Genomic DNA, 123,194 nt, shown 5'->3' with positions numbered 1-123,194 from the left:
AACAAAATCTTCTGCGTAAACTGAGGGTCCTGTTCCAATTTTTGTTTTGCCCATTATGCAAATTCAGTGCGCCGATCTGGGTCATCCTCGTTGAGATGCTGCAGTAGCTGGAGTTTGTAAGGGTGCCATTTGTGAGTAGCTAATATCCGCCGAAAGGATGTTCGACTAATGCCACTCTCCAGTGACATGCTGCGAGTTGTTTCTTCATTAGAGACAGATTTCATGCGTCCACATTTTGGCAAATCCAACACTGAACTAGTTTCACGAAACTTAGCAAGCAGTTTGCTAACTGTAGCATGGGAGATCTCGTAGGGTGTCTTGCATTGAAATCTGCTGCAATGACCCGGTTACTGCGTTCACCAGACATCAACACAATTTCTATCCGCTCCTCACGTGTTAACCTCGGCGACATGTCAATAGCTGTAAACAAAGAGAAACTTGTAAATAACTCATGAAAGAATAAAAGTTACGTTAAAACCAAGTTTGATGTGTCACATGACCCTCTTCCTATCGAAAAAACAAAAGTTGGATTCAAAATGGCCGACTTCAAAATGGCCGCCATGGTCACCACCCATCTTGAAAAGTTTCCCCCCCTCACATATACTAATCTGCCACAAACAGGAAGTTAATATCACCAACCATTCCCATTTTATTAAGGTGTATCCATATAAATGGCCCATATATATTTTTATGTGGTTATAATTATGTCAGAACTTCTCTCATGCTTGGATACTCACAATGAGGTGGAGGAGAGTCTCCGCCTTTTTTATTGTGCAAGTTTCCTGTCTCAGGGGGCGGATCCTCTCTCTACGTGCTGTCCTGGGTTCTGTAAAATCCAATTACCGTAAGTAATCTTCATTTTTTGTCACCTTACATCACAAAAAGTGCAATACCAATCAAACAGTCATCTCATACCGAAAAAAAATGAGCCCCTACATAAGACAGTCGCCCAAAAAATAAAAATTACGGCTTTCAGAATATGGAAACACTAAAAAATATTTTTTTTCAAAAATGCTTTATTATGTAAAACAAACAAACAACCAACCAAAATTTGGTATTGTCGCGTCCGTAACAACCTGCTCTATAAAAATACCAAATGATCTAACCTGTCAGATAAACATTGTAAATAACAAAATAAAAAACTGTGCGAAAACAGCAATTTGTTACCTTGCCTCACAAAAAGGTGTAATATAGAGCAACCAAAAATCATATGTACCCTAAAATAGTACCAACAAAACTGCCACCTTATCCCGTAGTTTCCAAAAAAGGGTCACTTTTTTGGAGTTTCTACTCTAGGGGAGCATCGGGGGGGGGGGGGGGGGGGTCTTAAAATGTGACATGGCAACTTAAAATTATCCCAGTGAAATCCACCCTCCAGAAACCATATGGCGTTCCTTTCCTTCTGCGCCCTGCCGTGTGCCCGTACAGCAGTTTACGACCACATATGGGGTGTTTCTGTAAACTACAGAATCAGGGCAATAAATATTGAGTTTTGTTTGGCTGTTAACCTTTGCTTTGTTACTGGAAAAAATTTATTAAGATGGAAAATCTGCCAAAAATGTGAAATTCTGAAATTTCATCTACATTTTCCTTTAATTCTTGTGGAACACCTGAAGGGTTAAGAAAGTTAGTAAAATCAGTTTTCAATAGCTTGAGGGGTGTAGTTTCTAAAATAGGGCCATTTATGGGTGGTTTCTATTGTATAAGCAACACAATGTGACTTCAGACCTGAACTGGTCCTTAACAAATGGGTTTTGGAAATTTTCTCAAAAATTTCAAGATTTGCTTCTAAGCTTCTAACATCCCAAAAAATAAAATGGCATTCACAAAATTATGCAAACATTAAGTAGACATATGGGAAGTGTAAAGTAATAACTATTTTAGGAGGTATCACTATCTGGTTTAAAAGCAGAGAAATTGAAACTTAGAAAATTGCGAATGTTTCCAAATTTCTTGTAAATTTGGTATTTTTTTAATAAATAAAAATTAAATATTTTGACTCAAATTTACCATTGTCATGAAGTACAATGTGTGACGAGAAAATCTCAGAATGGCTTGGATAAGCAAAAGCGTTTTAAAGTTATCACCACATAAAGTGACATATCAGATTTGCAAAAAATGGCCTGGTGCTTAAAGGGACACTGACAGGGCCAAAAAGCATATTAAGGTATATACAGTGGGGGAAATAATTATTTGACCCCTCACTGATTTTGTAAGTTTGTCCAATGACAAAGAAATGAAAAGTCTCAGAACAGTATCATTTCAATGGTAGGTTTATTGTAACAGTGGCAGATAGCACATCAAAAGGAAAATCGAAAAAAAAACTTTAAATAAAAGATAGCAACTGATTTGCATTTCATTGAGTGAAATAAGTATTTGAACCCCTACCAACCATTAAGAGTTCTGGCTCCCACAGAGTGGTTAGACACTTCTACTCAATTAGTCACCCTCATTAAGGACACCTGTCTTAACTAGTCACCTGTATAAAAGACACCTGTCCACAGAATCAATCAATCAAGCAGACTCCAAACTCTCCAACATGGGAAAGACCAAAGAGCTGTCCAAGGATGTCAGAGACAAAATTGTAGACCTGCACAAGGCTGGAATGGGCTACAAAACCATTAGCAAGAAGCTGGGAGAGAAGGTGACAACTGTTGGTGCGATTGTTCGAAAATGGAAGGAGCACAAAATGACCATCAATCGACCTCGCTCTGGGGCTCCACGCAAGATCTCACCTCGTGGGGTGTCAATGGTTCTGAGAAAGGTGAAAAAGCATCCTAGAACTACACGGGAGGAGTTAGTTAATGACCTCAAATTAGCAGGGACCACAGTCACCAAGAAAACCATTGGAAACACATTACACCGCAATGGATTAAAATCCTGCAGGGCTCGCAAGGTCCCCCTGCTCAGGAAGGCACATGTGCAGGCCCGTCTGAAGTTTGCCAATGAACACCTGAATGATTCAGAGAGTGACTGGGAGAAGGTGCTGTGGTCTGATGAGACCAAAATAGAGCTCTTTGGCATTAACTCAACTCGCTGTGTTTGGAGGAAGAAAAATGCTGCCTATGACCCCCAAAACACCGTCCCCACCGTCAAGCATGGGGGTGGAAACATTTTGCTTTGGGGGTGTTTTTCTGCTAAGGGCACAGGACAACTTATTCGCATAAACGGGAAAATGGACGGAGCCATGTATCGTGAAATCCTGAGCGACAACCTCCTTCCCTCTGCCAGGAAACTGAAAATGGGTCGTGGATGGGTGTTCCAGCACGACAATGACCCAAAACATACAGCAAAGGCAACAAAGGAGTGGCTCAAGAAGAAGCACATTAAGGTCATGGAGTGGCCTAGTCAGTCTCCGGACCTTAATCCAATCGAAAACCTATGGAGGGAGCTCAAGCTCAGAGTTGCACAGAGACAGCCTCGAAACCTTAGGGATTTAGAGATGATCTGCAAAGAGGAGTGGACCAACATTCCTCCTAAAATGTGCGCAAACTTGGTCATCAATTACAAGAAACGTTTGACCTCTGTGCTTGCAAACAAGGGTTTTTCCACCAAGTATTAAGTCTTTTTTTGTTAGAGGGTTCAAATACTTATTTCACTCAATGAAATGCAAATCAGTTGCTATCTTTTATTTAAAGTTATTTTTTCGATTTTCCTTTTGATGTGCTATCTGCCACTGTTACAATAAACCTACCATTGAAATGATACTGTTCTGAGACTTTTCATTTCTTTGTCATTGGACAAACTTACAAAATCAGTGAGGGGTCAAATAATTATTTCCCCCACTGTATATGACCGTACAGGTCTTATAAAGTGTATAAGAATCATGTAAGTATCCCCCCTGTCCACCTTATAACTACAGTAATGTGAAGTTTTATAACCTGCTGATATCGGGTTCAATCTGCCCAAGGGGCGGTGCTTCACCTCAGCTTGCGCCCAGCCAGCCTTGCCACAACTGCCGTTTGAAGCGCCGCCCAGCTCATCAATATTTACTTCGCTGGGCGGCTACTAGTGTCCCCGGCTATCTTCAGCGCATGCGCCCGGCACCCTCACTTACCGGGATCGCATCGCGCCTGCGCAGTCTCATTCTCAGAGGCAGCCTCTGAGAATAAGACTGTGCGCAGGCGCGATGCGATCCCGGCCAGTGAGGGTGCCGGGCGCATACGCTGAAGATAGCCGGGGACACTAGTAGCCGTCCAGCGCCGACCAGCGAAGTGAATATTGATGAGCTGGGCGGCGCTTCAAACGGCAGTTGTGGCAAGGCTGGCTGGGCGCAAGCTGAGGTGAAGCACCGCCCCTTGGGCAGATTGAACCCGATATCAGCAGGTTATAAAACTTCACATTACTGTAGTTATAAGGTGGACAGGGGGGATACTTACATGATTCTTATACACTTTATAAGACCTGTACGGTCATATATATACCTTAATATGCTTTTTGGCCCTGTCAGTGTCCCTTTAAGGTGAAAAATGGCAGGGTCCTGAATGGGTTAAAATAACGCAGATAGATGCGTCTTTAGATCCATTGAGCTATATACCAAACCAATCTTACGTCTGCTCACCGCTGCCAAGGGGCTGGCTGTTCAGTTCCGCAAAGTGCAGAATGCATCTGTGTTTTGCGGATCCGAACTTTGATACTGCAAAAACAGCAAAGACCGGGTGCATGAGCCCTTAGTGAGATCATTCCCTACTATCCATGTACACTCCTGGGTCCATATATTACTTATTTAAATTTCCTCTCATACTCCAACGCTTCTGTCTTTTGGCCTCAGTCTTGTCTCATATTGCCGAGGATTGATTTACTTTTTTGAGGCCATTCCAAACGTACCATCCAGATGCTGATATTTCTTGTACTCCTAACCGGGATTTCATTCTTCTCAACCTGTCTTCGCTATTGAAAAATGTGACAAGTTGTAGGCCATTTCGTAATAAACACACAGTTCTAATGAAGAAAAAAAATAAAAAGCAATTCTGGAATCCAGGCGAGATGCCTATGAAGGAACTTGACCCTTTCAATCTAGAATGAGAGGAAGCAGGAGGAGCAGGGGTGCCCAGACTGGCTTTGGCCTGCCCTCGGTTATCATATTGATGACTAGTAATGAGCGAAGCGAGCTTCGGCCGTTACCGAACTCGGCTTCTGCTCATCAGAGCCCATACATTCTAATACTGTACGGAGACAGATCTCCGTACAGTATTAGTCAGAAGTTTTGAACCAAGCGACTTCGGATGTAACATCGCTTCCCTCATCTCTATTGAAGACCTATTCCCAGAATAGTTCATCAATGTAAGATCGGCGGGGGTCCGACTCCCCGAACCCCTGCCAATCAGCTGTATGAGGAGACTGTGACGCTCACTGGAGCGCTGCGGGCTCCCCGCTGCTTACCAAGCCCAGCGCTGCCCATTTGAATGCGGCTTTGCTTAGTATCGCAGCTCGGCCCATTCACTTCAATGAGACTGAGCTGAGCCACGTTACCGACGAACATGATGCCACATGGCCTAAGTGCTCACAGAGCGCCATGGCCTCTTCGTACAGCTGATCGGCAAAGGTCCCGGGAGTCAGACCCCAGACCATCTGACATTGATGACCTATCCAGAGGATATATCAAAAAATATGATAAACCCCTTTAACTGCTCATTTGCCTTTTCTCTAGAAAGAAGCAAGGGATCACCCAGTGAAAGGTACATTACATTCAGCAGAGCTGTGCCTGCGGTTACAGGGCATTTCCTGCCGACTCCCTTTATGTTTTCAAGTGTGTTTTTTCTTATTTATTCACCTCACAGGAGACCTGCAATGCTTTGATCCCTTCCACAACGCACCGCAATACTGACAGGCTGCCTGTTATACCCTGTGATCTCAATATGGCATCGGGAGGCAAGGGGTTAACCGGATGCACACTAGCTCCTATCCCGACCCGTTCTGTACTATTATAACAGGCTCCCACTGCCTGGTGTGGGCATAGCTCCTGTGCCCATGCCATCGACAGGACGAACTACGATGTAAATTGGCGTCAACGGCCACTTACCGTGACATCATTCGCTCATGACGTGTAAGGAAGGGATCAGAGCATGTGCCGCAACTCTCACCGGTACTTACCACTTCACCTGCATCTTGTAGCTTATCTAAAATTACTATGGGGTTGCTGCCCTGGAGTGCTACCTGTAAAGGTGAGCGCGAGTTAGAATAACAAATACTTGGATAAAACCACATAAATTAATGGGATTGTAAAAAAGTTTGAAAAAAACAGGAGTGCTTTCTCCCTTACACAGCGCCACACCTGCCCATGGGTTGTGCCTGGTATTGCAGGTTAGTGCTTAGATGTCAATGGGGCTGTTCTGCCAGTTTCTTGACGAGTAGGTAAGTCACTTCTGTCCAGAAACCTCTATCATCCACATGGCGCTTGTACCACTGCACAAGACAGGTACCCCTCATACAGGTTCTCCACCGGTCCGCAGACTGAAGAATTAGCTGGTGCACCACACCGGAAAACATCCTAAAGTCAGCGCTGCCCCCTTCTCTTGGCAATTTCCTCGTGAATCCGTCTTTTCAGGGCTTCCTTCATTCTGGCTTCCAGCTGATTCTCTACGGAAATTTTTGTAGCGATCTGCTCAGCATCGTCGTCCTGCACCGACATGGAAGAAACAGAGAACATGTGAGATGTGGCTGGATGTGTAATAATGGAGAGATTAATCTATGTATTTGGTGTGCCCTCCTGGAAAGCACACAGACTCCTCCACATCCATCAGCTGGTAATGGAGCATGAATTCCTTGTGGAGCTTCTGCTTTGTATCTTACATGTAAATCATAAAGGGGTTACAGATATTGATGACCTATCGTCAGGATAGGTCATCAGTTTCAGATCAATAGGGTCCGACACCCGGGACCCCCACCAATCCACTGCTGCGGTGCTGGAACCATACCGAGTACAGGGCTGGAGGCAGACAGCGCCATACTCTGTGTGGTGGCCATGCAGAGGTACTGCAGCTTATTCTCTCATAAGTGAATAGGAGCCGAGCGTCAATACACTGAAGTATGGAGCTTTCTGCTTCCTCTCCATACACTGTTAGTTTGTGGCCCCACAGCAGATTGGTTGGGGTGTTGGACCCCATTGATCTGATATTGATGATCTACCCTGAAGATAGGTCATCAGTATCTGTAGCACAGGGGACCCCTTTAATCCTGACCCGACTATGGATCAAATGACTCAAACTAGCAGCATCATAGGGATCTATAGCTGCGAGCACAGTTGGGCTGGGATTAAGGCCGAATGCACACGGCCGTGTTCCGCGGCTGAGAGCGGTCCGTGGTATGCCGGGCTGGATCCCTGTTCAGAGCAGGAGCGCACGGCGTCATTGGTTGCTATGACGCTGTGCGCTTCATGCCGCCGCTGCACTACAGTAATACACTTGTATGATCTATACCAATGTATTACTGTACAGCAGCGGCGGCATGAAGCGCACGGCGTCATAGCAACCAATGACGCCGTGGGCTCCTGCTCTGAACAGGGATCCAGCCCGGCATACTATGGACCACTCTCGGCACCGGGACACGGAATTCGGCCTTAGGCTGTAAAATAGGCACTAACATGCATCTACGTCCTTCACACGGCAGTACCCGGCCAGTAGTTTCATCAGTATTTGTAGGCCAAAACAAGAGGCACAAACCTTTCCAATGCAGTTTTTCTCTCTAGGATCTACACAGATGCAAAATACTGACATGAATACTGACTGTGTGAATGAGGTCTAGAGAAGCGCAACCTCCTCCCCTGCTCGCATCATTCTAGGTAGGTGCGCCAAGGCTTACACTGAGAAGCAGAATAGAAGAATTAAAACATTCCCTAATTAATTAGACAGAAGAAAGCTTACATTCTATGGCGGACAGAGGAAAGGACCAGGGTCTACGGTAGGTTTGGGCGACATCAAAAATATTCCCATGATAACAATATCAAAAAAATGTATTAAGATAAACATATATCACAATAAGTACCCATTTATTCCATAATATAGGGGTCCCAAGGACACATTATACTGTATGGAGCTACAAGTCTCCTTGCGGCCCCCCCCATACAGTATACCATTTCCTTGCGCCCCCCCCCCATACAGTATACCGTCTCCTTGCGCCCCCCCCCCATACAGTATACCGTCTCCTTGCGGCCCCCCCATACAGTATACCGTCTCCTTGCGGCCCCCCCCATACAGTATACCGTGTCCTTGCGGTCCCCCCATACAGTATACCGTCTCCATGTTGCCCCCCATACAGTCTCGCCCACAAATCATGTGGCCTCCAGCAGCGTGACCCGACGTGTACTCCCATGTAGTGCTGGAAGAGCACCATGCACGAGCACGCCACTCCGGCAGCCGCATGTCAGCAAGTATGTTGGTGGGCTGCCCAGCATGACTGCAGCAGGGAACATGTAGTGCAGGGAGGTGGCGTATAGCACAGCAGAGAGCAGCATGGTGCCGGGCTACCCCCCAGCAGGTTACACGCTGCATCAGACACCCGGCTAGGCGTGAGGGATGGGAGCGGAGGGGGTGGAGACCCCGTGATGCCGGCTAACTAGCAGCTGCATTTCATCAGTACACGTTTGTTTTAGAAGCGGTCATCGCCTCTTCTATGACGTCACTAAGATACCACGGTAATTAAGAAACAGCGATACTGCCATATCGCCGTTTCATAATACGGCGGTATATTGTACATATCAGTATACTGCCCAACCCTAGTCTACAGAAAGCTCCCCTCCCCTATAAATGGGAAAAAGTTTCAGAGGTGATATCACAGCCTCATCACGGATACAAGGGTTTTCCAAGTGTTTTATACTGATGAGCTATCCTCAGGATAGGTCATCAGTATCTGATCAGTGGAGGGTCTGACTCCTGGCACCCCCGCTGATCAGCTGTTTGAAAACATGGTGGCACTTTAACGGGCAGTGCAGGTTCCTCGTCGCTCACCAAGCATAGTGCCGTACATTGTGTAGCGGCCCCAGACCCACTCAGTTGAATGGGACCAAGCTGCGCCCTGGCCATGTGACCGATGAGTGTGATGTCACTGGTCTAGGAATAGGCCATGGGGATCAACAGACGCCGCAGCCTCGTCAAACTGCTGATCGGCGGGGGTCCCGGGTGTCGGACCCCCACCAATCACATACTGATGACCTATCCGGAGGATAGTCCAGAGCTTTGTAAAAATTACTTAATCCTTTATTTAATTTATCAATTAAAATGAGTAATGGTTTGCCCATAAACAAGGACATGCTTCCACCTAGGATGTCCACATCTGGTTTAGTCAAAAAGTTTTTTCACGTGTGGAGAAAATAAATGCACTGTATGTTATGTTCACAAAACTCTGGTTTTCTGCAGTGCTAGTATCACAGACCACGTGGTCTATATAACAGATTACACGCTATGCAATAAACCTTATATTGGTCGTACCGTAAGGAAACTGAAGGTCCGCACAGCAGAACACATAGCATTATAGAAATGCATGATGGCTCCACGAGGAGTTTTCCTTAGGGCTCATGCACACGACCGTATGTATTTTGCGGTCCGCAAAAAATACGGATGACGTCCATGTGCATTCCGTATTTTTCAGAACTGAACAGCTGGCCCCTAATAGACCAGTTCTATCCTTGTCCATAACGCGGACAATAATAGGACATGTTCTGATTTTTGGGGAGAACGTAAAAACAGGCATACAGAAACGGAATGCAAACGGAGAAACTTCCTTTTATTTTGCGGACCCATTGAAATGAATGGTTCCGCATACGGTCCGCACAAAAACGGACAGTAAATACGCTTGTGTGCCTGAGCCCTTAGCCTTTAGTGCAGTTGCAGATCCAGCTCTGATTTCTCTGCGCACCTTGAAGGGGAAGGCGATTTGGTAGAGTGGTGTAGCCCATTTCCGTTTTAAATAGCACGTACATGTATTGTGACCCATACCGTGAACGACTCAAAGAGTCCGAAATGCTTAAAAGGGAGTCTCATGCGCATTAATTACTGCGATGCCCATTCCGTGTACGGCATCACACTCGGCCGACGGACCGAGTGTGCAGGATCTCGGCGAAACAAGAAGTAAGTAGATTGCCGGTCAGAGGGAAAGGATGGGCAGGCAGAAGCGGCGATAAGGCTGAGCTAGCTGGGCACCTACGAGGGTAACGCCGCCCCTGGGCACTTGCGAGCCCTCATTTGCATATGCTACTAAGATGTTTTTTGCCGGTTTTATAAGTCCAGGATTGCTCATAAAGGTAACGTTTTTATTAACTGTAAGGCTGCTAGAAAGCTATGGGAAGGGTTAAAAAGGTGACATGTTGATGACAGACTCCCTTTAAAGGTTATAGACAAACCATTACTGTACATCAGATTTTAAATCGGAGAATGAAAAAAAGGATTATGCGATTTTAGGAGCCATTCACACGACCGTATTTCTGGGTCCGCAATTTTGCGTAACAGGCTCATTCATTTCAACGGGGCCGCAAAAGATGCTGACAGCACATTGTGCGCAGTCTGCATCCGTAGTTCCATTCCGCCCCGCAAAAAAAGTAGAGCATGTCCTATTCTTGGTTGTAATCTCAAACAAGAATAGGCATTTCTATCACAAGATGCGGAACGCACACGGCCGGTATGCGGGTTTTTCGGATCGCAATACCCATACGGTCGTGTGAATGGACCCTTACAAAGCTCTAGACTTGACTCTGGATTTGAAATTGGATTTCTGACCGATGGTCATTGAGTCGCAGGGAACATACGCTGAGAGAAGAGAAAAAGTGGTGAGCATCCGATTTTCCTTATTTTACATCAGTATAAAACACTTTGAAAACCCCTTAAAAATGTTGGATTTAGGGATTGTAATAGGACTCAAACTGTCTAAGACTACTTTCACTCTTGCGGCAGAATTTTCCAGCAGGCTGTTCTGGAGGAGGAACAGCCTGCCAGATCTGTGCTACCGCAAGTCCACCGTGCCGCTGGAACTCCGCTCTGGCCCCATTTTCTATAATGGAGGCGGGTTGGAGAGGCGGCCGGAATAAAACTACAGCACGCTGCGGTTTTTGTCCAGCCGCCTCTTGACATGTTTGCCGTGTTGCGGCCGGACCTCCAGTCCACCCCCATTATAGCGAATGGGGCTAGAGCGGACTTCCGCCAGCACAGTGGGCTTGCGGTAGCACGGATCTGGCAGGCTGTTCCCCTCCCGGCACAGCCTGCCACAAGTGTGAAAGTAGCCTAAGGTGCCCGTACAAGGCGGGGCCTGGACTAAGTGCTGGGCAGCATCTGCACTTGCCATCCAGCAATCCGCCATATGGCGTACAGGCATCCTTATACTGTCAGTAGGACTTGACTTGTGCACGGACTTGAAGTGGACCAGAATAATCAAGGGTCTTCTGATCCCTGGAGATGGTTGCCCTTTGGTAACCAACAGCATGATCAAGTATCCAAGATATCAAGAACCAATTTGCCATTTGTGTATAAGTCTATATAAAAAAAACTGCACAGAATTCTCAATGGACGATAGATCATGAAAACACGAACCTCATATACAATAACGGACGTAACTTCACCTCCGTCGCCCTCAAACTCCAAGCAGAAGAGCTGATTTCCAGGCGTCTCGGGGTCTGTACTGGAGTCACTGTCACTCGGGTCATCGTCCACTAGATCAGCAGCGCGGGGGGGTCTTTCTGGAGAGGGACAGGACGAGACACATTGTATTACTGAAAATACAACCAAACACGGGGGCGGGGGGTGGATTATTGTATCTACGCGGTATAGACACCGGTTAGGCTGGGTTCACTTCATGCCTGTAATGTACATATGTGAGCCAGGAAAGCTCAGCGTCTATAGGTTTAATTCACATTACGTTAGACTGAGGGTCCTCTCCCTTCTGTCTGGCCCGGTATGGAGTGGTGCAGTAGACGCTGAGATCCTCAGTATCCCATGGAGAAACGTATACATTTAATGTAGGTGTTCTTTTTATAATGGGACCTGAGAGGTGACGGATGCTGTAGAGCAGGGATCAGCAACCTTAGGCACTCCAGCTGCTGTGAAACTACAACTCCCAGTATGCACACGCATTTTGCGGTTTTGTAACTCCCATATAAGTGGGAGGAGGATTCTGGGAGTTGTAGTTTCAGGAGAGCTGGAGCGCCGGAAGTTGCTGATCCCCGCTGTAGAGTGGCATTTTTAAGGAGTCACTCACCTTCTGAAGGTCCCACTGATCCAGCACCACAGCTGCCGCACGCCCCGATTTCGTTTGCCGCCGGATCAGAAGTGATGACATACTGTTCCCACTCAAGTGACCGCTGAAGCCGATCACTGGCCTCAGCGGTCACGTGTGCAAGAACTGCACTTGACCCCTGAGCCTCTGTGGCGATAGGCACCAAGACACCGAATCGCAGGAACTTCAGAAGGTAAGTGACCTCTGCTTAACTGGTCATACCAGTCCTCTAAATGTATAAGTAACATGTAGAGGGTCAGAAGAGATGCAACGTGAAGCAAAGGTGGACAATCCCTTTAAGCTGCCCTTGAGTTTTATTAGCTGGCCCCATCAATCTCAGGTAACCAAGTAAAGGTTTTTTATGGGACATTGACAGATTTTGACACGTCCATTCCTTTGTTTACTAGAAGATTAGCAGAACCACGTGAGCCCGGTGGACACTTCCTTACATTTAACATATCATTAGGTCAACAGCTAGTTTTCGGTTGTGAGATTAATCTTTTTGCTCTATGATGTTCCTGGCACTGATGGCGATGAGCCCTTACCATGGACGCCGAGAACAGATAATTGCTATGTCAGCAATGCCTCACAATATATCTAATTATGCAAATGATCTTTACGTTAAAGGTGTTTTCAGGTCCTTAAAGGGGTTGTCCGGGTTCAGAGCTGAACCCAGACATACCCTTCTTTTCACCCCGGCAGCCCCCCAGATGTTGGCATCGGAGCATCTCATGCTCCGATGCGCTCCCTTGCCTTGTGCTAAATCGCGCAGGGCACGGACTCTTTTGTTTACAGTAACTTCCGCCCGGCAGTGTGTTCGGTGACGTCACCGGCTCTGATGGGCGGGCTTTAGCGCTGCCCTAGCCGTTTTACTGGCTAGGGCAGCGCTAAATCCCGCCCATCAGTGCCGGTGACGTCACCGGGGTTCCTGTCAGCCCCATGGAGAGTCCAGTGCGTCACCGGATGTCCAAAAAATGCCTTTGCCCTGCGTGATTTAGCGCAGGGCAAAGGAGAGCATCGGAGCATGAACTGCTCCGATGCTCATGTCAGGGGGGGCTGCCGGGGTGAAAATGGAGGGATGTCCGGGTTCAGCTCTGAACCCGGACAACCCCTTTAACCCTTAGGATACTGGTTTTTGCCGTTTCATTTTTCTTCCGTGTCTTCCTGGAGCCATAACTTTTTTATTTTTCTGTTCACATATCCATATGAGGCCTTGTTTTTTGCAGAACAAGTTGTACTTTCTAATGCTACCATTTAAGATGGCATACAATGTAGTGGGAAGCGGGGGAAAAAAAAAATCCAAATGGGGTGGAATTGAAAAAAAAATAAAATAAACTATTCCTCTAGAGTTTTACGAGTTTTGTCCCTACGGTGTTCCGCATGTGGAAAAACTGCCCTGTGCCCTTCATTCTCTGGGTCAGTACGATTACAACAATACTACATACGTATAGGTTTTATACTGAAATTTTTTTTATTAAAACTTTACAAAAACATTATTTTTTACATCACCACTATTTTGACCTCCCATGGGGGCTCATTTTTTGTAGATCTGTAGTTTTTATTGATAACATTTTGGAGAGTGTGTGCCTGTTTGATCACATTTTATTCAAATTATTGGGGTAAGGGAAGAGATGAAAAAAATAAAAATAAAATGGCGAATCGGCCATTTTGATACTTTTTTTTTCCATTATGCCATTTAACATATTGGAAAAATATTTTTATATATTTTAATAGTACAGGAATTTTCGGATGCGGTGATGCCCAAGATGTTTATATTTTGTATTTATTTTTTTATTCTAAGGAAAGGGTGGCGATTTACATTTTTTTTAACTTTTTTTTTGTAGCCCCTCTAGGAGGCTACAATGTCCACTACTAGTTGGAGTATAGTATTTATAGTAATATCCTAATTGCTGATCTCCACCTGCAGGCCAACATAAGAAACGCAGCTCTAATACTCTGGGTCTCTTCAGAGAGACCCAATCTTATTAGCAATAATGACCGGCACCCCCGTTCGCTGCACGGGGATGTCAGTCTTTACCTAAATGCGAGCGCTTCCATGTTTTTCACCCTTTAGATGCCGTGATCACACTTGAACACGACATCATTGCTGGTCACAGACATTAGCTGCGGGCCGTTGGCTATGACGCACCGCTGCATGCACGAGCAGGTGACATGTTTAAAGACCCCCACCAGCACTGAACATGTAAGGCGTTGGTAGCGAAGGGGTTAAATAACAATGGCCTCTACGAGACTGCAGGAATTAGCCAAGTGCAGCGCGGCTATCCATGGAGAATGAATGCAGCAGTGGCGCATGGACTGATCATCTGCTTCATTTATTCGGGGAAATCTGGAACCCTGTGCTCTGGATCAACATGTCCATTATCTTGTGGACAGGGAATATATTTTCATCTTGATGCAAACCTTTTAAAGGTGTTGTCTGCTTTTTTTCCCCCCACTGATAACCTATCATCAGGATAGGTCATCAATATCAGATTGGCAGGTCATCACTAGAGAAAAAATAAAAAGCGGACAACCCCTTTAAAGAGGCTCTGTCACCTGGTGCAAGCATACCCTACTTGGCATATAGGGCTGATGTATGCTTTTTGTCAGCGTTCTTTCTTCTTCTTCTATTAGGTCCGGTTGGGCCGGAAAAATCTACTTTTAAAAATACGCTAATGAGCAAAAGGAGCACTCGGAGGCGGGCTTATGCCTTCCGAGCACTGCTTCTGCGACGCCCATGTAATTATACTGCCGCCCTTATTCTAATAATCATGCCCCCAATCCCTTTGACTGGCTGGAGATCCCGCGCCTGCGTCCAGTGTGCACGCGCCGTCATAGATGCGAGTGCGCAGGATCTCAGCGCTAGTCCGCTGGTTCTAGCGCTGTCAGTCAAAGGGATTAGGGGGCCTGATTATTAGAATAAGGGCGGCAGTATAATTACATGGGCATCGCAGAAGCAGTGCTTTTTGTCAGCGTTATCAGCCCTACTTGACTATATGCTTGCACCAGGTGACAGAGCCCCTTTAAGTGGCACTGAGCTGCAATACCAGGCACAGCCACAACCAAAAGGGGTGCAGCAATCAATGGGGGTCCCCGGGGACCAGTCAGATAGATATTGATGGCCTATCCTCAGTATAGGCAATGACTAAGCCCTTTAAAACCCCTCTGAGCTCTCCGCTCCCCGCTCCAGGTGGAATGACCCTTTGTAATACATGCCAGATTCTCTCACCTCTGGGGTGGGGGTGGTAGACCTGTAGGTCTGGTTTCCTGGGTCGGGACGGTCCTGGAGTGAACCTTTTCCTTAGCTTCTCTTTGGCTTGTTTCACCTCCTTATCATAATCATCTCTAGTAAAAAGATACAAAAAAAAAAAAAAAAAAAAAAAACACACAAAAAAACCCAGTCTTACTGAAGTTCAGTATAGTCTGGTCCAGTTCAGACACCACTCTAGAAGTATAAAAATCATCGACATTACTGTACAGACCCACACATTAAAGTTATCAAGGTGATCAGTGCAAAATGTAAATTCCACTAAAAGCGAATCCATAACCCACAAGTTGCTGGGGCTGCAAACCAACAAATGCAAAAAATAAAAAACGTCCCGGCAGTGTTACATTTTTTGCGACCGTCGGGCTGCAGTCACAGATTGGCCTGCATGGCTTGTGATACAGTCAGGCGTCTTTAGCTGCAGCGGCCGGGTCCAAATGAGACAAGTTATTAAAGGGAACCTGTCACCGGGATTTTGTGTATAGAGCGGAGGACATGAGCTGCTAGATGGCCGCTAGCACATCTGCAATACCCAGTCCCCATAGCTCTGTGTGCTTTTATTGTGTCAAAAAACCGATTTGATACATATGCAAATGAACCTGAGATGAGTCCTGTGTGTGAGGAGTCCGGGACAGGACTCATCTCAGGGTAATTTGTATATGTTTTTTTGTGCTAGCGCCCATCTAGCAACCCATGTCCTCAGCTCTATACACAAAATCCCGGTGACAGGTTTCCTTTAAAGGTGTCTCATCTGAGAGAATGGGGGCATATCGCTAAGGGGCAGCAGTGGGACCCGCCCCTATATCGAGAACAGGGCCCCAAAAGTGGTGGAGGGTGCACTATGCATTCGCAGCCGTCCTCCGCCGAAAAAAGCCGAGCCTGTGCTCTGTCGGGCCCATAGAAGTGAATGGGAGCGGTGGTCGGTCATGCGCGGTACACTCCCATTCACTTCTATGGGGAGCGCGCTTGGTCGTGGCCGGACCAGAGTCCTCCAGCCACCACCTTGCAGGGCTCCGTTCCCCGTATAGGTGCAGGTCCCGTACAGCAGACGGGCTCAATGCATTTGCCAAGCATCTCACTTTATAAATAAGCGTAGCATTAGCACTATAATATTTGTGACTATGGCATTGTTGTACTTTGTCTGGTGTGCAGGGTGCTGCATTGTCTTTTTTCCTCTAGGTCTTTGCCATGGCAGCGTGCACCTGCGCACTGGGAGGTGCTGACTAACCCCCTTTTTTGGGGGGGGAGGGGGGGCAGGTCCCAGCGGTGAGACCTGTACCTGTGAGACAATGGGTGTGTCCCCCAAAAGTCGAAGGCACAATCAGTTTTACAAAAATATTATTATTATTGGGGCTTGTTCACATCTGCATCGGAGGCTCTGTTTGGGGCTTCAGATTCCAACAGATTACCTTCTGAATGGAAACCGGACACACCCCATTATAGTCAATCAGGTCTGTTCAGCTCCATCAGACAACTGTCACGCATGCATCAGAGAAAGCTGGCAGCCCGCCGGTGTTTTCCGGATCAGTGCCCCGTGCCCACCAGAGCCGACTGACTATAACGGGAGGAGGCTGGGATCCAGCATTAGCGCTGCATGTAATGGTTTTTGTCTGGTCGAATCCCAACACATATGGCAGGGAGAAACCAGATCCCCGCCGCATTCCATTACAGTCAATGGCGTCCGGCAATATCCGGTTATGCCAGATCCGGCACTTCTGTTACTTCCTTTTTCCTGCGGGGGGGGGGGGGGGGGGATAAGAGACGACATGCCCCCATCGTCTCAGATAAGACCAGCGCTGGTGTGAATGCGTCCTTACTTGGATCTCCCCCTCTGCGTGTGGCGACTCCATTGCAGATTCCAAGCGAGTACGCCAAGCTGTTCTGTCCGGTGAGGCGAGGTTCACACCTGTGGCAGAGGTTCTGGATGAAATAGAGCCAGGTGTAGAATACAGGTATTCACGACTGAACCACCCCCCATAGCGAACGGGACCGTGGGGTGCTGGTGGGGTCCGGCGCGTGCAGGATCCGGAGACCCCAGGATTTTCTTCCTATGTTGGAACAGAACACTGCAATTTGGACACAGGTGTGAACCTGGACTACGACAGACACCGTGACGGAAACGCGTCAGCCACTGTTCTAGGCGATGGAGTGCGCTGGGCGCCATGGCTTTCCGTTATGCCAATGTGAACAAGCCACAAAACCAGGTCAGACTGAGCATAATGGTGAGAGAAAAATAATAATAATAAATCCTCAGCCTCTGTGTGAGGACACGGCCATATCCATCCCATAGGAGACTACAACTCCCAGCATGCCCTTACAATGACTGCCGGGCCGCCTCACCGTGCTTTCTGGTTCCGCCGGATATGGTGAACGAATCCATGACTCATATCCAGCCGTCCACCGGGGCCCGACCTCACCCGCGGCTCCGCTTCTTCCTCCATAGCACTCAGATGTCTTCTGCAGTCCCTTCTCTGGGCTGTTTAACCTTTCTGCTCGCTGATTGGCTGATAGACCCAGCCGAGCTCGACGCCGATTGGTGACCTCTGGTCAAAGGTTACTCGGATAGAACCAATGAGCGGCCAGAAAATGTCTGCGTGTCAAACCTCGTTCTCATCCAGTGTGGGCCCAATCAATGGTTTCTTTTTGCGAAGGGGCGGGGCTTCTAGGAAGTTCGAGGCTCGGCACGCACTGGTGGCGGGGAGACCAGGATGAACGTGGAGAAACGGTTGAAACGTGAAGCGGTGGAGGAGGAGGAAGAAGACGAAGATGAGGAGGTGGCAGGTACGTGCAAGATACGGAGCGCCGCCGGGACAGATGGGAGTGAATGAATGATAGCAACCAATAAGGGCTCAGCTTTCATTTCTTACACATCTATGCAGATATATAAGACGGCCTGTGATTGGTTAATCTGTGCGCGGAGGCTCCTGCATTGGTAAACAGCATGGCTGCTTACACTGACTTTTTTTTTTTTTTTGGGTGCCTCCTGTGCTAGAGGAGGGAACTGACCTCTGTGGGTCTGCTCATGGTAGAGAGCTGCATGGGGATTTGATCTATTGTGTGACATCAGCTTAGTTGCACCAAATCCCTGACTATAGTAGGGGCTCCCCTCTGTGAGGTCCCTGATCGGACACATAGAAGGGGTCTGTCGTAAAGGGACAACTTCTTAAAGTGGTGTTAAAAGTTATCTCCTATCCACAGGGTATCAGATTGGTGGGGGTCCTACTGCTGGGACCCCCACCAATCATGAGAATGGGTACCCCACTGAGCCCACTGAAGGTAACAGAGTGGCAGTGTGCCTACCCTGCCTGCTGCTAGGAGAGAACGGAGCAGGGAGAGGGGTGGCTGGAGGACCCCGGGGTCCGGCCACCGCCAAGTGATCTACCCATACAAGTGAATGGGAGAGAACGGAGCGGCCACCGCTCCCATTCATTTCTATGGGGCAGACGGAAATATCCGAGCCAGCGCTCGCTATTTTCTGTGGCCCCATAGAAATGAATGGAAGGATGCTGTGCAGTGCGCCCTCCACCACCTTTCTCTGCTCTGTTTTCATTGTAGTTGCCGGTCCCGGAGGTGGGACTCGCACCTATCAGACAATGGGGGCATATCCTAGCAATATGGCCCCATTGTTTGTGAGGGGAAAACCCCTTTAATGTCAGTGTGTGTTAGGATAGGGCAGGGATGGCCAACCTGCGGCCCTCCAGCTGTTGTAAAACTACGACTCCCAGCATGCCCAGACTGCCTACAGCTATCAGCCTACAGCAGGGCATGGTGGGAGTTGTAGTTTTACAACAGCTGGAGAGCCACAGTTTGGCCATGCCTGGGATAGGGGATAACTTTTAACAACTGGAATACCTCTTTAAACAATTGCGATTTGTCCATCCCAGATCAGTGATTTCACCCAGCTGCAGTGGAACTACAACTCCCAGCATTCTCCAAGGCCCATACTGGGACTTTTGAAACAGCTGGCCTCCTGCTTCTTCCTGCACACAGGATAAGTGGCTTCAGGAGGGATGAACCAGCCGTTATTGTGCCTATATATATTTACTTATTGTACGCACTTACATATTCCGCAGCGCTTTACAGACATTCGCATCACACTGTCCCCAATGGGGCTCACAATCTAAGATACCTATCGGTATGTCTTTGGGAGGAAACCCACACAAACACGGGGAGAACATACAGACTCCATGCAGATGTTGTCCTAGGTCGGATTCAAACCTAGGACCCCAGAGCTGAGCCACCGTGCTGCCCCTAGCCCATATGTAGCCCTATGGCCACTTCCTGCTGATACGTGCTATGTCATCCCACACCAGCAGTCCCCCGACACGGCTCATAGAATTGAGTTCAGTAAAGTGCATTACTGTCCTGCCAGGGCCGTCCGCACAGTCCAAGTCCTCTCATTAGAGACAACCCCTTCCAAATCACATCGGGCCTGGCATTTCTGTCGCAGGGGAAATGTTATGTTACACAATGGACGCCTATATAATACAGGGACGGCTTAAAGGGTTATTCTCATCTCAGACAATAGGGGCATATCACTAGGATATGCCCCCCCCCCCCCATTATCTGATAGGTGCAGGTCCCACCTAAACGGAGCCCTAAAAGTGGGGCACATGCACAGCTGCCCTCTATTCACTTCTATGGGGCCGGCAAAAATAGTTGAGCGCTGGCTCAGCTATTTCCGTCAGGCCCATAGAAGTGAATGGGAGCGGTGGTCGGTCATGCGTGGTGTGCTCCCATTTACTTCTATGGGGAGAGCACTTGGTGGTGGACGGACCGGAGTCCTCTAGCCACCACTTTGCGGGGCTCTGTTCTTGATATAGATGCGGGTCTTAGCGGTCAGACCTATAAGACAATGGGGAAATATCCTAGCGATATGCACCCATTCTCTGTGATAAGACAGCCACTTTAAGTCTATCGGAGCGGGAGCCATTTGTGCAGAACTACTCTCTGCTCTGTCTCATAGAAGGGGATCTAAAGCAGGTGCCGATTGGTCGCAGTTTTCATCCAGTAGTAGGGAAAATCGTCAGTATCGTACTTGCCTGCTCTCCATAACTTGGTTCTGGCTCTGTCTTCACTGCACTTAAAGGGGTTCTGCAGTTTGTTTTAACCGATGATCTGTCCTCTGGATAGATCATCAGCATCTGACCGGCGGGGGTCCGACACCCGGGACCCTGCCGATCAGCTGTTTGAGAGGGCAGTGGCGCTGGCAGCGCCGCGGGCTTCTCACTGTTTACCGCAGGCCCAGTGACATCACGACTTGTATCAACTGGCCTGGGCGCGGCTAAGCTCTGTTCACTTGAATGGAGCTTGAATTGAATTCACCTGCTTCCTGATGCTTGCTTCTGGCTCCATGGGTCCAGCGCCATCTTCACTGCATTTTGGTCCACCCATGTACCGATCTGGCACCGCTGCGGCCAGTCATTGGCTGTCACGGTTCATGCCGGAAGTTTAAAGGGGTTCTACAGTTTGTTTTAACTGATGATCTATCCACTGGATAGATCATCAGCATCTGATCGGCGGGGGTCCGAGGCAAAATGCCTTCCTCGACAGGTCCTGGTGGGGGGTATCTGAAAAACCATTGAAGTTGGAAAGCCCTTTTATCGCAGGCCAATTGACACTCTCTGCTTTTTTTCCCACAGCTCGTAGAAGAGATTTGTTCCTCCACTTTCCTACTATTGTGTAGTACCCCCACGCACCACCTCCATCCCCACTATTTGGCAGCGGTTAATCCGCTTTCTTCCCATAAGAAAACATTGCGATCTCCAAGCCTTTTCCATGGTAGTCTTGTGTGTATTACCTTCATTGACATCAGTGGAGATAAATGCTCTAAAATAAGCTTTTTCATCTAGTACCAATAGCAGGAATTCTAGGAACTGGATAAAAAATATGCACCATGTTAGATGTTTTGGGGGGAGGAATCCAGTCAAAATGATCTTCTGATATGTCCGAGGTGACATCTGTGATCTGAGTCACCACTGACTCTATCATTGATCCCTGTAGAGACTTCTCAGGCCTCCATAACTTATCAGAAGATCGTTTTTATGGATTTTCGTAGTTCAGGACCATGTGTAAAAGCTAAACACATTGTGCTAAATATTTCAGTTCAAGTCAAGTACGGCCGACATGAGCCTGAAGACCGTCGCAGCAGACATTGCCCGTATCTGGACACTATCAACAGGTGAGTGTGACATCGAGCTGCGCCTAAGCAGAGCCTAAGGCCAGACACACACGAGCCAGCTGAATACTCGCAGCATGTGTCAGTGAGAGGTCCGTCCTGCCCTCTGCTCCTCTGAGAGCATTGATTTATAATGCTGTATAACCCTGAGCGTCCTGAAATCTATCGTATAAGGGAGCATTCACACGACCGTGTGAAGCCCGTGCTGTGGAACGCAAATTGCAGTCCGCTAAGCACGGGCACCTGCCGTGTGGCAGCCGTATAGGGATCGCCGCCCCATTCACTTGAGTGGGTCCGTGATCCCTCCGTTCCGCAAAGAGATGGAGCAAGCTCTATCTTTTTGCGGTGCGGAAGCACAAAACAGAACCTCAGAAAGCACTCTGTAGTGGTTCCGTTCCGCATCTCCGGATTTGCAGACCCATTGAAATGAATAGGTCCGCATCCGTGATGCGGAATGCATACACGGAACGGTGCCCGTGTATTGCGGGTCCGCAATACGGGCACGGGCTTCACACGGTCGTGTGAATGCTCCCTTACACTGACAGCAATATCTCTGTGTAATTCAGTAGATTCCAGGACTCCCAAGGATTACACACCATTATAAATCACTGTAATGCTGTGCAATCCTGTCAGAAGAGCTGAGGCCAGGACAGGACCTCTCACGGACACGTGCTGCGAATGTATCGCATTCGGCTCGCTCGTGTGTCCCATCCTCAGGAGGTTTCCCTTATTTCTTTAATGCTGGCCTCTTTTTCCAGGAGTGTCTTAGATTTTGACTTTGAGAAGTTGTGCTCCATTTCCCTGTCCCACATTAACGTCTATGCCTGCCTGGTGTGCGGAAAGTACTTCCAGGGTAAGTGACCGACTTGGAATGCCTGGTAATTGTCCTGGGTTGTCGAATCTGACCATTGACTCCTTTTTTCTTCTCCATCTACAGGCCGGGGGCTGAAGTCTCATGCATATATCCACAGCGTTCAGTTTAGCCACCATGTCTTCCTGAACCTCCACACCCTAATGTTTTATTGTCTGCCCGACAACTACAAAATCGTCGATTCATCCTTGGAAGACATTACGGTATGTTTTGGGAGGTTGATCTAAAGGGAGTCTGCTGCCTGGACAGGCCCTTACAATTTGGGCCATCTAACAGATAGACAAGCAAGTCGGTTCTCTTTCTCACTTTAAAAGGGTATTCAGGGCATAATTAGTTATCCCCTCTCCTCTGGATAGGTGATAACACCAAATTGGGGAAACCCGGTAACATCCAGCCACGAGAGCCCAGCTAGGAGAAGTTCTAAAGGATTAGCGGTGAAGCCATTCAAAGCCTATGGTACTGACAGAGATGGCCACATACGGGGCCGGCCGTCGGATCACACAGTTATCAACTGTCCAGTGGATTGGTGATTAAGGCCTCTTGCACACGACCGTATGCCCTCTGAGACACACACGGTCCGTGAGCGGGCCATATGTCCCGGAGCGGCATTGATTATACGCACGGGGGCACACAGTATCATAGATTACAATGATGCTGTGCACGTCGTGCCGCCCCTGGGGCTATTGTCCCGCACTCATACGGTCATGTGCAAGAGGCCTAAGGGTTGTTTCACACGAACGAGTCCATTGCGGGAATCACGCTCCGTGTGTGAGTGTGATCCTGCGCTATGGACTTGCAGGAGCGCACAACATTATCATGATTTATAATGCTATGTGTCTCTGCTTGACCTTATTTCTACAGAATCATACCGACAGCTTTGTCACTATGATTCTGTGGAAAAAAGGCCATGCAGAGACACATAGCATTATAAAATCATGATAATGCTGTGCGCTCCTGCAAGTCCAGAGCGGAGGATCACACTCGCACACGGAGCGCGATTCCCGCAAAGGACTCGCTCGTGTGAAACAGCCCTAAGGCTTTTGACTAGAATAACCCTGTAAAATCAACTCAACCTGGTGACCATTGTAAAAATTTGGTCCAGTTCTTTACAATGGTCGTGAAGATTCTCATGACTTGGTGTCAGACATTAAGGTTGCGGTCCTGCTGTGATTTTACCGCGACTCACAGGTGACCAAAAAAAAATAACCGGTGCGCGACCTGTCTGGACCAACCGCTTCGGTTGGAGGAACTGGAGACGGCGCTTCAGTCATTACCGAATGAAAAGGCCCCTAGTATAGACGGCTTACCGGCGGAGCTCTTTAATAAATCTAGTACTGTCTTACTACCTCAGCTCTTGGAAGTATTTATAGAGGCCTTTCAGAAGGGGAGGTTACCTGATTCAATGAGGGATGCAATAGTCGTGGTTTTGCCGAAAACCAGGAAAAGACCCGTCTCGTCCTGATTCGTACAGACCTATTTCCTTACTGACTTCTGCCGTTGAGGTCCTAGCGAACAGGCTGCAAACTGTAATCACTACTATTGTTCATGGGGACCAAGCTGGTTTTATTCCTGATGAATCTACATCAGTTAATCTCGAGCGGCTGTTTCTTAATATTCAGAGGCGGTCGGGAGTCGGGTAATATTATCTCTGGACGCGTCTAAAGCCTTCGATAGCGTTGAATGGCCATATTTGTGGGGGGTGTTGAGTGCTATGGGCTTTGGAGATACTTTTATTTCTTGGGTCCAATTGCTATATCAATGTCCTATGGAGCAATAGGGCCAATGGTACTACTTCAGAGTCTTTGGAGTTCGAAAGGGGCACCCGACAAGGTTGTCCCCTCTTTCCCCTTCACTTTGCTATAGCAATTGAACCACTTGCATGTCTACTGTGGTCTTCCAGACAAATTGTAGGGTTTCCGGCGGGCATTAGTGAAGAACATGTCTCTCTATATGCGGGCGACATGCATATATACTTAGGGGATTTGAAGGAGTCGCTCGGTCCCATAATGTCCCATATACACTATTTCGGTGATGGATCGGGTCTCCGTATAAACTGGGACAAATCCATTCTGTTCCCGCTGGACCCGATCCCCTCTGGTTTCTACCTTCTGTCCACCCGGCTGCAGGTTACTAAGAGCTTCAAACATCTAGGTATTAACGCCTCCTCTGATGTCAGTCACTATGTAAAGGGTAACATTGAACCGCTTCTAAAAAGTATGATAGATAAAAGGAACGCACGGTGTAAGCTGCCACTAACCGTGGCTGCAGGAGTAATCTCCTTAAAATGATATTCATGCTGAAGTCTATGTATGTTCTGCATAATTCCCCGGTGTGGATCCCGCAGAGGATATTTTTTAAAATACAGGGCCTGTTTCGAAGCTTGATCTGGCGCAAAAAATCTTCTAGGATAAAGCTGGACACCTTGCAAAGGGGAAAGGATTCAGGGGGACTAGCTATTCCCGATCCTTGGCTATACTTTATCGCCTCGCAGATGCAACACCTGGAGGAAACGCGTCAGAAAACTAGTGGCGCACATTATAAAATGCAGATTCCCTATAGTCTTGCTGGAACAGGGTGGCCTCCCCACTCATGTTGAGGGAATGCATACAATTAAGTTAATATATAAGGTTTGGCGCAAGTTCCGGGAGCTGTTGTCTGTAACAGGTTTCACCCAGGCTACACCGTTGCCTGAGATATTCCGCCCGGAAGGGTTCTCCCCGTGGCAGAAGGAGGGAGTGGTATTCTTATACCAGCTGCAGAAAGTAGGAATTTAAGTCATTTGACCAGACTAGAGAGGAGTTTACCCTTCCTCGTACTGCCTTCTATCAATTTCTGCCACTGAGACACGCGCTCCAGTCACAGGCCAAATCTATCTCCGTGGCCTGTGTGAGGGTTCCACTCCTGCAGCAGATTCTCATTCGGTCCTCTACAAAAGGGTTGATCTCTTTAATATATAGGAATCTTTTTGTAAAGTCTCTGGGAGAGGGACCACTTCAGGTTAGGCGGAAGTGGGAGAAGGATGACTGCCCTATTTCAGTTGAACAATGGAAGGAGATACTGGCACTAACACCGCAACTATCGGTATGTGAGGGACATCGAGTATACCGAACCCCATCTTTCCTGTTTAAAATTGGGGTTCGTGCAGATGCCTCATGCCCACGGTGTGGAACCTGCGTCTATAATTCATATGTTTTGGGATTGCGATAAGCTCTTGAGATTCTGGACACGGGTGAAAAATAGTATTAAGGATGCATACCAAATTGGAGTGCTGTTGATTCCTACAGCCTGTCTACTGGGGGTGGTGAACGTTGTGGCCCATGATATGCGTCTTGGAGTGCGGCGCCTATTATTCCAAGCCCGGAAGCAGATAGCTCAGTACTGGATTCGTCCACAGCCTCCCTCGGTAGCTGAATGCCTTAATAGGATGAATGATATATGTAACTCTTGAAAGGGGGGTGTATGCAAAGAGGAAGTGCGAAGCCAAATTTGCAGCAATATGGGATAAGTGGCTCTCCGCCAGGGCCGGGTCCTTCTTCCCTTGTGTTGGTGGGGGCAGACCGGGCTGAGTGACTGGACAGCCGTATTTGCGTAGGAGTTGGATATGACAGGAATTGGAACAAGTTGGACTGGAGAATGATTGTGTAGCTAGGTATGCATATGGATAGGACCTACATATGATTTTGTTGATTATCAGATGATAGGGGTGATACTTTTGTTACAAATGGCAGACCGTCTTATTGCTAGGGGGTGGAGGTGATTTTGGGGGCTTACTTAATGGCTCTGTATATCATTTTTATATCTGACTTGTAATGAAGTAGTCCCTATTGTTTGTACAATTTTGCAAAATAGCTGATAAAAAAACCCGCTGCAGCCCGAGTGTCCCATTTCTCAATCATCACTCTCTGTGTTCTTCCTCAGTATGTATTGAAGCCAACGTTCACTAAAGCTCAAATCAGTAATCTGGACAAACAGGCAAAGTTGTCTCGGGCATACGATGGAACCACCTACCTACCGGGCATTGTGGGGCTCAACAACATCAAAGCTAATGACTATGCTAATGCTGTATTGCAGGTGAGTGCCAAAGACTCTCGCATTCATAGAGTTTGATGAATCACTACTTGGTTCGTAAAGTGGTATTCCGGTTATAGCAAGTTATCCTCTATCCACAGGATAGGGGATAACTATCAGATGGGTGGGGGTCTTACTACTAGGGCCCCCGCGATCAGGAGAGCAGTACCCTTTGGAGCCCCCCTTAAATCAACGGAGTGGCTGGTCGGAAAAGTGCAGCACCACTCCATTAATTTTGGCTGTCTTCGGCACTCTCATAGAAATATAGAAATTAACCGAGCAGCACTGCACATTCCTAACCAGCTGCTCTGTCCATTTCAGGAGGGGTCCCAGTGGTAGGACCACACCAATCTGGTGTTATCCCCTGTCCTGTGGATATGGGATAACATTTTATAACCTGAATACATCTTTAACCCCTTCACGCAACATCACGTACATGTACGTGGGGGAATGTGGTGCCTCACCGCATTCCCACGTGCATGTACGTGATCGGCTTTCACTGTCAGCGCAGGGAGCGAAGCGCTGAAGCTCCAGTGAAGCCGGCGTGCTGGGGTTGCTAGGCAACCAGAGAAGCCGGCAGGAGCTGTATTGGAGCTCTGACCCGCCCGCGATCGCTGTGATTGGTCCATTACTGCAGAGGGACCAATCGCAGCGCATCGGGGCAGGTAAGAGGGGGTTAGGGAGGGACTATGTGCTTCTCCTTCTCTGATCGCCCCAATTCCTGTCAGGGAAGCGATCAGAGAAGGAGAAAGTGTGAAAATATTCCCCACCTATGACGAGTATACTCGTCATGGCGCACTGCTACTTAGCGCGCCATGATGAGTATACACGTCATGGCATAAACTGTCACCATGTCTGCAGACATGGTGACAGCGCTGAGATCCCGGCTGTCACACACAGCCGGGCACCTTAGGTCAATGCCGAGGGGGGTCCTGTGACCCCCCCATGTCGGCGATCGCTGCAAACCGCAGGTCAATTCAGACCTGCGGTTTCTGATCGCCGCGGTCCCTGACCGCGGGGATCAGAAACTTTACTATGCCCAAAATAAAGCTTTTTCACCCCCCCTGCACCCCTGAATGATGTTATGTGGGCGGGTGGTGCAGGGGGGGTGTCGCAGGCGGTGGGGAGGTGCGGTAAGCTGCGGGAGGCGGGCGGTGCGGCAGGCGGGATCGCGATCCCCCGCCCGCCTCCCTTTCAATGATCGTTGGTGTCTAGTGGGGATACCAGGGTGCCAGCACATTGCTGGCACCCTGGTATAAACGGCTGACATCTGCGATGCGATGTCAGCCGTTTAACCCTTTCCATACAGCGGTCCGTACGGACCGCTGTATGGAAAAGGTTAACAGCGCAGGGAGCTCTCTCCCTCTCTCATCGGGGGGCTGCTGTGCCTTTGCAGCCCCCCGATGGGAGACGGAGAGAGCTCCCAGAGAGCCCCCCTCAGCCCTGTACTTACCCTTCCCCGTCTGCGCAGTTCTGACCAGTACTGAGCAGACGGGGAAGGTTCCCATGGCAACAGGACGCCTCTCAGGCGTCCTGCTGTCCATGGTGCTGAACAGATCTGTGCTGAAAGCATAGATCTGTTCAGACAAGTGTAAAATACAGTGCAGTACAATATATATTGTTCTGTACTGTATTATACAGACATCAGACCCACTGGATCTTCAAGAACCAAATGGGTCTGGGTCAAAAAAAAAGTAAAAAAAAGTGAAAAAAGTAAAGTTTCAAAAAAACACATTTATCACTGAATAAAAAAAAATACACTACACATATTAGGTATCGCCGCGTCCGTAACGACCTGATCTATAAAACGGTCATGTTACTTTCCCCGCACGGTGAACGCCATAAAAATAAAAAAATAAAAACTATGAGGAAATTGAAATTTTGCCCACCTTACTTCCCAAAAAAGGTAATAAAAGTGATCAAAAAAGTCGCATGTACGCCAAAAAAGTACCAATCAAACCGTCACCTCATCCCGCAAAAAATGAGCCCTTACATGAGACAATGGCCCAAAAAATAAAAAAACTATGGGTCTCAGACTATGGAGATACTAAAACATGATTTTTTTTTTGTTTCAAAAATATTATTGTGTAAAACCCTGATAAATTATAAAAAGGTAGACATATTAGGTATTGCCATGTCCGTAAGAACCTGATCTATAAAAATACCACATGACCTAACCCCTCAGGTGAACACTGTAAAAAAAATAAAAAAAATAAAAAAAAAACGGTGTCAAAAAAGCTATTTTTTTTGTTACCTTACATCACAAAAAGTGTAATAGCAAGCGATCAAAAAGTCATGTGCACCCCAAAATAGTACCAATCTAACCGTCATCTCATCCCGCAAAAATGATACCCAACCTGAGACAATCGCCAAAAAACTGAAAAAACTATGGCTCTCAGACTATGGAGACACTAAAACATGTTTTTTTTTTGTGTCAAAAATGATATTATTGTGTAAAACCTAAATAAATAAAAAAGTATACATATTAGGTATCGTCACGTCCGTAAGAACCTGCTCTATAAAAATAGCACATGATCTAACCTGTCAGATGAACGTTGTAAATATTAAAAAATAAAAACAGTGCCAAAACAGCTATTTTTTGGCAAATTTTCCATTTTAATTCATTTTTTCCCATAACAAAGCAAGGGTTAACAGCCAAACAAAACTCAATATTTATTGCCCTGATTCTTTAGTTTATAGAAATGCCCCATATGTGGTCGTAAACTGCTGTATGGCCACACAGCAGGGCGCAGAAGGAAAGGAGCGCCATATGGTTTTTGGAAGGCAGTTTTTGCTGGACTGGTTTTTTGACACCATGTCCCATTTGAAGCCCCCCCGATGCACCCCTAGAGTATAAACTCCAAAAAATGACCCCATTTTGGAAACTACACCCCTCAAGGTATTCAAAACTGATTTTACAAACTTTGTTAACCCTTTAAGTGTTCCACAAGAGTTAATGGCAAATGGAGATGAAATTTCTGAATTTCTATTTTTTGTTACTTTGCCTCACAAAAAAGTGTAATATAGAGCAACCAAAAATCATATGTTCCCTAAACTAGTACCAACAAAACTTCCACCGTATCCCGTAGTTTCCAAAATGGGGCCACTTTTTTGGAGTTTCTACTCTAGGGGTGCATCAGGGGGCTTTAAATGGGACATGGTGTCTAAAAACAATCCAGCAAAATCTGCCTTCCAGAAACCATATGGCATTCCTTTCCTTCTGCACCCTGCCGCGTGCCCGTACAGTAGTTTACGACCACATATGGGGTGTTTCTGTAAACTACAGAATCAGGGCCATAAATCAAGAGTTTTGTTTGGCTGTTAACCCTTGCTTTGTTACTGGAAAAAAAATATTAAAATGGAAAATCTGCCGAAAAAGTGAAATTTTGAAATTTAATCTCTATTTTCCATTTATTCTTGTGGAACACCTAAAGGGTTAACAGCGTTTGTAAAATCAGTTTTGAATACCTTGAGGGGTGTAGTTTCTTAGATGGCGTCACTTTTATGGAGTTTCTACTCTAGGGGTGCATCAGGGGGGCTTCAAATGGGACATGGTGTCAAAAAAAACAGTCCAGCAAAACCTGCCTTCCAAAAACCGTATGGCATTCCTTTCCTTCTGCGCCCTGCCGTGTGCCCGTACAGCGGTTTACGACCACATATGGGGTGCTTCTGTAAACTACAGAATCAGGGCCATAAATCAAGAGTTTTGTTTGGCTGTTAACCCTTGCTTTGTAACTGTAAAAAAAATATTAAAATGGAAAATCTGCCAAAAATGTGAAATTTTGAAATTGTGTCTATTTTCCATTAAATCTTGTGCAACACCTAAAGGGTTAACAAAGTTTGTAAAATCAGTTTTTAATACCTTGAGGGGTGTAGTTTCTTAGATGGGGTCACTTTTATGGAGTTTCTACTCTAGGGGTGCATCAGGGGGGCTTCAAATGGGACATGGTGTCAAAAAAACAGTCCAGCAAAATTAGCCCTCCAGAAACCATACGGCGCACCTTTCACTCTACGCCCTACTGTGTGCCCGTACAGTAGTTTACGGCCACATATGGGGTGTTTCTGTGAACATCAGAGTCAGGGCAATAAAGATACAGTCTTGTTTGGCTGTTAACCCTTGCTTTGTTAGTGGAAAAAATGGGTTAAAATTGAAAATTAGGCAAAAAAATGAAATTCTCAAATTTCATCTCCATTTGCCAATAACTCTTGTGCAACACCTAAAGGGTTAATGACGTATGTAAAATCAGTTTTGAATACCTTGAGGGGTGTAGTTTCTTAGATGGGGTCACTTTTATGGAGTTTCTACTCTAGGGGTGCATCAGGGGGCTTCAAATGGGACATGGTGTAAATAAACCAGTCCATAAAAATCAGCCTTCCAAAAACCAAACGGCGCACCTTTCACTCTACGCCCCGCTGTGTGGCCGTACAGTAGTTTACGGCCACATATTGGGTGTTTCTGTAAACGGCAGAGTCAGGGCAATAAAGATACAGTCTTGTTTGGCTGTTAACCCTTGCTTTGTTAGTGGAAAAAATGGGTTAAAATGAAAAATTAGACAAAAAAATGAAATTCTCAAATTTCCTCCCCATTTGCCAATAACTCTTGTGCAACACCTAAAGGGTTAACAATGTATGCAAAATCAGTTTTGAATACCTTGAGGGGTGTAGTTTCTTAGATGGGGTCATTTTTGGGTGGTTTCTATTATGTAAGCCTCGCAAAGTGACTTCAGACCTGAACTGGTCCCTAAAAATTGAGTTTTTGTAAATTTCGGAAAAATTTCAAGATTTGCTTCTAAACTTCTAAGCCTTATAACATCCCCAAAAAATAAAATATCATTCCCAAAACAATTCAAGCATGAAGTAGACATATGGGGAATGTAAAATCATCACAATTTTTTGGGGTATTACTATGTATTACAGAAGTAGAGAAACTGAAACTTTGAAATTTGCAAATTTTTCCAAATTTTTGGTAAATTAGGTATTTTTTTGTGCAAAAAAAATAATTTTTTTGACTTCATTTTACCAGTGTCATGAAGTACAATATGTGACGAAAAAACAATCTCAGAATGGCCTGGATAAGTCAAAGCGTTTTAAAGTTATTAGCACTTAAAGTGACACTGGTCAGATTTCCAAAAAATGGCCTGGTCCTTAAGGTGAAAATGAGCCCGGTCCTGAAGGGGTTAAAGGAGTTATAATGCCCCCATCCCCAATATAATGCCAATAGCGGGCCGCAACGGGAACGGGCCGTCGCGGGTGACGCTAGGGAGGCTCGCTCCTGTTGCTCCTACTATTGGCTGCAACGCCCCGTCGCCGGATGTTTTGATCCACCTGACGGGGAGATGCAGCGGCGGCCGTGCGGGCATCAGAAGCGATGCGGGTGCCGGGGAGCAGGGTAAGTACAATCTGTGTGAGGGGCCCGGGCATTTGGGTAGGCATTATAGGGGTTGGATAACCCCTTTAAATCTTATGAGCAGTAATGGAGAACTGTGTAAAAAGAGTTCAGTTCTTCACTTTGCCCATCAGCACAGATCAAGCTGCCATTTCTGCTCTTATGGGCTCAGAAGGGGCAGTTTATTAACCCCTTAAGAATGCAGCTTTTTTGTTATCTTTGCCTCCCCACCTTCCAAGAGCCATAACTTTTTAACATTTCCATAGACGTATGAGGTCTTGTTTTGTGGGGCAAGTTGCATTTATTTATTTTTTATGGCACCATTTTAGGCTACTTTCACACTTGCGTTCGGAGCGGATCCATCTGGTGTCTGCACAGACGGATCCGCTCCTATAATGCATTATCTTTCAGAAAAAATTCTAAGTGTGAAAGTTAGTCAGATGGATCCGTCCAGACTTTGCATTGAAAGTCAATGGGGGATGGATCCGTTTGAAATTGCACCATATTGTGTCAACTTCAAACGGATCCGTCCCCATTGACTTACATTGTATGTCTGGACGGATCCGTTTGGCTCCGCACGGCCAGGCGGACACCCGAACGCTGCAAGCTGCGTTCGGATGTCCGCCTGCTGAGCGGAACGGAGGACAAACGATGCCAGACTGAGGCATTCTGAGCGGATCCGCATCCACTCAGAATGCATTGGGGCAGTACGGATCTGTTCGGGGCCGCTTGTGAGAGCCTTCAAACGGAACTCACAAGCGGAACCCCGAACACTAGTGTGAAAGTAGCCCAAGTTAAAAATCACAAAAAAAGATACAAAACATCCTGCACGATATGATAACTGAATATGCGGATGTACTTAGCAACAGTTATAAGGGGGAAAAAAATCACAGAAAATAATGCACAATAGATGCAAACATTATATTAAATCTGAGACTCTCAGCCAATATATTTTGAAAACACATCTGTGCCCACCTACCTGCGCCAAGGTGGTCTCAGTCAGGCAGGTCTTACTCTAAACCTACCTGTGCCTTTGGGCATCTACATTCAGGGGAGCAGATCCCGCACATATGGTGTGCTGCTCCTGGTCACCTCTGTGTGCATCCAGCAACCAATGAGAGGAGGAGCACGCACAGCTATATGTACCACCTAATCAAGGCCGCCTATGGGACAGGCAGGGCAAAAAGTGCACAAGAATGCTGCTCCCCTGATAGGAGGGCATTCACACTTAAAGATGCCACTTCTTTAAGAACATAAATTTAACCATTTAAGTTACCATATCATGGTGAATTTTTTTTTAAAAAAATTGCAATTCCGCAGTTTTTTGTTTTTTACATTGTTTCTTTTTTGCTAAAAGTGATGTGATGACCTTTAAAGGGGGTTTCTGGTAATAATTACTTGTTATCTAATGCCTGCAGCCAGCCTTCTGATACTCACCTGCTCCCTGCCGCTCAGGATGTACTCGCTGCGCCCACGTACCTGTCCAAGGACTGTTTACATCCCCCGCTGCATGGGCATGGTCTCATGCCCTGCCATAGCCAATGATTAGCTTCAGTGGTAACGTGCTGCTTGTGGTCACATCACCGCTAATGCCAGTTATTGGGTACAGTGGAGCATGTGATCAGGCCGCTGCAGCACTGGATGTAAGAAGGCCGGCTGCAGCCGTTAGATAAAAAGGAATTACGGGAAAACCTCTTGAATTTTTGGGTCATACAATTACAGTGATACCAAATTTATATAGTTTTTATTATGTTTTTATACCTTTTTTAAAAAAAAAAAGTGAAAACCTATAAAAAGAACCATTTCTTTACATCCCCCTTAGAATGGGTTATTACACGTGGAGGCTTATATGCTATTCTATGTATTTACGTATCTGTTGTAGGCGTTATCTAATGTTCCCCCGCTGAGGAACTACTTCTTGGAGGAAGAGAATTACCGTGGAATTCAGCGCCCTCCAGGAGATATAATGTTCCTCTTGGTGCAGAGGTTTGGAGAGCTGATGCGTAAATTGTGGAACCCCAGAAACTTTAAGGCGCATGTCTCCCCACATGAGATGTTGCAGGCTGTGGTTCTTTGCAGCAAGAAGACCTTCCAGATCACTAAACAGGGTGAGGGCCCAGCTCTGCTTTGGACTTTACTTTCTATTTCCTTTGTAGGTTTTTTATTAAAGGGGTTATCCCAAGACTAAGGTAAAAAATGAAAATACAATATCTTATAGTACATGCCACCCTCTTTCTAACAAAGCTAGAACCACCCTGTACCTCACATGGATCCAGAGGTCTCCACATTCATTGCTTCAATTGTTCTGCTAGATTTCTTTCAATCTGACATCTGAGGCAACTTTCACACTAGTGTTTTTGCTGGATCCGGCAGGGTTCAGCAAAAACGCTGCCGTTACTGATAATACAACCATCTGCATCCGTTATGAACGGATCTGGTTGTATTATCTGTAACATGGCCAAGACGGATCCGTCATGAACTCCATTGAAAGTCAATGGTGGACGGATCCGTTTTCTATTGTGTCAGAGAAAACTGATCCGTCCCCATTGACTTGCATTGTGGGTCATGACGTCTTGCTCCACATCCCAGGACGGAAAACAAACTGCAGCTTGCTGCGGTTTGCTCTCCAGTATGAGAACGGAACGGAATACATTTTGGAGCACTCCGTTCTGTTCAGTTAAGTTTTGTCCCCAATGACAATCGATGGGGACAAAACGGAAGTGTTTTTTTTTTTCCGGTATTGAGACCCTATGACGGATCTCAATACCGGAAAATAGAAACGCTAGTGTTAAAGTAGCCTTAGGGGGCGTGCACTTTCTCAGTGGACATGTCCTTTCACCAGCTTGTGGCACTTAAAGGATGGAACTGAGCTTGTGCTTCCATCTCAGTGAGCTGGACAGCAGGTAGCGCTATAGATTTCAATTAATAACTTACTGAATCCAATTACAGAAGTATTGGGATCCAGTAACTGGATTTTTCATGGTACAACCCCTTTTAACTGAATGTTGATATACAAAGAGTTCAAATTTTCCATTCTTTCCCTCTCCACCCTCCTAATCATTTCTGTACCCCAATCACTGCCCTTTCAGTCCAGTGGGCAATCCTAGCTGTGTATGCACAGTATGTGACAGGACCACCCCATTGACTCCTAAGAATAGAAAGAGCAGAGATTTAAATGTATATACTGAATCTTTTCCCATAAATCCATATCGCAATCTGCTCAGCTCCTCCTGCTCTATGACCTGCTGCCCGCAGAGTGCACTGCACGTTCACGGTGACCGTTTCCCTTTAACGTCTAGGAACTCATTTGGATTCTGTGTAGTGCGGATCTCGTTACCAACTCTTTGTATTTGTTCTAGGTGATGGTGTCGATTTTCTTTCCTGGTTCTTAAATGCTCTAAACTCTGCTCTTGGTGGCACCAAGAAAAAGAAAAGTAAGTAAATCGTCTCTCAACCGGTCTGTATAGAGTGCAGTGATGGAGGGGGTGGACATAACGTGACTCTCCAGTGATCCATGGGGGCTTTGTGTGCTGCTTCTTCACAACATGTTCTGGTTGGTTCATGACATCCGCTGCTTGGCACCTAAACTTCGTTGTGGAGAAGGAGATGCCCTTACGAAACCCCTAATTGATCTGTAGGTTTATTGTCCCTCCCGGAAAAGTCTCGAACATTTTTTTATTTTTTCCCCTCAAATTCTGAAGAAATCACTTTGGCAAAAAAAATGACCCCCATTAAAACATAACTTTTACTCTATTCATTAAAAAGCTTAACATACCCCACAACATAAATCCATAGGAGATATACAATTTGTTAAGGTTGGGGCCACAGGGTCCATCTATACTCGTGATACCCAATCGATACTTTTGACTGGTATTGACCTCGATACCAGGATTTGCCTTTCTTCGATACTAGGCTTCACTATTGCGCAGGGCGCTCCGTGTTCTCCTCAGCAGCACAGGGGAGAAGGAAGCAGTCTCTCCCTCGCCACCAATGAGTAGAGAGGGGCGGGCGCACTGCACCACCAATGAACGCGAATGTTTTATACAAATCCAAGAGGCGGGTGCTGGCGGGATGCTGCGATCAGCGGCAATTAACCCCCTCAGGTGCCCGCCTCCTGTATTAAATGTTAATTATCATTGGTGGTGCAGTGCACCCTCCTCCCCAGTATTAAAATCATTGGTGGCGTAGTGCGCCCCCTCCCCTCGACCCCCCCGCAGTATTAAAATCATTGGTGGTGCTGTGCGCCCTCCACCCCCAGTATTAAAATCATTGGTGGCAGTGGCCACGGGGTCCCCTCTCCCCTCCTCCTCATTGGTGGTGCAGTGGCAGCTTCTGATCGGAGCCCCAGCAGTGTAATCCTGGGGCTCTGATCGGTTACCATGGCAGTCAGGACGCTACAGAAGCCCTGGCTGCCATGGTAAGCTCCCAGTGCGCAATGCCCAGGGCAGCAGGGAGAGTGTGAAGTCCTATTCACCTCTAATAGAGCTCTATTAAGCCTCATGCACACGTCCGTGGAACACGGACCGTGAGATACCGGCCTGCATTCCTGCTGAGTGCAGGAGCGCATGACGTCATTGGTTGCTATGACGCCGTGCGCCCGCTGCTGTACAGTAATACACTCGTATTATCTATATGAGTGTATTACTGTACAGCGGCGGCACGAAGCGCACGGCGTCATAGCAACCAATGATGCCGTGCGCTCCTGCACTCAGCAGGAATCCAGGCTGGTATCTCACGGTCCGTGTTCCACGGACGTGTGCATGAGGCTTTAGGGTGAATAGGACAAGAGATCAAAAGATCCCAAGTTCTGGCCCCTAAGGGGGGAAATAGTTATTAAATAAAAAAAAAAAAATATATATATATTAGGTATAAATCGCCCCCTTTCCCAATTTTACATATAAAATATATAAACCATAAAATAATAAACATATTACATAAACATATTACATATCACCACGTTGAACGCGTTTTTAGTCACCCCAGAAAATAGGATCAGACTGTTCTATTATGGACTGGACGTTCCATAAAATGTGGAATGCACTCTGCCTTTTTTGGTGTTTTTTATTATTTTTTTGCGTGGTATTGAATAGTATCGAGTATCGCAATAATTTTTTATGGTATCGAAACCGAATCAAAATTTTGGTATCGAAACAACCCTACTCGTGACCTGTAAATACAAGATAGAGGGTAGTCACAGGTGGGGTCTTTGGATGATTTGTGACTGATGCTGCTATACATCATCCATTAGGGTCTTTGGATTGTAATAAGTTGATGTCCCTTTAATCCATCTGGGACATATGGCTTGCCCTATAATGCCCCTTACTCTGTCCCTGCCTACAGGCAGAGCACCCTCCCCGTAAGGAGCGACACCGCCTCTTGGCGGCTAAACCCTCAGCTACCCCTATTACCTCCCTATATGTCCTTTTTGGGTGTCCCAACGCGTTTCTTCTAAAATCAAGCTGGTTCTTCAGGGGACCATAAGGCAAAATCCAAAAGTTGGATTTTAAAAACTCTCAAATTACGAAGAAAATAAAATATGAGCCACATTTTCCAAAGTTGTACTTTATGACCCGCATCACAGTAGATGCTTTACTACATCTCATAGCTGCTGGTAGGGATCAGAAGACTGTTCCATGTGTATTGCCACCCCCTGTGGAGGTGTCTCGCCTCATGTTCTCCTCCACCATCATATTGCCTAGGGTGATTAGAGCTCTGTCAGATGGCATCCTGCTGCTATCCATTCCCTGCCTAGTGAGGCACAACCATTTTCTCACACTTTCCGGCCTCTCAGATAGCAGGTCCTTTACAAGTATTTCCTGTTTTCTGATGTTGTCTTCAGCTTCATTTCAGTTGAAGGTTGACATGAGGACTTCATGACAGACTTGCTTGGCATGCTGATTGCAAGGGCACTGCAACTGTGCCCGTGTGATCAGGCGCAGGCAGTGGTTGTAATACCAGGCCTTAGTCCCACATCCACTATACAATGTACGGCGCTGTGCTTGGTATACTGTGAGGAGGCAGCGCTGATCGGCGGGGGTGCCGGGAGTCAGACCACCACTGATCAGATAGTGATGACCCGTCGCTTCAAACAGCTGATCGGCAGGGTTCTCATACCCCATATCCTGAGGATAGGCCATCCATGTACAAATCCTGGAAAACCCCTTAAATTTTTTGAATATTTAAAAAAAAAACGTCCCAATACAAAATGACAGAATTCCCCCCCCCCCCCCCCCCCCCATTCCACCTCCATTACCAATACAAGTTTAATTCATCGCTCAGTGAACAAGCCCTTATACTGCTGTGTTGATGGAAAAGTAGAAAAGTTTTGGCTCTGGGTAGGCGGGGATGAAAAGCGAAAATGCCGCCAAAATAATATACACCTGTTGGATATCTTTATGAGGGTAGAAATCTATAGCACTAGTTCAGGGATCAGCAACCTTCGGGACTCCAGCTGTCGTGAAACTACAATTCCCAGCATGCTTCATTCCTTTCTATGAGAGTTCTTAGAAGAGCAGAACAAGTATGCATGCTGGGAGTTGTAGTTTCACAACAGCTGGAGTGCCGGAGGTTGCCTACCCCTGGCCTAGTTTATGATGGTCAGTACAACTCTTCCTACCAGACAAATCCTCAGTCAGGAGCGATGACCAAAACATAAGGTACTGGAATGCAAAGAGTTAAAATCCAAAACGTTTTTCTTGTCCTCAAGGGTAAAACTGCCCCTTTGTAGATGCCCACCAGCAGGAAGGATAGCCAGCAAATGGCAGGGTTTAGGGGGTGCTGCTGCTTTCTGGTAATGATATACAGGTGGGGAGCCCTACACTTACTGGTGACGTTTCAGTGACGGGTGAGCGGGGTTTTCTCCCTCAACGCCATTCACGCTTTCTTTCCGGTCCGCGCCCTCCAGCTCTAGATTGGCCTAATGAGTGTCATGACGGTGTCACTTTGAGTCCGCCGGAGTTGCTTGTCATTTTTGCTAGGCCTTCACAATTGAGGACATACTGGACCCCCCACCTCAGCGCCGACCGTGAGAGGTCACGGAAGCCGCAGCGTAACTGCTTGAAACAACCTCCTGAAATAAATGGAAAAATAGCACATTTATGTAATGAAGTCTCCCTGTTTTCTCACTGCCAGTTTCTGCTGATCTAGAGTGTGGCGTAGATCACTGCATTACTAAGCAGAAATGGCAGTTGTCACCGAGCTCACCCAAAATGGTTAAATCGCCCTGCAATGAAGTGACTGGGACTGAAGTGCAGTACCAGAAATGGCCAGTGGACAAGGGTGGCACTGGGAGGATGCGTCCGAGTCTCACAGTTTTTTTTTTAATACACAGTTTTTTCATTACTTCTACTATTACTTATACTCTTTTAATTGTAATTGTAACAGCCATCGTAACAGAGGTATTCCAGGGATCGATGAGGATTTTCACCAAGAAGCTGCCCCATCCTGATTTGGTAAGAGTTAAACTGAGGACATGGTTACATATTGGGGTACAGTGTCCTGTATAAGCGGTTTCTGCCTCTCTAGCATATAATGTGGTTTTACGCAAGAATCTTGGGCTGCAGGAGACGGACCCAGATAGAAAATGTCCTGGATATGTTTTAGTGTTTTATACTGATGACCTGTCCTGATGATAGGTCATCAGTATCTGATTGGTTGATCACCTGCTTAAAGAGGCCCGCAGCTTACCCTCAGTAGGCGTAGGTCCGTCCCATTCAAGTGAACGGGGCTGAGCGGTGGAGAACAGCGCCTATACAATGGTGGTACTGTGCTTGGTAAGCTGTGAGGAGGCCACTTTGCTCAGTGGAGCGCTGAGACCTCTTCAAACATCTGGTCGGCGGAGGTGCTGGGAGTCGGACCCCCACTGATCAGATCTTGAGGATAGGTCATCTGTATAAAACACTCGGACAGTGGCTGTGCCATCAGGCTGCCTCCCTGTATCTGGACCCTCCTGCATGAGAATAGAGAGCCACTAACAGGCAGCAGCTCTCGCCGTGGCAGACATGGGTCATCCAAGCATGAGATGGACTGCCATGCTGCTCTGTCTCAGCTGTTTGCTGGGGGGTGCCAGAGGTTGGACCCATGGTAATCACCTGGTTGCAGGTATTCCCATCTTCACCCATTTCTAGGTAGGATATGCCAACCTTATTCATGTTGATGGCTGTGATGAGGTGGCTCCATTTAAGTTACATAACAGCTGTTTTCTGTCTGCAGCCATCAGAAGAGAAGGAGGCGCTGCTCGGAAATGAGGAGTACCAGGAGAAGACGTTGGAGTCGCCCTTTATGTACCTGACTCTGGACCTTCCCACCGCCCCTCTCTACAAGGATGAGAAAGAGCAGCTCATCATCCCCCAAGTGCCACTGTTCAGTATCTTGGCCAAGTTCAATGGCATCACAGAGAAGGTACAGACCTATCTATATACAATACACACACGCCCATATGTGTTCTGCTGGCATGTTGGCACCGCACCAGCAGTAAATCTAGGCAACCTGTTATTAGATCACTTCTGCATGAGATGAGATACAGATCCGTACTGTAGCAGGACTAAGTGGATCGGAGTCTCCTGGGTAAGACTGGTACATGACAACTGGCACACCTGGAGACTCAACCTACAACCAAGACTTTTCTTTTTATAGGGCTTTTTCAAAATATTTGAACTGATGTCCCGTCCTCTGGATAGGTCATCAGTATCTGATCAGGGGGTCCGATACCCAGCTGTTTGAGAAGACACCAAAGCTTGCAGAAGCACCGCAGGCCATGTGACTAAATCTGTTGTTGCTTCCCTTCAGTTTGGCAGTATGGGTTCACCGGGGCATGGGGTGCACTGGATTAACAGCGTGCCATTCTCTTTCGTAAATCACTCTGATGCCTGGAACGCTTTTGGAAGGTCATTTGGTAAATGCACGTGTCTTTACAGGAGTACAAGACCTACAAGGAGAACTTTCTGAAGCGTTTCCAGCTGACCAAGCTCCCTCCATACTTGATATTCTGTATAAAGCGTTTTACCAAGAACAACTTTTTTGTGGAGAAGAACCCGACTATAGTGAATTTCCCGATCACGTGAGTATATCGCGCCCTCATAGAGCGCAGTATTATAGCGCTGCCCTACTTGTGGGATTCTGTATGTATGTATGTATGTATAATGACGTGATGAACAGATCGTGAAGTCCATGGTGACGAGTCATCCACCTGCACAGTGACCGGTCTAATTGGTCAGCGCGGGCGACCTCTTTGCTGTGTGTATGTATTTGTGTCTGTAGGTTTTCTGGCACCAAGCCAAGTTTTATCCCTTCATTTATTTTTCTAGAAATGTGGATCTACGTGAGTATTTGGCAGAAGAATCTCAGTCTACGCACAAGAACACAACATATGATCTTGTAGCAAACATAGTGCATGATGGGAAGCCCAATGAAGGTGCCTACCGCATCCATGTCCTCCACCATGTGAGTATGCCGTGGCTGCCACCCTTGTGGTGGTGCATCGTCACCATTTGTAAAAGACCGTTGTCAGCACCACATCCCAAGGGCAGGGCAACGTGGTGACTTTATATAGAAGAGTACAAATTCAAAGAGTGATTATGTCAAGGCGCCCTGGCTGAGAATTTCAAAAGTGGCCGCAGTGATTTTCACTGTAAGTTGGTCTACAGCGCCATATAAGTAGCTGCATGACGGGCTGGCACCATTAATTCCACAGCGCTGAAGAACATACGATTGACATTCTACATTATTTGTGTTTAGGGCACCGGGAAATGGTATGAACTGCAAGACTTGCAAGTAACCGATATCCTGCCCCAGATGATCACGCTGTCGGAAGCCTATATTCAGGTATGTGTTTTTCACAATGGTGCGTTGAGGAGCTCATGTACTTCAGAAGTGAAGAGGTCGCCTTGTGCCCAAACAATGTGAGTGGGATGTGGATCCACGTTATCTGAAGAGAGGCGCGGGGTCAGTACTTCAGCCTGGGTGTTGTCCTTTTATTGATAAGCAAATAATTGGGCAATAGTTCTGACAGCAGAAGTTTTACCTTGATGCCTCTATACCAGCTGTGTTAAGACTACGACTCCCAAGATCTACACTTGCTTGGCTGTTCTCCGAACTTCATAGAAATGAATGGCGCACGCTGGGGGTCGTAGTTTCCCCACAGCTGGAGGTTAGACATCATTGCTGTATATACACTTTCTTATGTTGATGAAGAACAGAAGTGTGATCTGCTCAGCATCGTGGCTTTTGGACAATGATGGTGCAACCGTAGTGTCCTGTCAACGACCACCACCAGAGCTCTGACGTGATATGAAGGCGGTGTGCACGGTGGGGCCATACGTCTCATGACATTGAGGCCGTTTTACTTCTGTTTCGATGGTCAAGTTTTCCACTAGATGCTCTAATGTCGGTGCTTGCAGAGTGTGAACTCTGACATAAGCCGTGCAATGGAGCCTGCTGAATCTCACCCATCAAGTCCTCGTGCTTTTAACACCATTGAAATATGGATTGCATGTCTGCTCGTGTGCACGAAGAATTTCATAGAAAGCTCTGTATAAATCGAATTCACCGGAAATCTTTAAAAACGTACATGAAAGGGTACTTTCACACTAGCGTTATTCTTTTCCGGCGCTGAGTTCGGTCCTAGGGGCTCAATACTGGAAAAGAACTGATCAGTTTTATCCTAATGCATTCTGAATGGAGAGCAATGAGTTCAGAATGTCTTCAGTTCACTCTTTTTGCCTTTTCAAGACGGAGGTAATACCGCAGCATGTCCAAAATTCCGGAACACATGCAGGATTATCATCATTTTTTCCCATTGAAATGCATTAATGCCGGATCTGGCCCCGAGTGTTCTGGCAAAACTGATTCGGCATTGCGGTCTGCGCATGCTCAGACTGCAAAAAATGTGAAAAAAATAAATAAAAATGCCGGATCCGTTTTTCCGGATGACACCGGAGAGACGGATCCGGCATTTCAATGCATTTGTCATGATCAGGATCCTGATCAGTCTGACAAATGCCATCAGTTTGCATACGTTTTGATGGATCCGGCAGGCAGTTCCGGTGACGGAACTGCCTGCCGGAATCCTCTGCCGCCAGTGTGAAAGTACCCAAACAAAAGCATGATGTATTCTAAGGCTAGGTTCGCATCGCCGATTTCCGGTTTTCTGATCTGTCAGATGAACGAAACAAAAAAAAAGACAGATCCTTAATTTTCTGCATTCATTTTAGCCATTTCCACCTGAGATCCGTTATTTCTGATGAGAGGAAAAGTTCTCCGTGAAGGTCTTTTTCCTTCGTCAAAAAATTTAAAAAAATGATCTCGGACAAAAATGGCTAAAACGGATGCAAAATAAACACAATGGATGCTAAAAATAAAGGATTTTTTATTTTTTTTTTCGTTTTTTTTAGTTCTTCTGACAATTCAGAAGAATGGAAAATTTAAAGGGTGTCGTGAGCCGAGCCTTAGCTGCCACCATATTTCACAGCCCCAGATAGCACCTTCAAATGGTAATGATTATTCATTTCTCACCGACAGATCTGGAAGCGACGTGATGACAGTGAACAGAAGCAGGAGGGAGCATGAAACACCGACGTCTGCCTTACCGCTGTGGGAGGTGGAAGGAGAGGCATAAAGGAAGCGGGACTGGCAGGTGTCCCCTCACTCCTTTGAGCCATAAGTTTAAATAGAAATCGAGCCACAGTCCAGTGTAGGGTCCTGGCTGCCATATTTTTCCACCGGAGAACCAGGCCTCCAGCCCTTCATCTAAATACAGGTGACAACTGTGGACCTACTGAAGACGTCTCCATCGACACTTTGTGTGTTAATGAATTATTGCGGGGAAACACAGACTGTCATTATTTTCCCACCTATTAGAAAAGCTGACGTGATTCCTGTGCTTTGTGTGACTGTATATATTTATACCAGATGTCTAGAAGAAAGGTTCACGTTATCTTGTGTGGTTTTTAAATTTTTATTTTGTGCATTAAACCTGTTTTGTTCTAGTCTTTTGTCCGTTTGACTTTTCTCCTCCTTTGGGTCTAGATTCACATTGATCGTTGAATTCTGAACTTTATTCTGTGCCATCTGCATCCACGGTAGTCATATACTTGGAATCTCCTTTTATGCCTTTAGGACACAGCAATTTTGTTTTACTTCATCTCCGCATTTCAAAAGTCATGGGGGCAGATTTATCAAGACTGGCGTTTAGTACGTCAGTTTTGATCTCCAGCGTGCCGGAGTGAGATGTGACTAAGATATCTTTGGTCCTCTGTGCGCCATAAACTCAAATCTACACCACCCTAGGGGATGGTGTAGACCTGAGCTATAATTGCCAATTTCTGGCCTAAATTATAGTAAATATATAGAACAGTGGCTAGAAACTCAAGTCACGAGTGAGCCATAACTTGTATCTCGAAAGATTTGCTAAATCTCCTCCATTTAGTTTTCAGTCAGTGTGTATTTGTATGTAGGGATTTATTTATTTTTTTGCAGGAGGATTTATTGGTATTATTTTAGGACACAGGTGACTTTTTGATTACTTTTTCTTCCACTTTTTGGGAGATGGGATGAACAAAAAAACAGCAAATGACTATGTTTGTGGTGTTTTTTTTTTTACTTTTAACACTTAACTTACATTTTTGTGTTTTAGTCCCACTTGGGCACTTGATCATGCGATGACTTGATAATGACATTAATAATAATCTTTATATAGCACCAAAATATTCCGCAGCACTTTACAATCGCCATCCTATTAGGTCCTGCTTTGGCCAATGGGGTGCTGCAGCATTTAAGAGGTTAAATGACCGACATTACTGTGATCTCTAATCCCAGTCGTTTCAGCCGTGTCAGCGGTATGTCATTGCTGATGGCACAGGCTCTGCTCTTGTACTCGCACCATCCCAGCTCTGTACTTTCTCTGGAGCTCGCTTGAACAACTAGCCAACGGCACAGGGTGGGAAGGCAATAATTCCGAAAATCTATATTGCGATTTTCAGATGAACAGTGAACAAAGAACAATTTAGGATTTTTCAGTAATGCACTAACACAATAGATGCAAACATTATATACGGACTAAGCCCTCACTCTGATGTGATAAAATCAGACTCTCAGTCAATATAGTTTGATCAAAACACATCTGTGCCCACCTACCTGCGCCAAGGTGGTCCCAGGTCAGGCAGGTCCTACTCTAAACCTACCTATGCCTTTGGGCATCTACATTCAGGGGAGCAGATCCCGCACATATGGTGTGCTGCTCCTAGTCACCTCTGTGTGCCTCCAGCAACCAATGAGAGAAGGAGCCCGCACAGCTATATGTACCACCTAATCAAGGCCGCCTATGGGATAGAAGGGGCAAAAAGTGCCAGGATAATAGGAGCGCATTCACACTTGAAGGTTATACTCGATTTATATAAAAAACTATCATATACCAAAATATTTCCCGCTCACCTGCTCCTCTCGACAAGCGTGCAATGAACCCCGGATCAGGGAGACACTTTCTTGGAAAAATCCAGCACATGCACTACGGATAAAATCCAATCTCTTTATTATAATCCTTTAAAATTCCATGAGCTGATGAGAATGCTTTACGGTCTACACGTTTCGACAGTCTTTCTTATTCATGACCATACTGTGTAGCCAAATTTTCTGGTTTAAAAAAAACCCTTCACCCACCTCAGACACTCCACCATTACCATGTGTGAATCATCACCGAATTGGAATCGGGGTTGTGTCTGGTGACATTATAAAATACAAAACTACTTGCCAAAAACAAGCTTCTACAAAAGGAAAAATGAATCAACAATCGCATACAGTCGTACAGAATATATAGATCAATATTCAAAGATGAGATTGTGTCTATTATTCATGCCCTTTGGAATCCTGGTATGCAATAAGAAGCTCCAAAAAGACTCCCTATTATAAGTAGTTTAGTATTTTATGGTGTCACCAGACACACCACCGATTCCAATTCGGTGATGATTCACACATGGTAATGGTGGAGTGTCTGAGGTGGGTGAAGGGTTTTTTAAACCAGAAAATTTGGCTACACAGTATGGTCATGAATAAGAAAGACTTTCGAAACGCGTAGACCGTAAAGCATTCTGATCAGCTCATGGAATTTTAAAGGATTATAATAAAGAGATTGGATTTTATCCGTAGTGCATGTGCTGGATTTTTCCGTTTTTTTTTTAAGAATATATTAAACACTAATCAAAATTCACAGATACAAATCATCCTGCACGATATGAGAAATGAATATGCGGATGTGCATGGCTTTTTTTTATAAAATAAAAATCACAGAAAATAATGCACTAACACAATAGATGCAAACTTTATATCTGGACAGACGTTTCTGCCTGTGTGCATGTATCCTAAAGTGTAAATGCGATCAGGCTTAGTGTGAAAACAGAAGAGGAGACAGATTTCATACAGACAGTAGTTTATTGAGTCATCAGGAAAGAACGACCTTTTCACACAAAGGATTATGTAACGTGAAGGAAAGCAGAATGGACCTCAGTACCAAACATGTGCCAGACAGTGTCCTATGGCCTGGAAAATAAAAATGTGTGTTTATTACTCGACATGTTACACATAATGATCACAGATTAGTATTTTAAGACATCTACAGACAGTCTGGGAGATCAGAACTCCATAATGTCAGGGTTGTCATATCTATCCAGAATAAGGTCCCCTGTGTACAGATACAGTGCTGCCCATAATTATTCATACCCCTGGCAAATTTTGACTTAAAGTTACTTTTATTCAACCAGCAAGTAATTTTTGGACGGGAAATGACATAGGCGTCTCCTAAAAGATAATTAGACGATGTACAAGAGGCATTATTGTGGAAAAAAACATCTCAGCTTTTATTTACATTTGAGCAAAAAGTGTCCAGTCCAAAATTATTCATACCCTTCTTAATAATCAATAGAAAAGCCTTTATTGGCTATTACAGCAATCAAACACTTCCTATAATTGCAGACCAGCTTTTTGCATGTCTCCACAGGTATTTTTGCCCATTCATCTTTAGCAATGAGCTCCAAATCTTTCAGGTTGGAGGGTCTTCTTGCCATCACCCTGATGATCTTTAGCTCCCTCCACAGATTCTCAATTGGATTCAAGTCTGGACTCTGGCTGGGCCCCTGCAAAACGTTAATGCTGTTGTCTGCCAACCATTTCTTCACCACTTTTGCTGTGTGTTTTGGGTCATTTTCATTTACTGTGATTAGGTTCCCTGGTCCATTGGCTGAAAAACACCCCCAAAGCATTAGGTTCCCACCACCATGTTTGACAGTGGGGATGGTGTTCTTTGGGTTGAAGGCTTCTCCTTTTTTATGCCAAATGAAGGAATCATTGTGACCAAACAATTCAATTTTTGTTTCATCTGACCATAACACAGAAGACCAGAAGTCTTCTTCTTTGTCTAGATGAGCTTTTGCAAAGGCCAAGCGAGCTTTTGTGTGCCTTATCTGGAGAAGTGGCGTCCTCCTTGGTCTGCATCCGTGGAACCCAGCAGTGTGCAGTGTCCGTTGGATTGTCTGCCTTGAGACATTGCCACCAGCAGAGCCCAGATTCACCAGGATGGCCTTGGTGGTGATCCTTGGATTCTTTTTCACTTCTCTAACTATCCTCCTGGCCAGCAAAGGTGTCACTTTTGGCTTCCGACCACGTCCTCTGAGATTTTCCACAGTGCGGAATATCTTGTATTTTTTTTCTCAAATGTAAATAAAAGCTGAGAAATTGTTTTTTTTCCACAATAATGCCTCTTGTACATCGTCTTATTATCTTTTGGGAGACACCTATGCCATTTCCCGTCAAAAAATGACTTGCTGGTTGAATAAAAGTAACTTTAAGTCAAAATTTGCCAGGGGTATGAATAATTATGGGCAGCACTGTATGTGTGATAACGCAATATCTGACCATCATATGACCTGTATCCTGCATTTTTAGCAGTTTTTCCCGTCTGCGGGCTTAATTCTCCTCTGAGCTTGTGGGTGGAGACTAGCTGTAATGATGTCTGTCCTTAGACTATTCATAGAGATAGGAAACTCTGCTTCATCACTCTCACTCACCCAGAATCAGTCAGAAGCACCATACATAACATATGGAGAAGTACTGAGCAGTAGTGATGTGAATAAAGCACTTAGGGTGAGAGAACACATACAGGGCTTCTTCCGATGAGTGATGTAAAACTTGTACGTGCGCTGTACACTAAAAATTGATGATTTCCCATATATGTGGAATCTGCTTTCTGTCCATTTTTCCATATGTATCGCATCAGTATGTTATACGTTTTTCACACCCATCAAAAACACCTGAAGAATGCCACACGGATGATGCCCTTCTACTGACCATTACTTTACAGACTCATTTACTTGAAAGGACAAGTCTAGCATGTAAGTCGGACAACACTAGTCCTTACCATGATTTTCTTTTTACAGAACAATGGTACATGAAGAAAGACAGGCATTCAAAATGTAATGTTTCAGGGTTCACTCCGTGTGCAGTGCACACTTGCACCGCACCAAGATGTGAAGGAGCCCTTACTATTAGTTGCCCTGTCCTCTATCTCTCCCCATAGATATCTATGGGCTGATGTCATCTGATAATTCAGTCACAAGATTGATTCAGCATAGAATTTAGACTAAACGTTTGGGGGAAGGAGTGGAAAAGAGCTGATAAGTGAAGAACAAGGTTTTTTCCACTAAGATATATTACAAAGTTTCTTATATTCAACTGTACAGCTGATTTATGCAAAGTTGTGTGAGATGTGACCATTTAAAAATGTCCAGTAGCTTTACAAATGGTAAGAGCAAGAGAAAAGATGAGATTCAGACCCTAACAAGAGCTGTGAGCGATGAAGAAGCACCGTACTGGTCTATTTATATTGCTTATTATATATAGAAACCAATAAACAAGACTCCTGACATTATGGGAGGCCTTTCCTTTCTAGACAGTGCATCTGGTTATCTGTGGTCACATTTGCCTATATTTACTAATGTGGTTGCGTCTGAATTCTGGGGTCATTTGTGCTAAAATGTGGATTTTTTTTGGCACAATTTACTGCATCTCCATTTAGACATTTATGAAGAAAGTAAGCAGAAAGAATACTCCATTGCCTCTCACTCACCAGGGGGCCTGGCTTTGTGTTAGACTGGACGGTCTAAGGCCTCCTGCACATGAGTGCAGATTTATGTGCATTTCTGCAACATATCCACACCAAGAGCCGAATTAGGTGCGGTTTTGCCGCAGATCTCATCCTTCCATTGAAAAGGGTGAAATCTGCAGCCAAAAACCGCAAACATAATTGGCATGCTATCTATTTGGAAATCTGCGCAGCAGGTCAATTTCCACATTGAAAATTTTTGCAAACTGTACATGAGATTTGTGGCATCTACGCCTTGCTGGTACTGTACTACTCTGCAGTTTTTCCGCATGGCAATCTGCAATGAGTACAGGTGGCCTAAAGCTGCACCAGATTTATCATCCGGCCTGAGCCACTGTGATAAATCTGGCGGATTGCCTGTCTAAAGCTGGACATACACATGAGATCTGAAAAATGAGTGCAGACGACTATGATGGCCACTGACCGAGCTGTGTCTGCCAAAAATGAGAGCAGCAAGGTTGAAATGGCGTGATCAACCAAATTCGACCAATCGTTGTTTCATGTGTATGGCCCACTTAAAGTGTGATTTTATTTTTTTTTTATTTTTTTTGTAATGTGTAGGAGCAGTGATACTGACCATTTTTGTATTATAATTACTGAAATTGTACATTTCTATTAGAAAAATAGCTCTAAAGCAATACTTCCTGTCTTCTGTTAACTGTGAAGACGCGGTCGATACTGACTGTGTCATCTAAACAGTAGACAGGGGGACGTTGTTTTAGAGCTATTTTTCTAATAGAAATGTACAATTTCAGTAATTCAAGTATATTACAAAAAGTGCCAGTATCGCTGCCCCGACACAATACAAAAAAAAAGAGTGAGTTACACTTTAAAGGGGTTTTCCACGAATAACTAATAATTTTAATTGATGCCTACTGCCTGCCCCCACCATTGATAGATTCATACTTACAGTACCTGCTTCCTGCCGCTCTGGCCCCCATGCTGGCTTCCATGTGTCCATCTTCTGGTCCCTGGCTGGGAATGGGCATGGTCACTTGCTCCTCTGCTTCAGCAGTGAGGGATTGCTTGTGGACACGTCACTGCTGAAGCCAGTTATTGGCTGCAGCGGAGCAGGTGACCATGCCTGGCTGTGAGTAAATGAGTTCGGGGACCAGAAGATGGACTCAGGAATCACCATGCAGGACTGGAGTGGCGGGAGCAGGTAAGTATGAATCTTTCAATACTGGAGACAGGCTGCGGGCATCACTTAAAGGGGTCTTTCGGCAATAACTTTTTCTGTTTACACTCTGTACATTTTAGACAGGTTTCGTATATCTGCTGCATTATCCGAAGGTGACCGACATTACATATTTTCAGGGTGGTCATCCCTTACCTTGCACTCTCTTGCATTGTCCAGGCTGTGGCACCAATATGAGGGTCCAGCTGCACAGGCACTGTTCTCAGGCACGGTCTTAGAAGGAGCTGGACAAACACCTAGCGTCTGTGGACAAGAGATAAGATGCATAGTCATGTAGTACTATTTTACCCACATCCGGGCATTGGCAGCCGGTATGAGATGCTGGGTGTAATGTGCAGTATACCTGACAGGTGATCTTGTGGTCCCACGGTTTCAGGAGAAGATCAGATAGTTCTGTCTGGTGGTCTTGAATGAATGCATAACACTAAGGCCATAGAAAAAAAGAAAACATCATGTACATTACAGGGAGTGCAGAATTATTAGGCAAATGAGTATTTTGACCACATCATCCTCTTTATGCATGTTGTCTTACTCCAAGCTGTATAGGCTCGAAAGCCTACTACCAATTAAGCATATTAGGTGATGTGCATCTCTGTAATGAGAAGGGGTGTGGTCTAATGACATCAACACCCTATATTAGGTGTGCATAATTATTAGGCAAATTCCTTTCCTTTGGCAAAATGGGTCAAAAGAAGGACTTGACAGGCTCAGAAAAGTCAAAAATAGTGAGATATCTTGCAGAGGGATGCAGCACTCTTAAAATTGCAAAGCTTCTGAAGCGTGATCATCGAACAATCAAGCGTTTCATTCAAAATAGTCAACAGGGTCGCAAGAAGCATGTGGAAAAACCAAGGCGCAAAATAACTGCCCATGAACTGAGAAAAGTCAAGCGTGCAGCTGCCAAGATGCCACTTGCCACCAGTTTGGCCATATTTCACTGGAGTGCCCAAAAGCACAAGGTGTGCAATACTCAGAGACATGGCCAAGGTAAGAAAGGCTGAAAGACGACCACCACTGAACAAGACACACAAGCTGAACGTCAAGACTGATTTTTCTAAGGTTTTATGGACTGATGAAATGAGAGTGAGTCTTGATGGGCCAGATGGATGGGCCCGTGGCTGGATTGGTAAAGGGCAGAGAGCTCCAGTCCGACTCAGACGCCAGCAAGGTGGAGGTGGAGTACTGGTTTGGGCTGGTATCATCAAAGATGAGCTTGTGGGGCCTTTTCGGGTTGAGGATGGAGTCAAGCTCAACTCCCAGTCCTACTGCCAGTTTCTGGAAGACACCTTCTTCAAGCAGTGGTACAGGAAGAAGTCTGCATCCTTCAAGAAAAACATGATTTTCATGCAGGACAATGCTCCATCACACGCGTCCAAGTACTCCACTGCGTGGCTGGCAAGAAAGGGTATAAAAGAAGAAAATCTAATGACATGGCCTCTTTGTTCACCTGATCTGAACCCCATTGAGAACCTGTGGTCCATCATCAAATGTGAGATTTACAAGGAGGGAAAACAGTACACCTCTCTGAACAGTGTCTGGGAGGCTGTGGTTGCTGCTGCACGCAATGTTGATGGTGAACAGATCAAAACACTGACAGAATCCATGGATGGCAGGCTTTTGAGTGTCCTTGCAAAGAAAGGTGGCTATATTGGTCACTGATTTGTTTTTGTTTTGTTTTTGAATGTCAGAAATGTATATTTGTGAATGTTGAGATGTTATATTGGTTTCACTGGTAAAAATAAATAATTGAAATGGGTATATATTTGTTTTTTGTTAAGTTGCCTAATAATTATGCACAGTAATAGTCACCTGCACACACAGATATCCCCCTAAAATAGCTAAAACTAAAAACAAACTAAAAACTACTTCCAAAAATATTCAGCTTTGATATTAATGAGTTTTTTGGGTTCATTGAGAACATGGTTGTTGTTCAATAATAAAATTAATCCTCAAAAATACAACTTGCCTAATAATTCTGCACTCCCTGTAAAAGAATCCTAATGTTAAAGATATATGATGGTAAATACATTGTATAGGTATTTATTAGGTTTATGTTTTTCTTTAAAATATGACCACTGGGTGACACCATTTCCATTGATTTTATTGCTTATACAAGATGAGAAAAACATGGCTGCTACCAGAAACAGGGTCACACTTGTCTATGGGTTGTGTTTGGTATTGCAGTTCATCTCCTTTTAAAGGGAAACTGTCACCGTGAAAATACAAAGTAATCTGCAGGCAACATGTTATAGAGCAGGAGGAGCTGAGCAGATTGATATAGTTTTATAGGTAAAGATTTAACAAACCTTGTTTTTCATTCATTTACATTCCTGCTCATTCTGAGCTTTGCAGTCCAGGAGGCGGTCCTATCACTGATTGACAGGCTTCCCTCTACGACTGTGTATACAGAGATAGCTGTCAATCACTGATAGGACCGCCTCCTCATAGAGGGAAGCCTGTCAATCACTGATAGGACCTCCTCCTCATAGAGGGAAGCCTGTCAATCAATGATAGGATAGCCTCCTCATAGAGGGAAGCCTGTCAATCAATGATAGGATAGCCTCCTCATAGAGGGAAGCCTGTCAATCACTGATAGGACCACCTCCTCATAGAGGGAAGCCTGTCAATCAATGATAGGATAGCCTCCTCATAGAGGGAAGGCTGTCAATCACTGATAGGACCGCCTCCTTGATCTCAAAGCCCCGAATGAGCAGGAATATAAATGTACAAATGACAAGTTTTACTGAATCTTTTTCTATAAATCTATATATCAATCTGTTCATCTCCCCCTGCTCTATAAAATGCTTCCAGTAGCTTACATCGCATTTTCACGGCGACAGGTTCCCTTTAAGTGAATTTGGCACAATCTGCGGAGAGGTGTGGCACTGTTTTTGGAAGAAGGCAGCCATGTATTTCTAATCCTCGACAACCCCTTTATGTCTCTATAGGACTTTCCAACCATACATGTAAGCCTATGATGTTATTTGATATTTATATGGCTGAAAATACCGACAGTCTAATGACTACGGGGGAGCCAATATCTCACTGGATGGCTCATGAATGTCCTATAAATATTCTACAAGCAAATTTAGACTAGCACACCCAAAGCCACAGGTGCACATCCATAAAGCTAGAAGCCATCTTGACGTTGGTAGATGGGTCTGACACACGTTTGATGAAAAATATGCGAAAACAGCTTCCATTTTTCATGTATAGTCGGTATAGTACCACTTTAATCCCTAATCCCTAGTTCTATTGTTTTCATGTATAATGGTGTGCTGCCATACGTTTTTTGTTTGCTGTCTGCATGCTAGCTTTATGGATGTGCCCCTGTGACTTTGGATGTGCTAATCTAAATTTCCAATACGGCGAATGGCGTAACGGAAAAAATGGTCAAAATGGGCAATTTGCCATTTTTTCATTGCTTCTCTATAACAAATTTTTTTTTATAAAATGTGATCAAAAAGTCATGCACACTCCAAAATGGTATTAATAAAAACTACAGATTGTTCCTCAAAAAATGAGCCCCTAAACAGCTCAGTAGACATAAATATAAAAAGTTATAGGAGTCAGAATATGGTGATGTAAAAAAAATCAAAGTTTAAATTATTTTTTACACTATTTAGACATAAAAAATCTATACATATGGGGTATCGTTGTAATCATACTGACCCAGAGAATGAAGGGCATGGGCATCAGTTTTGCTGCAAACGAAACACCGTGGAAACAAAACCCGTAAAACGATGGAGGAAATAGCGTTTTTTGCCAACTCCACCCCATTTGGAATTTTTTTACCGCTTCCCACTACATTTTATGCCATAATTAATGGTGGCATTAGAAAGTACAACTTGTCCCACAAAAAATAAGCCATCATACAGCTATGTGACCGGAAATATAAAAAAGTTATGGCTCAAGGAAAATAGGGAAGAAGAATGAAAACGCAACGAAAAAACCTGCGGTATCCTAAGGGTTAATAGAAAGGCACCCAGATCCAATAACATAAATGGAAGTTAGGGAAAGCTCCATCTGCTCTCACGTGGAGTTTTCTGTCAATGTTATTACAGTACTGCATCTCTAAAGAGGACCTGCCCCCTCTGGTGACACATCTGTTTGAGTGACACTGACTACTTGTATTTCCACATCTATTCTTATGACTCTATGTTGTGCCAGTCTTCTATTAATCCTATTAGAACTTATAAGTGAATTGCTAACAGTGAAACTAACAGCAGTGAAGGTCCAGATGGGTGTTACCAGTTGGGGATGTGTCCCCTACACAATCTGACACAGGCAGCACTGATTGGATAGTGTCAGACTGTGCAGGGGACACACCCTCAGCTGGGTGATACCCATCTGAACCTTCTTTGCAGACTGCTAGCAATTCATTCAGAACTTCTAGCAGGAATAATAAAGCAATAGCATAGTATAGAGTCATAAGAATAGATGCTCCAGAACTGTTATTACATGGGGGATGCCAGTAGTTGATAGAAGAGGTGACAGCTCCTCTTTAAACGTAAGCTATAGATCTTTCTGTTGTCTGTATGGAGCTGCTCGGCACTGTTAGGTGTCCATAGTTGAAGACAATTGGATATATTTGATCTTCACTGTCAAACGTATTTTTTTGGCATCTGGAAGACCGCCATGTACAGGAGAGGTGGCCGCATGCACATGGCCGTTGGTAGTAGTTACAGAGACCAAACTGCAGTTCTGTCCAAGATGGAGCCACATGCATACCTGGCCCTCTCTTCTCAGCTGGTCAGCAGTCGGCCATCGGGGATAGTGGGTAGTGAGTCCCCACGGTATGTGGGCTGCCCCCAGCAGGCCCTATAGCTACCCCATTACCCTCCATCTTTCTTACCTCCTTCCAGTCCTTTGCAGAGGTGCAGACTTTGGAGAGAGACGCACTCACTTCCTCCTGCGTTATGTTCATACCTCTTGTACTCTTCACAATGGATGTGATGGCCATGCAAGTGTCGCAGGTTATATCAGATTCCAGCACTGGCATCACCTCTGAAGAGAGAAAATCATCTAATCATCTACATTTATTTAGTAAGGAGAAACTATCAAATCTGTGGACCCATTGGTGTGCACCAGGAGGGGCCCAAGGCTCACAATGCAAGTGGTGGGTCAGGGCGGGCCAGTAAATTTCCCCTATATTTCGGGTATATGTGGGGAGGGGGTAAAGGTTTCTATGTGTCTCATCCTCTAATTACTGTACATAATGTGTTCCTATGAGTTTGGCTAAGACATGGCAGCCGTACCCGCACTCACCTGGCTCACAGTTTTCATCTGTCACACACATGAATAGCAGCCCACACAACAGCTTTGGTCCCAGCATTCCCAGTATGGTGTCCAAAACAACAATGGTATACTTCTCAATCAAGCACTGGCACACCCCGGATAGTTTTGGTGATAGCGCATGGCATAGCTGTGATGCGCCCTTGGCAATGGCTGCCTGTATACATGAAACATACCAGCATGCAGGTTATATATACATACATATGTGCTCTACTGCTTATTGGCATATTTAAAGAAATTGTCCTACAAAACTAATTTCTCACCTATCCACAGATATCTGGGAACCTCATGTAGACTAGAACTGGGGCACAACAGGAGGAGTTTGGATGGAGCGGTGGTCATGCATGCGTCCTGCCGCTTCATTCAGTGTCTATGGGGCTGGAGCGGTGGTGGTGCACATACGTCCCTACAACAAATGTAGACGTGTACGATATATTCCTTTCATCTCCTGGTGAGCAATAACCTCTCACGACCAGGAACAAACACCTTCATCCTTTTTATTCTTAAAAATCTTCATCCATGAAAGCAATAATCCATCACATGAGGGACACCGAGTCCACCACCATCTTGACCTCCACCCCCACCATGTGAGACATCACCCCCTTACTCATGCAAAACGGAGGGAGAGGAGAGCGGGTTTACACTTTTTTGAAACTTTTGATATGTCATAGGGACAAATCAAAAGTGTTGATCGGCAGGGGTCTCAGCTCTGAGAACCCCACCGATAGCTAAAACGAGGAGTCAGAAGCTCTCACTAGAGTGCTGAAGACAGTTTCAATAGAAAGTCTTTGAGACAGTCTTAAAGTCTCGCACTCAGCCGAGCACTTCTGACTCCTCGTTCTAGTGATCGGTGGGGATCTCAGAGCTGGGACCCCTGCCGATCACCACTTTTGATATGTCCCTATGACATACCAAAAGTTTCAAAAAAGAGTAGTTACTCTTAAAGGAGTTATCCCATGATATTTCTTCTTCCTCCTCCTTGCTGCAGTCACCTCCCTCATTAAGTCTACTCTCTTTTTGTCACTCGCTTCTATAGAATTGCTGGAAATAGCCGAGCCAGCGGAAATAGAGTCATAGAAATGAATGGAGGGCGGAATTGCAAGCGAGGTGCACTCTCCTTCACTTTTGGGACTTCGTTCTAGAGATAGGTGCAGGTTTCGGAGGTGGGGCCAGTGACGACATGGTGAAGAGTTATATGTGTATTGGTGTTGGGTGTAATTATGTTATGTTGTGTGACCTGGTTATGAAAAGACTGTCAGCACCCCTCTTTCTCCCTCTCCCTCTCGTTATCTCCCATTGTACTCTGGAGGAGCTCAGAACAATGCATTCTGGCCAGGCTCTTGCTAGAGCTGTCTGGAGCTATTAGCAGGTGGACCCCTGTGGTGTGGTACAGACAGAATGTCTGGGGAGGGGAAGGTGGATGTGATGGGATTTTAGTTGTATCTGATCACAAGTTCTGTTTATAAGTTTGTACAGTTGCTCAATAAAGGAGATTTTGGTTTCACCTACACTGAGTCTCGACCAGTGACTGGGGAAACTGGAAGCTACAGATCAGTGGTTTGCAATTTCTCCTGAGTAAGGAAGAATACAGAGGGGGACATACTCTTCCTAAGTACTGGGGGTCCGTCACAGGGCCCACACCTATCTGACAATGGAGACATACCCTAGCGATATGCCACCAATATTCCAGGTGACACAACCCCTTTAATAATAGTACAACAGTGCAAGCAATTTAAACATGGATATGTTCCCTTCCTTTGCGTAGCAAGGACAGCCTGTCTACTCGCCTCCTTTTTACGAATGCCACTCCTAATTAACATATTATACAATCACTTCCCTTTCTTATACGTAAATAAGGGATGGTCACTAAACATCCATCAATATTTTTGATAATGTTCAACACATTCAAGTACTTTGGCACCAACACATGTGTTGAAAGGACAGTTATTGCAGGGAGTTCTGAAGCTCCAAGTGAACTTGTCTGGATTTAATTGTGGTGTGACGTTATTTTGGCTTGTTGAGAAGGAGCCCATACATCACCACCGCTCCATTCAAACTCCTCACTGGGGTGGTGCAGTAAGGAGTAATTCTGGTGACTGGTGAAGGTGCCAGTGGCGGGGCCTCCAGTGATCAGACTATCCTGTGGACAGGTGATATCCTTTAGGGGACAGCCCCAGCAAACAAATTATTTGACAGACAAAGGTCATTTTGAATTTACCTTCGGGATGGCTGCCTCAAATTTTGACACAAATGATTTACACATCCAGCAAAGTGGCATCGGGATGGGCCATTCTTCCTTCACATTCTGTAAAACAGTCACACAGATTGGTGAACCCAGCAACACAGCACAATGAGGAGAACAGTGTCTGCATAGTATGAATGATTGTCCCAAAAGCCAGCGGTGCTCCAGTAAGACATTTCCCCTATGTGGTTGTGGTTGTGTAGGGGTCATACACCTGTATTGTGCCGGCAATCTCTAGCGTGCCGTGTGCCAATTTAGCATAAGCCCTTATGGTGCGGATTTGCTGCAGTTTCGCTGCAGATCTCATCCTTCCATTGAAAAGGGTGAAATCTGCAGCTAAAACCGCAAACATAAATGACATGCTGCAGATTTTAAAATCCCCACGGAAAAAATCTGCAAAGTGTACAATATATTTGTGTAAACTCATACACTTTGCTGGTACTGTACTACGCTGCGATTTTTCTGCACAAGAATCAGCATTTATTCCGCCACGCATGCAGATGGCATAAGCATTTCAACAGGATGAGAGATGAAGGTGCGCTTTCCTCCACAAACATCCTATCCATGGGTCGTGTCTGGTACTGTCGCTCAGCCCATTTACTTGATTCACAGGGGCTGGACTGTAGTGCTAGACATAAACCATGGCAAGCATGGCACAGTTTCTGGTAAAAAAAATAAAATAATTTAATTGTTGTTCACCTTTAGCTCCTTCTTGGCACAGCCATTATCCATTTTTTTCCTTTTTGTTTTTCCCGGAGCCATAACTTTTTTATTTTTCCTTTCACATAACCGTATGAGGGCTTGTTTTTTTACAGGACTTTTAATGCTGTATAGAATGTAGCTGGAAAAACATCCAAATGGAAGTAGAAAAAAACACAATTCTGCCACAGATTTATGTTTTGTTTTTATGGCATTCCCTAGGCAGTAAAACTGACCTGTTACCTTCATTCTCTGGGTCAGTACAATTACAGAGACACCATTTATATAGTCTTGTGTTTTAATACTTAAAAAATTTTTTTCTTTGCATAGCCATATTCTGACCCCCATAATTATTATTACATCTATGGAGCTGTGTGAGGGCTCATTTTTTTGTGGCATGATCTGTAGTTTTTATTGATACCATTCTTGGGTATGAATGGCTTTTTGATCACTTTTTATTAAATTTTTTTGGGACGCGAAGTGACAAAAAAACTGTGAATTTGTCTATTTTGACCATTCTACCATTCACCGTATGGGATAACTATTTTTTTATTTTAATAGTACGCATGCTTTGGGATGTGGAGGTGCTAATGATGTTTATTTTTTTATTGTTGGTATGGGGAAAGGGAGTGATTTTAATTTTTATATATTGTTATATATATTTTTTCCTTATTTTAAGTTCCCCTAGGGGACTTTAACATGCGAATACCTGATTGCTTCTCCCATAGATTGCAATGATTTAACATTGCAGCCTATGGGAGATGCACTATGTTCCTATGAAGCCCTGCCACAGACTGGGCTCCATAGAAACTTCACAAGGTCCGAGTCTGCCACAGCAACCAAACAGCTACTTTGATCTCAGCTCAGGGGAGCCATTCAGTTCCCAGGAGAGCATAGGCCTCTGGATTTCACCGCTCAGATACCGTGGTTGCAATTGACCACGGCATCTGAGGGGTTAAGTCTGCTGTGTAAAACAGCAGAGAACCAATGGCTATGGTGCCCTTGCAGCTCCTGAGTGGGCGCCATCTTTAAAGACCTGACCGATGGGTTGGGAAGGAGTCGGGAAGAGGTTAAAGTGGTCATCAGGATATTCGCTGTTACACCAGGCACAAAGCTGAATCTAACGATGCCTTTCACTTAGAGATCTGTTGCTTCATTCCTGTTTTAATCCGTATGCAAATGAGCAGTTAAGTGCACAGAGGGTTGACCCAAGCCACTCTGTGCACCCTTGCTTCTCCTTCTTCCTCTACCGTTCACTCATACTCCTTGATTGACAGGGCCAGGCAGAATGACGGCACAAATCTGTCCCTGTCAATCAAGGAGGAGAGGGGGGGGCTGGTCAAAGAAGCAGGAGGAGCAAGGGTGCACAGAGTGGCTTAAGCCTGACCTTGGTGCACTTAACTGCTCATTTGCATATGGACTAAAATATATTACGTTGATCCAGTGGAAAAATTTGCTAAATAAATGGAAACTAAAGAAACCTACACAGAAGAGTTTACCACACCCCAGATTATTTGCTGCCCTCATGGAAAATCCAAAGTGTTATGGATATGTACCTAAGGTTAGTAGGCCAAGGCCAGATCCAATGTCAAGCTCTAATTGTTAGAAAGGCATTACCCAACACAGTCTTCAAGGTCTCTTCTTACCTGGGTTGCCTTGGCATGCATGGTCTGCATAGTCTCTTGGATGAGAGGTAAGATATTTTCCAGCACTGGTTTGGTGAACAGTTCAGGGTCCCAGTGAAGGGTTTCCTCTGACTGACAGATTCTTAGTTTAGTGCAGACTGCAGTAGGATTCTGTAAGACAATGAATATTTCTAATACATTCATTAGCAGCATCAGATTTACAGCTCTGGACCTGGAGACACAGATTGTGTAGCCCCTTAGCCTCTGTCCATCAAATAGTTCACACCTTCTGTCATGTATGCCATTAAAGTGGATTTACAAAATAAAGCAAAATATTGTGGTGTGCTCCTCACTACATCAGGCTTCCCCTTTTATCTCCCTGGTGGTCCTCCTTGGATTCTTCTCACTGTACTGTGACTGCCTAATTAACATATCCATATCCATAATTCATATATGTAGATGTTTCCTTTAAGACTATGGACACATTTGAAATGGAGGAACATTTTTTATTTTTGCATATTTTAGTTGTTACCTTGAGTAGAAACAATGCACAACTTTCAGTCTGCAATCTTCATTCCTTCATTCATTTTAGATTCCTGATATTCAATTTACAACCTGCTCCTATTTTCAGACTTTTCTCATTGATCATGTGCCTAGCAGAAATACATGTTGGCTGTGTGAGGTCTGTATGGCCAGGATGCTGCTGTCTTCACTAGCTCTCATTTATCAGTATAGTTTTAGTCTAGCTAATATGGCAGTAGTGTATGAATAAAGTTTGAGAAACAGGTAATTTGAATTCAGTGTATTAATACAGTGTGGGAGACAGTTAATATAAAGACAGTGTATTAATATGGTGCAAGAGCAGGTAATATAGAGGTAGTATAGTACTTGCCCTGGCAGTCACTGATGCATGTGTGATTCTCCTCCCCTTGTAGAGTTTGCCATGGTTGCTGTGATTTCCATCTCCCCTTCTTTTGTGTGATATTACCCTTTCTGGATGCTTCCCCCTTCTACACACTCTGATCTTCTGTGTACAACCTGCTCCCCCTGGCTGCTGCTATCTCTAGCACTGAGAGAAGGGAGGGGGAGAGCACAGAGCCGTCATAAACAGGAGCAGTGCTCTGCTAGGTTTATGTTGGATTCAACAACCCCAGCATCTAGGTTAAGGACTTACACACACTGGCACAATGAAGACTATTTAGAAAGTTAACTAATTTTGCTTTTAGGGAGCGAACAAACGATAAAAAAAAAAACAAATAAAAAAAATGAACAGCACAAAAATGTCCATAGCTTTGAACAGAGGCACTCCCTCCAGGACTAAATGCATGCTGTGCCTGTATAGGAAAATATGGCCTGTGTATTTTTTATGGTGTTCACTGTATTATGCTGTGGTTTATTTAGATCAGCTGGTACTTACAAACCGGTTTTCTAGAACACTCAACAGCACCTCTTCATACTCATCCACCATCTTAATGCACTCCATTTCAAATGGAGGAATTCTGGAACATTGCTGATGTAGAACGTTCTTGATTCTTGACTGCAGATAGAGGACATTTCATAAAAACGGAAGAGAATATCTCTGCTACCTGCTGCATGTCATGTCATGCATTTTAACATGATTGGAAACAAAAACCTTTATGCACATGATCACCAACAGGGACAATTTTTTTTATGATTGCATTTTACTCATTTTGAGCTAAATAATAATTCCTTCAATTGGTCTTTATAAAAAATATTGAGCTGTTCTGTCACAAATGGTTAACTGTCTAGCTGTACGAATGTACTTTCACTTTGTGACGGTCATCTAATAATACTCATTTCTAAAAAAGCAGAACCTTTTTTAAAAAGATCATATACACTTATTGAAGCCACATTCTTATCAGTAAGATAAGGATTGAGCTATAATGAGTGTTTATAAGTTCAGAGATAAGGAACCATCAGCTGAGCTGCCTGACGGAACAAAGTAAAAATTCAGAGCCTGCTACTAGAGAATCTCAAGGCTGCACAGAGAAAGGAGGTCACAATTTTTAATCAAGAGCAACTGGAAAAATTATTTTTAGCCCAAAATGAGCACAATGCAATAATAATAATAATAATAATAATAATAATAAAAAGACTGCCGCCAAATATGTACATGACCTTTAATAATCTACCTAATAACAATATAAAAAGCTAGTCATCTGCTACTTATACCGTTCCGTTGTTTATTGTTTACTGTACTATTTAAAGGGAACCTGTCACCATGAAACTGCAGGGCAATCTGCAGGCAGCAGGTTATAAAGCAGGAGTAGCTGAGCAGATTGATACGAAGGGGGTCATTTACCAAGTGATATACACCAGTTTTCTGGCATATATCTGTCGCAGATTGTGGTGCAAAGGTTATTTGCCCCGCAACCTGCAACTTTTCCCCGCTCACGCCAGGTCTAAAATAGGGGGCTTGGCGGTGAAGGGGACAGGCCGGCAGGCCCGTCTCATTTATCATTTTGTACGCCTGTTTTAGGCGTAGAAAATGGTCTAAATTTAGGCCAACAAGGAAGCTGTCTTACATTTAGACTGGCAGTGGATGCGCCGAAGTTATGCAGAGGCTGGCGCGTCTACATAACTTTGGCAGATCCACTTTCAGGACAAGGGATTGTTAAGACCGGCGTAGTTTCCATAGTTTTATGGGAAACAATTCAGTAAAACTTGTAATTTATACATTTGAAACATTGCTCTTTTAATGGTTAGGAGTCATGTGGGCGGTCCTACTCTGTGATTGACAGCCAACTCTACATGACTAAGCCTACAGGGGAGGTGCATTTATCTAATGTAGAGAAAAATAAACTATACCACAGCATTATAGGAGCTCAGCTGCTCTACTCGGGTTTGTCTTACAATATGCTTGTTGACCGTGTCCAATCACAGTCAGCAGCACTGTGAATGCAGCTCTGGAGTACAATGCAGAAGATAGGTAATGTATCACATTGATAAAACTACTCAACATTTTATGTAGATTAATATATAAACTGTCACATGATGGTCAAAGATGGGCATACTCTTTAAATTGTAAAAGTTGTGTGATCATAGCCATATGTACCACTCTGCACCTGAGGTCCAGTGCCTAGGGCAGAGCCTTGTGAGGGGAAGGGGGCAGCACCAGCCACAACTAATCGAAAAAAATCACACACATTTTATTTATTTTTTACAAACCTCCCGCCAGACTTGAAGAGGTTTTCTAGGAGTACAACACTGAGGATCTATCCTCAGGATAGGTCATTAATATTTGAGTGGTGGGGTCCAACTCCCAGCATCCCCACCGATTAGTTGTCTGAAGAGACCACAGTGCTCCGGTGAGCCCAGCAGCCTCTTCACAGCTTATCGAGCACAGCGCCGCACCTTGTATAGTGGATGTGCTTGGTATCACAGCTCAGCCCCATTCACTTCAATGGGGCTGAGCTGCACCAAGGCCACGTGACAGAAGAACGTGACATCACTGGCCTAGAAAGTGGCCGCAGCACTCACTGGAGCGGCTTCTTCTAACAGCTGAAACCCTCTAATATAATGTTGGTTCACTCAGTCTATATTGGTGATAGGCCTGTATAATACCTGGATTGGGGATGACTTTGCCATGCTAATGAGGATTGTGACAATCTGCTTACACTGCGAACACAGAACATCCTGTAAAGAAGAGGAGACACGTGATTACAAACAGCGGTAAAGTTATATAGGCAAATTATATTTTATATTCTGGCATTATAATAGGCTACCTGCCCACGGTGGGGATTGTATACACTTTTCATATTTTTTTCATGCAGAAATTGACCTGCCGTGTGGATTTTAACCGCTTATCCCGTATGCATTTTGGGCCGTTGCATTCGAAGAACCGTAGCTTGTTTTTTGCAGGACAAGTAGTAATTTTTAGTGGCACCATTTTGGGGTACACATAGTAACTTAGGGAGAGTTTACATCACCATTATTTTTCTGTTCTTCTGATCCGTCTTTCCATTGAAAAAAAACGTATCTCAGATGGAAATGGCTCAAACAGATGCCGAATATGCATAACTGGTGCTCAGGATCCGTTTTTTTATTTGTTTGTTTTTTTCTGTTCTTCTGAAGGATCAGAAGAATCGAAAAATAACTGTGATGTGAACTCTCCCTAAATGATTAACGTTTATTAAGGGCTCATGCACACAAACTGTCCGCATGGCCGTTCAGCAAAAAAACAGAACAAGTCCTATTATTGTCCACATTGCAGACAAGGATAGGACTGGTCTATTAGGGGCCGGCCGCTCCGTTCCGCAAAACAACGGTCGTGTGCGTGAGCCTTTACTCTTTCTGCAGAGGAATGGAAAAAACATCAATACTGCCACTGTCTTTTTTTGCTCTAAATTTTGCGACGTTCACTTGCAGCATAAGCAACTTAATAACGTTACTCTCTGAGTCAGTTTTTTTTAAAAGTTTTACTACTTTTGTATAATAAGGGTAGGTTTACACAGAGTTTCTTGGAGGAGATTTTGAGACAGTTTTTTCTGCAGGTTTTTCAGTCAAACCCAGAAGTGGATTTGATCAACTCACCCTAAAAAAATCTTTAAAAAAAATGTTTTTGTATGACCGCATCCCAAGACCTATAACGTTTTTATTTTGTTTCTACGGAGCTGTGTAAAGGATTGATTTTTGCAGGACGACCTACATTTTTAATTGGTATAATTTTTGGGTACATACAATGTTTTATTGCTTTTCATTCCATCTTTTTATTGGCAAATAAACAGGTTGTTACAGAGGAGATACCTAGCATGTGGAGGGGATTTCATTTTTGCTATTTTTTCATTGAAAACCAGTTTTTCAATGGAAAGAGGGTATATTTTTTGACTAAAACTTTATTTCACTCTTATTTTTATCACTTGTTAGTCGCACAAGGAGACTTTGACATGCAATCCTTTCATTTCTTACATAAAACACTGTACTACTTAATACAGTGTATTATGCTGTCAGCAGGATATTGACAAGCACTCTGGCAAGCGTCTCTGGTGCAGCCTAATAGGCATACACTGAGGGCAGACCACGGGCCTCCATTAGACCCTTAGCAATTGTGTACAGACATCTGTACCCTGTGATCTCACTCACAGAGGTGCTGATGCCTGACAGAAGGAGCCCTCTCCCTCTGAAACCACTTAGATGCTGCGGTCGCTATTGATGGTGGCATCTAAGGGCTTAAATGGCCATGATCAGTGCTTCTGCCGATCGGGGCTGTTAGAGCAGGAGACCTGTGCAGCACTTAGACTAGGCTGCCGTAAAAAAGCGTATCAGCAGTCATTAAGGGTTAAATATGCAGCATGTCAATTGCTTGTATGTTTCCGCACCTTGTATATAACTGTTTTCCCCATAGACTTCAATGAGGTAGTTAACATGAAGAGGAAATCCACAACAAAAATGCATACAAAACCGCAAAAAAACACACTGATCAGCTGTTTTGCAGACGCTCAAGTGCCGTAAACAGGCCTCTGAAATGGGAAGGGTGCTGCATTATAACCAGCCCCAGCCACAGCACAATGGATGGAGATGTGTAGTTTTGGTGCCCGTTTCTATTGCCACAGCTACTACAAAACAGCTGATCGGAGAGGGTTCCCAGGGTACCCCTGCCAATCTAAAATTTATGAACTATCCTCAGAAGAGGTCATCAATAATTAAAGCCCAGGCAACCCCTTTAATTATGAGCCAAAGGTATAAAAATAACCATGGGGTGACATTAGTGGGATGATGTACACAGTGAAGTAACAACTCAGGGATAATGTACAGTGGCGTAGCTATAGGGGTCGCAGCGGACACAATTGCGACCAGGCCCCTAAATCAAGAGGGCCCACAGAGCCCCACTTGCCAGTGGCGCACTGCCAGTTGCTGTATTTTTCGCCTTTTAAGACGCAGTGCTGCCATTATGGAAGCGCTCACTAGACTGCAGGAAGAGCGAGGAGTGAAGCGCTGCGAGTGGTGTACTCACCCCTCCTCCCTGGTCTTCCTTCCTGGTGCCATGCTGCACTGTCCTGACTGGTAGAGCATCAGGACGTAGTGCATGCCCAGAGAATATCAGGGAGCTGAGAATGCCTGAAGGGAACGCCAGACCCGGAGAGTAGCGGTGGACCAGGAGAAGTAAGTTAACTTATTTATTTTAGGTCTCATCTGAGGTCTGATGGGGGTCTAACATGGAGGTCTAAAGGGGGTCTGATCTGAGGTCAGATGGGGGTCTGACATGGAGTTCTAAAGGGGGTCTGACATGGTGGTCTAAAGGGGGTCTGACATGGTGGTCTAACGGGGGTCTGATATGGGGGTCTATTATGAAGGTCTGATAGGGGTCTGATCTGAGGATCTGATATGGGGGTCTATTATGAAGGTCTGATAGGGGTCTGATCTGAGGATCTGATATGGGGGTCTATTATGAAGGTCTGATAGGGGTCTGATCTGAGAATCTGATATGGGGGTTAAATCTGAGGTTTCTTATTATAAGAGGGTATTTTTGTTCTGGCACACAGTATAAGGCGGTGTTTTTGTACTGGCACACATTATAAGGGGTCATTTTTTCTATTGGCACACATTATAAGGGTATTTTTCTACTAGCACACATTATTGAAGCGGGCACTATCTGCGTGGTACTAGTATTTTCAGAGGAACTGTTTCTGCATCAAAGTATTGGAGAGCACAGTGGGCACAGGATGGGGGGTTGAGAACGTGGCAAGATGATGCAAAAGTAGGAAAGTAAGATGTATGTTTGTCAAACTCTGCAGAGATGAGAAATGGCTGAAAGAAATCATCATGGCGGTCAGGTCTGAAAGGAGAAGATGAGGAAAGAGAACATCTATATCAGAGGAGATGTCACTGGATGTAAGAAGTATGTGGCGCTGTATTACCCTGTATGTTTTGTAGCGCTGTATGTAATGTTTTCCGAGTATGTCTTTAACGGTAGGTCGGGCGGGAAGGGGTTAGGTTGAAAATTTGGCATGGTGGGAGGGGGGGGGGGGGCCATTTCAATTTTTGCCTCAGGCAGCAGAAAGGCTAGGTGCACCCCTGCCCCTTGCCGCAAAGCATAGTGATGTCACAGCACAAGGATACTATACTCAGTGATGTCACAGTACAGGGATAATGTACACAGTGATGTCACAGTACAGGGATAATGTGCACAGTGATGTCACAGTACAGAGATGATATACACAGTGATGTCACAGTACAGGGATAATGTACACAGTGATGTCACAGTACAGGGATAATGTACACAGTGATGTCACAGTACAGGGATAATGTACACAGTGATGTCACAGTACAGGGATAATGTACACAGTGATGTCACAGTACAGGGATAATGTACATAATGATGTCACAGTACAGGGATAATGCACACAGTGATGTCACAGTACAAGGATACTATACTCAGTGATGTCACAGTACAGGGATAATGTGCACAGTGATGTCACAGTACAGGGATAATGTACACAGTGATGTCACAATATAGAAATGAACACGTCCAGCAGCAATACCCTAGTAAATGATACAATTTCTAATTTTAATGAGAAAACTAAACCTAATTAGTCAAAATCGGGTGGGCCACAGCCAGATCCAGCATACTGGGTGAATGGAAGGGAAGGTGTCCCTGCCACTACTGCCCTGAACTGGTCCTTTGCCCAGGGACGTCTCCTGATGGTGGGGACTCCCTGTCCTCGTACCTAGCCTCAAACTCCTGTCTGACCCTGAGGAGGTGACAGGTAGAGTGATGCTGATACCTAAAGTGGCCCCCCGATGATAGTACATTGATGATGCTCACTGTTAGGGTTGTTGCGGGTATCGAAATTTCGATACCCAATCGATACTTTTGTCCCGGTATCGATACGATACCGGGATTTCCGTTTTTTCGATACTGGGCTGCGCTTCTGCGCAGTCTAGTATCTCTGAACATGAGCGCGCTGCTATCGGCGCGCTCATGTTCTCTCTCAGCAGCACGGGGAGAAGGAAGCTGTCCTCCCTCCCCCTGTGCTGCTGCCGCTGCCACCAATGAGAAGAGAGGGGCGGAGGAGGGGCGGCAATGAGAAGAGAGGGGCGGCAATGAGAAGAGAGGGGGTGGAGGAGGGGCGGCAATGAGAAGAGAGGGGCGGAGGAGGGGCGGGCGCACTGCGCCACCAATGATAGGATTACTATCGGAGCGATGGGAGGAGACATCAGCTTCACTAGTGGGCGTTCCTTTTCCCTGCGCTGCGATTGGACAGCGCTACAGCCAGGGAGAAGGAACGCCCACTAGTGAAGCTGATGTCTCCTCCCATCGCTCCGATAGTAATCAGCAGCATGTGGAGCAGGAGAGGAGACAGTAATGGGGCACTGCGGGCGAACGGAGCGGCGCCCAGGACTAAATGGTGAGTGCTGAGACATCGCTGGGCGCCGCTCTGTGTGGCCTAATAGTGAAAGTCTGGACTCATATACAGTAGTCAGTCTTTAACACATACAGGAGTGGGGTGCCGTCAGCAGAATCGCATTGCCGGCACCCTGCCCCTGACAGGGAGCTGCGATCAGCGGCAGTTAACTGCCGCTGATCTGCTAGTACCCGCCTCCTGTATAAAGGGGTAAAATCATTGGTGGTGCAGTGTGCCCCCCCCCCTCAATCCCCCCATCCCATTAAAATCATTGGTGGCACAGTGCGCCGGCCCCTCTCAACCCTCCAGTATTAAAATCATTGGTGGCAGTGGCCACAGGGACCTCTCCACTCCCCCTCATTGGTGGTGCAGTGGCAGCTTCTGATCGGAGCCCCAGCTGTGTAAGCCTGGGGCTCCGATCGGTTACCATGGCAGCCAGGACGCTACAGAAGCCCTGGTTGCCATGGTAACATCCCTGATGCTGTGTGCACAAAGCACAGAGCAGCAGGGACAGTGTGGAGTCCTATTCACCCTGATAGAGATCTATCAGGGTGAATAGGAAAAGGGATGAAAGATCCCAGGTTCTAGCCCCTAAGGGGGGAAATAGTTATTAAATAAAAAGTGAAAAAAAAAAAAAAACACTAAAATATGAAGTATAAATCACCCCCCTTTTCCCAATTTCACATATAAAATATATAAATAAACATATTACATCGCCACGTCAGAAAAGTCCAAACTATTAAAATATAAAAAAAAAATCTAGGTGGTGAATGCCGGAACAGAAAAAATAAAATAAAAACTGCGCGATTCGCCATTTTTAAAAATGAGGAATGCACGTGGCTTTTTTTGTTTATTTTTTTCGCGTGGTATCGAATGGTATCGAGTATCGCAATACTTTTTCATGGTATCGAAACCGAATCAAAAATTTGGTATCGCAACAACTCTACTCACTGTGATAATTCACAAAGCGATATCTCATTAGTCGCAAATTAATTACACACAGTGACATTATAGCCCAGGAATTATGCAAACAGTGATTTCACTGAACCGGTATAATACACTCCATTATATCATAGTACAGGCATAACACCCAGAAAATAGGTCCTCATGTACACTGTGACATCACAGCACATAAATTAAAAACACAATGATGTCAACATGTAAGTAAAGAGAACACATGATGTCACAATAAGGTCTCATGCACACGGCCGTTGCCCGGCCGTGGCCGTATTGCGGCCCGCAAACAGCTGGTCCGCAGTATGCGGGCACCGGCTGTGTGCTCCACGCATCATAGATGCAGACCCATTCACTTGAATGTGTCCGCAATCCGGAGCTGCGGTGTTTCCATGGTGTTTCTGTCTGTGCCTCCGCACCGCAAAAAAATAAAACATGTTCTATTTTTTGTGGTGCGGACGGATCACGGACCCATTCAAGTTGAATGGGTCTCGATCCGTCCCATCCACCGCACGAACGTTGCACGATTTGCGGTCCCCAATGCACGGAACGGCCGCACAAAGGCCTAAGGGAATAAGGCAGTGATGTCACAGAACAGAAATAGACCTAAAAGTAACAGCTGCTTCCATCACCCATAGTCATCACTAACTAGATAGAAGAGAAAAATCATGACACTTCATATAGAGGGAAGATGCTGTTAGATAGTAAGACATGTAAGACATGAGGAAAGCATGGCCCCTTCAGTTAGTAATGGCCTTTTTTAGATGATGGCCTATACAAACTTCAGTGGGAGCAGCTGCTGATCAGCTAGTGACGCCTATCCTGGACAACCCCTTTAAACTCCATAGCACTTGCTATGCCTTTCTTATGCAGGGCATAAGGATTGTAGGTGCTCTGGATTAGAAAAAGGTTATGTACACCTTTAGAAGCCTAATATCTATCGATTTGGATATAGAACATTTTTTGTAATGTTTTATTAAACATTTAGCTTCATTTGGTTTCTGTGGCTTCTTTGTTTCCCAGTACACAGCAATCTGCAGTGTGCCGTTCTGTGGTAAAGCTGTCAGACTCTCCATCTGCATGTTCTGCAGCTCCTCTCTCCCTCATGAACGATCGTATAAGTTGATTTACGCCCAAATCAAAGTTTTGTGGCTCCATTTAATGACTCCTTCTTTACCTGATTTTCCTTCCATACATTCTGCTTACAATGATCCACTGCCCCACAATGAGCAGCCGTCTCCAGGTCCTGACACCAGAAATCTGGACCCTGAGCGCATTCCTCCTTCACCAGGACTTTGCCAGATACAGCTGCAGAGAGACATGGGATCAATGTGAGTTAACAGAGAACAGGTTGAAATTAGGGAGAAATATGTGTCCCTCACCATACTAAAGGGTCTTGTAGATTGGATTACACAAAATAATTGTATTAGTATTATGTGCAAAATAATTGTAATAAAAAAGTTGCCTTTAGCTTTATCCACTTTAATTGACTTCTAAGTCAGTGGAAGTGGAACAGGTACTTTATAAATATGGTGCTCATCCTCGCCACCATATTTCTCAATGTATTCACACCAGACACCTGGCATAAATTCACCGATAAATCTCCTGCTTTACTTCACATATTACAAAGCTGTCTGCCTGTAGCCACCACTAGGGGGAGCTCATGGCATGTGAGTTTATATAGCTATTATTGTCTGCAATGAAAGCAGTAATCGTCTCATTACACTAAGCTCCCCCTACTGGTGGCTGCATGAAAATCCAGTGTTTTCACATCGGGAACAGAAGAATGGGCTCAGTGCAGGGCCACCCCCCACAAGTCCCATATCGGTTGCATGCTTTACCTCCATTGAAGTTACGGCACTGAGTAGCACTCACTGGAAGTCAGCTACCCATTCACTGCAGTACATGGCACAAAGATATCCATGGCAGTGTGGTTTGCATGGTACTCCAGTTCAACCGTGCTCATCCCAATTCACATAAACAGGCAGTGCGGCAGTACCGGGCACAAACACATTGGCTGGAGCACCCCAACGTCTTCACTGCAGTAGATGGCACAGTGGCATCCAAATGAGGATGGGTATTGTCATGACGAGATTATGGCTGGAGAGATGCTGACCCTTCATTCTGCTGATCCTTCATTCTGCTGATCAGTAACCGCTCCTCTGGCCACAAAGGTACATTTTAGCTGTTTTTGACATAGCTTTCAATGGGGATCAGTGGTCCCTAGGTGAAAATGTGCTCTGATTTGGAGAAGGGAAACCAATCTACGATCAAGAATAAGTTTCAGGCATATGTGGGAAGCATGAGATCAAGCTCTGAAACTGATGACCAGCACCGGCAGAATATAAACTGTGCAACGTGTCCGTCTTAGGACCCATGCACACGACCCTATGTGTTTTGCTGTCCTACAAATAAGGATATGCAGCAGTACGGCACCTTTAGTCTCAGGATTGATGGAGGTTCCTGAGGTCAGATCCCTACCGATCATAAAGTGATGGGATAGCCTAGAAATATGCCATTGCTTTGTAAAGACCAAGAACTTCTAATTTACTCATGAGGACAGAACACTCATAAAATAACAGGAAGACCAGCAAGATTTAGGGTTGATGGTGAGGATCTGGAAGATGTAGAAGCTTGGATCAGTTCTTACCAAAGTGCCCATTAGTGAAGGACACAGACCAGACTGGGACTCAGAAAATCATATAGAAAATCTTTCGAAGTAATAACATATCTATACAAATTATGTTGTTTTTCCAAGGTTCTTTATGGATGTGAAACCACTAATACCTGATTCTAACATCACTGTCGGAGAAGACAATAGTGAGTAAACCAAGCCAGACCTTCAACTTGAAACAAGCACAAGGACCAGAATGAAGGATTGCACCCCAGCTCCCATCATGAAAACTCGCTCGGCTGTTCTCAGAACTCCCATAGAAATGATTGGGCATGCTGGGAGTTGTAGTTTCATACTAATTGAAGTGTTGGTGGTTGCTGAGCCCTGGATTACACTGTGTTGGGCACGGTATCAGAAAATCTAGCTGATGCTTAGAAGAGCAGAAAGGAATGGCAGCAGGTCAGCAATAAGACAGGCGCTTATCACACGACTCATGGACACTTAGGAGCATGAAACCCAAAGAGAACACGGAACATTCTAGAGAATCACATCACATTTGGTTGAAATTGATTTAAATTTCTATTGGCAATAGAGATGTCTCTTCTTTGCCTTCATGGAAACAATCGTCACAGATCCAGTAAAAGAATAAAACTGCTATTTCACCAATCATATACTTTGACATACTATGATACAGTGAAGCCACTTACCCGCGATCACCCACAGGAGACATGCCAGGCTCAGGTGTGGTCCTTCCATGGTTTCCTGTAATGGGCAGCATGCCTTAACTGCTGAGACTATATAGGATACCTGGACAGGAGGAGAGATGCTAATGGCACTCCCAGAAAAGATCTACCACTCCTACTGTTCTTTCTAGAAACACAAGGATAACTGCCCCACATTACCAAAATAGCACTATCTATATATCTATCTATCTATCTATCTATCTATCTATCTATCTCATATCTATCTATATCTATCTATCTCCTATCTATTTCATATCTATTTATCTATCTATCATCTATTATTTATCTATCTAAAAGAAAAGACTAGAGCAGCACTGCTGAGATCTGTAGAAGTGATGTGCCTGTGACTGGGGATGTGATCAAAACCTCCAGAGAAATAGTAAAATAAATTCCACGGCACTCCCAAGACAAATTTAGTAGTAGTGTCTTTTATTCACCAGTGCCACATTTCAGTCCTCTTACTGGGACTTTTCTCAAGCAATACTGCAATTTTTGTAGTAAAATGTCTTTGAACTACAAGTCTGATGCAGTAATGAGTCCTTTAACACGGACATAACAATGAAATGTTTGTTGTAAAATATCTTTTAACTATGCATTCAATAGCACAGGCATAACAATATAAGTTTCTGTGGTGAAATGTCTTTGAATTAAGTGATCTAAATCAGTAATGCCTCAGTAATGCGTATGCTAACACAGATATAACAATGCAATGTTTGCAGTAAATTGTCTTTGAACTATGTGTTCAGTATCACAGTTATAACTGCAATTTTTGTAGTAAAATATCTTTGATATTTATTACAGTCTGATGCAGTCATGCATCCGCTAAGGGTACTTTCACACTAGCGTTTTTCTTTTCCGGCACAGAGTTCCGTCCTAGGGGCTCTATACCGGAAAAGAACTGATTAGTTTTATCCTAATGCATTCTGAATGGAGAGCAATCCGTTCAGGATGCATCAGGATGTCCTCCGTTCAGTCTTTTTGACTTTTCAGGACGGAGATAATACTGCAGCATGCTAAGTTTCTATCTCCAGCCAAAAAAACTGAACACTTGCCTGAATGCCGGATTTGGATTTTTTTTTCCCATAGGAATGTATTAGTGCATTCAAATTGCCGCATTGACTGATCCGGTATTCCGGCCTGCACATGCGCAGAGCTTTAAAAATGTAAAAAAAAAAAATACCGGATCTGTTTTGCCTGATGACACCGGAAAAACAGATCTGGTATTGCAATGCATTTTTCTGACTGATCAGGCATTTTTCAGACTGATCAGGATCCTGATCAGTCAGAAAAAATGACATGCGTTTGCATACGGAACTGCCTGCCGGAATCAAACAACGCAAGTGTGAAAGTACCCTAAGGCCTCATGCACACGACAGTTGTTTTTTGCATCCGCAGAAAAAAACGGATGCGGCATCCGTTTTTTTTTGGAGGATCCGTTTTTTTCCACAGATTCCTTGTAATAAATGCCTTTCCTTGTCAGCAAATGTGAAAAAAGTAGGACATGCACTATTTTTTTTGCTGAAGGGAAACACAGACAACGGACGCGGAACACAAACGGATGAACTATCAGCATTTTTTTGCTGACCCATTGAAATGAATGGGTCCCCATCCTATCCGCAAAAAAACGGAACGGAGGCCGAGAAAAACAACTGTCGTGTGCATGAGGCCTAACAGAGCTATAACAATGCAAATGTTTGCGGTAAAATGTCTCTGAGCTATGTGTTCAATAACACGGGTATATAAATGGCATTGTTGCTGTAAAATGCTCTTGCTATAATGCAACGCCATTAAAACCATGGATATAATACACTGAAATGGTGTGCAGCAGATTTCTGTTGGGGTGTTGTGCTGGTAATACGCTTATGAAGTGTAGAAGCTTGAGGTTTTGAAAAAAAAGCTATCTCAGTCTGTTCATATACAGCAGCAGCTCTATTAAACACAGTGTGACCAGCCCCTCGCTCCCTCAAAGCTTTCCCTGATTAAATTCCCTAAAATCTACTCAATTATATCTCTATATTCTCTCCCTATAGTGTTCCTATGACACTATCTTTAGTCTGTCTGTGTAACTCCTATCTGTTTATCTCATATCTATCTATCTATCTATCTATCTATCTATCTATCTATCTATCTATCTATCTATCTATCTATCTATCTATCTATCTATCTATCTGTTTATCTCATATCTATCTATCTATCTATCTATCTATCTATCTATCTATTATCTATTGTTTATCTCATATCTATCTATCTACTGTATCTATCTATCTATCATCTATTTATTTTTATAAATCTACCTAATTCCCTTTGGTTTTGGCACAGTAGACATTTATTATTAATATACAATCACTGATGGTCCCAACAATGGGACCTCTACAGATCATTAGAACAAGGGACCTGAGCCCTTTTTCCAGTTTAGATGGATCGGCAGACAAGCACATACCCTGCCACTTCATTCCTGGAGAACCCCTTTAACACTTAGCAAAAAACAATTCTGAGTTATATTCAATCAGCATACATAGATGGATCCATCGCTAGATGTCACCCCTCTGCTACATCTGCTTTGGCTTGACATTACCACATTACAATTTCCCTTCGTCATTATCCTCTGGTATACACACGGCACTAGCATTATCTCAAGGACTCTCAGATTTTGAAATACCTTCTTCTATGAAGTGTCCAGCCAACATCACATGCCTGCCCTTTCTGCACTACAGGTGAATTAACCCTTAATGTTTTGCAAGGTCTGGTGCCCACAGGCAGGAAAAAAACGTTTTAGGGTTTTTAAAATATTTGCGTTATAGGCTCCTAGACATTTCTATGCACCCTGATACACATAAGGAGAAGTACTTACATAAAACATGCATCGACACACATACCGTACATGTACCAGTAAGACAACGGCATCCTTTGTGATGGATATATGTGTTGTATCAGGCTCAGGAATCATGCAGTCACTGATTTTTATACTGAATATACCACTGACCACTAAGGAATGTGCACAGAATTAAGGATAACCCCAGCCACCAAGGAATGAGCACTGCGAATTTATCTAGGCATCAAGGACAGCTCTGGAGTTAAAGGGGTTGTCCTCCATTTTGATATTGATGTCCTAGCCTGACGATAGGTCAACAATATGGAATAATGGGGTCCGACTCCCGGCACCCCTGTCGATCAGCTTTTTAAAGAGGCTGCGGCGTTCCGGTGAGCTCTGTAGCCTCCTCACAGAATACCAAAGACAGAGCCGTACATTGTATAGTGGCTGTGCTTGGTATTGCAGCTCAGGTATATTCACTGGAACGGGACTGAGCTGTGCCACGTCACTGACCTAGGGAGAGGTGAGCACCGCAACCTCTTCAAACAGCTGATTGGCGAGGGGTGGTCTTAGTTCTAAAAAGACAGAAGTACTGACAGCTACATTTCTTAGTTTATTGATTGGGCAGTGTTATTTAGGCAACTGATTATGTTATATGAGCACTATATGGTATAGTTATTCGTATACTATATGACTGTATTATTAGTGCACTATATGGTATGTTTATTTGTATACTGTATTACTAGTGCACTATTTGGAATGGTTATTTGTATACTGTATTACTGTATTTATTTGGCCACTATATGGTATGGTTATTTGTATACTGTATTATTAGGACACTATATGCTATGGTTATTTGTATACTGTATGACTATTATTAGGGTACTATATGGTATGGTTATTTGTATACTGTATGACTGTATTATTAGGGTACTATATGGTATGGTTATTTGTATACTGTATTACTGTATTATTTGGACACAATATGTTATGGTTATTTGTATACTGTATGACTATTATTTGGACACTATAGGGGTCATTTATTAAGTATTAATAACCTCTTTAGCTGGAGGTGGATGCGCTGAATTTATGTAGAGGCACTGACCTCTACATAACCTCGGCGTTTCCACCTGCCTGTCTAAATCTTCACCAGCTTCCTTGCTGTCTTACATTTAGACCATTTTCTACCAGGTGTAGAAAATGATAAATGAGAAGGGACTACCGGCCTGACCCCCCCCCCCCTTTTTTTTTTTTAGACCTGGCGTGAGCGAGGGAAAGTCCCGGATTTGAAAAGTTTATATCTGTTAGTAAATGACCCCCTATATGTATGGTTACAGTATGACTATATTTTTTGGCACAGTGTGTTACACCATAAGATGTCTTCAATAGATAATACTGCACAGGACACCATTCAACCTAACGCCGGCTCTGACCATATTCACTGTATACACCACTTGCCATAACATGGACTGAAGAACATGACACACAAATCTGTCAGGCACTATTGTTGTAGAAATCGTCGTGCCTTCTACAGGTCTTGTGCCATTTAAACTCTGTCCCATTCTGACCAGAAAACCACTTTAAAATGGGTTGTCCTGTTACGACAACTTATGTGGATTAGGGATAAGTGTCTGATGGGTGGTGGTCCGACCGGTGGGGCCCCTGTCGATCATGAGAACAGGGGTTCATGCTACCCTATTTGCATGGAGTCCCGGTCACACATATGTGCTGCCGCTCCATTCAGCTCTATGAAAATACCAAAGAAATTCAAGCGCTTGTACTCATCCAGGGGTGTAGCTATAGGGGGTTGTGGGGACTCGCTCTGGTAGACAGGATTAGCGGACGCAGTACAGAGGCAACAACAAGTTATTTGGATCAAACAGTTCAGTGTTTTATTCACACTTTAGGCAAGTGACAAAACAAGCAGTCATAATCAAACAAAAAGTCACCTTGCAGTGTTGGTGGCAATTCACACCATGCGGCAATTCTGCCTCAAAGAGTCCTTGCTGATAGCAGCACCAACCTGTTTTCACGCCAAACAGGTAGCAAGCCTTCATCCAGCCACAAGGCTCCCAGATCCCAACACAGAGACCTGGCTTCTGAGCCCAGCTGCCTATTTAAGGACAGCCAGGTGCTGCCAAAACCTGGACCGGCACTAAAACCCGGTCCAGTATTTGACCGCACCTGGCTGTAAATCAGTCCAGCAGCACATGCTGGGAGGAAAATACCTGTTTTCCCAGACAAAACCTCTCACTGTGTCACAGGGTGCAGAGGTAGCAGTCGCTTCCGGGCCCAGGAGCCTGAGGGGGCCCAAAGACACTTGTGCCTTATAAGAAGACACAGTATTATAGGAAGTGCATGCTGGGAGGGCTCTGTTATAGATTTTGCTCTGGGGCCCAGAATCTTCAAGTTACAACTCTGTCCCAAAATTTGGGACTGTTGTTATGTATGCTGCTAATATAGAATAGTCATCTGTTTACATTTTTACTTTACTGACCATTTATTTAAAAAAAAATTAAAGGGGGTTTCCAGACAAAACAATATGCTCAGAATTCTGTGGTAAAAAAAAAAAAAAAAAGAAAACTGTACTCCGATGAGGGACTTGGCAGCATCAGTACGGGAGCAGTGGGGATCTGTCAGGTGAGCATGTTTTTATTTATTTTTTCAATTTTCACAGCATTCTGAGCAATTTTACATATGTTATATTTGGCTGGAAGCCCCCTTTAAGCGGTACAGAGATGACTGCTTTGGTGCAATGTGTCGTGTCATGTTCCTTCTAATTAGTAGTAAAATCTTTGAAGCCTTACAACAGACATGCGGTCATTTGACATTTCCACCAAGTGCCCTGTGAGAATGACTTATGTGACTTATGAGTCCAAAGTAAACTTACTTCCCAGATAAGTGGTTTACCGAAATGGTGAAAACTACTAGTCACACAGGTGCTGGCTCGCCATACAGGCGTCATGTGAAGTGTCAGCTCTTGTGCAAACAAATATCACTTCAAGATTGCATTGCGACAGCCGGTTTGAAAACAGCTCATCTGACATGAATTCTATAAAAAAACTAATGTACCAGTGGGGTCCTATAGAAGTCTATAGGCGTTGTATGCTTCATATATAAGTAGCAGAGGGGGGGGGGGGGGGGGTGCCGTTTCAATTTTTACCTCAGGTAGCAGGAAGGCTAGGTGCTCCCCTGCCCCTGACCACAAAGCACTGAGGGAAGGGGGCCCCAAGCTACACCCCTGCCTCACACTGAACCTGCAGGTAGGTACTTCAAATCTACCATATATGATTTTAAAAAGTCTTTACTACCATGTCAAAATGAAATGAAATGATAAATATGTCATACATTTATACTTTGTCAATCAGAGAAACTGTTCCCCAATCAGTGGCTCAAAGCTGCGTGCACTGTTACTTTAATTTAGGGGTGCACAACCTTTTGTGGTTGGGGGCCACATTGTCAGCCTGAACCAATTCCAATGGCAGAAAATAAAACTTAAAGGGGTATTTTATGGCATATTGTGCACACAGTACATACCATAAATGTCTAGTTACACTTCTAGTACTCCCATCTAATGGGAGAATATATGAAAGATACATGTGAGCAGCCACAAGACATAGACATACACGTCTGTTACCAGATGGTTGGGGGCCATACAGAATGGAGTATCGAGGGCCGCGTGTGCAGGGCCGGCACTTCCATATAGGCAAGGGAGGCAAGGGCTCCCGAGTCCTTCGGGGCCCCCAAGCCCACCACCCGACACCGGCCCGCAACTAACGGCAGGTCACAGGGAGATGAACGCTTCCATTGTGGAAGCGCTCATCTCCATAGTCATCTGTATTGCCATCCTCAGGACACCGATACAGACGGCTGTGCTGTGGGGCAGGGGAGGGAGAGGCGTCTCCCTTCCATGTTCCTCTGAAAGGCTGCAGGAACTAGGCGCGGGACACAGTCCGGAAGAGGCCTGCATCGTATCGCTGTGTGATGGAGGTAAGTATAAGTGTTTTTTTTTATACTGGAACATGGGGAGGGGTTTGGCACTTGATACTGGCACATAGGGGGTTGGCACTTGATACTGGCACATGGGGGGGTTTGCACTTGATACTGGCACATGGGGGGGTTTGCACTTGATACTGGCACATGGGGGGGTTTGCACTTGATACTGGCACATGGGGGGTTTGGCACTTGATACTGGCACATGGGGGGGTTTGGCACTTGATACTGGCACATGGGGGGGGGGGGTTGCACTTGATACTGGCACATGGGGGGTTGGCACTTGATACTGGCACATGGGGGGGTTTGGCACTTGATACTGGCACATGGGGGGGGTGGCACTTGATACTGGCACATGGGGGGGTTGGCACTTTATACTGGCACATGGGGAGGTTGCCACTTGATACTGGCACATGGGGGGTTTGGCACTTGATACTGGCACATGGGGGGGTTTGGCACTTGATACTGGCACATGGGGGGGTTTGGCACTTGATACTGGCACATGGGGGGTTTGGCACTTGATACTGGCACATGGGGTGTTTGGCACTTTATACTGGCACATGGGGAGGTTGGCACTTGATACTGGCGCATAGGAGGGGGTTTGGCACTTGATACTGGCACATGGGGGGGTTGGCACTTTATACTGGCACATGGGGAGGTTGCCACTTGATACTGGCACATGGGGGGTTTGGCACTTGATACTGGCACATGGGGGGGTTTGGCACTTGATACTGGCACATGGGGGGGTTTGGCACTTGATACTGGCACATGGGGGGTTTGGCACTTGATACTGGCACATGGGGTGTTTGGCACTTTATACTGGCACATGGGGAGGTTGGCACTTGATACTGGCGCATAGGAGGGGGTTTGGCACTTGATACTGGCACATGGGGGGTTTGGCACTTGATACTGGCACATGGGGGGTCGGCACTTGATACTGGCGTGTGGGGGGGTTGGCACTTGATACTGGCACATTGGGGTGGGTTGGCACATGTTACTGGCACGAGGGGAGGTTTGGCACTTGTTACTGGCACATGGGGGCATGGAGAGGCACTTGGTACTGGCACATGGGGGGTGGAAGAGAGGCACTTGTTACTGGCACATGGGGGGCGGAAGAAAGGCACTTGATACTGGCACATTGTTATGGGGCACTATGGGGGCTTCTACTGAGGCCACAAAGAAGGGGTATTTTATATGGGGGGCTCTGTGTGCTACTAGTATTATCTGTTTCTGCAGTATAGTATTGGGGAGCACAGCGGCACAGTATTGGGGGTAGAAGGATGATTTGTCCAGAAGATGGGAGGATGATGGAAAAGTAGTAAACTAAGATTTTTTTTTTGTTGTCAAACTGCAGAGACGGGAAATGGCGACAAAATGGTGGTCTGGTCTGAAAGGAGAAGACCAGGACAGAGAACATCTACATGAAAGGAGACGTCACTGGATGTAAGAGGTAAGGGGCGCTGTATTTCTGTAGTGATGGGGGGGGCGTTAAAGTCAGCAAGTGTCATGTGGGGGGGGGGCCCAGGCCCCCATTTCACCTAGAACCGGCCCTGCGCGTGTGGCCCCTGGGCTGCAGGTTGTGCACCTCTGCTTTAATTGAATGCCATTATATCTCCCACATTTAATTGCATCAGGTAAGGGCTCATGCACACGACCATGGCTGTTTTGCAGCCTGCAAATTGCGGATCCGAACAACACGGATACCGGCAGTGTGCAGTATTTAGCGGAATGGAACATCCTGACCTCTATAGAACAGTTCTATCCTTGTCTGTAAAACGGACAAGAATAGGATATGTAATTTTTTTTTTGTGGAACGGCCATGCGGACATACGGACATGAAATGCACACAGAGTAATTTCCGTTTTTTTATACGGACCCTTTAACCCCTTAGGGACGCATGATGTACCGGTACGGCATGTTTCCCGAGTCCTTAAGGACCCATGACGTACCGGTATGTCATGGCTTTAAAATGCGATTGCGGGGCCGCGGGGGTCAATCGGAACGGGATGCCCGGCGCAGTGGGCATCCTGTCACAACGCCGGGGGGGTCATATGACTCGCCCGTAACGGCGATCGCCGCAAACCGCAGGTCAATTCAGACCTGCGGTTTGCAGCGCTTTCTGCAGTTTCTGATCCCCGCGTTCCCTGACCGCGGGGATCAGAAACTTTAAAATGCCCAAAATGTAGATTTTTTTCACCCCCCCTGCACCCCTGAATGATTTTATGCCGGCGGGTGGTGCAGGGGGGGGGATTTCAGGCGGTGCGGGCGGTGCGGGAGGCGGGCAGTGCGGCAGGCAGGATCGCGATCCCCCACCCGCCTCCTCTTGAATATTCATTGGTGTCCAGTGGGTATACCAGAGTGTCAGCACATTGCTGACACTCTGGTATAAACAGCTGACATCTGTGCTGTGATGTCAGCCGTTTAACCCTTTCCATACTGCGGTCCGTATGGACCGCTGTATGGAAAAGGTTAACAGTCAGGGAGCTCTCTCCCTCTCCCATCGGGGGGCTGCTGTGCCTTTGCAGGCCCCAGACAGGATGGGGTCACAGAGGGAGGGAGCTCCCCTCCTTACCCTTGCCCGTCTGCTCAGTTGTTGCAGACGGGGAAGGTTCCCATGGCAACAGGACGCCTTCTCAGGCATCCTGCTGTCCATGGTGCTGAACAGATCTGTGCTAAAGGCATAGATCTGTTCAGACAAAGTGTAAGTAAAATACAGTACAATACACTATATAGTGTACTGTACTGTAATATACAGACATCAGACCCACTGGATCTTCAAGAACCAAGTGGGTCTGGGTCAAAAAAATGTTTAAAAAAAAGTGAAAAAAGTAAAGATAAAAAAAAAAAACATTTATCACTGAATAAAAAAATAAATAATAAGATACACTAACAACCTGATCTATAAAACGGTCATGTTACTTTCCCCGCACGGTGAACGCCATAAAAATAAAAACTATGAGAAAATTTAAATTTTGCCCACCTTACTTCCCAAAAAAGGTAATAAAAGTGATCAAAAAAGTCACATGTACGCCAAAATAGTACTAATCAAACAGTCATCTCATCCCGCAAAAATCATACCCTACCCAAGATAATCGCCCAAAAACTGAAAAATATTGCCGCGTCCGTGACAACCTGCTCTATAAAAATACCACATGATCTAACCTGTCAGATGAATGTTGTAAATAACAAAAAAAAACGGTGCCAAAAAAGCTATTTCTTGTTATCTTGCCTCACAAAAAGTGTAATATAGAGCAACCAAAAATCATATGTACCCTAAACTAGTACCAACAAAACTGCCACCCTATCCAGTAGTTTCTAAAATGGGGTCACTTTTTTGGAGTTTCTACTCTAGGGGTGCATCAGGGGGGCTTCAAATGGGACATGGTGTCAAAAAAAACAGTCCAGCAAAATCTGCCTTCCAAAAACCGTATGGCATTCCTTTCCTTCTGCGTCCTGCCGTGTGCCCGTACAGCAGTTTACAACCACATATGGGGTGTTTCTGTAAACTACAGAATCAGGGCCATAAATAATGAGTTTTGTTTGGCTGTTAACCCTTGCTTTGTAATTTGAAAAAAAAATATTAAAATGGAAAATCTGCCAAAAAAGTGAAATTTTGAAATTGTACCTCTATTTTCCATTAAATCTTGTGCAACACCTAAATGGTTAACAAAATTTGTAAAATCAGTTTTGAATACCTTAAGGGGTGTAGTTTCTTAGATGGGGTCACTTTTATGGAGTTTCTACTCTAGGGGTGCATCACGGGGGCTTCCAGTGGGACATGGTGTCAAAAAAACCAGTCCAGCAAAATCTGCTTTCCAAAAACCATACAGCGCACCGTTCCCTCTACGCCCTACTGTGTGCCCGTACAGTAGTTTACGACCACATATGGGGTGTTTCTGTAAACTACAGAATCAGGGCCATAAATAATGAGTTTTGTTTGGCTGTTAACCCTTGCTTTGTAACTGGAAAAAAATATCAAAATGGAAAATCTGCCAAAAAAGTGAAATTTTGAAATTGTATCTCTATTTTTCATTAAATCTTGTGCAACACCTAAAGGGTTAACAAAGTTTTTAAAATCAGGTTTGAATACCTTGAGGGGTGTAGTTTCTTAGATGGGGTCACTTTTATGGAGTTTCTACTCTAGGGGTGCATCAGGGGGGCTTCAAATGGGACATGGTGTCAAAAAAAAAGTCCAGCAAAATCCGCCTTCCAAAAACCATACGGCGCACCTTTCCCTCTACGCCCTACTGTGTGCCCGTACAGTAGTTTACGGCCACATATGGGGGGGTTTCTGCAAACGACAGAATCGGGGCAATAAATATAGCATTTTGTTTGGCTGTTAACCCTTGCTTTGTTACTGGAAAAAATGGATTAAAATAGAAAATTTGCCCAAAAATCTAAATTCTGAAATTTTATCACCATTTGCCATTAACTCTTGTGGAACACCTAAAGGGTTAACGACATTTGTAAAATCAGTTTTGAATACCTTGAGGGGTTTAGTTTCTAGAATGGGGTCATTTATGGGTGGTTTCTATTATGTAAGCCTCGCAAAGTGACTTCAGACCTGAACTGGTCCCTAAAAAGTGGGTTTTTGAAAATTTCTGAAAAATTTCAAGATTTGTTTCTAAAGTTCTAAGCCTTGTAACATCCCCCAAAAATAAAATATCATTCCCAAATTGATCCAAACATGAAATAGACATATGGGGAATGTAAAGTAATAACTATTTTTGTAGGTATTACTATGTATTATAGAAGTAGAGAAATTGAAACTTGGAAATTTGAAATTTTTTTGAAATTTTTGGTAAATTTTGTATTTTTTTTATTTAAAAAAATGAATTTTTTTACTCCATTTTACCAGTTTCATGAAGTACAATATGTGACGAAAAAAACAATCTCAGAATGGCCTGGATAAGTCAAAGTATTTTAAAGTTATCAGCACTTAAAGTGACACTGGTCAGATTTGCAAACAATGGCCAAGTCCTTAAGGTGAAATAGGGCCTTAATAAGTAAGGGACTTAATAGGGACTTAATAAGTCCTTAAGGGGCTTCAGTCACCCCACTAAACTGTTATTTTTTTTTTGTGTACTTATAATCCCTATACTGCGATTTATCCATACATAATGTGATTAATCATTTTGGTTCAGTAGATTCTGCTAAAAACATACATTTATAATATGTAAATTACCTGTCTACCAGCAAGTAGGGCGGCTACTTGCTGGTAGCAGCCGCATCCTCCTATCATAATGACGCCCCCTCCGCATGTTGATTGACAGGGCCAGCGAACGGGATCTTTCTCTGGCTGGCCCTGTCTGCTATCAAGATCTCGCGCCTGCACTGTAACGGTATTCAATCGGCGCAGGCGCACTGAGAGGCGGACACTCGCTCGGCCGCTCCATCCTCAATGCGCCTGCGCCGATGAAGTCACATCTACACCCGACGCAGGCGCATTGAGGATGGAGCGGCCGAGCGAGCGTCCTCCTCTCAGTGTGCCTGCGCTGACTGAAGACAGGTACGGCGCAGGCGCCAGATTTTGAATGCAAACAGGGCCAGCAGAGAAAGATCCCGTTCGCTGGCCCTGTCAATCAACATGTGGAGGGGGCGTCATTATGATAGGAGGATGCGGCTGCTACCAGCAAGTAGCCGCCCTACTTGCTGGTAGACAGGTAATTTACATATTATAAAAGTACGTTTTTAGCTGAATCTACTGAACCAAAATGATTAATCACATTATGTATGGCTAAATCGCAGTATAGGGATTATAAGTACACAAAAAAAAAAAAACTGTTTAGTGGGGTGACTGAAGCCCTTTAAGGAGTTAAAGTGAATAGTTCTAAATACAGTCTGCAAAAAACAAACAAAAAACAGGACAGATATGGGGAAAAAGATTATGGGGGTCATTTATTTGTTAAGATCGGCACTGGTGGTGGATTCACCAGAGTTATGTAGAGGTACTGTCCTCTACGTAACTTCGGCGGCTCCACCGCCACTTCTAAAAGTAAGACAGCTTCCTAGCTGACTTTTATTTGGACCATTTTCTACGCCTATACCAGGCATAGAAAATTGTAAATGGGATGGGTTTGCCGGCTCGTCCCCTTCCTCGCCCACTCCATGCCCACTTTTTTGGCCCTGGCGTGAGCGGGCAAATGTTGCAGATTGCACAAAGAACTTTGCGAAGCAGTTTGCGCAAGAAAAGGCCTACTATAGGCCCATTTCTGGTTAGTAAATGATCCCCTATTTTTATGTGCATTAGCCCTAAATCAGTGGGGCACATTTACAGTGTTTGAGCCTGTTTTTAGTCTAAAAAATGTTGTTTTAGACAGTTTTATTGTTTTCGGCGCATTTACTACTGAAATTCAGCCTGTTTTGGAGGCTTTTCTGCCTCGTTGAATTTCAATTTTTTTGACAAATTCAGAAGTTTTCAAACTTTTTTTCCGACCTATCTTTGTAACTGTATCCTTTTTTGCGCCTGAATTTGTCTCAAAAACAGTCTAATTTTTTCTCTACCACAGGGCTGATGTATTCTTCTTCATCTGTTTTTAGTGGTGAACTGCAACTTTTTGCATTAAAAGTCACACTATTCTGGAGACATGCGACTTTTCTCTGCAAAGATGCAACTAGTGTTGAGCGAACCTGATTTCCAGTTCAGCGTACAAGGTTCACGTTATCTAAGAATTCCGTTATGGATTCCGCTACCATAGACCATAACTTATGGTCCGTGGTAGCGGAATCCATAACGGAATTCTTAGATGACCTAAACCTGAACCTTGCATGCCAAACTTGAAAACAGCAGTTCGCTCATCCCTAGATGCTTTTTCCATGTGCATATAACTGAGACCAGCCTAAGTGAATATGAACCTGTCAGACATAAAACAATAGAACATGCTCTATCCTGTCCATTTTCACAGACAGACAGCCCCCATACAAATCACTGGGGCCGTTTTTAGTGTCCATTTCTCAGAAAAGCATCAATGAAAAAATGTCTGACAGTTTATCTGTTTTTAACTTTTTTTTTTTTTCACTGTCGTGTGCAGTTTGATTTCTCTGTGCACGTTAAGATCATTTTCTACTAATTTGGAGCAGTACATAAACTTACCTGGTACCCTGACCAGATCAAAAAAAGTTGGCTCCCAACATGGGGCTCGTAGGACATGACCCCCTGATCAAGTACCCCCGATGACCAGATGAGGAGGACCTCACTAACGGACACTGGGACTGCAGCCCGTGATAGGAGGTAGGAGTTACCTTACCTCCATGTGTCCTTTGGTGTAGTCCATCCGCGTCTGTCTGAGGGAAGCGTGCCATGTCAGCTTGGGGTGTCCTTGAGGGCATGAAAGTAAGAACCCCATGTGTTTTAAAGTATCGATGTACTGTGTTTAAAAACTGTGAAGACTCTGTTGGCAAGTATCACTGACTGAGACACAGAGAGTTCTCCTATTTGCCTGTAACGGAGTGCAGCCCGGTTGTCTGACTCGATCACAGAAGGGGAGAGCAGTCTGCAGCAGTCCAGAGTGTGCTTGTCTGGGACTCAAAGCTTCATCAAGTCCAGTGATCATGAAAGAACTAATTGGCAAAATATAGGTGGCCCCAGGAATCACCCCAGTCCTGGTAAGAAATACCCAGTCTTGCATCATTTGTGCTGAGTGCAACCTAGGCAGGACTGAACCCACGCCTACCAAGTGCCTTTCCAGAGCCCTGTACCCATTCCACAGGATCCAAATCAACCCCTTCCAGATGCCAATGTGCCAAGGGTTTCAATATGTGCTAGTAGTGATAGACTTGTTCTCTGGGTGGCCAGAAGCCTACCCCGTCCGAAACCAGACAGCAAGCACCACTGCTAAGAAACTAATGCAGGAAACTGTTTGTAGGTTCGGGGTACCTGAGGTCATTGAGAGTGATCAGGGCCCAGCATTCACTGCTATCTAACCCAAGAGGTCTGGAAGATGGTAGGGTCACACCTAGCGTTTCACACCCCTTACCGACCCCAAAGCAGCAGCAAAGTTGAAAGGGGTGTTGAAATAAAAAATGCTAAAGATGACCAGGGAGACAGGGCTTAATTGGGTTCAGTGCTTGCCTATAACACTCTTTTCAGTTAGGCACACACCAAGGCCCCCACACAAATTGACCCCATATGAGATCCTATTTGGGACAGGGCCAAGAATGGGACAGTATTTTCCGCAGCAGCTACAAATGCATTATGAATCTGTTGCAAAATATGTGATAGCATTGAGAAAACAATTGTCTAACATACATGCACAAGTTCTCTCTTCCATTTCAGATCCAGACTCCCTAGAAGGAAGCCACACTCTGAAACCTGGAGAGTGGGTGGTAGTCAAGAAACACGTCAGAAGCACCCTCGAACCACGATATGAGGGACCCTACCAAGTGCTGTTGACTACCACAACATCCGTGAAACTCGAAGGGAGACCCACCTGGATCCACGCCTCACATTGTAAAAGAGTAAAAGACGACCCTGGAACAATAACCCATGAGGAAGAACAAAAGGAAACACTAGGAAATGCCATTCAACATGGTTCCCCCTCCAAGCTATGATGCCATGCAGAGCTAGGGTAAGATGAATCCCGGGGTACTATCATAAGCCCTGAAATGGGGAGCTTATCTATTAGAGATAAGTTGTCGTCACTGCAGGTGAAGAGGATACGAAGGGTATGCCCAGTGGATTCGTTAGACTTTAGGGATAGCCAACAATCAAGTTTCCAAGGGGGGGACTGTTATGGACTATTGAAACAGTATGGATACTTGCTTGTTTTATACACTTACGTCACACTGCTCAGACACCGCTTAGTAGAAAAATCCTGCTTCCTGGATGTACCACCGGGCAAGCACACAGCTTTCCCACTATCTTGAAGATGGGAGGGGGAAGGAGCGCATTACAAAGCCCTATGTACATGTCAGAGAGTGGGGGCTGCGGACCCTGGGCAAGAATTTACTTGGGCCCCCTGGATCCCGCCTTCCCACACCCTAGAAAATCTTATACTCACCTGTGTCCTTTCACTGGTGCTCACTAGCTGCTGGTACAGCGAAGGCTGGTGCAACGCAGACACCCACACCTCACCGCGTCCTGGCACAGGTGGGCGTGATGACATCATCACGCCTGCCTGCGCTGGGATTTCACTACCAAATAGACCTCAGGCCTGTAGCCTATGACAAGTTTTGTCGCCATCTGCAAATTTTAAGGTGCATTGGCGACCATTTTGGTCGCCATCTGGAGCGCTGTATTGCATCAGTGACATGAACACTCTCCACATATAATGATATAGTACATCAGTGACATCACTGCTCTCCACATATAATGTTATATTACATCAGTGACATCACCGCTCTCCACATATAAGTGTTATTTTACATCAGTGACATCACCGTTCTCCACATATAAGTGATATATTACATCAGTGACATCACCGCTGTCCACATATAGGTGATATATTACATCAGTGACATCACCGCTCTCTACATACACTCACCTAAAGAATTATTAGGAACACCATACTAATACGGTGTTGGACCCCCTTTTGCCTTCAGAACTGCCTTAATTCTACGTGGCATTGATTCCACAAGGTGCTGATAGCATTCTTTAGAAATGTTGGCCCATATTGATAGGATAGCATCTTGCAGTTGATGGAGATTTGAGGGATGCACATCCAGGGCACGAAGCTCCCGTTCCACCACATCCCAAAGATGCTCTATTGGGTTGAGATCTGGTGACTGTGGGGGCCATTTTAGTACAGTGAACTCATTGTCATGTTCAAGAAACCAATGTGAAATGATTCGAGCTTTGTGACATGGTGCATTATCCTGCTGGAAGTAGCCATCAGAGGATGGATACATGTTCTCATTCTGTTTACGCCAAATTCGGACTCTACCATTTGAATGTCTCAACAGAAATCGAGACTCATCAGACCAGGCAGCATTTTTCCAGTCTTCAACAGTCCAATTTTGGTGAGCTCGTGCAAATTGTAGCCTCTTTTTCCTATTTGTAGTGGAGATGAGTGGTACCCGGTGGGGTCTTCTGCTGTTGTAGCCCATCCGCCTCAAGGTTGTGCGTGTTGTGGCTTCACAAATGCTTTGCTGTATACCTCGGTTGTAACGAGTGGTTATTTCAGTCAACGTTGCTCTTCTATCAGCTTGAATCAGTCGGCCCATTCTCCTCTGACCTCTAGCATCCACAAGGCATTTTCGCCCACAGGACTGCCGCATACTGGATGTTTTTCCCTTTTCACACCATTCTTTGTAAACCCTAGAAATGGTTGTGCGTGAAAATCCCAGTAACTGAGCAGATTGTGAAATACTCAGACCGGCCCGTCTGGCACCAACAACCATGCCACGCTCAAAATTGCTTAAATCACCTTTCTTTCCCATTCTGACATTCAGTTTGGAGTTCAGGAGATTGTCTTGACCAGGACCACAACCCTAAATGCATCGAAGCAACTGCCATGTGATTGGTTGACTAGAGAATTGCATTCATGAGAAATAGAACAGGTGTTCCTAATAATTCTTTAGGTGAGTGTATAAGTGATATATTACATCAGTGACATCACCGCTGTCCACATATAGGTGATATATTACATCAGTGACATCACCGCTCTCCACATATAAGTGATATATTACATCAGTGACATCACCGCTCTCCACATATAAGTAATATATTACATCAGTGACATCACCGCTCTCCACATATAAGTGATATATTACATCAGTGACATCACCGCTGTGCACATATAGGCGATATATTACATCAGTGACATCACCGTTCTCCACATCTAAGTAATATATTACATCAGTGACATCACCGCTGTCCACATATAGGCGATATATTACATCAGTGACATCACCGCTCTCCACATATAAGTGATATATTACATCAGTGACATCACCGCTGTGCACATATAGGCGATATATTACATCAGTGACATCACCGCTCTCCACATATAAGTGATATATTACATCAGTGACATCACCGCTGTCCACATATAAGTAATATATTACATCAGTGACATCACCGCTCTCCACATATAAGTGATATATTACATCAGTGACATCACCGCTGTGCACATATAGGCGATATATTACATCAGTGACATCACCGTTCTCCACATATAAGTAATATATTACATCAGTGACATCACCGCTGTCCACATATAGGCGATATATTACATCAGTGACATCACCGCTCTCCACATATATGTGGAGAGCGGTGATGTCACTGATGTAATATATTACTTATGTGGACAGCGGTGATGTCACTGATGTAATATATTACTTATATATGGAGAGTGGTGATGTCACTGATGTAATATATCACTTATAAGTAATATATTACATCAGTGACATCACCGCTGTCCACATATAGGTGATAAATTACATCTGTGACATCACTGCTCTTCACATATAAGAGGCATATTACATCAGTGACGTCACCCCTCTATATGACGTTACAGATTACAGTTCGTTCTATTGTATGACACAGGAGATGGGGTGCGCAGCCAGGGCCGGCCTTAGGTGTTCAGGCGCCCTGTGCGAGCTAACCTTGTGGTAGTGTTACCTGCAGTCCTATGTAAAACCACAGATAACACTAGTGTAGATCATGTGGAAGTGTTACCTTTGTCCTTAGTGTACCTCCCTGTGTCTATCGCACGGACTCCATGCTGGCGCTGCCTCCTCTTCCATCTTCTTCTTCTTGCCCCGCACAGAACGTTCTGAAGCACACACACACACACACAGGGACGGACACACACACAGGGACGGACACACACACACACAGGGACGGACACACACACACAGGGAACGACACACACACAGGGACCGACACACACACAGGGACCGACACACACACAGGGACCGACACACACACAGGGACCGACACACACGCAGGGACCGACACACACACAGGGACCAACACACACACAGGGACCGACACACACACACACAGGGACCGACACACACACACACAGGGACCGACACACACACACACAGGGACCGACACACACACACACAGGGACCGACACACACACACACAGGGACCGACACACACACACACACAGGGACCGACACACACACACACAGGGACCGACACACACACACACAGGGACCGACACACACACACACAGGGACCGACACACACACACACACAGGGACCGACACACACACACACACACAGGGACCGACACACACACACACAGGGACCGACACACACACACACACAGGGACTGACACACACACACACACACAGGGACCGACACACACACACACACACACAGGGACCGACACACACACACACAGGGACCGACACACACACACACAGGGACCGACACACACACACACAGGGACGGACACATACACAGGGACGGACACATACACAGGGACGGGGACACACACACAGGAACGGACACACACACACACAGGGACGGACACACACACACAGGGACGGACACACACACACAGGGACGGACACACACACACAGGGACGGACACACACAGGGACGGACACACACACACAGGGACGGACACACACACACACACAGGGACGGACACACACACACAGGGACGGACACACACACACAGGGACCGACACACACACAGGGACCGACACACACACAGGGACCGACACACACACAGGGACCGACACACACACAGGGACCGACACACACACACACAGGGACCGACACACACACACAGGGACCGACACACACACACACAGGGACCGACACACACACACACAGGGACCGACACACACACACACAGGGACCGACACACACAGGGACCGACACACACACACACAGGGATCGACACACACAGGGACCGACACACACACACACACACAGGGACCGACACACACACACACACAGGGACCGACACACACACACACAGGGACCGACACACACACACACAGGGACCGACACACACACACACAGGGACGGACACACACACACACAGGGACGGACACACAGGGACGGACACATACACAGGGACGGGGACACACAAACAGGAACGGACACACACACAGGGACGGACACACACACACAGGGACGGACACACACACACAGGGACGGACACACACACACACACAGGGACGGACACACACACACAGGGACGGACACACACACACAGGGACGGACACACACACACAGGGACGGACACACACACACACACAGGGACGGACACACACACACAGGGACGGACACACACACACAGGGACCGACACACACACAGGGACCGACACACACACAGGGACCGACACACACACAGGGACCGACACACACACACACAGGGACTGACACACACACACAGGGACCGACACACACACACACAGGGACCAACACACACACACACACACAGGGACCGACACACACACACACAGGGACCGACACACACAGGGACCGACACACACACACACAGGGACCGACACACACAGGGACCGACACACACACACACAGGGACCGACACACACACACACACAGGGACCGACACACACACACACAGGGACCGACACACACACACACAGGGACCGACACACACACACACAGGGACGGACACACAGGGACGGACACATACACAGGGACGGGGACACACACACAGGAACGGACACACACACACACAGGGACGGACACACACACACAGGGACGGACACACACACACACAGGGACGGACACACACACACAGGGATGGACACACACACACAGGTACGGACACACACACACAGGGACGGACACACACACACAGGGACGGACACACACACACAGGGAAGGACACGCAAACACACAGGGACGGACACACACACAGGGACGGACACACACACACACACACAGGGACGGACACACACACAGGGACGGACACACACACACACAGGGACGGACACACACACACACAGGGACGGACACACACACAGGGACGGACACACACACACAGGGACGGACACACACACATACACACAGGGACGGACACACACACACAGGGACGGACACACACACATACATACAATAAATATGATCACCACACGGCTCCTGCCTGTCTGCTTTGGTAAAGCAGGGCATAGCTGGGCTATGCCAGGCTTTAGCAGAGTGGGCACAGGACAGTGGACACAGGGCACGATATGTATGCGGGCACAGCTGAGCGAGTGCAGGGCAAGGGCCCGCATACACATCGCACCTCCTGCCTGTCATACCACCCCCCCACGGGCATTTTGGGGGGCATTAGGGGTTGGATGATACGGAGTGTGCACATAGCCACCAATCATATCCCCCCCCCCCTCCTAAAGGTAACTGATGTGCTGGGGGGAGGGGAATATGATTGGTGGCACTGGAACACTCAACATCAGCAGCAAGGAGTTAAAGTCCAACCCTTCATGGCCCCCAAAATCCCTGGGGGGGGGGGGGTTGATGTAGTAGCAGGAAAGCACACACTGTCCCCCTGTCCTCTATAAGCCCCCCCCCCATGGCACATTTCTCCCACTCCATCATGGGCCAGTGGCAGATGGGATCCATCCAGTTGTTATCTTTGTACAATCTTGTACTTTGTACTACCAAATACCTGTAAGTTCTGTTCTGACTTGTTATAGTGGTCTGGTGGAACTGGAACTTGCTTAGTTGCTTGGCTGGCTCAGGCTGAGTCTGTTGTGGCTGCTGGCTGGGGCTCGGGCTCGCTCCGCCTCCTTCTTCTCTCTGCCTGTGCGGCAGCTGCGTCACGCTCCAGCAGCCACTGGTCTGCTCTGTTAAAGAGGCAGCAGAGCGGAGCGCAGAGCGGCCGCGGGCCTCGCCCATCCCCTCCTTACTCAGTCTCTTTCTATAGTCCTGACAGTGACTCCGTGCTGTTAGCTGGCCGGCGGGCGGCGGCGGCAACAAAATATAGGGGGCCCAAGTAAATTCCAAGTAAAATACTGCTTGGGCCCCCCAGGAGCAACTGGACTCGGGGCAGCTGCCCCGCGGTAAAGATGGCCCTGCTCCCACCGGGAGGGTATATTCTGTGTGAACACTTGCAATTAAACTAGAGATTTTACTTTGACTCCAATGGGTGTGTCAGAGTTTGATTTCTCCGTGCACGTTAAGATAATTTTCTACAAATTTGGAGCAGTACATCAACCTACCTGGTACCCTGACCAGATCCAAAACAACGCCATAGTGATTATACATGCCTGTGAGATGACAGAGGTGCGGGCAAACCTCTTGTCAGTAGTTTGCAGGCTGAAGAAGGGTGTGCTGGGGTGGATAAGCTGCACTTGTAGATACTTCCAGGCATACTCCTGCATTTTAGTCAGCTAGCAAGTACAGGTGTGATGTACTAGTCACAACCACCTCAGGGCATAGACAGGACCGCAGGGCAGTGCAGTGAAGAGGGTCAACCTGGAGTAGGGCTAGCAAACTTGCACTTCCTAGCTCCTGCACCCTTAAGAAGTGACATTTTGGAGGAGCCAGGTCAGGACCACAAAGACAAGCCAGCCTGCTGCCATGTAATGGTGAGTTCATACCACGGCAATATTTCTATTGTTCTGCTCAGTTAGAGGAGCAGAACAATGAGAATAATGGAAGTTCAAAATTCGGCACATACCGTAACTCAGACGAACAAAGCTGAACAGACTACACCGACTACAATGGAGTCCATTAAGTTTCTTTTTGGGAGCTTATTTTTTACCAGACAAAAAAGTCCTGCATGCAATATTTTTTTATTTAGTCTTTTTGACAGAATCTGCGACGGAGGCCCTGAAAAGAGCTTCCAACAGAGATGAGAACAGGTTCTAAGCCACAATTATGTTTGTCGGAAAGATCGCAACTGCCGAGAGACTATGCAAAATGTGTGCAGAGAGTTTTAAGGAGAGAGATACCGCAACCTGCAAGTGCCTGTGCAGAGCGAGAATTAGTGTGTCACAAGAAGTGAGATACCGTGCCGAGTAATGAAGGTAACAGCTATCCTGCAGTATTTTAGCAGCTGGTTTTAATTTATTAAAGACTTATTTCTATTTAAGGGGTTGTCCACTCTTCCTATATTGATGGCCTATCATGTAAATGGAATGGGACCCCAGAACCTCCTGCCCTGGGTGACTAGGAGTGTGGTGGTGGTGTCAAGTGTAGTGCCCTGAAGCAAGCAGTATTTTGAAGTCTAGTCATTTATGGACATTTGCCCCTATTTCACCTGTGCAACGTCATCAACTCCTTACTTTATTTAACTTTATAAGGTTAAAGGGGCATTCCGGTAAAGTAATTTAATTTTTTGAAAAACTGCACTAAGGCTGCAAGCTATGACTCAACCAGAACCCATACCTACACATATGACCAGAGGTTCAATTTACCTTGCAATCCATTTGTCTAGCTCTGCAATCCATTTTTCGAGCCTGCAACACACAGAGGATCATGGCGCCTGATCTTCCTTCACAAAACTACAATCCCCACCATACCTAGCTTTCCTGCTGTGAGTTTGTGCTTTTTCATGAGAGTTGCTGTTTACTGATTGGCTGCCTGATATATAGTCTAGTCATGCCCCCTCTACTCAGTAATCACCAGCACACTCACACAAGACATTTAGCTCGAGAATTGATAGCAACACACTGAGCATGCTCGACCTAACAAAGGCTCAGAACTACAGGTCGATGCCATGGTCACTTATGAGAAAATACAGTGGGTAGTAGAGGAAGAAAACTACTTTTATAACTACTGAACGGTAAATATATGAAATTGACATTATATTAGGTAATTATTGATGATGAATTAGTCTAAAACATAAGTTATATTTATGATAACCGGAATACCCCTTTAACTTGCACTGACTTATACTTCTTAATACTATGTAACTGCATATTATATGTTTGCTATAATATATATCCTGTTCATTTGCACTGTGTTTGCACAGCACTGTGGACATGGTTAATGAACACCGAGAGACTTTTGGGACTTTCTAGCTAATAATGAGAAGCTAATAAGTTTCCACAGTTACCATAGGGTTTAAAGAAGAGTATGTTTTGAAGGTAAAATGCCAGACTTGTTTACCAATAACCCAGACTGACCTTTTGAATGTCTGGTTTAGCTTTGTTATTATGTCTTAAGATTTGTTTTTGTCTGGAAAAACTGCTGTGTCATTGCCATTGAATATCATTGAAGCTCTAATGTAAGTCTGTGAGAGACCAGAATTGTAAAATTGTATTTGTTTGGGTTGGGTTTCTCCACTCCACCTCTTCCACTAGAAGGATCTAGTTCAGCTAGAAACTGTATATAAGGAGAGCAGTCAGAGTCCCTAGTGTTCTGCGGTTAAGGAACAGTGCTTAGTAGAGGGGAATCTGCCAGACCTTTCAGTGACCAGAAGAAGATGCTAAGATGGGGATACTCTGCTACAGATCCTGGATCACCAGGGTACCAGCCTTCTGAGAGAGAGAGGTCAGCTAGCTCAGGCCTTTCCTCAGCATCAAACCCTTCTTCTGCCAAGGAGGAGACTGGAGAAGCCAGCCCTATGCCTCCCCTGAGTTGTTTTGCATCTGAATCCCTCCAATAAAGAAGCACACTGGTTTACTGCAGATCCTAGCTCTCTGGACTTATTTCTCATTGGGGTGAACCATTTCTTCCGGAGATCAGCAACATGTGGTGACACCTCGACAGTGTCCAGGAGACCCAGCGTATCGTTAGGGCCACCCAAAATCCAGACACTGCATAAGCAGCACCTGAAAGGGGCATAATTTATATGTTTAGTCACCACTTATTCCCCTTGCTGTTTCCTCACCTTCAGTCTGCGTTCAAAGACTGCAGCAGTGATGTAGCCTTATATGCCATATAACCACTGCAGCCATTCACTGGACTCAGAAGTCTACTGCTGAGTCCAGTGACTGGATGTACTTTTCACATATCATATGCAGCTACATCACCACTGCAGCTCTGAAATCACAGTCACCGCCAGAACTGAAAACGGAGGGGGAATATGTGGTGAATACATGATCTTTTATTATCTTAACACATTTAAGGACAGGAGAGCGTTTTAAATAAGCCAGACAACCCTTTTAAAAAGGACCTCTCACCTCTCCGGACATATCTATTTTAGTAGCTACTTGCATTCCCCATATAATAATTCTAGAGCATCTATTCTTATGACTATATGTTGTGCCATCCCTCTATTATTCCTGCTAGAAGTTTATGAATGAATTGACAGCAGTTTGCAATAAAGGTCCACCTGGGGGTCACCAGTTGGGGGCGTGTCCTTGCACAGTCTGACTGTATCCAATTAGTGCTGCTAATGTGAGACCGTGCAGGGAAACACCCTCAACTGGTAACACCCATCTGGTCCTACATTGTAAGCGGTTAGTCATTTGTTCATAACTTCTAGTAGGAATAATAGAGGAATCGCGCAATATAGAGTCATAATAATAGATGTTCCGAAATTGTTATTACAAGGTAGGCTGCGAGGAGTTAATAAAACAAGAGAGGTGACAGGTCTCAAATTAAGGGGCCATGATTATTGGTGGCATGGTGGCTCAGTGGTTAGCACCGGTGCTTTGCAGCGCTGGAGTCCTAGGTTCATAATCCAACCAAGAACAACATCTGCATGGAGTTTGTATGTTCTACCCGTGTTTGAGTGTGTTTCCTTCCATACTCGAAAAATAAGCAAATTGGTGTCCGATAAAATTGACCCAATCGTGTGTTGGGGTTGAACGCCTATATGACAGCCGCTTACTTCCCAGGGAGTCGCCCCAGCCACAACTATTGAGTTCCTGTGAGAAAAGAGCATTAGAAATGTTTGTTATCATCTCTTAGGCCTCATGTACACGACCGTGTTGTTTTTTGCGGTCCGCAAACCGCGTATCCGCAAAAAATGGAAGCCGCAATTTGCGAAACGGAACGGGCAGCCCCATTGTAGACATGCCTATTCTTCTCCACAAAACGGACAAGAATAGGACATGCTATTTTTTTTTTTTTTGCGGGGCCTTGGAACGGAGCAACGGATGCGGACAGCACACGGAGTTCCCCATTAAAGTAAATGCGTAGTTGAAGTAAAACTGCGCCTCGGATACGGACCATAACTACGGTCGTGTGCATGAGGCCTTAGCATGGAGTGCAGTTGTTGAGAGATGCAATTCTTAAATGTCACCACCAGGTGGCAGTATGAGTACACATGATGATGACAACCAGTCATCTATAGTTTAGATCAAGGCTTCTCTTTTTTTTTCACTGGGGTCCAGAGTTGCCGACCTGAATTTTTCTTTTTTCTGGACAACTTATCCCAAAATCACGGACAACCGATATTTTTTTGACAAATTTGAAAAGCATAATGAATGGCAGAGATTGTAACTAATCCATGTCTATATCTGAATATACTGATAAGAACTCATTACCAGCATTTAGTGTGAGCTGTAAAATGATGTTAATTATCATAAAAATAATCTAGTCAAGCACCACCAGCCTCAAAAATATAATGGGCGTCAATTTTTTTTTTTTTACGGACACAGGTAAAAAGTCGCCAAGAAATTTCTGCACGGTTGGCAACTCTGCTGGGGTCTCAGGAGCCACAGTCACAATCCAAACATTAAGATCAGCACAAAAGGGGTCAATTATGTCTCTAAACCAGAAATAACTGCAGGGAAAAACATTCATAATATTAAAAACATATCTGGTTAAAAAAAATAAAAACTTGAGTCTATGTAGCCACAATCACTGCTACGGTAAAGATACTAGCTGTTCCAATTCAGTCCTGGAACCAGGATCCTGCCCCAATAACTGACTGTACGACCTGAAACAAGCACTTAAATGGGGCAGAATGACAGTGATGGGGGGGGCCCCAAGGTATTAAAGGTCATTGACCCCCTACTTACCACGAGACCCTATTTCTGCTGCCGGCCCATTCATCTGCTTGGAGTTTGCCACCAATACAACCCCATTGAGATGAATGGAACTCATTTTCACTCACAGAAAGTTCTGCAACAAATCTGCTGCATGTGAATCTCTGAATGGCTTGGATAAGTAAGTTATTACCACATAAAGTGAGATAGGTCAGGTTTGCAAAATTAGGCCTGGTCAGGAAGGGGGCAAATGGCCCAGATGTGAAGTGGTTAAATAAAGTAGGTTAGGAGGAGAGTGATTTTTTATTACAATTATATTATATAAAACATGTAAATAAAAAAAAATGATACCTTTGTTAGACATCTGGAGAGTCGTGGGACGTGTTCTGCACTGCCTGGGAGTTTTTGACACACACATGGTGGAAAACTTGGTCAGGAAGGGGGCCCCATACTATGTTTTGTTATGAGGCCTGATTCAATTTTTGCATACCCCTCTATGGGTGTAACTACAAGGGTAGCAGACACAGCAGCTGTTATGGGGCCCCAATAAGTAAGGGGGCCCATCTCCACTCAGATATATGTGCAGTCAGTGATGTATATGAACAATGGAAGAGTGCATTACTTTTTTGCATTATTTCTGTGAGATCACTGATTCATTTCTGTACATCACCATGTGTATGATCATACTGTTGTGATATCACTGTGAGCCTTACTGCTGTGGTGTGACATCACTGTGCACATTATACCTGTGCTCTCACTTCACTCTGCACATAATCCCACCATTGTGACATCACTGTGTGCATTATCCCTGCGCATTAGGAAAAGCAACATAATCTTAAGCTTCTCGTATTCATGCCACTGAAGGTGGTCATGGTGTTGTGGGGCCCTATTCGATGTTTTACTGGATCCTTGTTACGCCCCTTCTGGTGATCCTTTATTCTCACGATCATTTACTTCATCATTAATGAAGGGAAAATAAATTGCACATCAAGGGAAAAGGAATATTGTGACCAGCCTCCTATAACACTGTATGGAGGAGTAACGCTGCCCATAGACGTCATTCCAATAAGGGCTCGTACACCTGATTATGGGTCTCTAGTTAACCCCTTTAATACATCCGGCACATCACTGGTCTGCTGCGCTCCAGGAACTCAAACCTATGCCAGCTAGGGGCTGGTGTAGACGTGAGCTATAATTTTCTCTAGTGTATGTATGAGTATAGTAATACAGCTCTGCAGTATAGGTGAAGTTAATAAATACATAGAAAAAGGTTGAAGCTAAGAGAAGTTGTGAAACACCCCACAACTGTTGAATACAGGATAAATTTTTGGCACAAAAAAAATAAGTGTCAATGTATGGGAGCCATGAGATGGATTATGGAAAAGAAATGTGTCTAAAGTGCTTAGCAAGTTGTACATAATTACCCAGGGCCTAATTTATCATTAATATAAAAGAAAAAATCACAAACTACGCATTTTCTGCACCATTTGCACAAAATGTTTTGTGCAAGTGGTGTTTTTGCCCTGCCTTTGCCATTTTCCCAAAAAGAGAACATGGTTCAGGCGGAAAGGGGGGCGGTGCCAGCGCCCCTGCCACATTTATCTGCTTTGACGCCAAATTTCTGGTTTACAAGAATATTGAAATCTAGACTTCGGTTCAGGCACATGGACTGCGATTAATTTATGATGAGGCGCGGACTCGTGAGGGAGAGCGAGGGGTATGCCGCCAGTCTATGATAAATCAAGGCCATAGTTCATAAGACTAAAATAAGTCACACGTCCATCAAGTCCAACCTGTAATCCTAGTCTGTTGATCCAGAGGAAGGCATGAAACTCTATGTAACGAATGCCAATGCCTATTATATTAGGGAAAACAATAGGCGAAGATTTATCAAAACTGGTGTGAAGGAAAACTGGCTTAGTTGCCCATAGAAACCAATCAGATTCCACCTTTTATTTTACTTTACACCACTTTTGATAAATCTCACCACCAAATCTGGTGATCAGAATGACTTCCTGGATCAAAACCCCATCTCCAGAAATCTAGTAAGTATAATTTGTGATATTACTGTTGAGAAAGGCATCCAGGTCCATCATGTAGTACTAACAGAGCTCTCCTATGGTGATCAATAACTTCAACAATCTCACTGGGGGGCTCATACCAAGTTTGCTATGGGGCCCTATGAAATCTGTTTACCTTCATGAACTTGTTCAATGAATCAACCATCAACCATAGTCTCACTGCTCTTACAGTAAAGAAACCCCTATCTATGACAAGAGGGGAAACCTTCTTTCCACTAGACGTAGTGGATGTCCTCTTCTCATGGTTACAAGCCTAGGTATAAAAAGATCATTAGAAAAATCTCGGTACTGTCCATTCATATTATTTGTACATTGTAATTAGATCCCTCCCTAAACCGTCTTTTTTCCAGACCAAACAAACCCAAGTTACATAGTTAATACAGTTGAAAAAAGACACAAGTCCATCAAGTTCAACCAAGGGATAGGTGGGGACGTGAATCCCAGAAGGAAGTGAGGCTTAGATTTCTACACATTCTCACAAGTTTGACAACCTGTCTTGTTACTGAAAACTACCCATTCTCTTTCCTTGGTCGTCCTCCTCTGAACCTGCTTTGCTTAAGTTATGTTCTTCTTATACAAAGGTGCCCAAAATTGTACACTCCATGTGTGGTCTGACTAGTGATTTGTATAGAAGCAAAATTATGTTCTTGTCCTGAGCATCTAGGCTTCCTGTTATTTTATTTGTCTTGGCAGCAGCTGCCTGGCATTGGTCACTAAAGTTAAATTTACTGTCCACAATATCCCCAAGTCTCATATAGATTGTCCTCCTGTGCTGATTACCTTACGGAGTCAATTGGGAGAAATGTTCTTCATTTTTACTCCTGTAGGCACTATATGATACTATTGATTGATATTTTAATTGATATGGTTACCAGAAAGAGAGAAAGGGTAAATCTTGGCTAAATGAAGTCTTCTCCTTCTCTCCTCTCTGGAATCTGAAGCTCAGTGTGATGTTGACAGTACATACCCCCCTGGGTATTCCTCTACAGTACATACCCAGGGGGTATGTACTGTATAAGAACCCCATGCTGATATTACAGTGCCCCTAGAGAGAGCAGAAGCAATCCCAGAATAAGCACCTACATACACATGATACAAAAACTCACATCCGTCCTCATCACAACCTGAGGTTGAATCCAGTGCCCTTTGTGATTGATTACCAATAATTTCCTCCAATGACCCAGACCGGGTGACAGTAAACCAGATCACGCTTCGTTTGGTGGCAGTGATAATACTTTTTTTAGTTTTCTTTTTAAGTCCATAAAAGAAAGTGAAAACGAAAGTCCCGAAACCAAAACCTTGTGAGGAATTATGATTAAGTAAACTGATAGCTCCCAGCAGTGAATAGGTTAATTGGCACCCATTTAGAATCCATGGGAGAGAGCTCTCAATAGGTCCTTGTGTCTTGGCCATTGACTGATGACCATCTGACCTCTAGTCCTCCACTGACCAGCACATGAAAGACTAAATGCTAATTAAAAAGATAAAGAAGAAGGGAGGAAATTGGAAGTTAATTAATATAGACACTTTAGTCTGAGCATCTGCAGAGGCTGGCACTGTACAGCAATGCGGCTCGATTACCAGCGGACACATGGAGGGGACGCGTAAAAGAATCAACTGCATATAAAAGGTGTGTTTAAGAGCAATGCAAATAATCATCTTTAGCTTTGAGCAAATCAAGGGGGTCATTGAAAGTGCTGTGGTGCTTCGAATTGGAGCTAGTGATGTCATCATGCCTGGGAAATGATGTCACTTAATCTGCTGAGTGTCAAATATGTCAGAGGGGTGTAAAGTAATACATGTATGGGCAGAGGGTAGCCTGCAGGTAAGGGATGAAATGCGTGCATTGGAACTTTATTTGGAAATTCATATTTGCAAAGGATTCAAATGACGTATTGACTAAGAGAGCAACTGTCTTTTTGAACAATCCTCCTAATTTAAGGAGTCTGAGGTACTTTGTAAAGTTCTTGGTACCCCACTTGATATTTTCTTAAAGGGGTTTTCTGGTTCACGGTGGCTGTGCAGTGAATGGAGGGTGCACCCAATCTTCCCTTGGACCTTTTGTGGGCTCTTGCTTGGTGATATGTAGATGAGTGCAAGGCAGGAGGACAGAAGTATGGAACAGAGGATGGATTGGGGAGTCAATGACCAGACCCGTTTGGTTTCAATAGGTAAAGTCTCTCTTTACTGATTTGATGATAGGAATAGTAGTAAAAATAGCAGCAATAGGCACAGTTTTAAAGTACACTGCTCAAAAAAATAAAGGGAACACAAAAATAACACATCCTAGATCGGAATTAATTAAATATTCTTCTGAAATACTTTGTTCTTTACATAGTTGAATGTGCTGACAACAAAATCACACAAAAATAAAAAAATGGAAATCAAATTTTTTAACCCATTGAGGTCTGAAATTGGAGTCACACTCAAAATTAAAGTGGAAAAACACACTACAGGCTGATCCAACTTTGATGTAATGTCCTTAAAACAAGTCAAAATGAGGCTCAGTAGTGTGTGTGGCCTCCACGTGCCTGTATGACCTCCCTACAACGCCTGTGCATGCTCCTGATGAGGTGGCAGACGGTCTCCTGAGGGATCTCCTCCCAGACCTGGACTAAAGCATCTGCCAACTCCTGGACAGTCTGTTGTGCAACGTGACGTTGGTGGATAGAGCGAGACATGATGTCCCAGATGTGCTCAATTGGATTCAGGTCTGGGGAACGGGCGGGCCAGTCCATAGCATCAATGCCTTTGTCTTGCAGGAACTGCTGACACACTCCAGCCACATGAGGTCTAGCATTGTCTTGCATTAGGAGGAACCCAGGGCCAACTGCACCAGCATATGGTCTCACAAGGGGTCTGAGGATCTCATCTCGGTACCTAATGGCAGTCAGGCTACCTCTGGCGAGCACATGGAGGGCTGTGCAGCCCTCCAAAGAAATGCCACCCCACACCATTACTGACCCAATGCCAAACCGGTCATGTGGAGGATGTTGAAGGCAGCAGAACGTTCTCCACGGCGTCTCCAGACTCTGTCATGTCTGTCACATGTGCTCAGTGTGAACCTGCTTTCATCTGTGAAGAGCACAGGACACCAGTGGTGAATTTGCCAATCTTGGTGTTCTCTGGCAAATGCCAAACGTCCTGCACGGTGTTGGGCTGTAAGCACAACCCCCACCTGTGGACTTCTGGCCCTCATATCACCCTCATGGAGTCTGTTTCTGACCGTTTGAGCAGACACATGCACATTTGTGGCCTGCTGGGGGTCATTTTGCAGGGCTCTGGCAGTGCTCCTCCTGTTCCTCCTTGCACAAAGGCGGAGGTAGCGGTCCTGCTGCTGGGTTGTTGCCCTCCTACGGCCTCCTCCACGTCTCCTGGTAGCGCCTCCATGCTCTGGACACTACGCTGACAGACACAGCAAACCTTCTTGCCACAGCTCGCATTGATGTGCCATCCTGGATAAGCTGCACTACCTGAGCCACTTGTGTGGGTTGTAGACTCCGTCTCATGCTACTCCTAGAGTGAAAGCACCGCCAGCATTCAAAAGTGACCAAAACATCAGCCAGGAAGCATAGGAACTGAGAAGTGGTCTGTGGTCACCACCGGCAGAACCACTCCTTTATTGGGGGTGTCTTGCTAATTGCCTATAATTTCCACCTGTTGTCTATCCCATTTGCACAACAGCATGTGAAATTGATTGTCACTCAGTGTTGCTTCCTAAGTGGACAGTTTGATTTCACAGAAGTGTGATTGACTTGGAGTTACATTGTGTTCTTTAAGTGTTCCCTTTATTTTTTTGAGCAGTGTATATTACAGAGTAGTCTTCTCCCAATAGCTGTGTATAGGCAGCAACAATGATGGCAGTAATCCTCGCTGAGTCTCACACTAAATTCACTTTGCAATCCTCCCAGTAACCAAAGGCATGCAATTCTGTTCTCAGAGATTCTTTCTTCATTTCCCGGGCTGCGAGGTGCAGATGTAGGATTCGGATGGGAAGTCTGTCTCAAAGTTTGGTGGGTGCCAAAGCAATATACCTTTCCACAGCAGTAAAGTCTTATTGTCATAAACGTGCGGTACCTAAATGGCCCTAAACACTGCCTGAATTTTGGGCAGATTATCACTAACAAGCGTTCGTATGAATAATTGTTAGCTATAATCTGCCCATGTAAAGGTGTTGCCCATTACCCGATGAATGACCAAAAGCTCATTCATTGGGTATTTGGATTGTCTAAACAGCACTCTACTGTCAGCACAGCAAACAATGATTCTTTATGGGGATGAGCAATCGCTCCTTCCAATACTGTGGAGGAGATCACTGCGTGTAAATGCAGCAGTCTTCTTCACTGATGAGCAGGCGATTGTCAGTGAAAAGGGGCCTTTAGTGTCCTAATCCTGCATGACATGGTTCTAAACCTTCTCAGAATGTCTGTTCTCCTTCACTCAGGGCTAGTCTCTCAGTTAAGTTGTTCTCTGGCAGCTTTTCAGTCTCAGGAATGGGGTTTCTTAGATGAAGCTTCTCTTTGGGCTCACTTGGCAGAAGCTCACACATGTAGGTCTTGACTCTAGCTCTGCTCAACTAAGATTGATCACTTGCCAGGTGGCAGGACCAGCCCATCACCCTGGAAAAACTAGGCTTAAGCTGCCAGTATTGACTATTTGTTGCCGATACATAACCATGTGGGATACAAAGTGCATTCACAAAGTGCCTTCACAACAAATTACAACATTCAACTCTTAGCAGGCAGTGTTCCCTCTAAGCCTTGGCAACTGCTGAGCGGGGTCGGCTCAGAGCTGGGCACAGCGCCATCAAAGGTGGGCGATAGGAAAACCTAAGATAATTGTCACATTAAATATCATACAGTGTAACCCCTGCACCATCCCGTACAATACAGTATAATCCCTGCACCATACTGTGTAATATACAGTATAATCCCTATACCATGCTGTACAGAATACATTATAATCCCTGGACCATGCTGTACAATATATAGCATAGTTCATATACCATGCTATACAATATACGGTATAACCCCTACACCATGCTGTGTAATATACATTATAATCCCTGCACCATGCTGTGTAATATACATTATGATCCCTGCACCATGCTGTATAATATACAGTATCATCCCTACACCATGCTGTACAGAATACATTATAATCCCTACACCATGCAGTATAATATACATTGTACAGCAAATGTATGGAGGTTGCACCATGCCGGACAATATAACCCCTGTGGGATGGATAGATAGATATATAGATAGAGAAAAAAAGCAGCACACATTGAACGCGGGTGCAAAGTCCTCTTGGGGGCCTGAGACCAAGGTCCCAAGTGTATAGAGTAAAGAAAAAAGGCAGCACTCCAAATTTGTGATGGAAAAAGTGGATGGTTTATTCACCCATCAGACAGCAATGTTTCAGCTCTCTCAATGGAGCCTTTGTCCAGCTGAATAACATGTGCAAAATGGCATACATATATATATATACAGTGCAAACAATGTCATGATTACAAATTGGTAATTAAACATTAAAGTGCAAGTGCATCGAGAATATAGCAGTGTTAAAAGATACAGTTCATCTATCACCATGATTGAATCTCATATATTGTGGACATGATCATATGCAATACATATCGTCATTAGTACAGTACAGAATCCATAAACATACATGATTGGCAATCAAATAAAGTGAAGTGTGCACAGTGTATAACAATCAAAAATCAATATAAACATTAAAACCTTTGAATGGATCGCGTTTGAACCATGGAGACCTGGTGGAATCTGCTGGCGTCCGGAAGAACAGTCGGCGCATGCGCCGCTCCTATGTATTCACGCGAGACGCGTGAAGATAACCAAGAGTAGGGAACCACTTCAAAGATGGCCGCTGACAAACTTCGCATCAGAGCGCATGCTCATGCCCATACAGGCCGGCCGGCGCCCAGCGCCTAGCACAATTCTAACAGACACTGTACAGTGTCAAAAGCCCCGCAGTATGAAGCAGATGAGGCTAGTCCACAGATGGGGAACCGGCGGGTGAGCGCTGGTCTCCAAATGCGATATCTGTCTCAGGGGGGGCAGCACGACCGTGAAAACCGCATACACCCCTCTGTCCAGAAATGACAGCACAACCCGCGACCTATATACAGCCTACACCTATATACAGCCTATACCTATATACAGTCTACACCTATGTACAGTCTACACGGTGTAGACTGTACATAGGTGTACACTGTATATAGGTATAGGCTGTATATAGGTATAGACTGTATATAGGTATAGACTGTTTATAGGTATAGGCAGTATATCGTTGTAGGCTGTACATAGGTGTAGATTGTATAGGTATAGGCTGTACATAGGTGTAGACTGTATATAGGTATAGGCTGTATATAGATATATACTGTATATAGGTGTAGTCTGTATATAGTTATAGGCTGTATATAGGTATAGGCAGTATATAGGTGTAGTCTGTATATAGTTATAGGCTGTATATAGGTATATAATGTATATAGGTTTAGTCTGTATATAGTTATAGGCTGTATATAGGTATAGGCAGTATATAGTTGTAGACTGTATATAGATATAGGCTGTATATAGGTATAGGCTATATATAGTTGTAGGCTGTACATAGGTGTAGATTGTATAGGTATAGGCTGTACGTAGGTGTAGACTGTATAGGTATAGGCTGTACAAAGGTATAGGCTGTATATAGGTGGAGGGCATGCTGTTGCAGAACACAGCAGTATGTCCTCCAGGTCTGTCCCCGGCATACTTATGTAGCAGGCGCAGCAGGAAGCTCTCAGTCTCAGGACAGAGTCTAGCTTCTAAGATGGTGCCTCCGCCGCCAATGCCGCCTCTACGTTACCTCTCCCTGTGCACTGCTGCTCCTCCTCTTCGGTCAGAAAAAGAAGGAGGAAGCAGCAGCAGCGCGGGAATATGTATGTAGGCGGTGCTCCGCTTACCACGCACACAGAAGGAGGAAGTTTGGAAGAACTCATCAATAGTGTAGGCAAGTGTGTGGGCATTTTGCAAGCAGGGTGAGCGGGTAAGCGGGCACTGAGCTGACTTAATAAACTTGTGAGCGGGGGCACAATAATTGCTGCGTGGCCGCTCACCGCACAGCTTAGAGGGAACAGTGCCTACAGGATGGAAACAAACCAGAGTGATTTGTTTACATGGTAAAAACGGGTCAGGAGAGTCCAAACTGAAAAAAAAAATGCATAGGGAAAATGTACATGAAGTAAACAACTATATGAGCATATCTGTTACAACCCATAGTAATTCTGGGAAACCTCTTTAACCCCTTAAGGACCCTGAGATTTTCCATTTTTGCGTTTTCGTTTTTTCACTCCCCGCCTTCCCATAGTCCTAACTTTTTTATTTTTTTATTCACATAGCCTTATGAGGGCTTATTTTTTGTGGGACAAGTTATACTTTCTAATGGCACCATTTACGGTTGCATACCATGTAGCAGGAAGCGGAGAAACAATTCCTAATGGGGTAGAATTGGGGAAAAATAGCAATTCTGAAAAAGGTTTTTATATATATTTTTTTAAAACTGTACACTATGCGGTAAAACTGTTATATTTATTATCCAGGTCAGTACGGTTACAATGATACCACACTTGAGGGAAAAAAAATAAAAAAAATATATAAAATACATTTTTATAACCATATTCTGACCCCTATAATTTTTTTTTACAGTTATGTGTATGGGGCTGTGTGAGGGATCATTTTTTGCGGGACAATCTGTTCTTTTCAGTGATACCAATTTGAAGTATGTGCGACACAAAAAAATAATTTGGTAGTTGAAGTGCCAAAAAATGGAAAATTTGCTGGTTTTATTTTTTTTCCTGTTACACCCTTTGCCGTCTGCAATTAATATTGTTATATTTTAATTGTATGGGCATATTTTCGCATGCGGCGATGCCCATGATGTTTATTTTTTTATTGGTTAAGTATTTTTATTTTAAGGAAAGGGGGGTGATTGCAATTTTTTAGGTTTTTTATATTTTTTATATTTGTAAAAACTTTTTTTTACTTTTCTTTTTACTTTTTTGAATCACCTTGGGTGACAATAAATGGCAATCATTAGATTGCCCATTGTGTTCATTGATGGCTATATAGCCATCATTAAACACTTCCTTTACACTAAACCAATACAATGCTGCCACCTGTGTTGGTATATTCCTGAAATAGACACCGAAGCCTGCTTGAGGCTTTGGGCTATTTCAGAGATGTAACAGGTTCCCTGATCTCAGTTGGGGAACAATGTTACCGGAGTGGAAGCACGCAACTTCCGCTTCCGGACTGCGAAAATGCCGTGGTCACATTTGACTACGGCATCTGAAGGGTAAAATCCATGCGATCAGCCTTATGGCTGATTGCAAACATGTGCCACGGGTCTCTGCTATTTAAAATAGCAGAAACCTGGCGGCTATGGTGCCCGCTGCACCTTCCGCCATACATATACGATGGAGGTCCTTAAGGGGTTAAAACAGTTCTCTCACTATGACAACCCCTCTACACATAACTCTACTAGGGCACGGAGAGAACATAGAGGTGGGTACCCTTGCTCAGAATGTATAGCCAAATTATTATTATTTTATTAACTTATATAACGCTACTATATTCCGCAGCGCTTTACAGACATTAGCATCATTTGCTGTCCCCAATGGGGCTCACAATCTAAGTTCCCTATCAGTATGTCTATGGGGTGTGGGAGGAAACCAGAGAACCCGGAGGAAACCCGCGCAAACACGAGGAGAACATTCATGCAGATGTTGTCCTTAGTCGGATTCGAACCTAGGACCCCATCGCTGCAAATGTGGCTGTCGCAGCAATAACACCTGATCAACAGGGGTCAGAGAAGCTGGCCTGTGCTGATCAGCTGGTTGAAGGAGTTGTCTTTGCTTGGTAACCCTCTTAAATTGAAAAATTCGGTGCTTTACATGTTCAAGACCTAGACATTGTTTGGTTAGTTCCATATATTTCAGCTTAAGAGCTATAATCAGATGATAAAGGGGAGTAGAGGGTTGCATAGTTTAAGCAGGAGGACCCGCATGTGGGGGTGTCTGATAAAAAAGAGCACCCCATAAAAAAGAGGTGCCCGAGATTCCAAGATAGGGGCTGTACAACTTTACAAAAACTTTGCCTGTTGTGACAGTGTCAGTGTTTTTATCCTCCCTTGGCAATCTGTCAGTATTACATTTTTAGGAATATTTTTGGAAACCCAAAAGAGACAAGCTTAGGGAGGTGTATCTCTCATCCATCATTTAGAAAAATAGTAGATACTGCCTCCTACGTCTGCAGGTGTCAGGAAGATCTATAGAAGTCACGATCCTGCACAATCACATTCCTGGCTGTTACAAAGTGACCATTGTGTTTAAGATCATTGATTGACATCCTTCTCAGAGGAAGTGAGGAAATTCTCAATACAAATGAGCCCACCTGCCCGTAGAAAAGAATTGTCGTCACTTGTCACCTTGTTCCCTGGGGGTACCAGCTACTTTCACACTGGCGTTTTGGCTTTCCGTTTGTGAGATCCGTTCAGGGCTCTCAGAAGCGGTCCATAACGGATCAGGAGGTGGTCAGGACTGTGTCTCATCTCGCTTTAGTAACGGCGAGATGAGACAACCCCTTTAAGTAGTGGATGGCTGGTCCTGTGGACAGGTGATAAAGGTTATTGTAGGATTACCAGTTTTAATTTATAAATTAAATGGGTTTTCCAGGAGGAAAATATTAATGAACTTTCCTCAGGATAGGTCATCAATATCAGATCGGTGGGTGTCCGACTCTCGGGACCCCCACCGATCAGCTGTTTTAAGAGCTTACAGCACTTTTCCTAGGCCAGTGATGTCATGGTCCTCGGTGACCATGGTCATTTAAGTGAATGCACCTGGGCTGCAATACCAAGCACAGCCACTATGCAATGTACAGCATTGTGTCTGGTATGCAGTGAGGTGGCCGCAGAGGTCTGATGAGTGCTGCGGTCCTTTGAAAAAGCTAATCAGCGGGGGTTTGGGGAGTTGGGCCCCCACCAATCTGATATTGAAGAGCTATCCTGAGGATAGATCACCAAAATGTCCTTAAAACCACTATGCAAAGTGGTATCTCCCAAGGAAAGAGAACCGTCTTGCTGGTGCCACCTTGTGAAGGTAGCTCCCTATGTGACAAAATGCAACATTTTAACAAAGCCTTGGCATATGACACGCTAAATATCCATCCATAGACAGCTGTTTCAGGGTGCTTGCCCCTCATCAGTACGGAGTAGGATTATAGCTGGCTGCATGCGATGCCTTAAAGAGACCAGCTATGTATGGAGGAGACACATGGCACAAGGTGGCACTAATGAGATGTTTCTCTTTCCTTGGGAGATACCACTTTGCATATTACTTCCCCATGGAGCATTGGCAAAAAGTCATCTGAGTTCAATGAAAAATGCTATAATTTGGCAGATACTGTTTATGACTAAGGACCCACAAGGGACATGAAACGTTAGGGGTGGCCCTATTTGTCATGTTGGATTTTATGGAATCTTGAAATAAACCCTGAAGATTTTATTCCTAAACCTGATACTGGATTGTATCTTTCCTTCTGGTGTTTCCCGTGCCGTCCAGCATCTCCATGTATCAGCTCCTCGGGTGAGCTGGTATTGGGCTTTCTTTGGCCAGTGCTATGACGTGCAGATTTAGCTCAAGCTTTACACAAGCTATTCATGCACAGTTACAAAGACCACATTGAGTTTTCACTCATGATTTCTCCATTTTATTACCTGCTGGAAAATGACAACGCTGATATTATCAAAAATCAGAAAGCATCAAACACGAAAAACAAAAAACAGGTAAACTACATCAAAATCATCTCAGGTTACTGTAATTAGAAGCACAAAGTGGCCATTGTACCTAAAGTTTAATAGCCTATGTCAGAAAATCCAGAACATCACCAAAAGTGTCCAGAAAATCAAATCCCTGGCAATACAGGTTTGTCCATGAAAAGCTGCTGTTTTCCACTAGTCATCAAAATTATATAAGTGACTTTTTATCAGCTTAATTATTTGGATTAGTTATTCATGATTTACATTCATAATCTTCAACCTTGGGCTCTCCAAAAGTTTTGAGTCTGACACAAATGTTGGTTCTCACAAACTTTGCTGCTTCAGTGTTTTTGGATCTTTCTGTCAGATGTTTTTATGGTATACTGAAGTACAATTATAAGCATTTCATAGCTTTTAGAGACAAATATATCAAGTTTATGGAAAGATTCAATATTTCCAGTGTTGACCCTTCATTTTCAGGTCTTCTGCAATCCGCCCTGGCATGCTGGCAGGGGCGTACATAGAAATCATTGAATAAAAAGTGATCAAGTCATACACACCCGAAAATGGTATTGTCAAAAATGACAGATCGTCCCACAACAAATTAGCCCCCATACATCTCCGTAGACATAACTATAAAAAAGTTATGAGGGTCAGAATATCACAATGAAAATAATTTTTTTTTTTTTAAGAAGTGAGTCTTGTGTATTTTTAGACTCTATTTTTAAAATGTTTCTGTGGGGATTTGAACCATCTATATTCGAGGCAAGAACCTTAACCACTGGGCTATAGAGATAAATGCTAATACATTGCTGAAAAACCTCATAGAGGTTTCTCTTGTATGACACAAGAGAAACTTCTATGAGGCTTTTCAGTAATGACTTAGCACTGAGCTCTATAGCCCAGTGGTCAAGGTTCTTGTCTTTAATGTAGATGGTTGGGAGTTCAAATCCTCACAGAAACATTTCCAAAACAGAGTCTAAATTAGACTTGTATACACAGGGTGTCCCCCAAGCATAGTGACCATGCTTAGGAATACTCCTTGAACATGAAGCTCATAACACTGACTCCATATATGGAGTCAGAGCAGGGACTCCTAAGCTGGCAAATTCCCCACTCAGGGGCCCTGACTGAGCATAGGGGAAGGCAAGGAAAGGAAGAAAATTGTGTGGGACCTTACTTGTGCTCCAGTGCCTTGGTCTGCCTATATTGGCAGTATGCCACTGCATGCTGGACATCAGCTTCTGGGCCAAATATTGACTGACAGCAACTCATTCTTGTCTGAACAGTGTTCGGAGTTTATCACAATTTCTGTGGTTTTGTTTGTCCACTCACTTTTTATGGATTGACCACAGGTTCCAAAGTGATTTTGTTCTGAGAATTTTCCTGGCCATGGACCCAAAATTTCAATGTTTTGTTCATCGAGCCACTTAGTTATCACTTTTGCCTTGTGACATGGTGTCCATTATGCTGGAAAAAAACATTGTTCATCACCAAATCACTCCTGGTTGTTACTTGGTTGAGAGACGTTGCTCTTAGGGGATGGTTTGATTCCATTATTTGTTCATGGCAGTGTTCAAAATTGTGAGTGAGCCCAGTCCCTTGGATGAGAAACATCTCCACACATGAATGGTATCAGGAAGCTTTACTGTTGGCTCATGGTAGCACTCGCCTTTTCTTCTATGGACAATCATTTTTCCAGTTGTTCCAAACAGTCTGAAGGGGGCTTCATCAGAGAAAATAACTTTACTGCAGTCCCTGCTGTACTTCTTGCAGGATGTAAGTCTGTCCTTTTTCTTGGAGTAAAGGAGCTTCTCTGCTGTCTTACTTCACACCAGGACATCCTCTAAAGCCTTCACCTCAGTGTGCTTAAAGACACTCACACTTGCCGGCTGCCATTTCTGAGTAATCGCTGCGCTGATGGTGACACAATCCTGTAGCTGAATTTTCTTTAGGAGATGGTCCTGGTACTTGCTGAACTTAGAGGTAACCATGGTTATTAGAAGAAGACAATGATTTCAAGCACCACTCCCCTTTTCAATCAACCAGTCTGTGTTTTTTTTTTATTCAATTAGCATTACAGAGTGATATCAGCTGCCTTTTCCTCATTAAAACATGCACCAGAATGGAGTCCCTCTCAAACTGCAACAGATCACCTTTTGCTATGTCTCAACAAAAGGTTAGTGACCCTTTAATTCAACTTTGCAGGACAAATTGGATTGGCACTCTCCCAGTCTCTCGTCACACCAGCACTTTTTTCTGGAGCATCCTTACCCTGCACTACAGACACTATCCAGGAAAGAAATTCAGGAACCACTTGTAATGGTTTTGTTTAAGGGCTCTTCTCAGGCATAGCAGTACCAGTCCACAGCCAGTGTTGGTCAAGAGGCTGGCGGTTCATCACCCAGTAGGATATCCTCCCTCAAAGATCAGGCCGGTTTAATGCATTAGTACTGTGCAGACTTTATATCTAAAAATTCAGTACAGAGCAGGTGCCTGCCTGCAAGATCATATGTACTACAGACCAGTCTCCAATCTTCCTTTCATCTCTAAACTCCTGGAGTGTCTGGTCTACTCTCGCCTCACTCGCTCCTTGATAAATTATAATCTGGTTTCCACACCCTACATTTGACAGAAACTGCCCTCACCAAAGTGACAAATGACCTCCTAACAGCAAAATGCAATGGTGACTACTCTCTGCTCATTCTTCTTGACCTCTCTGCAGCTTTTGACACTGTAGACCACCATTTCCTACTCACTATGCTCCAATCTATCGGCCTTAAGGACACTGCCTTCTCCTGGTTTTCTTCCTATCTCTCTAGCTGCTCTTTCAGTGTATCATTCGCTTGCTCCACCTCTTCCTCTCGCTGTTGGAGTTCCTTGGGGTTCAGTCCTAAGTCCTCTCCTCTTCTCTCTCTACAGATCCCCAATTGGACAGACCATCAGCAGATTTCTTTTCCAGTACCATGTCTATGCTGATAACACACAACTATACACTTCATCCCCGGACATCACCCCTGCTGTACTACAGAACAGTGACTGTCTGTCCGCTGTCTCTAATATCATGTCCTCTCTCTATCTGAAACTGAATCTTTCAAAAACTGAACCACTTGTGTTCTCTCCATCTACTAACCTACTTAAACCTGATATCTCCCTCTCAGTGTGTGGCACTACCATCACGCCTAGGCAGCACGCCCGCTGTGTGACGTTTAACACTGATCTTTCCTTCACCCCCTATATTCAATTTCTAGAATCCTGCCCTTTCTCACTATGGAAACAACAAAAACTCTCATTGTTGCCCTGATCCATTCCCGTCTTGATTACTTTAACTCACTAATAATGAAACTGCTCGTTTTCGCCCACAAGGCTCTCCACAGTGCTGCACCCCCCTACATCTCTTTCCTCTCTGTCTACCACCCTCCCCGTGCTCTACATTCAGCCAATGACTTATGACTGACATCCACAATAATCCGAATCTCTTACTCCCGGCTTCAAAATTTCTCCCAAGCTGCACCAGTTCTCTGGAATGCCCTACCCCAAGAAATTAGGTTAAATCACAATATAGACAGTTTTAGGCGCTCCCTAAAAAACCCCCATCTTTTTAGGGTGGCCTATAACATCCCCTGATCTAACTCCTCTCCATATATAGCCCATTTATCATCATTTCCTGATCCTCCACCAAACTCTCCACCGCACCCAGAAGCAGACCTGCTCATGCAGCTTTATATCTACTCCCCTATTCTCCCAAGATGGCTGGACCGTTGTACAAAACAAGCACTTTTACCTTTTTTGTCACCCCTATCTCCTCATAGATATGTTGGCGCTATATAAATAAAGATGATTATTTTCATCATAATATGTAACATGACCAGCAGTAAGACACAGCATCGTAACGTTCACTGGTACACAAGGTAGAACACAGCAAAGATAGATAGATAGATAGATAGATAGATAGATAATGGCGTAGATAGAGAGAGAGAGGGATGGATGGATGATAGATAGATACAGATGAAGCCGAGCTAAAGTTCTGACTCTGACTCTGATAACATATGACACAGTATTATTTTGGTTATCTCGAGACAAAAGCAATTGAAATCCATTGAAAGTTAGTTATCTTTTTCATTGTTTACTTAACGCGTTAACCAAGTTTAACTCGGCTGCATCTGTAGATAGATAGATAGATTTTAGATAAATAGATAGATATTAGATAGATAAATAGATAGATAGATAGATAGATAATGAGATAGATATGAGACAGATATGAGATAGATAATGAAATATATAGATAGATAGATAATGAGATAGATTATTCATATATATATATATATATATATATATATATATATATATATATATATATATAAATTTAATATTCTAAAATAACCTCCAGTGTCAATGAAGACAACTTTTGAACTCCTTAAATTGGTCTCCATTCTTATCTTCCCTCTGAATCACCTCTGATGATGCATTTTGTAGAAACCACTACAAGGATGTCCTATCAGTAATTAGATCTCACTAATTAGCAGATACAGTAAAAAGTCCCTTTATTGGAGCATCACAACGTGACAGAAGCGGAGGCTGACTGCAGAGAACAAGGGCTGACATCAGTAACACTTTCTGCAGAGACACTGGGCCAGATTTATCATTACTCTGACAGCTCACTCCACTTTCACATATGGCTAAAGTCAGTTTTAGCCAAGTCAGATTTATGATCGGCCCGTTAAGACTGTAATAAATGTGGTTTGACGGTACTAGTTTATCCGTCAGTAAGCAGCTTTACAAAAGTCGCACGTCTTTATGAAAAAGTCGCATGTTCTATTAAAAAGCATGGTCCTCACTGGAGTGAAATTGCGCATTTTTTGCGACTTTTTTGCGACTTTTTAAATAGTCGCAATAGTAAATCTGTCTAGAGATTTATTTACATAAGAAAACACGCCCACTTTCTGAAAGGTGGCGAGCATAGTGCAGAGCAGTAAAAAGTCGCAAATTTATGCGCAGTTTAAGCGATTGCGCAAAAATTTGCGACTTTTTCACTCCATTATTCTGACTTGAGCTAATGATAAATCTGGCCCAGAGTGTATTAAACCTGAAGTAGTCACCATAGTGGGTGATCAGAGGGTCCTGCCGCCCGCTCTCAGACCTGTAGTATTCACCATAGTGGGTGATCAGAGGGTCCTGCCGCCCGCTCTCAGACCTGTAGTATTCACCATAGTGGGTGATCAGAGGGGTCCTGCTGCCCGCTCTCAGACCTGTAGTATTCACCATAGTGGGTGATCAGAGGGTCCTGCTGCCCGCTCTCAGACCTGTAGTATTCACCATAGTGGGTGATCAGAGGGGTCCTGCCGCCCGCTCTCAGACCTGTAGTATTCACCATAGTGGGTGATCAGAGGGTCCTGCCGCCCGCTCTCAGACCTGTAGTATTCACCATAGTGGGTGATCAGAGGGTCCTGCCGCCCGCTCTCAGACCTGTAGTATTCACCATAGTGGGTGATCAGAGGGGTCCTGCCGCCCGCTCTCAGACCTGTAGTATTCACCATAGTGGGTGATCAGAGGGTCCTGCTGCCCGCTCTCAGACCTGTAGTATTCACCATAGTGGGTGATCAGAGGGGTCCTGCCGCCCGCTCTCAGACCTGTAGTATTTACCATAGTGGGTGATGAGAGGGTCCTGCCGCCCGCTCTCAGACCTGTAGTATTCACCATAGTGGGTGATCAGAGGGTCCTGCCGCCCACTCTCAGACCTGTAGTATTCACCATAGTGGGTGATCAGAGGGGTCCTGCCGCCCACTCTCAGACCTGTAGTATTCACCATAGTGGGTGATCAGAGGGTCCTGCCGCCCACTCTCAGACCTGTAGTAGTCACCATAGTGGGTGATCAGAGGGTCCTGCCGCCCACTCTCAGACCTGTAGTATTCACCATAGTGGGTGATCAGAGGCTCCTGCCGCCCGCTCTCAGACCTGTAGTATTTCACCATAGTGGGTGATCAGAGGGTCCTGCCGCCTGCTCTCAGACCTGTAGTATTCACCATAGTGGGTGATCAGAGGGGTCCTGCCGCCCACTCTCAGACCTGTAGTATTCACCATAGTGGGTGATCAGAGGGGTCCTGCCGCCCACTCTCAGACCTGTAGTAGTCACCATAGTGGGTGATCAGAGGGTCCTGCCGCCCACTCTCAGACCTGTAGTATTCACCATAGTGGGTGATCAGAGGGTCCTGCCGCCCACTCTCAGACCTGTAGTAGTCACCATAGTGGGTGATCAGAGGGTCCTGCCGCCCACTCTCAGACCTGTAGTATTCACCATAGTGGGTGATCAGAGGCTCCTGCCGCCCGCTCTCAGACCTGTAGTATTTCACCATAGTGGGTGATCAGAGGGTCCTGCCGCCTGCTCTCAGACCTGTAGTATTCACCATAGTGGGTGATCATAGGGGTCCTGCCGCCCGCTCTCAGACCTGTAGTATTCACCATAGTGGGTGATCAGAGGGGTCCTGCCGCTCGCTCTCAGACCTGTAGTATTCACCATAGTGGGTGATCAGAGGGTCCTGCCGCCCGCTCTCAGACCTGTAGTATTCACCATAGTGGGTGATCAGAGGGGTCCTGCCGCCCGCTCTCAGACCTGTAGTATTCACCATAGGGGGTGATCAGAGGGGTCCTGCCGCCCGCTCTTAGACCTGTAGTATTCACCATAGTGGGTGATCAGAGGGTCCTGCCGCCCGGTCTCAGACCTGTAGTAGTCACCATAGTGGGTGATAAGAGGGGTCCTGCCGCCCGCTCTCAGACCTGTAGTATTCACCATAGTGGGTGATCAGAGGGGTCCTGCCGCCCGCTCTCAGACCTGCAGTATTCACCATAGTGGGTGATCAGAGGGTCCTGCCGCCTGCTCTCAGACCTGTAGTATTCACCATAGTGGGTGATCAGAGGGGTCCTGCCGCCCGCTCTCAGACCTGTAGTATTCACCATAGTGGGTGATCAGAGGGGTCCTGCCGCCCGCTCTCAGACCTGTAGTATTCACTATAGTGGGTGATCAGAGGGGTCCTGCCGCCTGCTCTCAGACCTGTAGTAGTTACCATAGTGGGTGATCAGAGGGTCCTGCCGCCCGCTCTCAGACCTGTAGTATTCACCACAGTGGGTGATCAGAGGGGTCCTGCCGCCCGCTCTCAGACCTGTAGTATTCACCATAGTGGGTGATCAGAGGGGTCCTGCTGCCCGCTCTCAGACCTGTAGTATTCACCATAGTGGGTGATCAGAGGGGTCCTGCTGCCCGCTCTCAGACCTGTAGTATTCACCATAGTGGGTGATCAGAGGGTCCTGCTGCCCGCTCTCAGACCTGTAGTATTCACCATAGTGGGTGATCAGAGGGTCCTGCCGCCCGCTCTCAGACCTGTAGTATTCACCATAGTGGGTGATCAGAGGGGTCCTGCTGCCCGCTCTCAGACCTGTAGTATTCACCATAGTGGGTGATCAGAGGGTCCTGCCGCCCGCTCTCAGACCTGTAGTATTCACCATAGTGGGTGATCAGAGGGTCCTGCCGCCCGCTCTCGGACCTGTAGTATTCACCATAGTGGGTGATCAGAGGGTCCTGCCGCCCGCTCTCAGACCTGTAGTATTCACCATAGTGGGTGATCAGAGGGGTCCTGCTGCCCTCTCTCAGACCTGTAGTAGTTACCATAGTGGGTGATCAGAGGGTCCTGCCGCCTGCTCTCAGACCTGTAGTATTCACCATAGTGGGTGATCAGAGGGGTCCTGCTGCCCGCTCTCAGACCTGTAGTAGTTACCATAGTGGGTGATCAGAGGGTCCTGCCGCCTGCTCTCAGACCTGTAGTATTCACTATAGTGGGTGATCAGAGGGGTCCTGCTGCCCGCTCTCAGACCTGTAGTATTCACCATAGTGGGTGATCAGAGGGGTCCTGCCGCCCGCTCTCAGACCTGTAGTAGTTACCATAGTGGGTGATCAGAGGGTCCTGCCGCCCGCTCTCAGACCTGTAGTATTCACCATAGTGGGTGATCAGAGGGGTCCTGCCGCCCGCTCTCAGACCTGTAGTATTTCACCATAGTGGGTGATCAGAGGGTCCTGCCGTCCGCTCTCAGACCTGTAGTATTCACTATAGTGGGTGATCAGAGGGGTCCTGCCGCCCGCTCTCAGACCTGTAGTATTCACCATAGTGAGTGATCAGAGGGTCCTGCCGCCCGCTCTCAGACCTGTAGTATTCACCATAGTGGGTGATCAGAGGGGTCCTGCCGCCTGCTCTCAGACCTGTAGTATTCACCATAGTGGGTGATCAGAGGGTCCTGCTGCCCGCTCTTAGACCTGTAGTATTCACCATAGGGGGTGATCAGAGGGGTCCTGCTGCCCGCTCTCAGACCTGCAGTATTCACCATAGTGGGTGATCAGAGGGGTCCTGCTGCCCGCTCTCTAGACCTGTAGTATTCACCATAGTGGGTGATCAGAGGGTCCTGCTGCTCGCTCTCAGACCTGCAGTATTCACCATAGTGGGTGATCAGAGGGGTCCTGCCGCCCGCTCTCAGACCTGTAGTAGTTACCATAGTGGGTGATCAGAGGGTCCTGCCGCCCGCTCTCAGACCTGTAGTATTCACCATAGTGGGTGATCAGAGGGGTCCTGCCGCCCGCTCTCAGACCTGTAGTATTCACCATAGTGGGTGATCAGAGGGTCCTGCTGCCTGCTCTCAGACCTGCAGTATTCACCATAGTGGGTGATCAGAGGGTCCTGCCGCCCGCTCTCAGACCTGTAGTATTCACCATAGTGGGTGATCAGAGGGGTCCTGCTGCCCGCTCTCAGACCTGTAGTATTCACCATAGTGGGTGATCAGAGGGGTCCTGCCGCCCGCTCTCAGACCTGTAGTATTCACCATAGTGGGTGATCAGAGGGGTCCTGCTGCCCGCTCTCAGACCTGTAGTATTCACCATAGTGGGTGATCAGAGGGGTCCTGCTGCCCGCTCTCAGACCTGTAGTATTCACCATAGTGGGTGATCAGAGGGTCCTGCCGCCCGCTCTCAGACCTGTAGTATTCACCATAGTAGGTGATCAGAGGGTCCTGCCGCCCGCTCTCAGACCTGTAGTATTCACCATAGTGGGTGATCAGAGGGTCCTGCCGCCCGCTCTCGGACCTGTAGTATTCACCATAGTGGGTGATCAGAGGGTCCTGCCGCCCGCTCTCAGACCTGTAGTATTCACCATAGTGGGTGATCAGAGGGGTCCTGCTGCCCTCTCTCAGACCTGTAGTAGTTACCATAGTGGGTGATCAGAGGGTCCTGCCGCCTGCTCTCAGACCTGTAGTATTCACCATAGTGGGTGATCAGAGGGGTCCTGCTGCCCTCTCTTAGACCTGTAGTAGTTACCATAGTGGGTGATCAGAGGGTCCTGCCGCCCGCTCTCAGACCTGCAGTATTCACCATAGTGGGTGATCAGAGGGGTCCTGCTGCCCTCTCTCAGACCTGTAGTATTCACCATAGTTGGTGATCAGAGGGGTCCTGCTGCCCGCTCTCAGACCTGTAGTATTCACCATAGTTGGTGATCAGAGGGGTCCTGCTGCCCACTCTCAGACCTGTAGTAGTTACCATAGTGGGTGATCAGAGGGTCCTGCCGCCCGCTCTCAGACCTGCAGTATTCACCATAGTGGGTGATCAGAGGGGTCCTGCTGCCCTCTCTCAGACCTGTAGTATTCACCATAGTTGGTGATCAGAGGGGTCCTGCTGCCCGCTCTCAGACCTGTAGTATTCACCATAGTGGGTGATCAGAGGGGTCCTGCTGCCCTCTCTCAGACCTGTAGTAGTTACCATAGTGGGTGATCAGAGGGTCCTGCCGCCTGCTCTCAGACCTGTAGTATTCACCATAGTGGGTGATCAGAGGGGTCCTGCTGCCCTCTCTCAGACCTGTAGTAGTTACCATAGTGGGTGATCAGAGGGTCCTGCTGCCCGCTCTCAGACCTGTAGTATTCACCATAGTGGGTGATCAGAGGGGTCCTGCTGCCCTCTCTCAGACCTGTAGTAGTTACCATAGTGGGTGATCAGAGGGTCCTGCCGCCTGCTCTCAGACCTGTAGTATTCACCATAGTTGGTGATCAGAGGGGTCCTGCTGCCCTCTCTCACATCGGGCATTGTCCTATAACACACAAAACTCCAGTAATGTCAATGACGCAGTGATCACTATCTTTGCCCAGTGCACGTCTTATAGAGGACCTCTCCCCTCTCCTGACTTGTCTGTTTTAGTGAATATTTGCATTCCCCATGAAGTGCCAATTCTAGAGTATCTACTGTGATAACTCTGTGCTGTTCTGTTCCTCTGTTTTTCCTTCCAGAAATTCATGAATACATTCACAACTGGGTTTTTCAAATCCAAAAGGGGGAGCCCCTACACAATCTACAGTATCACTGGACAGTACCTAGGTGTGCAGGGACACCCCCCCCCCCCCCCAATTGGTTACCCATTTGTCACACTGTATTCATACACTTCTAGCAGGACTAACAGAGGAACAAAGTTCTAAGAAAACAGGTTGTATTATAAAGATCTTAGATTATGGGGAATACAAGTATTTAGTACATCAGGAGAAGTAACAGGTCCTCTTTAAAGCGGTTGTCTGAGAGTTTCAAAGATAATCTGCTTATTTCCTAGAAACAGCGCCACACTTTTGTCCATGGGCTGTCTGTGGTATTGCGGCTCAGACACATTCAACTGAGCAACATCTATCTATATATTTGTATATAGAGTGAAACCTCAATATAACAAAATAATAGCAAAGACAGGTGCACTCTGCGGTCTTACTAAACCCTCAAACTGATTTTAAAATTGAGAGATTAGCCAACATGTCCTATGGTGTAGGACATGTCTAAGCCCGAGCACCGCGCCAAGGTTTCTCAAGTACCTGTGCCA

General features: G+C 45.2%; 3 protein-coding genes and 1 long non-coding RNA gene across 4 annotated transcripts; 2 read left to right on the top strand and 2 right to left on the bottom strand.

Moving 5' to 3' along the window:
* Positions 1-5,254: 5,254 nt before the first annotated feature.
* Positions 5,255-17,947, bottom strand: C1H2orf68 (chromosome 1 C2orf68 homolog). The gene is made up of 4 exons (XM_040414628.1): positions 17,804-17,947; positions 15,428-15,543; positions 11,517-11,662; positions 5,255-6,619 (listed from the first exon to the last, which is right to left on the bottom strand). The coding sequence occupies exons 1-4, from the start codon at positions 17,902-17,904 to the stop codon at positions 6,497-6,499; spliced, it is 486 nt and encodes a 161-aa protein (XP_040270562.1). The 5' UTR covers positions 17,905-17,947; the 3' UTR covers positions 5,255-6,496.
* A 170-nt stretch (positions 17,948-18,117) lies between these two features.
* Positions 18,118-43,944, top strand: USP39 (ubiquitin specific peptidase 39). The gene is made up of 13 exons (XM_040414626.1): positions 18,118-18,244; positions 21,569-21,644; positions 22,400-22,494; positions 22,579-22,715; positions 26,431-26,583; positions 33,849-34,074; positions 35,326-35,400; positions 39,350-39,417; positions 40,178-40,366; positions 40,882-41,024; positions 41,272-41,407; positions 41,702-41,788; positions 43,484-43,944. Exons 1-13 carry the CDS (start codon positions 18,172-18,174, stop codon positions 43,529-43,531), a joined length of 1,506 nt encoding a protein of 501 aa, XP_040270560.1. The 5' UTR covers positions 18,118-18,171; the 3' UTR covers positions 43,532-43,944.
* A 2,428-nt stretch (positions 43,945-46,372) lies between these two features.
* On the bottom strand, positions 46,373-72,928 carry SFTPB (surfactant protein B). Its single transcript, XM_040414627.1, has 11 exons — positions 72,813-72,928; positions 70,669-70,799; positions 63,757-63,828; positions 61,589-61,708; positions 60,193-60,342; positions 57,824-57,910; positions 55,579-55,762; positions 55,166-55,317; positions 50,654-50,734; positions 50,446-50,553; positions 46,373-46,495 (listed from the first exon to the last, which is right to left on the bottom strand). The coding sequence occupies exons 1-11, from the start codon at positions 72,859-72,861 to the stop codon at positions 46,460-46,462; spliced, it is 1,170 nt and encodes a 389-aa protein (XP_040270561.1). The 5' UTR covers positions 72,862-72,928; the 3' UTR covers positions 46,373-46,459.
* Positions 72,929-98,341: 25,413 nt separating this feature from the next.
* On the top strand, positions 98,342-101,978 carry LOC120986203. The gene is made up of 3 exons (XR_005775654.1): positions 98,342-98,352; positions 99,143-99,147; positions 101,847-101,978. It is a non-coding gene; the product is annotated as an uncharacterized LOC120986203 (long non-coding RNA).
* The last annotated feature ends 21,216 nt before the right edge of the window (positions 101,979-123,194 follow it).

The sequence above is a fragment of the Bufo bufo genome, chromosome 1 (genome assembly GCF_905171765.1).
Source record: "Bufo bufo chromosome 1, aBufBuf1.1, whole genome shotgun sequence".
Lineage (NCBI taxonomy): Eukaryota > Metazoa > Chordata > Amphibia > Anura > Bufonidae > Bufo > Bufo bufo.
Note: the sequence above shows the minus strand (reverse complement) of the source record. Positions and strands in the feature narration are given on the sequence as shown.

Bases quoted from the DNA above. Each gene is read 5' to 3' on its own strand.
- USP39 (XM_040414626.1), top strand. From the start codon at position 18,172: ATGAACGTGGAGAAACGGTTGAAACGTGAAGCGGTGGAGGAGGAGGAA. The intron at 21,645-22,399 runs GTGAGTGTGACA...CTCTTTTTCCAG, and splicing joins TATCTGGACACTATCAACAG to GAGTGTCTTAGATTTTGACT. The intron at 35,401-39,349 runs GTAAGTAAATCG...TAATTGTAACAG, and splicing joins TGGCACCAAGAAAAAGAAAA to CCATCGTAACAGAGGTATTC.
- C1H2orf68 (XM_040414628.1), bottom strand. From the start codon at position 17,904: ATGGAGGAAGAAGCGGAGCCGCGGGTGAGGTCGGGCCCCGGTGGACGG. The intron at 15,544-17,803 runs GTGAGGCGGCCC...TCTTTTTACTAG, and splicing joins CGGCGGAACCAGAAAGCACG to AGATGATTATGATAAGGAGG. The intron at 6,620-11,516 runs GTTCGTGTTTTC...ATGTCGGTGCAG, and splicing joins CGTCCGTTATTGTATATGAG to GACGACGATGCTGAGCAGAT.
- SFTPB (XM_040414627.1), bottom strand. From the start codon at position 72,861: ATGGAAGGACCACACCTGAGCCTGGCATGTCTCCTGTGGGTGATCGCG. The intron at 63,829-70,668 runs GTAAAGAAGGAG...TCTTCTTTACAG, and splicing joins ATGTATGGAAGGAAAATCAG to GATGTTCTGTGTTCGCAGTG. The intron at 46,496-50,445 runs GTAAGGGATGAC...TTTATTTTCCAG, and splicing joins ACAATGCAAGAGAGTGCAAG to GCCATAGGACACTGTCTGGC.